Source organism: Neomonachus schauinslandi, chromosome 9, assembly GCF_002201575.2.
Source record: "Neomonachus schauinslandi chromosome 9, ASM220157v2, whole genome shotgun sequence".
NCBI lineage: Eukaryota > Metazoa > Chordata > Mammalia > Carnivora > Phocidae > Neomonachus > Neomonachus schauinslandi.
In genome coordinates, this window is record NC_058411.1 from 90,691,012 (window position 1) to 90,793,968 (window position 102,957).

General features: G+C 39.0%; 1 protein-coding gene and 2 pseudogenes across 1 annotated transcript; 2 read left to right on the forward strand and 1 right to left on the reverse strand.

The window, feature by feature from the left end:
- Nucleotides 1–14,951: 14,951 nt before the first annotated feature.
- On the reverse strand, nt 14,952–16,868 carry LOC110583773 (annotated as a pseudogene).
- A 9,030-nt stretch (nt 16,869–25,898) lies between these two features.
- Nucleotides 25,899–81,733, forward strand: AP4E1 (adaptor related protein complex 4 subunit epsilon 1). Its single transcript, XM_021693919.2, has 21 exons — nt 25,899–26,134; nt 28,021–28,092; nt 32,372–32,495; nt 35,892–35,965; nt 36,395–36,516; nt 39,658–39,817; nt 42,047–42,213; nt 45,395–45,468; nt 50,237–50,359; nt 50,670–50,779; nt 53,781–53,920; nt 54,855–54,967; nt 55,068–55,186; nt 59,568–59,870; nt 61,876–61,990; nt 65,399–65,522; nt 68,553–68,811; nt 72,124–72,684; nt 75,781–75,971; nt 77,502–77,659; nt 78,688–81,733. The coding sequence occupies exons 1-21, from the start codon at nt 25,985–25,987 to the stop codon at nt 78,846–78,848; spliced, it is 3,420 nt and encodes a 1,139-aa protein (XP_021549594.1). The 5' UTR covers nt 25,899–25,984; the 3' UTR covers nt 78,849–81,733.
- LOC110583889 lies at nt 73,481–75,199 on the forward strand (annotated as a pseudogene).
- Nucleotides 81,734–102,957: the final 21,224 nt, after the last annotated feature.

Sequence of the window (102,957 nt, forward strand, 5' to 3'; positions counted from 1 at the left end):
TGAAAGAAATTAGGCTGGCAAAGTTCTCCCTAGGGGGGACCACCTTAACAACCCACTTTGCAAGTCTGTTTCCTTGTCCAGAATACTCTTTCACGGAGCCTTAAATTCTCACGCTACGTAACAGGATTACCAAGGGAATAAACCGAAATTACATAAACTAGAACATGTAAGTGTAGCTTTAAAAGTTACTGTTATTGTTTTTCTTAGCCAAACCCTTGGAATAGGTCACTGAAGAGTTTTGTTAAGTGTGAGTCTGTCATAAAATCAGAGATGTTAAAGTAGGCAAGACTTGTGAAATCCGTGGTTCAAACCCTTCATTTTAAGAATGAAGAAACAGGCTCAGAAAGGTAAAAAGGAGGGACTTCATGGGGCTGTTCTACTTCCATTCATTTGTTTATTAACAGATATTGTTCACTGTATTTCTACTCAGAGCTAGGTGCTGGGGAAGCAAAGATGGATACGGCACAGGGGCATTGTGTCCAGAGGAGAGCCAGAATTGGAAGCAAGAGAAAATGAATGTGGGAGTGAGGTGGTGGAGTTGTGGAAAGGACCTGCTCATGCTAGACCCACCAGAAACATTGGGTACGCTATAAGACAATGTGCTTTAAAAAGCACACAGAATGGGGGCTCATGATCTCAGGATCCTGAGGTCGAGCCCCCCCGTCAGTGCTCAGCGTGGAGTGTGCTTAAGACTTCCTCTCTCTCTCCCTCTGCCCCTCCCGCCCACACTGTGGGCTCTCTCTCTTTCAAATAAATAAACAAATCTTAAAAAGAAGCACACAGAATAAACAAAATGTGGCATATCCATACAAAGGAATATTTAGATTTAAAAGGGAAGGAAATTCTGACACTTGCTACAACATAGATAAAACTCAAGGACATGAAGCTAAGTGAAATAAGCCAGTCACAAAGGAACAAATAGTGTCTGATTCCACTTATATGAAGTATCTAGTCAGATTCACAGAGACAGAAAGTAGAAGGGTGGTTTCCAAGGGCTGAGGGAGGGGTAGATGGTGAGTTACTGTTTAACGGTAACTGGGTTTCAGTTTGGAAAGATGAAAAAGTTCTGGAGATAGATGGTGGTGATGGTTGCATAACACTGTGAATGTAGTTAATACCACTGGACTGTACACTTAAAACTGGCTAAGATAGTAAATTTTGTTATATATATTTTTTACCACATTAAAAAAATTACATAGAAAGCATCACCTCCCATAAATCAGAATGGCTACCATCAAAAAGACAAGAAAAAACAAGTGTTGGCAAGCTTGTAGAGAAAAGAGAACACTCATGCACTACTGGTGGGAATGTAAATTGGTGCAGCCACTATGGAAAACAGTGTGGAGTTCTTAAAAAAATTACAAGTAGAAATACCATATGAGTTGGTAATTCCACTGCTGAGTATTTACCCAAAGAAAATGAAAACACTAATTTGAAAAGATACATGCACTCCTATGTTTATTGCAGCATTATTTACAATAGCTAAGATATGGAAACAACCTAAGTGTCCATTGAGACATGAATGGATAAAGAAGATGTGGTATATATATACAATGGAATATCATGCAGCCATCAAAAAATGAAATCTTGTCATTTGCAACATGTAGATGGAACTAGAGGGTATTATGCTAAGCAAAATAAGTCAATCAGAGAAAGACAAGTATCATATGATCTCACTGATAGGAGGAATTTGAGAAACAAGACAGAGGATCATAGGGTTAGGGAGGGAAAAATGAAACAAGACGAAACTAGAGAGGGAGACAAAACATAAGAGACTCTTAATCTCAGGAAACAAACTGAGGGTTGCTGGAGTGGAGGGGGTTGGGAGGGATGGGGTGGCTGGGTGATGGACACTGGGGAGGGTATGTACTATGGTGAGCACTGTGAATTGTGTAAGACTGATGAATCACAGACCTGTACCCCTGAAACAAATAATACATATATATTAATAAAAAATTTAAAAAAAGATGTGGTATACATATACAATGAAATATTACTCAGCTATAAAAAAACAATGAAATCTTGCCATTTGCAACAACATGGATAGACCTAGAGGGTATAAAGCTAAATGAAATAAGTCAAACAGAGAAAGACAAATACCGTATAATTTCACTTATTTGTAGAATTGAAACAAGCAAACAAACAAACAATAGAAACAGACTCATAAATACAGAGACCAAACTGGTGGCTGCCACAGGTGGGTAGAGGGATGAACAAAATAGGTGAAGGAGATTAAGAGGTACAAACTTCCAGTTATAAAATAAATAAATCACTAGGATGAAAAGTACAGCATAGGGAATATAGTCAATAGTATTGTACTAACTTTGTATTGTGACAGATTGTAACTACACTTATCATGGTGAGCATTTGAGTAATGTATGGAATTGCTGAGTCACTATGTTGTACACCTGAAACTAATATAACATTGTATGCCAACTATAGTTTGATAAAAAAATAAAATAAAAAAAGTTGCATTTACTGCACACAAAAAAGAAAAGTACACAGAAAGCAATGATAACAAACTAACTACAGTTCCACACAATATGACATGGAACTCTCACAATGTTGAGCAAAGAAAGCCAGACACAAAAGGAGGCAGACTGTCTGCTTTCTATACAATGCATGTGTTAAAAGTCAGGGTCGTGGTCACCTCTGGGGGATGCAGAGACAGGACAGCATGGGCTTCTAGGGATCCGGTAATGCTTCTGTTTCTCAATCCAGGAAGGAACGCTTACTTTGTAAAAATTAATTGCACTGTATACTTATAATTTGTGCAGTTTTCTGTATGTATATTAAAACTCAACCTGTGGCTGTTGTTGGTTTATGGGACATAGACAAACTGAAGAGAAATTGGTAGGATAGTAAAGGGACTTCCTTCATAGGAGGAAAGGTTGAATATTTTCAGGATGGTTAGAGTAGTTTGGAGTCTTCAAATATCTGAAAAAGTGGCATGTGGAAGAAGAAGCCAATTTTGCTTGTTGTACCCAGAGGGGTAGAACTTGGAGGTGATGGGCGGGAGGTAGAGGAAGACAGAATTCAGGTCATTATAAAGGATGCTTCAATTGCAGAGTTAGAATGGGATCTCTCAGGAGATCACACAGTCAAGTGGAATGAGCACCGACTTCCGGGCCAACTGGAATTGGATACGAACCCTGGCTTTGCCACTTTCTCAGAACTACGTCTCTCTATCAAGTCTCAGTTCCACAACTGCAAACTGGGGTTAGTGCTAACTACTTTGATGGGTTACTTTCAGGATTAGTGATAATGTATACAACATGCCTAGAAGAGGCCTTGGCCCACAGGAGGTGCTCAATAAGTGGTAGAAATTATTTTCAGTAGAAAATTAAAGGGAAGGTAGATAATAGCTTGGTAGTGTTTTAGGATATGTATTCAGGTACCAGTCCCTTTCAACCCCAAGAATCTATGATTCTTTGTATCTTTCTTCGTAATATTCTCAAGATCATATAGCTCTTAGGCATCAAGGCTGGCTGTCCTGAGATGGGTCTACTCTTGTGGGCTGCCTTGGGCAGGAGGGTTACTAGCAGTAAGCCACTGTCCACCAGGGCTAATTAGATGATCACATCAGCATTAGGCCCTGAGGGATAGGACCCTGCTCCTCTTAATTCTGAGTGTGTTCTGGAAAAGCTCAAAGAGGAGAAAATCCGGGAAGGTTGTTCAAGTGGTAGGCTATAAACAGGACAGGTTATAGCTTGAGGATACCATGGACTTCGGGGGTGGAGGGTAGATAGAGAATTGTTTTTAAAAAGTGGATTAAAGAAAAAATGTGAAGACAAGCTTAGCCTGCCTCACCATTTTTCAGGGTCCAGTTCTTACTGGTGGTTAAATTAATAAATCATAATGCGTAAATAAGAGATGCCACTTTGAAAACCAGTCTCTTCAGTTGTAGGCAAAAGCAGTGTACATCTGCAAAGGCAAGAAAAACCCGGGTTAGTTAGCACTTTGGGCTGAGTTTTCCCAAAGCCTCTTTCTTACCCTGACTGCAGGCTTCTTCCTGAAGGAAATGACTTGTTGGAGTGGGATTTACTCGAAGCTCCCTGCTGACCTCTGTTGAATATTTCTGCCTCAGATTTACACCCTGGAAACAAGGAGAGTTCCTGTGACCAGAGACCTGCGGAAACAAACAACCTAGAAAAAGTCTCTCTTTGTCTTAGGCATTACACACTTTGGACAGACTGACCATTTGAACTTGTCTATTTTCCACAGCAGCTCAAATGGTATATCTTGGCCCAATCAACTTTCGTGTGAAATGAAAAATAAATAGTATGAATTTAGCTCACTAGAGCTTTGGCCTTAGCCAAATGAAAGAAATACCAGCAGCTTCCTTTTGCAAGTAGCAACTTATTTTAGCATTTTCCCTCTTCAGACTAAAGCCCTTGGTAGAAACCAACATTACAGCCCAAGCTCACACAAAACCCTCAGATTTTAGTCATATGTCTCACAAGGATGTTACATCATTTCTTAGTTTACCGAACGGAAACAATGGCATGCTCAAAATGACTAACTTGAAGAGAGGATAATGAAAGGACTATTTACAAAGGTAAACAGGGTTTGGGGGAAGCAACAAGGGATTGGACAGTATCCCAGGGTGAGTAGCTGCAAGCAAAGGAAAGGGAGTACAGCAGTTACTTACAGCAGTGGTTCTCAAATTTTGTGTGCATCAGAATCTTCTGGAGGGCTTGTTAAAACATAGATTGCTGGGCCTTACCCTGGAGCTTCTGCTTCAGTAGGTTTGGGGTAGGACTAGAGGAACTATTTTTCACACATTCTCTGGTGATGGCAATGCTCCTGGTCTGGGGGAAAACTGTGGAGAAGGCTTGAGCTGTGCCCTTCATAGAGAGGTGCAGCCAACCTGAAGAGACCCAGCAGGGAGAATACTGGGGAATCTGATCCAGGCAGCTGAACCACCCTCTCTCCAATCCCCTCTGTAGCTCCACTTCAATTAAACTCAACTGGCAGCCAACAGGCCAGGGAGCCCATTGATGTTCAGAAAGTTCAGCTTCCAGAACATGGATCAGATTGGAGAGTGGATCTGGAGGAGTAAATGGAAAATATCCAGCTCTTCTACCCCAAAATATCTTCAAATACCTTATCCTCACCATTTTTTCATGCGATCTTGTATTTCTATCGTACTTTCCAGTGTACATATAACATTCATATACATGATGTAATGATTCTCACAGTAATCCGCAGGGTAGGTGGGAATGCTATTTATGCTCATTTACAAATAAGGCAACCGAGGCTCAAAATTGGTGAAGGCTGAAGATCTGATAAGAGCTGGGATTTCAATACAAGTTTTCTAGGTCCTAATTCGGGGCTCTTGCTACCACTTCACACTTTAGACATGAGAGAATCTGGCAGTGATGCTGGTGTCCCCACTCCAGGCTCTTGGGAAGCTGTCCGTTCATCCCTCACTGCCCCATGTGCAAGCCCCTCAAGCTGCACTCTCTTCTGGGAGAGGTGGCCTCCCTTCCTGACTGAGGAGCTCACCCCTTGCTCAAGGGCATATGGTAAATTTAGTCTCCTGCTAGAGTCATTTCTTTGGGTTATTCACTGGTTTTCAAACTTTTCAGAGGCAGGGTTACTCAAAGTCTTGATTTGGAGGCTTTAAAGAAGACAATAAACTGCATCTCTTAACCCCTTTGTGTTCAGAAGCTTTTGAGAAACAGACACACGAATTAGACATACTGAGAGAAAAGTGTTACTTTTGGTGGGAGTGTGGCCAAAGTGGAGGAGCCACACGTCAGGGCTTGCAACCACACTTCCTATTACTCTACCCTAGACTTCTGTGTGTTTGGGACTCAGGGTGGGGATGCACTTGTCTGGTGGGCAGCCTGTTTCCAGGACAAGGCGCAGAAGTAGCTGAGCATGCTCAGTTCCTTCCCCAGTGCCACAGTCAGGTAAGTCAGTCCTTCCTTGGGGAGAACCTGGGGAGGATAAGCAGGAAGGCAAATACTCTTCATAATTTTGAAGAAGTGGAAGTTTCTATTTTATGGACCTGGGAGAGGGAGAAAATGGCTTCCCCCAGTAATGATGCCCTTTAAGAATCTTGCTCTTAGCACTATGTAAGAACAACTGATGTAATAAATTCTGTCATATAATCTAGGTACTGTATTTTTTAAAGACTTGACTCTCATTAGTACATTAGTATGGCCTCAGGCCTCAACATACTCTCACTTCTTTGGTATGCCACTTTTGTTTCCTTTAACTAGATTCATTTCTGATCCCTTGATCATTTTCTACAATGCTCTGGACCAGAGCCTGCTTGAATACTGAGAAAGTTCCCATGGTTTCCTTCTGAGAAGATCCCTGCTTTTCAAATCTAGAGCCTCTCTCTCTTTCTTGTCCAGGTAGGGTAGACTATTGGGAAAAGTTCTTACAGAGATTTCCTGGGAACTGGAGTTTTAAAACAAGTGCCTTTGGGAAAATATTCTTCAACTACCGAAGGAGCTCTGTTTTTGCCTCGACTTATTTCTTAAGTTCTTTGGGGAAAAGAAAGTATTACAGGTCAAATCTTTTTATAAGTAAGTGCCACTGGACTGTCCAAATGTGTGGTATGGATTAGAATTTTGTTTCATTGACTATGACCTGAATTAGGTGAGATCTAAGCTGGGCTGTGGAGGACTCTCTTAAATAGAGGTTTTCATTGCAAAGGTACTTGTAGAGGAATTTACCTGGTAAATACCAGATCTCTTCTAGCTAATGTTTTTACCAGACTGATCCTGCCTGGGGAGCAGGAGTGGGAAAACACTGTGGACACAGTCTGCTGGCTAGTGGTCAAGGCAGAGGAAAGAAAACACAGGGAAAGGTCTGTGTGAAATATGAATCTGAGTCACGGAGGGAGAGGAAGAAAATAGCATGTGTCATTCTGAAAAAGCTCCTCTTAGGGCAGTTTCTTTTGGCTGTAATCACTGCCTCTCCCCTGGAGAGAGGTCACAGGGCCTCTCTTGGCTCTTCCTGCCACATTTTCAGACTTAAAAGGAAGCCACCTTCAGGCAAATTCCCTCTCCCTCCCTCTTCGTAAGAAAATAAAAGAAAATTGAGAGTCCTGGTCTCTGAAGAACCTGGGTCAGGTTTTCAATGAACTCAGGAGAAGGCCCTGCCTTCAGGGGTTGGAAAGGTCTGCAGTCACACTGAGATTTGCTCCTCTGGTGCCCCCTTGAGTATGAGGGTGGAACTGTGTTCTTTAAAGTTGCCTAAATCCCCACCATTGCAGTCCCCAGAACTCTACCCAGTATGTCTCCTTTTCTAGGCCTTGCCTCTCAGCCTGGAGAGTTTCCTGAACAATTTCTGGTCATTCCCAAGCCTTCTCTCTTGAACTTTTTTTTTTGGTCACTCCCTATAGGCCCTCATTAAGGTATTAATTTTTTGAAACAGATGCGTTTCTCTTTCCATTTCTGCATGCATCTCTGGTCACTAAGTCCCAGAAAGATCCTGTAGCAAACTGTCCATCAGTAACGGACAAGCATTTCTGAAATTCATTTCACAATTTTACAGTTTTATTGAAATATAGTTTACATACCATACAATTCACCCATTGTAAGCATACAGCTGATGGTTTTTAGTAAACTTCTAGTGCTGTGCAACCAGTTACTATCTAGATTTAGACATGTCCAAAACCCCATAAGCTTCCTTAATAATATTTGCAGTCTATCCTCAGTTTCACCTCCAATTTCAGGCAACTATTGATCTGATTTCTGTCTCCAAAGATTTATCTTTCCTGGTCATATCATATATATGGAATCATACAATATGTCGTTTTTTTAAACTATCTTCTTTCACTTGGCACACTGTTTTCAAGGTTCATACATGTTGTAGTATGTATCAGTGCTTCATTCCTTTTTGTAGCTGAAAATAGTCCATTACATGGACATACGACTTTGTTTATCCACTCATCAGTTGATGGACATCTGGGTTGTTTCCAGCTTTTGGTTACTATGAATAACCAAATTGCTGTGAACATTTATGTACAGGTCTTTGTGTGAACATAAATTTTCATTTCTCTTGGGTAAATACCTAGTAGTAGAATTTCTAGGTCATATGGCAAATTTGTTTAGCTTTTTAAAAAACTACCAAGCTGTTTTACAATGTGGCTTTTCCACTTTACATTCCTACCAGCAATATATAAAGATTTCCCCACATGCTCTTCAACACTTGGTATTATTGTCTGTCCTTTTAATTATAGCCCTAGTGTGTGTGTAATGCTATCTTATTGTGGTTTTAATTTGAATTCCTCTAGTGACTAACAATGTTGACTATCTTTTCAAGTGCTTTTTTAGCCATTCATATATCCTCTTTGGTGAAATGTGCATTTCCTCATTTTTTAATTGGATTATTAGTCTTCTCAAACTAAGTTATAAGAGTTCTTTGTGTATTTTGGATGGAACTCCTTTACCAGATATATAATTTGTAAATATTTTTTTTAAGATTTTATTTATTTATTAGAGAGAGAGAGAGAATTAGAGAGAGAGAGAGCGCACATGAGAAGGGGGAGGGTCAGAAGGAGAAGTAGACTCCCTGCAGAGCAGGGAGCCCGATGCGGGACTTGATCCAGGGACTCCAGGATCATGACCTGAGCCGAAGGCAGTTGCTTAACCAACTGAGCCACCCAGGTGCCCTGTAAATATTTTCTTGTAGTCTATGTATTATCTTTTGAACTTATTAAGAGTTTCTTTTGAAGCCCAAAAGTTGTCACTTTGATGAAGTCCAATTTATCAATTTTGTTTTGTGGATTGCACGTCATATTCAAGAACTCTGCCTAGCCCAAGGTCATGAAGAATTTATCCTATGTTTTCTTCTATAACTTTTATAGTTTTACATTTACATTTAGATCTAAGATCCATTTTGAGTTAATTTTTGGGTATGCTGTGAGGTAAAGGTCTAATTAAATTTTTTTTTTGTATATGGAGATCAAATTGTCCCAGCATCATTTGTTGAAGACTGTCCTTTCTCCATTGAACTGTCTTGGCTACTTCATTGAAAATCAATTGGGCATAGGGGTGCTTGGGTGGCACAGTTGGTTAAGTGTCAGACTCTTGGTTTCGGCTCAGGTCATGATCTCAGGGTGGTGAGATCGACTCCCATGCCGGGCTATGAACTCAATGCGGAATCTGCTTAAGTTTTTCTCTCCCTCTGCCCTCCCCACCCATGCTCTCTCTCTTAAATAAATACATCTTTAAAAAAATCAATTGACCATAAATGTAAGAATTTATTTCTGACTCTCAATCCTGTTCCATTAATACATATGTTCCATAATATATATTGCCTGTTTTTACACCAATATCACACTGTCTTGATTACTGTAGGTTTATAGTAAGTTTTGAAATTGGCTATTGTAAGTCATCCAGCTTTGTTGTTCTTTTTTATTTTTTTTATTTTTATTTTTTAAGATTTTATTTATTTGACAGAGAGAGAGAGAGAGAGCAAGGGCAGGAACACAAGCAGGAGGAGTGGGAGAGGGAGAAGCAGGCTTCCCGATGAGCAGGGAGCCCGATGCGGGGCTCAATCCCAGGACTCCGGGATTATGACCTGAGCCGAAGGCAGACGCTTAACGACTGAGCCACCCAGGCGCCCCTTTGTTGTTCTTTTTTAAAAATTGTTTTGGATATTCTATATAAAATTTAAGACCAGCTTGCTGTTTGCACCAAAGGCTGTAGAAGTTTTGCATAGAATCTATATATCAGTTTAGGGAGAATTACAATTTTAACAATATTGATTCTTTCTAATCCATGAACATGGAATCCATTCACTTCGATCACAAAATTGAAGGGAGAAATACAGCGCCACAATAATAGTTGGAGACTTCAATATCCACTTTCCAAAATGGATAGAAATCAGAAAGAAGATGAATAATGAAATAGAGGTCTTGAACAACACTATACACCAATTAGAACTAACAGACATATACAGGACACTCTACCCAACAACAGCAGAATATACGTTCTTCTCAAATGCAGATGAAATAGTCTCTAGGACAGAGTATATATTAGGCCACAACACAAATCTTAATACATTTAAAAAGGTTGAAATTACACACACATGCAAAGTATCTTTTCTGATCACAATGGAATGAAACTAGGAATCAGTAACAGAAGGAAAACCAGAAATAGGTAGGAAATTAAACAACATACTCTTAAACAACCGATAGGTCACAGAAGAAGTCACAAAGGAGATTAAAAAATATCTCGAGATAAATAAAAATAAAAACACAACATATCAAAACTTCTCAGATGCAGCAAAATAGTTCTAAGAGGGAAATTTATAACTGTAAACACATACATTAAAGAAGAAAAAGGATTTCAAATCAATAATCTAACTGTAAATATTAAGGGCCTAGAAAAAGAAAACTAAACCCAAAGCTAACAGAAGAAAGGAAATAATAAAGATTTGAGCAGCGACAGATGCAATGAGGAATAGAAAAATAATAGAGGAAGAACACCTGGCTGGCTCAGTTGGTAGAGCATGCAACTCTTAATCTCAGGATTGTGAGTTTGAGCCCCATGTTGGGTGTAGGGATTACTTAAAAAAAAAAAATCTTAAAAAAAAAGAAAAAGAATAGAGATATCAACAAAACTAAAATTTATTCTTTAAAAAGATTAACAAACAAAATTGACAAATCTTTAACTGGATTAAGAAAAAAAGAGAGAAGACCTAAATGAAATCAGAAATGAAAAAAGGGACATTACAACTGATACCACAATTAAAAGGAATTATAGCAGCCCCCCCCCCCCCCGCCCCATCTGTGGTTTCCCTTCCTGCAGTTTCAGGTACCTGTGGTTAACTGTTATCCAGAAACAGATGATCCTTCTTCTGACATAGCATCAGAAAGTCAGTGGTAGCGTGATGCTACATCACAGTATCTACGTTATTCACCTCACTTCATCCCATCATATAGGCATTTTATCACCTCACATCATCACAAGATGAAGAAGGGTGAGTACAGACAATATTTTGAGAGACAGAGGGAGAGAGACCACATTCACAAAACTTTTATTACAGTATATTGTTTTAATTGTCCTATTTTATTATTAGTTATTGCAGTTAAATTCTTTTTATTTATTTATTTATTCTAAAGATTTTATTTATTCGAGACACAGAGATACAGAGAGAGAGAGAGCATGAGGAGGGGGAGAAGCAGAGGGAGAGGGAGAAGCAGGTTCCCTGCTGAGCCAGGAGCCCGATATGGGGCTCGATTCCAGGACCCTGGGATCATGACCTGAGCCAAAGGCGGGCGCTTAACCATCTGGGCCACCCAGCGCCCCTGCAGTTAATTTCTTAGTGTGCCCCCAATGCATAAATTCAGCTTGCCATAGATATGCATGTATAGGAAAAAACATATTATATATAGAGTTTGGTACCATCTGTGGTTTGAGGCATCCACTAGGGGTTTTGGAAAGTATCCCCCAGAGATAAGGAGGGGATTGCTGTGTAAAAGAATACTATGAACAACTGTATGCCAATGAATTGGGTACCCAGAAGAAATGGATATATTCCTAATAACACACAATCTACCAAAATTGAATCATGAAGAAATAGAAAATCTGAATAGATCCATAATTAGTAGGGAGACTGAATCAGTAATCCAAAACCTCCCAACAAAGAAAAGCCGAGGACCATATGGCTACACTGTGAATCTACCAAACATTTAAAGAAGAATGAACACCAATCCTCTTCAAACTCTTCCAAAAAACTGAAGAGGAGGGAACACATCTAAATTCTATGAAGCTAGCATTATCCTTATACTAAAGTCAGACAGATACTACAAGAAAACTGCAGACTAACATCCCTTATGAACACTGATGCAAAAATCTTCAACAAAATACTATCAAACAGAATAAAATAGCACATTAAAAGGATTATACACCATGACCAAGTGGGATTTATTTCTGGAATGTAAGGAAAATTCAACACACAAAACTCAATCAGTGCAATACATCACATTAACAAAATGAAGGAAATAGCTCATTCAGATTTATAATATAATTAAGAATATGTTGGATTCACATCTGGCATTTTGCTATTTGTTCTCTATATATCACATCTTTTTCTTTTTTGGTTCTTCTGTTCCTCTTTTATTGTCTTTTGTTATGTTTAATAAATATTTTTTATCTTATTTTAATTCCTATGTTAATTTTTTTTTTTTTTAAGATTTTATTTATTTATTTGAGAGAGAGAATGAGAGAGAGAGAGAGAGAGCATGAGAGGGAGGAGGGTCAGAGGGAGAAGCAGACTCCCTGCCGAGCAGGGAGCCCGATGCGGGACTCGATCCCGGGACTCCAGGATCATGACCTGAGCTGAAGGCAGTCGCTTAACCAACTGAGCCACCCAGGCGCCCCCTATGTTAATTTTTTACTATATTTTTTTGAATTATTTTCTAAGTGGTTCCTCTGGGAACTATAGTATGCATCTTAATGTATCACAATCTGCTTCAGATTAATAATAACTGGAATAATACTAATCCAGTAAAATATAGAAATTTTGCTCCAATGTAGTTCCACTTATTGCTCCTTCATGTTATTATTATCATACATACTACATCTGTACATGTTCTAAACCCATCAATACAGTGTTATGATTTACTTTATACAATCTTTTGTTTTTAAAGGAGTTCTTACCAAAAAAAGAGAGAAATAGTGTTTTATATTTACTCTTACAGTTACCATTTCTTGTGTTCTTCATTTCTTTGTATAGTTTGAGTTAATGTCTGGTGTCATCTCCTATTAGTTTGAAGAAATTTCTCCCCCCACCCTTTTTTTTAAATAAACTTTACACCCAGTGTGGGGCTTGAACTCACATCAAGATCAAGAGTCACATGCTCTACTAACTGAGCCAGCCAGGCACCCCTGAAGAAATTTCTTTAATATTTCTTAGAAGGCAAGTCTACTAACAACAAATTCTTTGATTATCTTGAAATGTCTTTATTTCACTTTCTTTTTTTTAAACAGTAAAAAGAATACAGATCTATTTAAGTTTTACATAACACAGGAGCCTTCATGAGGGAATGAAGACCTTCACTTTGATTTTTAAAGACCAGTTTTGCTAAATATATAATTCTTGATTTTTCAGTTCTGAAAATATTATACCACCATCTTCTGGCTGCCATTGTTTCTGATGAGAAGTCAGCTATTCATTGAATTGGTTTTCCCTTTTAAATGAGAATTGTTTTTCGTTTGTTGTTTCGAATATTTTTCTCTTTGTATTTTTTATCAAATGGGAGAAATCTTCAGCCATTATTTATTTAAGTATTCTAACTACCCTACCCCCTTTTCTCGCTCTTCTTCTGGGACTCCCATTACCTTTATGTTGATATACTTGATGGTATCCCACAGGTCGCTGAGGCTGTTTCTTTTTCTTTTTTTTTTTTTTAAAGATTTTATTTATTTTTGACAGAGAGAGAGAGAGCACAAGCAGGGGGAACAGCAGAGAGAGAGGGAGAAGCAGACTCCCCGCTGGAGCAGGGAGCCCAATGCGGGGCTCGATCACAGAACGCTGAGATCATGACCTGAGCCGAAGGCAGACGCTCAACCGTCTGAGCCACCCAGGCGCCCCTGTTTCTTTTTCTTCATTCTTTTTTCTCTCAATTTTAAAGATTGAATAATTTCTTTTTTTTAAAATTTATTTATTTGAGAGAGAGAATGAAATAGAGAGAGCATGAGAGGGGGGAGGGTCAGAGGGAGAAGCAGACTCCCTGTTGAGCAGGGAGCCTGATGCGGGACTCGATCCTGGGACTCCAGGATCATGACCTGAGCCGAAGACAGTCGCTTAACCAACTGAGCCACCCAGGCGCCCAAAGATTGAATAATTTCTTTTAATCTACCTTCAAGTTCATTGATTACTCTTCTGCCATCTCAAATTTGTTGTTGAACTCAAGTAAATTTTCAACTATTATACTTTTCAACTTCAGAATTTACATTTGGTTCTCTTTTTAAAAATAGATTACATTTCTTTATTATCTATTTGTTAAGTCATTGCTCTCATATATTCTTTTAATTATTTAAACATGATTTCCTTGAGTTCTTTGAATGTATTTATAATAACTGCTTTGAAATCTTTGTCTGCTAAATCCAACATGCGGGCCCACTCAGAGACAGTTTCTATCAACTGCTTTTTTCCCTGAGTATACATCATATTTTCCTGCTTCTCATAATTTTGTTGTTGAAAGCTGGACATTCTATTTTTTTATTATTTTTTTTAAAGTTTTTATTTAAATTCCAGTTAGTTAATATACAGTGCAGTATTAGTTTCAGGTATATAATTTACTGATTCACCACTTCCATACATCATCTGGTGCTCATCACAACAAGTGCACTCCTCAATTGCCATCACCTATGTCACCCATCCCCCCCCCCCACTCCCCTCTGGTAACCATCAGTTTCTTCTCTATAGTTTAGGGTCAGTTTCTTGGTTTGCCTCTCTCTCTCTCTCCCCCCCCGCCCGGTCATTTGTTTTGTTTCTTAAATTACCCATATGAGTGAAATCACATGTATTTGTCTTTTTCTGACTTATTTTGCTTAGCATTATACTCACTAGTTCCATCCATGTCACTGCAAATGGCAAGATTTCATTCTTTTTTATGGCTAAGTAATATCCCATTGTATGTAAATACCACATCTTCTTTATCAATTCATCAGTTGATGGACATTTAGCCTGTTTCCATATTTGGGCTATTGTGGTTGTGCTGCTATAAACACAGAGGTGCATGTATCCCTTCGTAGTAGTATTTTTGTTTTCTTTCGCTAAATACCTAATGGTGCAATTGCTGGGTCATAGGGTAGTTCTATTTTTAACTTTTTGAGGAAACTCCATACTGTTTTTCAGAAAGGCTGCACCAGTTTGCATTCCCACCAACAGTGCAGGAGAGTTCCCCTTTCTTCACATCCTCGCCAATACCTGTTGTTTCTTTTTCTTTTTTTCCATTTGAAAGTAGTTATTGATTAACTGAACAGAGTACAGAAATAATCATGGTAGATACCTGAGTTCATCCTTCTAATAAGCTTATTGATCTGGTCTTCCCTGTTGCCAGCATCTCCACCTTCTACAAAATGGGTGGTCTTTTTCTTCATTTCCCCTCATGGAGAAGATAATTTGAAGGGCCATAAAAAGTTGTTTGCTTCTTTGAAACATTTTCCAACAGAATAGATCTCATGAATCAGATCCTCCATGCAGATGATGCCATATTTACCAATCAATGTGTTATCTGTCAGGGCAATTCACTTCGTGTTGATTTTGCCATAACCACACTTGTAGATCAATTTATTCACTGACTTCAGGTTTGGGTACCCCCATGCTATATATGGTTCCACAATCCTTAGCATGTTAACTGAAGCCTTGTTGAGCTTAACAAAGGTGCCATTGAAGATCTGGCGAAGGTGAAGAAGCTGCAACATCTTTCAAACCTTTGGGCTCACACCACTGATATCTCTGATGCTGATGACAAATGCCAATTTGGTTTCTGCAGGTATGTAGAAGTTGCCAGCTTTTTTTTGCCATCCTCACCATTCAAATCTCAGTTCTGCACATCTACCTATATTCCTTGTGGTAATGGTTAGCTTTTTCATAGATAAGCTTCCTCCTTGCATTTCTTTTGGGCAAACTTCTTTCTTAAGGGTTTCTGGCACAGCAGGAACCTTCTTTTCCCTCTCTTCTCCACCCTCCCTGGTTCCAGCTGGAAAAGAGACCTGCTGTTTCTTGTGTTGTTGATTTTAGCCATTCTGACAGGTGTGAGGTGATATCTCATTGTAGTTTTGATTTGTATTTCCCTGATGCTTAGTGATGTTGAGCATCTTTTCATGTGTATGCTGGACATCTGTATGTCTTCTTTGTAAAAATGTCTATTCATGTCTTCAGGCCATTTTTTAATGGGATTATTCATTTTTTGGGTGTTGAGTTTTATAAGTTCTTTATATATTTTGGATATTAACCCTTTATCACATATGTCATTTACAAATATCTTCTCCTACTTAAAAGGTTGCCTTTTAGTTTTATTGATTATTTCCTTCGTTGTGCAGAAGTTTTTATTTTGATGAAGTCCTGATAGTTTATTTTTTGCTTTTGTTTCCCTTGCCTCAGGAGAGATATCTAGTAAGAAGTTGCTATGGCAGATATCAAAGAGATTACTGCCTGTGTTCTCTCTAGGATTTTAATGGTTTCATGTCTCACATTTAGGTCTTTAATCCATTTTGAATTTATTTTATTTTTTTTAAAGATTTTATTTATTTATTTATTTGACAGAGAGACACAGCGAGAGAGGGAACACAAGCACGGGGAGTGGGAGAGGGAGAAGCAGGCTTCCTGCTGAGCAGAGAGCCCAATGTGGGGCTTGATCCCAGGACCCATGACCTGAGCCAAAGGCAGACGCTTAACGACTGAGCCACTCAGGCGTCCCTTGAATTTATGTTTTGTGTAAGGTGTAAGAAAGTGGTCCAACTTCATTATTTTGCATGTTGCTGTCCAGTTTTCCCAACACCATTTGTTGAGGAGACTGTCTTTCTCCCCATTGCATATTCTTTCCTGTTTTGTTGAAATTAATTGACCATGTAGTTGTAGGTTCATTTCTAGGTTTTCTACTCTGTTCCATTGATCTATGTGCCTATTTTTGTGCTAGTACTGAACTGTTTTGATCATTACAGCTTTATAATATAACTTGAAGTCCAAAATTGTGATGCCTCCAGGAAAGCTGGACATTTTAGATAAAACTCTGTAGCAAATCTGGTTTCTGATTTCTAGCCCCAGTGATAGTTGTTGCTGTTTTTCCCTTTGCTTGTTTTTTTTTTAAACCTGCCTGGACTAAATCTGTGGCTGTCTCCCTCACATTGTGTGCTTACTGATGTCTCTGGCTTTTTAGGGGTCATCCTGTACCTGCATAGCTTAGTGGTTAGTCCAGGATTCATCAGAGGTTGTGCTCAAACACCCAGAGCCAGTAGGACTTCCATTCTCTGCTATTAGATATATGTGTGGTTTGGAGAGAACTTTCACATTTTAGGCAGTTTTCACATCTGCTTAACTTTTACTTTCCAGCAGGACCTGTTATGTTTCCTCTGTGTACATGCAGCCTCTGGTTGGCCAGTGATGGATGGAGAGCCACTATCTATGACTATCTATTTCCTGATCTCTTTTTTATATTACTGGCTAATCCTTGATCAATTGCTTACCCCAATAAGGACTGCAACCTCAGGCCAGGAGATGCCACTGGATTTTTCACATTTGTCTCCATATTAAAAGAGGTTTTCATGACTTGCTCCACCTTGATAGATTACATCACCAATCAAACTTATAGGGCAGTAGGGCATGGAGGAGTAGCCTCTGGGACAAACGACACAGACCATTTTTACCTGATGTGTAGAATTTTTAATAATTGACACTTCTCAATTTGTTGTGTGCATCTGATTGGTTTCTAGAGCACTGAAATGGATATTTTTGATAATTTTGCCTTATACTTGTTTTCCATAGAGAGGATTTGTTTATCTCCTTTCTTCATCAATGTGAGAAGTCTTGCCCTGAAATCCATTTTTATGTTAGATAAAACTGTGTTTATCAAGCAGGTATTTATGAGATACCAGCTTGTTGGTTGGTAAAAAATCTGTTTCATAGGTTGCAAATATTTGGGAAATGTTGAGTTAAACAAAATTAAATGGGGTTCTTTATTATAGGACTTCACAGAGTCATGAATATGCCAAGATACATTGCACATTTGTAAGAGCGGGGCTGTGAGTAGAAAAAAAGTATGCAGCATTTCCCACTTAATTTAGCCACAGAATACCTTTTACAATGAATTTCTTTTAACAAGTTAAGAAACACTGGTAAATGTTAGGACAAATGAACTGCTTAGACTTTAGGACAAATTTAGGGATTAGTTTTAGTGGAGATGGTCATCAATGGGTACTTTATATTCTCACAGATTATTGCCAGTAGTGGGGAACTAATAACCAGATGTTCTTCTAGTGTGTCTTTTTCCTCATAATTCTTTCTCTGATTCTGCTTTAATCCCTGACACTCTCAGCTCCCAAAAATCCCATTTCTGAGGCAAACGCATTTAATCTATCTTGACAGAGAAGGTAGAGTTGGGACCTGGATGGACCTCTGCGTTCCTAGTTCCTTGCTTCCTTCCTAAAAAGGTTTTAATTTTCCTTATGATTATAACAGTAATATATTATCATTTTAAAAAATTCAATAAATACCAAAAAGCATAAAGAAAAATATACAGAGTAATCATAATTCCACCATCCTAGGCAACTACCTTTAACATTTCGGTATTTATGTGTCCAAATATTTTTCTATGTACACCCTTTAAGAAATGTAAAATGAGTGCTTATTAAGTGTCAGGAATTGTGCCAGGTGCTAAGCAAATGGTGGTAAACACTTGATCCCTGCCTTCAAGTTGCATTTAGTCTAGTGGCGAGAAAGACATTAAATAAATCCAGCAAATAATTTTATACTTACAAATTGTGGTAAGTGTGAGATTGACATGTATTTTGTCAAAGACAGACTCAAACCATACATACATTTTTTTTTTTTAAGATTTTTATTTTTTTGACAGATAGAGACATAGAGAGAGAGGGAACACAAGCAGGGGGAGTGGGAGAGGGAGAAGCAGGCTTTCCGCTGAGCCAGGAGCCTGATGCGGGGCTCGATCCCAGGACCCTAGGATCATGACCTGAGCCAAAGGCAGATGCTTAACGACTGAGCCACCCAGGCGCAACACCCCCGCCCTTTTTTTTTATTTAAAGATTTTATTTATTTATTCATGAGAGACAGAGAGAGAGAAAGAGAGAGGCAGAGGGAGAAGCAGGCTCCCAAGAAGCAGGAAGCCCGATGCGGGACTCGATCCCAGGACCCTGAGATCATGACCTGAGCCAAAGGCAGACGCTTAACCATCTGAGCCACTCAGGTGCCCCCCCCCCTTTTTTAAGAGAGAAATCGGGGGAGGCACAGAGGGCGAGGGAGAGAGAGAATCCCAAGCAGGCTCCACACAGGGCTCAATCTCACGACTCTGAGATCATGACCTGAGCTGAAATCAAGAGTCAGACATTTAACCAACTGAGCTATCCAGCACCTCCATACATACATATGTTTTATAACCTGTTTTCTTCACTTACATCAACGTATCATGAATATTTTCCCATGACAATAAATATAGATTCTGCACTAGAATTGAGAATAAGAAAAACATGCTCCTATCCCTGAGGGTTTGGTTCTAACTGGGGAGAGAGACATATAAATAGATCATTTCAATTCAATTTTAGTAGGGGTTGTATAAGGTACAAACATGGGGCAGGGAAGGCTTCATAGGGGAAGTGACTGCCTGAGTTCTGTTTTAAAGGATAAATAGAAATTTTCTAGTTAAGAGTGGAAGAATATACCAGGCAGTCAGCATGTGCAAAAACATGAAAGTTAAAAGCGTGGCATAATTAGAGAACCGTTGGCAGCTTGATATTGCTAAAACAAAAAAATGCTAACCTAAGCTTAGTAGGATAGAATGCCAGAGAGGCAGGCAATGGGAAAGGTACCAAGGCCTATGTCCCCTGGTAAGGAGTTCGCATTTATCCACTTGACTATTTTGAACTGAGAATAACATGATCAGATTTCTGAGATAGAAAGCTCTCTCTGAAGGGTTGGCTGAAAAGAGAAGAAATTGGTGATAGTGGGTGATAATTAGATTTTCACAATAATCCAGGACAGAGACGGTGGCAAGGGAAACAGAGCAATTGGAGATGTATTAACCATGTTATTAGGGGTAAATGGAAGCAAATTAGCTGGAGTAGGAAATCAGAATTATTGGTGAGAGCTGACAAGAGCTTCACAGGTAAAACATGACCAAATGCTAAACTCAAGAGCAAAGGGATGAAGAAAGCTAACTGGAGTTTAGAAGTTGAGGGACTTAGGAATAGGAATAGCATAGACTAGACTCCCCTGGAGCCTAGGGGAGAGTCTGGCTGAGGACACAGGTGAGATCTGGAGCCATGGATATTTGTATGTCCTTGGAACTCCCCTTTCACATGGTTGCCAGACGCATTCCCTGGACAGCATGACAACCTTGCAGTAAGTGAGCATGAACAACTGTTGTTTGTCTTTAATAGTCCCATCAAGTGAAGGCACAAATTTTTTGGGAAAATGTTCTATGAAAGAATGATTCCCTAGAGATACATCTTGAGAAGAAGTGGGCTGAATTCTCTGTGGTCACGCGGTAGAATCTAAGACTTTTGGAGTGAAAGCTAACATGTATGTATGATATATTTCTGAAGAAATAAGATTGTAGCAGTTGTTTCTAGGGAAGGGAAGTGGGCAGCTGGGAGACAGGAAGAGAGGAAGATTTTTCTCAGTACCTTTTATACGTTTTGAGTTTTTTTTTTTTTTTTTTTTTTTAAAGATTTTATTTATTTATTTGACAGAGAGAGACACAGCGAGAGAGGGAACACAAGCAAGGGGAATGGGAGAGGGAGAAGCAGGCTTCCCGCGGAGCAGGGAGCCCGATGCGGGACTCGATCCCAGGACCCTGGGATCATGACCTGAGCCGAAGGCAGTCGCTTAACCAACTGAGCCACCCAGGCGCCCCGTTTTGAGTTTTGAATGAAGAGAATTTAACATCCATTCAAAATAAAAGTTTTTAAAAAGGAAGCTGAGGAAATGCAGAAGAAAAACATTACCTTTTCACAAATCTGTATATATTTCCAAGTGACACAGTCCTGCTTGGAAAGTGGTGGGGCTGCTGATATTCATGTGAGGAATAAATTAGTTTGACCCACTGCAGTCTTAGGACCACCGTACCTTCTTAAAATGTACTGAGACATTTCTCTGCCCTATTTTCACCTCAATGAGAGCCACCTTCCTCCCTGACTGGAAGAAGAGAGGAAATCCACTTCTAGAGGGTTTAATTTAATAGGTTCAATCCCGTCATTCTGAGTGAAATTACCTGGGATAAAGGTGGAGATGGGAAAAGGAGAACGAAGAGCCCATATTTAGAGAAAAAATAGACAGTCTAAAATTACAAGCTTCAAAGAGAACATCCATATCCCTTTCATTTCATGGCAGGACTTGGAGCCAGAGTCTACGAACAGGAAGCCACAGGCAACCTCTTCATTGTCAATCCATAAAAATAAGGGGAAAATGCTCCAAGCTCAAAGTCTAGATTTAGGACTGCAATTTCAGTTCTGCCCCTAAGGTTGTGTGACCTTGGTCAAGTGGTTTCCACAGCCTATTATATCAGTATCCTTTTCTGCAATATTAGGTGATTGGATACATGGATGACACCCAAATTTCTTCCAATTTCCACATCCTATAATTCTAAATCTTAGCAAGTCTTGTTATATAATTCTGTAGCTTTTCCTACCAGGCATTTCACTTCTGGCTTTTGACATTTGTTTCTTACCTCTATTATCAACTTCTAGCTTTGCAAGATGGAACCTAGAGGAGGAATGGTAGAAATTGGTGGGGCTTCAACAATCTTTGTGCCCAGATCACACACTGGGTAGAAAGCTCTGGAAGTTGTTCCAGCAACTTCTCCTTCATAATCAGGTCAGTTGGAGATAATTTTGTCTTTTTCCCAAATTTCTCTCTTTTCTAAGAACTCTTCTGTCTTCTTCTCTTGCAACCATTCATTTTACCCCTAAACTCCTTTTCTGTTCATTGGCCTGTATTCATGTATCAATGACATGACTGACTAATACATAAAATTACTTCAATAAATAATTGAGTACCTACCATGTACTAGATAGTTTTCAAACTTTTTGGTCTTAGGACCCCCTCTGCATGTTTGAAAGTTATCAGGGAACTCCAAAAGCTTTTGTTTATATGGGTTATATCTAAATATATTTACTAAATTAAAAAATAAAACAGAAAAGTTTGAACTATTAATTAATTTTAAAATAGCAAAAAATAGACCCATTATATATTAATAACATTAAAAAGACAAAAAACAGCTATATATTCAGAACAAAAAGAATTAGGGAGAGGAATGGCACTGTTTCACAATTTTGCAAATCTCTTTACTGTCAGGCTTAACATAAAACAGCTGGATTCTCATGCCTGGTTCTTTATTTAATCTGTTGCTTTGGGGTTTGTATTAGCTTCCTGGGGCTGCTGTAACAAATTACCACAAACTTGGCTGCTCAAAACAACAGAAATATGTTCTTTTGCAGTTCTGGGGCCAGAAGTCCTACATCAGTTTCACTGGGCCACAATCAAGGTGTGGCAGGGAAGTGCTCCCTCCAGAGGCTCCAGAGGGAACTTCTCTCCTTGCCCCTTCCAGAATCTGGTGGCTGCTCACGTTCATTTGGAAGGAATGAAGCCAGTCTCTTCCCCTATCTCTGCACCAACTGCTCTTTTGTATGCTGGCTAATCTCCTTATGCTTCTTTTTTATAAGGACATTTATGATGGCATGTAGGCTTCACTGGGATAATCCAGGATAATCTCTTTATCTCAAGATCCTTAACCCAGTCCCACCAGCACAAGTTTCACTATTCACCGGTTTCAAGGCTTAGGATGTGGACATACCCTTGGGAGCCATTACCAGCCGATTTGATGTTTATGAAGAAAATCTGGTCTCACACAGATACGGAGTTTGGGGAAAAAAGAGTATTTTTATAGCCTTTTCAAATAATTGTGGATATTCTTCTTTAGTACAACACCAAAATTCAACAAGAAATAGTCTCTTAAAGGTTTGTTGCAATGTGGAATTTGAAAACATATCAGTGAATTTTTCTCCTGGGTTACATTAAAATCACTGGGCTATAGGCACTTCAAATGGATCTTTCGTCCATTCATAATTTTATAACATCATGCACTGATCATTTGGAAGATACTGGTTCACTGAGTTATAAAGATCTTCCAAATGCGGACACATTTAATTATATATGATCAAAAAATAACATTCATTAATACCACCTCCAATCTTAACAAAACAGTTCTCACATATTGGGAAATTATAAAACTCCTGGTGGTAGAAACACATTCTTCAAAACTGTAATTTTCACATGAAAGCTTAAATTTTATCAGTGGCAACAAATTCAGTTATTTTCCTTGAAGTGACAGACTTGCTGTTCATTTTCAAGAAAGCTACTGTTTGTTAATAAATGAAGAAAAGTGGCTGGTTCAGCTTTCAAGTCAAACAAGTTCACAAGTGCTTTCCCCTGAGGAACCCTGGTTGTGCATCAGAACTGCTTGATGTGTACTTCCAGTTTTGTCACACACTGTATTTAAAAGGAATGTACTGGGGCACCTGGGTGGCTCAGTCGTTAAGCGTCTGCCTTTGGCTCAGGTCATGGTCCCAGGGTCCTGGGATCAAGCCCCCCCCCACCCCCCCGCATCTGGCTCCCTGCTGGGCGGGAAGCCTGCTTCTCCCTCTCCCACTCCCCCTGCCTGTGTTCCCTCTCTCGCTGTGTCTCTCTCAGTCAAATAAATAAATAAAATCTTTAAAAAAAAAATAAAAGGAATCTACTGAGAGGTCGAGATTTAACAAAATTAAGAATTCTTATTGCTTTATTAAAGATATTCTAAGGTAAACTGGCTTTCCCCCTCCCCCAATGGGAGTGTATGGTGGTGAAGAGTACAATTTGCAGCCTCTGCCTTGATTTGTGCCAAGATGCCAGCAGTTTTGCCCAATTTTGCTTTTATACCATTAGTGCAAATATTAGCACAGTTGTTCCAGGATAAACTTACTTTAAAAAAATTGGTCAGTGAAAAAAAAAAAAAAATTGGTCAGTGCTCTATTTCAGCACTACTTGTGTTTATTGCCAAGCATTTTATAAAAGATCTTCAAGTATTAGTGCTGACACTGGATAGATACATCTCATCTATGTTTACATAATTTTTCTTACATCTCATCTCATCTATGTTTATATAATTTTTTTGTTCATCTTCAAGGAAATATAATTTTGCAGATGAGATGTTATCACAGACTTTACATTTGCAACTAAATTTTTTTTTTTTTAAAGATTTTATTCATTTATTTGACAGCAAGAGAGGGAACACAAGCAGGGGGAGTGGGAGAGAGGAGAAGCAGGCTTCCCGCTGAGCAGGGAACCTGATGCGGGGCTCTATCCCAGGACCCTGAGATCATGACCTGAGCTGAAGGCAGACATTTAACCAACTGAGCCACCCAGGCGCCCCGCAACTAAATTTCTAATTTGTTGAGCTACTGCATCTATGGAAAGTAGCTTGGCCATGATTTCTTTGATGGATTTTTCATCCAGCAGGCATTTCCTGAGTAATGTACAGGCTTTATTAGTCTCTCAGTTATCATTTGCCCTTTTGCAGCCAGTGCAACACAATAATTTAACCTGTACGATGCTTCAGTGGGTTTTTCATTTCTAGTTTGAAAAGTAACAAAAACGCTCTGACTTTTAAAGAGCCTACTATGTTTAAAACATTCAATTCCCTTTCCTTTCTTACAGTTTTGCCCACATTCTTCCCTTTACCTGAGTCAGAGAATCCTCTGATATTGAGGTCAATGTCATATTTTTCAGCATCTTTAGATGTGGGAAGATTGAGAAAGCAAGTCTTCTAATCTCCCTTTTGTAAGCCAACGAAAGAACCTAAAGTTAAAAAGGGTAGAGACAAAATTTTATTTTGAATAAAATATTAAATTCTAAAAGAGTAACAGTTTTAAATAAAATTTAAACATCTAGAAACTTTTTCAATAAATTAAAAATGATTCTTGCAAAGCAAGTCAACAAAACGAACTTTTTTCTTGTGTTTCTTCATAGGTGCAAGGACAGTTTAGGGGTTTCAAAAAGCCATTTATTGGCGGGGGATGATTGATGGGGTTACAGAAATTAGGTATAAGGGAAGATAGCTTGTAAGAACATACTAGAAGTACTAAGGAAAAACAGTTAATCTCTGAAAGCGCACATGTTTATACCCTAAGCCTTAGAAGGTTCCAGAAAACAGAGGAGTACTCAAGCACACATTTCACCAGCCAACAAAGCTCTTAAGTCAACTATCCTCTTGAAAACTTCTCTGTATACTCCTTAAAGGATGAGAGCGAAAAGAGCAAACATTTAAGTAGTATTAGGCATGGAGCTTTGACTTCGTGGATCCCCTGGAAGGGTCTCAGAGACCCTCAGAGGTCACCAGACGGCATTTTGAGAACCACTGTACTAGATTCTGTTCTAGGTAGAAGCTGGGGTAACAGCAATTGATAAACTATCCCCTCCACAGGGAGATAAGGTATTTCTGTAGTGGCCACTGTGATCAGCTCTGAAATGAGAAAGGACGGAGCGCTGGGTGCGAGTAGGGCAGGAACACCTAGCCTCGTCTGCCGGGCAGTCGGCCGGGGGCGGGGTGGCCTCGCGCCCACTTCCTTCCCCTTCCCGACTGGTCCCCAAGTCCCCGGAGAAGAGGGGTGGTTAGGAAGCGGCAGTGACCGCGACACCCCGGCGTGAGGAAGCCGCAGGACAGCCGCGCAGTCATTCGACACCGCCAGTGTAACCAGCTCCCTCAGGGCCCGGGCCGCGCGTGGCGCTGGGCGCCCGGGCCGTCCCGCCCCTCGGGGTGCGGGTGGAGGGAGGTGGGGGCGGATTGCCCGCAGTCCCGCAGCCTGGGAGCGGAGGCCGAATGGGGGCCAGCAATGTGCGCCTCCCGATGCGGTCTCGCGCGGCGCGGAGGCGTCTAAACGGAAAGGGAGACCTTGGAGGGCGAAGCGTGAGAGGGACCGGCCCCAGCGGCTACCTTAAGAGGGACCGGGCGTGAGACGCCGGGGTTGCCGTCGAAACCGGACCGTGCGGTACTTCTATTCCTCCCCAGGAGGTCACCACCGCGCGCCGGCGGCCTAGCCGCCCTTCGCCGCGCGGACTCTCGCGCCCTCGGGCGGCCTCTCTCGAGAACGACACTGTCCTTGTCCACGCTGGACGCGAATAAAGATTTCTTCTTCAAACAAACAGGAAGTGTCTACGGAGGCCGGGCCGGCGGCTGGGCAGGGGCTGGGCATGAAGCCGGGCGGCGACCAGATCGCGGGCGGTGGCGGCGGCGGCGATGAGCGACATAGTGGAGAAGACGCTGACGGCGCTGCCGGGACTGTTTTTGCAGAACCAGTCGGTTGGCGGGCCCGCGGGCGTCAAGACGTCTTTCTCCTCGCGGCTGGGCGGCCTGGTCCGCGGCATCACCGCGCTAACCTCCAAGCACGTACGTGCTCGCCGGGCCGGGAGGTCGGGGGCGCGGGGCGGAGGCCCCCCGCGCTGGGAGGCCCGAGTCCGGCGGCGAGCCCCCGGGGCCGGCCCTCCGGCGGGGCTTACGGACTGCGTGTGTGTCAGTCGGTCCTTGCGTCTGTCTGGAAGCGTCACTTTCCTTCCCGGACTGACAGCTGGGAGGCCGAGTTTCCACAGTTGGCCGTGACACTGAGTCATTATTATCCGGGGCTGGTCTTTTTAATCTTTGAGTCTCCGTGTGTTTCCTGAACGTTGAAGTGGAAAAGTACCAATACGTATTCCATAGGTTGTTCGAGGATGAGATGAGCCATCAAGCGAGTGAAAATACCGAGAGCTGTGGGAGTGTCAGCATTGTTTACCTTCTACAAAGGTTCTTTCTCTCCAGTTCTTTCACACACCGGAACAGACCCTGCCCTCTGAACCTGTTGTTTCAGCGTCTTTGGGGAGCTTGAGGTTCTTAGGTTAGACCAACCGGGTGGGCAAAGAAAAAGCGTTAATTCTCCCAAAATGTAAAATTTGTTATCTCAGCCTCAGATGGGCTTTGAAAATGACTAGTTATATTAGAAAGTATTAAGTTTCCACAAACTTTGATAGTTGAACGGATTGTGTAAGATACTTTGTTATGTCGTAATTTGCTCAAAAGTTAATTTATGAAAGAGGTTATGTGTTAGACACTGACGAAAAAGAGTAAAATTTTCTTTTCCCTAAGGAATTGGTCCTTCATCTTGGGCTTAAGACGGGTATAAGCAATATACAATGACATATAAGTGCCCAGAGGGAAGGAATGACAGGAAGAAGGATTTTCTTCAAAGTGCCCTTGGGGTTTAAAACATTGTTTTTAAGCTGAAATAAGATGATGCTCTGCTGGATGCTGTATTTCTGCTTCACATTCAGAAAGCATTATTTATGGACATGATACTGTTTGTCTTAACATTTTGTCTTTTACTAATTTCTGTGAGATTCTGAGTGAAATTTTTTTTAAAAATTATTTTTGGTCTTAAATTGTATTTGAAACTGTACATAAGATATCTAAATGTGGCAGAACCTCATGAGTAGTTCTTGAGTAAGCTACCTAATGGACATCTGCTGATTCAATATGTAATTTAAAGATAGCATTATGTTAGCCAAAGATGGGGCCAGTATTCAAGTGTGCTAAGGAGATGAAATTCAATGCAGGCAGTAGAAGTAATCACATTGGTGTATTTGTTGTGTGTATGAGAGAGAGATGAGAAGTGAGGAAAAGGATATGAGGAATAAGGAGAAAAGAAGAGGGAAGAGTATAGCTTAAGGGGAAAAAACTGATTTCTATTTCTTCCTTCTTTCTCTATTTCTCTTTTCTATGAAGACTTTTTACTTTTATTTATTTATTAAGATCTTTTTATTTTTAAGTTACCTCTACACCCAATGTGGGGCTCAAGCTCAGAACCCCAAGATGAAGAGTTGCATGCTACACTGACTGAGCCAGCCAGGTGCCCCAGGACTTTTTACTCTTAAAGGCAAGGTGTGAGAACCTTATCCTGGACCAGTACATGAAAAATTTCTTCTTTCTCTCCACCTTTAATTCAAAACAAAGCAAAGCAAAACAAAACAAAACAAAATATTTTCTGCTAAACTGTCCTTGAGGGGACAGTAATTAAGTGAAGGAAAGAGGAATGGTGGATTATTCTTTCCAGGAATGACTGGGAGGGTTTGGAGCAATGCCTTTAGGCTAATCTTAAGCACGTAATTTTTAGAACTGTCTTTTAAAATAATGTTTTTTTTTTGTTGTTGAAAGTATTATGAATTATATTTTTCTTTTTAAGAAATACTGTTATAGTTTGAAAAGACCATTATTCGTGCATTTAAATACTTTCACTTTTTTAGGAGGAAGAGAAACTAATCCAGCAGGAACTGAGTAATCTGAAAGCAACTGTTTCTGCTCCTACAACAACACTGGTAAGTTTGCATAGTCAGTGCCAGTACATTTTATATTTGAAATCTGGTCCACTATGGAGTCTGTAGTGGCGTCTAATTGATCAGTTGCTAAAATCTAATTTATCATAGTCACAATCAGTTATGGATGGTAGCAAGTCAGACATCAGCTTAAGCTTTTTATTATTGACTGGCTGCACCAGAGCAAGATTTGCTTGAGTGATGTCAATTCAATGCCAACGTGATGATAATTACATAAATGTGGCAATTCTCATGGGACCCCAGTGCTGATCTTACTGTTTTAATTATTTATTATAGATCTCTCATTTTACTCTTCTACATCTTGGAATATAGGTGAACGAGGTAGAAGAATGGTTTTCTTGCTGTAAAACAGTGTATTGCACAACAGCTAAATCAAGTTCCAGTTATTTTAGAACTTGAGTTCCATATAACTTGATTTCTCAAACAGCATTCTTTTAGCAGCTATTTAGTGAGTAGCCACTATATGCAGGCCACTGTCCCTACATAGTTAGATTAAGATCTAAGTTTTTTCCTTTAAATTTTCATGTGGTTTCATATAATGAGATTTTGCCAAGCAACATTATTCAGCTAATATGTAGTGAGTGCCTTCTATGTGTAAGTCACGGTGGGAGTATTCTCCCTCTTCTAATAAAAATATAGGGCTGATCATTTTGCATGAACACAATAGTGTACATGAATAACATTTCTTCTTTGGGGGGTTATTTTTATTATTTTATTATTTTATTTTATTATGTTATGTTAGTCACCATATAATACAGCACCAGTTTTCGATGCAGTGATCCACGATTCATTGTTTTCGTACAACACCCAGTGCTCCATGCAGTACGTGCCCTCCTTGATACCCATCACTGGGCTAACCCATCCCCCTACCCCCCTCCCTTCTAAAACCCTCAGAGTCTTGTTTCTCTGAGAAACCCTTGTTTCTCAGAGTCCATAGTCTCTCATGGTTCATCTCTCCTTCCGATTTCCCCCCTTCATTTTTCCCTTCCTTCTCCTAATGTCCTCCATGCTATTCCTTATGTTCCACAAATAAGTGAAACCACATGATAATTGACTTTCTTTGCTTGACTTATTTCACTTAGCATAATTTCCAGTCCCATCCATGTTGATGCAAAAGTTGGGTATTCATTCTTTCTGATGGCTGAGTAATATTCCATTGTATATATGGACCACATCTTCTTTATCCATTCATCTTTTGAAGGGCATCTTGGCTCTTTCCACAGTTTGGCTATTGCGGACATTGCTGCTATGAACTTTGGGGTGCATATGGCTCTTCTTTTCACTACATCTGTGTCTTTGAGGTAAATACCCAGGAGTGCAATTGCTGGGTCATAGGGTAGCTCTATTTTTAAATTTTTGAGGCACCTCCACACTGTTTTCCAAAGTGGCTGTACCAACTTGCATTCCCACCAACAGTGTAAGAGGGTTCCCCTTTCTCCACAACCTCTCCAACATTTGTTGTTTCTTGTCTTGTCAATTTTTGCCATTCTAACTGGTATAAGGTGGTATCTCAGTGTGGTTTTGATTTGAATTTCCCTGATGGCTAATGATGATGAACATTTTTTCATGTGTCTGTTAGCCACTTGTACGTCTTCTTTGGAGAAGTGTCTGTTCATGTCTTTTGCCCATTTTTTGACTTGAACATTTTTAAAGTCTAAGAGAATGTATATATTTCCTTTTATGATCATAGAAATATTTGGACAAATGAAGCTCAAAGCATAATTAATCTGTTATATTTATGTGTATATATGTATATGTGTGTGTGTTTAGATATGTATATGTGTGTATATGTATGAAATCATTGTGGTATTTATTCATGATACTTGATAGAAATGTTAAGCAGAAATGGTATCTCTCCTTTTACTTTGTTTGATTTCCATTTTTTATAATTGACACATCTGGAGAAATAAGATAAATAGGTAGAAGTTAGGGAGCCAGAGTTTAGAAGGAAGATTTTGTAATAATAATGGACATGCAACTCTGGGCATGCTTTTTTTTTTTTTTTTAAGAGAGAGAGAGCAAGAGAGCATGATAGGGCAGGGGCAGAGAGAGAAGGAGAGAGAGAATCTCAAGCAGGCTCCACGCTCAGCATGGAATCCCATGCAGGGCTCCATTCCAAGACCCTGAGATCATGACCTGAGCCAAAATCAAGAGTCAGATCCTTAACCAACTGAGCCACCCAGGTGCCTCTCTGGGCATGCTTTATAGTCTGTTCCTGAGGTGGTTGGGTAGAGGTTGCATGACAGTTTGTTAGAGAAATTGTAAAAAAAATTTCTGCTTTGGGGAATGGACTTTCTTCTCTAAAACGAGGAGAATAATAATGTATGCAATATAATTTTAATTAAATAGATCTCATAATGACCTTTGAAAGACTCTGAGATAAAAAGTTACAAAACTGGGGTGCCTGGGTGGCTCGGTCGGTTAAACGGCTGCCTTCGGCTCAGGTCATGATCCCAGGGTCCTGGGATCAAGCCCCGCATCCGGCTCCCTGCTCAGTGGGGAGCCTGCTTCTCCCTCTCCTGCTCCCCCTGCTCACTCTCTCTCTCTCTGTCAAATAAATAAATAATAATAATAAAAAAATCTTTTTTAAAAAAAGTTATAAAACCAGGGATGATACTTAATGGATTAGATGAATATTTTCACTCCTTATTGATGTGGAGGCCTTTTTTTTTTTTTAAGATTTTATTTATTTATTTGAGAGAGAGGGAGAGCATGAGAGAGAGCATGAGTGGGGAGGCAGAGGGAGAGGCAGGAGCCGACTCCCCACTAAGCAGGGAGCCCAACGTGGGGCCCGATCCCAGGACCCTGGGATGTGACCTGAGCCCAAGGCAGATGCCCACCGACTGAGCCACCCAGGGTCCACAGATGTGGAAGCCTTTGAAGAAGAACTTCCAGTATCTTTTAAGCTTGTTTTTTTCAGTATTTAGTAGTCTTAACATACTAATGAATTAACTTTTATTACTTTAAACATAAGTGACCTGAATTTTATGTAATATACTAACCCTAGGTAATTTTTAGATATTAAAATAGGCTGTGGGCTTATTTTGAAACACATTTTATTTATATTTTTTATTTATGATTAAAATTTGCTATAAATATTATTGAGAATGCAAATATTATTATGCTAATAAAACAAATTGTAGAATCTCCTAAAACAACTTACTAGCTTGTGTTGTAAATATTGAAAGACCCAGTTAAAAAATTAAATATTGGAATAGTAATACTATTAATGATACCATGCCCTTCAGTTCCTGATAACTGAGAGTTATTTAAAAAGAATGCCTGTAAAACAAACTATTGCATATTATGTACAGCAAAATAAATCTGAAGAAAGTTTGGGTGCAATCTGGTTTTTATTTATTTATTTATTTATTTTTTAAAGATTTTATTTATTTATTTGAGAGAGAGAATGAGAGACAGCACAAGAGGGAAGAGGGTCAGAGGGAGAAACAGACCCCCCGCTGAGCAGGGAGCCCGATGCGGGACTCGATCCCGGGACTCCAGGATCATGACCTGAGCCGAAGGCAGTCGCTTAACCAACTGAGCCACCCAGGCGCCCGCAATTTGGTTTTTAAATGTAAAAATTATTTTCTTTACAAATGATTACCAACTTTTGGGAATTTTATGGATGTTTTCATTTGGCAAGGTATATTAAAATGATGTGCTCCAATCTAGAAGCCAAGTCATATTACTATGGGTGAAATTTTGTCTGAAGACCATGTGTCTCATATTATAACCAAATTTTACACAGGGACACCTAGATTTAGAAAGAGCTATAGTTGGGGCGCCTGGGTGGCTCAATCAGTTGAGTGTCCGACTCTTGATTTTGGTTCAGTCATGATCTTGGGGTCATGAGATCGAGCCTGGCATTGGGCTCCATGCTGAGCATGGAGCCTGCTTAAGAGTCTCTTGCTCCCTCTCCGTCTTTCCCTCACCCTGCTTGCGCACATGCACGCTCTCTCTCAAATAAATAAATAAATCTTAAAAAAAAAGAAATAGCTACAGTTGATTTATTTTATAATGTTGCCACTAACAAAATGTTAAAATAATTTTACTATAATCAGTACTGTTGGTAAGCTAAGTTTTAGAGCAACTTTTATTTATAAAATTTGACTTCAGGTTATGAATTTATAATATGTGTATGTTTTATTTCTTCAATGCCAGGATTAAGGGATTTCCCTCTGAAATGATTGCAACATAATTTTTAAAAAATCAAAGTATTCTATTTATTTATGCAGTTACTGGATATTTTGCTTTGCAGAAAATAATGAAGGAATGTATGGTGAGACTTATATATTGTGAAATGCTTGGATATGACGCTTCCTTTGGCTACATACATGCAATCAAGTTGGCACAACAAGGAAACCTTTTAGAAAAAAGAGTAGGTATGTATGTGTGTAAGATTTTTATACTTAATGTTGCCCTTAAAGTTCCAGCAGCTATGTAAAATCAGTGATGGTGGGTATATAGTGTGTTTTTAGAACACTGCCTTATAATTTCCAAAGCTTTAGAAGAGAACACTTCAAAAACTCAAACCTATAAGAGAAATCAGTCTTACTGATCCATAGCATTTTGGAAATTTGGAGAAGATTAAAAATTGCCTGTTTTTGTGATAGTTAGATGACTATATTTGTCAAAACTCATTAATCCATACACTTAAAAAATGAGTGAATTTTCTTGTGTGTAAATTATACCTCAATAAAGCTGATTTTAAATTCTGTCTGACCTCAGTTTAATGATCAAAAATGTTTCTTTATAGAATTAAAAACTGAAATTGACTTGAATAATTTTAAATATACTGTTTTTAGTTTCATAAATGTTAGCTGTGAAGATTAGAGGTATCTTTTAAAAAGTGTTTTGTCTCTTTAATCAACCTTTAGGGCTATTAGGAAATATCCTTTAAATTAAGGACTTAAATCTTTTACTCACGTAGGTTCAGCTGTGTATCAGAATTCAAGAAGGAAACACGTGAGAGTAATATAGGAATACAACATGTTCTTTATTCAGAGGAGTTGATAGTGTCATGTTTTCAAGGACCAGCATTCTTCACAAATTATATTCACCTCTGTCAGATGATGGGGTGGGGGAGGGAGATATTTTGGTAAAGATTCTGAGACTAGGTGCACCCAGTATTCTATTTATTGAAACTCACTCCACTCTTCTAGATTTGTTGTATTCTTCCCTCCAAGGGTAATGTCCTCTGGCATCCTGTCTGTCCCTCTTTGTATTCCAAATCAAGTTTTAACTCTTCTGTGATCACTTGGGTGGCTTTTACTATCTGTCATCTTATGGTGTTGCCTTTTCATGTATTAATGTTTTAGCTCTCGAACTAATTCTAAGATCCCTAAAGGCAGGGAAATTTTGAAAACAATGGTTGGTGCTCTCATTTTTTACAGCTGTTGCTATGCTGTGCTTCTTAGACTTTCATATAATTTTTTTCATTTTCTACTTAATTTAAAAAATATATAAAGTGTTATATTTTTCAAAAGTTAAGACCTTATAAAAAGGTTTAATCAAAGAAGTCTCACTTTTATCTCTAGCCGCTCTTACCAAGTTTGTTCCTTACTCCCATAGGTAACTATTTTCATTAGTTTCTGATTAATCTTGCCATTGTTTCTTTTTGTAAAACAAGCAAATGCACCTGTATATTCGAATGCTCTCTCTTATACTAAAGATAGCATGGCTATATAGATTATTCTACACCTTGTTTAGACATCTTCATACTTTTATACAGTTGCATCATTTTCATTGGATGGATGGATAAGCCATAGTTTTTACAGGTCTCTATTGGTGGACATATGGGTTATTTTTTATTTTTTGCTTTTGTAAATAATGTTGCAGTGAATAACCTTGTACATGTGTTATTCATAGTTATAGAAATTTTAACAGAGACCTCAGAATCATTTTTATTGAGGTTTATGATCGTAGGGAAATATTTTATTGCCATGTAGAGGGACATATATCTGTAGGTATTATGACATTTTTTATGTGTGCTAATGAATAGAAGTTGTTTTTTTTAAGATAATATTTAAACCTTCTGTATGTCTTCACTCTGGTGCTATTGCCTCTTCAGCTCTCCTGAAATTTCTAGGAATAGCTTTGGTGCTTTCTCTGATGGAGACGCCTTCTTATTTTTTATAGGAATATTGTTGAATAAAATACATTTCAGTACATTAGATCAGGTATTATGTTAGGTGCTTTATCTTGCGAGAGAGGAGAAGACTGAGGCTCAGAAAGGTTAAGTCACTTGTCCAAGGTCATACAGCTAATAAACGGTGGATCCTGAATGTAAACCCAAGTTTCTATAAGTCAAAGCTTGTGTTCTTATCCTATATGTCACTCTTTTATCTCAAACATATTCCATAATCATAGTCATTATTCTGTGTCTTCTGGAACCTTTTCATCTTTTGAGTCACCAAATATTCTCTCCCCTGTATCCTGAGTGTCAAAATAGTTAGGATATTTTTTATAACAGATAGAATTAAGGGTTTTTTTGAGATGGTCTTTGAATTTGTTTATCTTCTCATACCTTGATATTGGTGACTTGCGTGTGGGTGATACTATAGCTGATCACATGAGTGCTCAGCAATCTGATAAGACTTAATCTCTTTAAATGCTCCCTAGGGTTTTTCTCAATTCTTTCTTGCCCCTGGGTATATTCTTTTTTCTTTCTCATGCTGCTACTTCTTGGTTGTGAGAATAGGTAGTTTCTAACAGCTTTCCCATGATTCCCAGCAGACACACACACACACACACACACAGTGTGTGGATAATGATGGGGACAGTTGACATTAGAATTCCTAATGAGAGGACTGAAAGAATTGGGAAGAATGGAAAACAATGAGGGTGGAAGTCAGGGAATAAGACCTCAGTGTAGACTGTGTGGAGAGACAGGACAGCATAGGTATTAAAATATGAGCTAACTCCTACTGACTGGGTTTGAGTGTTGGCTCCACCATGTAATAGCCATAGACTTTGTGCAGTTACCCTTTTTGGGCCTCATGTTCTTTTGGGGGATAATAATACTTCATGGAGTTGTGAGGATTGGATGAGGTGAGGCTTGTAATGTACTGACCCATAGTAACTGTCTTACAAATGTTATCAGTATGAAAGGGTGACAAGAAAATGACTTGGAGTATCTAGAGTCCATGTACATGGCATCTGTCATAGTATTAATGTATTTCCTCAATCCTAAGATGTACTTTTTATGTTTTAATATTGAAATAAAAATGCTTACTTAAATCAGTGATTACATTTAATGTGGTAGACAGTGCTTCTTTCCTCAACAACTGTTATTCCTTCAATAGTGTATCTTCATATTGAGAAAATAGGGTATTGTTTATGGCTTAATATATGATTTACACCGTATAGGTTGGTATTAGGTGGCTCATTCAATACTAACAAATAGCCAGTAACTCCCTAGTAACTATAGTAGCTATTAGATTTTGAACAGTTGTATGTTTGGCTACAAGATAGAAAATATTTTGATTGCGTAGAGATACGCACAGAAGATAGAAGGCATATATTTCTTGGTACAGATAGCCTCTTTTCCATTTCAGGTATATCCTATGATATATAATTATGAAAGATTTTAGGATAAAGAACATCTGAAATCTTCCTGAAGTTTTTGAACCTCATATTTTGCAATCTGTCTTTATAGTTACCAGTAGCTGTTAACTTGGACATTTAAATTTTTGAATATATTATTGCTTTGTTTAATTTCTTGGGAGAAGTTCATTTTTGGCAGGTAATAATGAGACTTTTCCCCTCAAATTTTATAGGTTATTTGGCTGTTTCTTTATTTCTACATGAAAATCATGAACTGCTGCTTCTCCTTGTGAATACAGTTGTAAAGGTACTGTATTGTATGTTGGTAAATATGAAGTCTTAAATTATCCTTCCAGGCAGCTGACAATCATATTGAATTAGATATTTTTGGAAGAAGCCAGCCTTACAGAATGGGCTTAGAAAGATCTTTTGGATCAGTTTCTGAGTTTGTAAAATGAGGCTAATAATAGAACTTAATCCAGTTTTAAGGGTTAAATGAAACATGCACCTGCTGCTGTTATTATGGTTTCATTTGAAAGCAGATCTCTGAAGACTTTTAGTCAGATGCACTTTTCCAGCTGTTGTCTTTTTCTCCAGGATCCATACTGAATGTACAAATTAATTATAAAGTTAGTAGAAAACTGTTAAGTATGTAGGACCATTGCCATGTTGAACTCACTAACCCCAAGTTTCAAAATTTGCACTGAATGTTTTGTTTGCTTAATCATTACATCAGGATTTGCAGAGCACTAACCTGGTAGAAGTGTGTATGGCACTTACTATCGTCAGCCAGATTTTCCCTCGAGAAATGATTCCAGCTGTTCTTCCATTAATTGAAGATAAACTTCAACATTCTAAGTAAGTAAATTATTTTTGGATATGTGGCTATACTATATATTTCAAAACAAAAATTCAAACTAAAAAATTTATTATAACTTTAACTTAATGCTATTAGGGTGGAGGCTATTCTTTGAGTGCCAGATATAATGCAAAAAATCCCTGATAGCATCGTCCTTTATTTTATGTGGGTTTGAGAAAATGCCAGGCAGATTTCTTTTTTTTTTTTTTTAAAGATTTTTTATTTATTTGAGACAGAGAGAATGAGAGACAGAGAGCATGAGAGGGAGGAGGGTCAGAGGGAGAAGCAGACTCCCTGCCGAGCAGGGAGCCCGATGCGGGACTCGATCCCGGGACTCCAGGATCATGACCTGAGCCGAAGGCAGTCGCCCAACCAACTGAGCCACCCAGGCGCCCGCCAGGCAGATTTCTAAAGTTAAATTGAGAGGCAGTGAGGTTTAGTGTCAGGAATCCGTGGCTTTCCTCCCAGTTCTACCACTAACCAGCAGTGGTCCTGTTTTTCCTTTGGCTATATGGGGTTGGTTGAAGCATGTTAGTTTTCACAAAGTTGTTTTGAGGATAAAGTGAAATAATGGAAAAAATCCGGCAGTGGTTCAAGTACTATGAATGCAGAGCTTCAATGTATTGGGGTTGCTTTCATAGCAAAACTGCAGCGTTCAAATTCTGTTTTATAGCATTATATATCCAGATAAACCTTAACTTGTAGTATTTTGCTAATCTTATAAGATTAATTCTCTTTATCAGCTTGACTTACTTTTTCACCAATTAATTTTTTTAAAGATTTTATTTATTTATTTAAGAGAGAGAGAGTGAGAGCGAGAGTGAGAAAGCACAAGCAGGGTGAGGGGCAGAGGGAGAAGCAGGCTCTCCACTGAGCAGGGAACCCGATGCTGGGCTTGATCCCAGGACTCCCAGATACTGACCTGAGCCGAAGGCAGTCACTTAACTGACTGAGCCACCCAGGTGCCCCTGTTTTGTTTTATTTCATTTTTTTTCTGTTTTCAAGCAAGCTCTTAACTTCATAACCTTTAGGGCTAGGAAGAAGTTTGCAATCACTTTTTCCTTTTTTTTTTTTTTTGTGATTACAGTATTTTAGTTATATATACATTCTTAATAATTTTGTTATTCATGCAATATTTATTTTACATGTCTCTTTAAGCTAGTATTTTTAGTATTCTGAGATTATAAAATGTTGTCTTATGATTTGTATTCTTTCAGAAATTTTGGACCATGAATCTTCTGGCTAAAATGATAGCTTTTACTAAGAATTATAGAATAACTTCATAGGCTTTTCAGACTTGCTTTAGTGTTTTATTTATGTCAGATCTGTGTTCAGAACAAATGATGGCTATAGACAATTAATTACTGGAAAGAAAATACTATTTTTCTTAGATAATTACAGGTTGATCTGATCATAGCAGAGCATTATTTTTATGCAATTTTTCCATATCCCCACTCTTTTGTGGTAATCAAATACTGAGCGTTTGTATGAAATCCTTCTGAGAACTGAATTTTTTCCTTATTGCTTCCCATGTACTCTAATTTCAAAACCTGGCCTCTCCTGTCTTCCACCAGTTAGACTTTTTGAAACTCTGCTTCTGCTGTTATGGCCATACCTAACTCCATGCAGAAGAACATGGGTCAGAGCTATAGGTAGGCCAGTGGATGTGACAAAGAAGATGTGACTTGGACTTGACTTTCAGATTTCACTGTGCCAGCCTCTGTCCAGGTCTCCTGATGTCTTTTGTTAGGCCTGTGGATTCCTGAGCCTGTTGAGTGTTTGCCTTCTTTTATCTTACTTCATTTACCTACTCTCTCTCAGAACTGAAATTGGTTAACACTCAATAGCAATACACTGAGATGTAGTTTACAGCCACCATAGTATTAATAATATTAATGGCAAATCTTGTGTTAGTCTGCTTTTGCTCTCTCTGTAAAAATAATTTTCCATCATGGCATAGTTTGGCTAGGAAGATAGTGAGTTGCTTGTTAATGGAATTTAGAAGAAGCTAAGTTTGACATTTGTTAGGAATCTTATAAAAGGTATTCTTGACTGGAACACAGAGGATTGCATTGAATAATCTCAATTTTGAGATTCTGTGATTTAAGGTAACAGAAATACCTAAAAGCACATGTTTCACTTTTGTGACATTTGCTGCTGTTATGAGCACTGCCAGCATAGCCTGCAAATATGAAATATTTAGAAATAGGCATGAGTGAGAATAACAAGGAATATACCTCCTTGGAAATTACATTAGAATTTGGGTTGTTATTTTTGCTTCTTGTGTGCTAGACATTATCTGTTACAAATTAAGTGTAGGGTTAGTGTATACTTTCCTCTTCATTGTTTTTTTTTTTTTAAGTTTTTATTTATTTGAAAGAGAGAGCAAGCACAAGTGAGAGGGTGGCGGGGGGGGAGAGGCAGAGGGAGTAGCAGACTCCCCACTGAACAGGGAGCCTAATGCAGGGCTCGATCCCAGGACCCCAATAATCATGACCTGAGCTGACAGCAGATACTCAACCCAGTGAGACCCAGGTGCTCCTACTTTCTTCTTCACTGTAATGACATTTTTGAAACATGAGCTGGGCAAGGGGAAGAGTAACATCTTTTAATGTGAGTCTCCCTTTCTATTGCCCTGCCTCCCTAAAGTATTTGGAATATGCTTGCCCATGGTACAAAAAAAGAAATATTAAAAGGTAGAATGTTAATGAGATTTTCAATATTAATAAAAAGACTGTTTAATATTACTAGGCAGAATTACCTCTTATAGATTAGAACTGTTGATTCTTTTCCCAGTTTCTAGAGAGATGATTTTCAAAAGTGGAATTAGGGAATTAAGGAGTTTGTTTTTCTTCCTTGTTTGTTCTGGTTTCAAAAATAATAAATACGTGCTTGTTACCAAAAATTATGTAACTAAAGATTTTTATAACGTGGGCAATTAGTCTCTTGAGGTCTTACCTCCTGGAGATAACCACTTTTTATAGTTTGGTGGATTAGAATAAAGAAATAATAAATGTATAATTCTTTCTTTTTATATTAAGGTAATAGCTGATATTTTAAAATCATCTCATCTACAGTCTTTTCAAACTAAATGCATGACAAGTCAGATGGTTTGTTTAGATTTTATTTTTTATCTTTAGGGAGATTATACGAAGAAAAGCTGTTCTGGCGTTATATAAATTCCACCTCATTGCTCCTAATCAAGTACAGCATATTCACATTAAGTTTCGGAAAGCACTTTGTGACAGAGATGTTGGGGTCATGGCTGCTTCTTTGCACATATACTTTAGGATGATTAAGGTAAGTTGGAAATTTCAGGAGGTATTGAGTAGTTGCCATTAGAAAAATGTAATTATGGAATTAAAAGAAAACTCAGATTTTTCAGTACAGTGCTTAATTAACATTTCAAGTTTTTACTGTTGACTTTTTAATAGTAATTTTTGCAAGTTGTGCATGAGTTGTAGGCACATTACAGAATTAGTCTGTTTTTTTAAATGACTAGGTTTTTTTGAGTTAACTAAAGGTGTATGGAAAAATAGTAGCTATAGAAGAAGATTGAAATTTGCAGATTTGTGGTTTTTCAAGCAGTGACTTTCTTTTAAATTTAAAAAAAATAATATTTATTTATTTATTTTTAAAGATTTTATTTATTTATTTGACAGAGAGAGAGACACAGCGAGAGAGGGAACACAAGCAGGGGGAGTGGGAGAGGGAGAAGCAGGCTTCCCATGGAGCAAGGAGCCGATGCGGGGCTCAATCCCAGGACCTTGGGATCATGACCTGAGCCGAAGGCAGATGCTTAACGACTGAGCCACCCAGGTGCCCCAATAAAATATTTTTTTATGGGCTCAGGTCATGATCCCAGGGTCCTGGGATCGAGCCCCACATCGGGCTCCCTGATCTGCGGGAAGCCTGCTTCTCCCTCTCCCACTCCCCCTGCTTGTGTTCCCTCTCTCGCTGTGTCTCTCTCTCTGTCAAATAAATAAATAAAATCTTTAATAAAAAAAAAAAAGAAAAAATATTTTATTTATATATCAGAGAGAGAGAAAGAGAGAGAGCACGAGCAGGGGAGGGGCAGAAGGAGAAGGAGAAGCAGACTCCTTGCTGAGTGCGGAGCCCAACTCGGGGCCTGTTGTGGGGCCTGATCCTTGGACTCTCTGATCACTTAACCATCTGAGCCACCTAGGTGCCCGAAACAGTGACTTTCTTTTATACAACTTTATAGCTTATAGAAATGAGGAGAGCCAGTGGGGGTTGTGCAAGGTATATGGACTACAGTGTTGACTCCTTACATTATACTGTGTCAAATGTTAAATCTTATTTTTCCTCTAATGTTTACTAAACTTTGAAAGAGCTATTATTTCCCTTCTAAAAATGTGCCCTTGATAATGAAATAAAAATTATAGTGAAGAATCTGATGTTTACTTTGAAGAATGTATATGTTATTTCCCCAGTCCAAGAGATTAGTCAGATAGATAAGCAAAGCACACTCACTCAGAAACACAGGTATGTTTAAATACTATAGGATTAATTAATTTTTTTTTTTTTTTTTTAAATTTTTTTTTTTTTTTTTAAAGATTTTATTTATTTATTTGACAGAGAAAGACACAGTGAGAGAGGGAACACAAACGGGGAGTGGGAGAGGGAGAAGCAGACTCCCCGCCGAGCAGGGAGCCCGATGCGGGACTCGATCCCGGGACTCCAGGATCATGACCTGAGCCGAAGGCAGTCGCTCAACCAACTGAGCCACCCAGGCGCCCGGATTAATTAATTTTTAAAAGGCAGATGCACTGATTGGGGGAGGTTTGAATGGTTGAGTAGTCTTGACTGTGCCTTGTGCTCTTCCACCCAGAACACATTTAGATTGTTTACGTGAGAAGTCTTTTGCAAACAAATTTCGGAGATTGCAAACAGGCCTTGATTTTCATCAAAAGTAGAAATAACACTGCCCCTTTTCAGTATGCCAGTTCTTTTCCCTTTTTGATATAATTGCTGATATTGTCTAGTAAAAGTTCTATATAAGATGTAATCACAAGAATTTATGAAATGTGATTAAGACTGTGTGGGGACAGGTATTAGTGGAAGCTTTTTGGGGGATGATACAGCTTTGGATCAGGTAGCCAGAGTAGTTTCATCAAGGAAGAAATCAAACTAATTAGATTAGAGTACTGTTTCATTAAATGTGCACATGAAACTTCTAAGTGAACATATACTAAGTTAGATTCTGTATGGCATTTCAACCAGGTCTATTTTATATTTGATAAGACATTATTATTATTATTATTTTTTTTTAGATTTTATTTATTTATTTGAGAGAGAGACTGAGATAGAGAGAGCATGAGAGGGGGGAGGGTCAGAGGGAGAAGCAGACCCCCCACTGAGCAGGGAGCCCGATGCGGGACTTGATCCCGGGACTCCAGGATCATGACCTGAGCCGAAGGCAGTCGCTTAACCAACTGAGCCACCCAGGCGCCCAGATAAGACATTATTATTAACAGAACATTTTTTTGTTTTGTTTTTTGGATATAGGAAAATTCATCTGGATATAAGGACTTGACGGGGAGTTTTGTAACAATATTGAAGCAAGTAGTTGGAGGAAAGCTCCCAGTAGATTTCAATTACCACAGTGTGCCGGCACCATGGTTACAAATCCAGCTCTTGAGGATACTAGGACTTCTAGGAAAAGATGATCAAAGGTAAACTGTTCTAAGTAAACTTGATACCCTGATAGCCCGTCACCTAGAAGTTTCATAAGTCATATTCTCCCAATGTTTAATTGGCTTAATAATGATAAATAAACCACTGTAAGAAGTACGTAACAGGTTGCTAGGATAATCCTGGCTCTCTGCTTATCTAAGTCCTGCTCATAGGGACTTCTGAGGCTCCATATCTTTCACGAAGCCTTCTTAATCATTCTAGCGTAGGGATTGGGAAACATTCTGTAAAGGGCCAGACAATAAATATTTTAAGGTTTGTGGGCTGTATGTTGTCTGTTGCAACCATTCAAGCCTGCTGTTGTACACCTCAAAAGCAGCCATAGACATTACATAAATGAATGAACATTGTTGTATTCCAAAAAAAACTTTTTATGGACGTTAAACTTGAATTTCATATAATCTTCATGTGTTGTGAAATATTATTCTTTTGATTTTTTCCCCCCCAATAATTTAAAAATGTAAAAACCATTCTTATCCTGCAGCCATACAAAACAAACATTTAGCCAGCATAGGCCTGCAGACTATAGTTTGCTGACTTTTGCTCTGGTTGGATGTGAGTGCTTCGTCTTAATTCATTTGTCTGAGTTACCCTTTTAGCCAATACTTTCTATTAAACTTCTTACGGGTGTCTATTCAGTTATATATATCTTTTGTAACTTTTTATTTTGCCATAGTTTTTCAAACTTACAGAAAAGTTGCAAGAAAGTACAAGAAGCTTCCTTATACCCTTTACCTAGAGACATCAGTTATTTGCATTTGTGGTATTATTCTTTCTCACTCTCTATATATGTGCATGTGTGCACACATATTTTAAAAATTTTTTCCTGAACTGTTCAAGAGCAAGTCCAACTAGATTTTAGTTTCCTTGAGAGCAAGGACCATGGCTTGAGTCCTTGATGTGTTTCTGTCTTAAGAAAATATATGCTAAAAAAAAAATTTGCTAATCAGTGTTTTGACTTTATGAAAGATGGTTCTTCTCTCTGCAGTAGGGTACCTTCTAATTCTTTAGTGCTTTACAAAGGGATTGTCTTCTAGGCTCTTGCTCCTAGTAATGCCTTGTCAGTGTAATGTCAGTGTCCATGTGCCTGCGAGCTCCTAATGAGAGCTAATTGGACTGTATCACTTCTGGTACTGCTATGGTACTTTTTCCTGGGTTTCTGAATCTCAATTCCTGATGGAAACCTAAGTAAAAAAACTAGAGGTGATGGGAGTAGATATGCACATTACAAATGTTTGTCCTAATTTTATTTTATATAATCCAGCCTATCCTATTGTGTAGCTCTAGTTGGAGTTCACTGGAATTCTGTTTTGTTTTGTTTTTTTAAGATTTTATTTATTTATTTGACAGAGAGAGAGATAGCGAGAGCAGGAACATAAGCAGGGGGAGTGGGAGAGGGAGAAGCAGGCTTCCTGCCGAGCAGCGAGCCCGATGTGGGGCTTGATCCCAGGACCCTGGGATCATGACCTGAGCCGAAGGCAGACGCTTAACGACTGAGCCACCCAGGCGCCCTGGAATTCTGTTTTAAAATCATGAATTTCATAGTAATGCAACCAGACCTCACTGGTCTAAAAAGATCCAGTGACAGTATGTTGTTTACTAAATTCATTAACTCATTATTTTTCTTCTTTCCTTTATGGATGAATTTGGGGAATACGTACAAAGTTACAAAGAATATGTACAAAGAGAGAGCTTACCTCCAGAGAGCTCAGTTGAATAGAATTAGGCTCAATGAAATAAACAAAGAGTGGAACTCTTATGATGTTGTGGAACATTAGAATATTTTCTCCTTTGTCCCAACTCTGACATTTTATGTTAACACAAATCTTGTGTTTCTTAAGACATGCTAAGCTCAGTGTAGCAAAGTAAAAATGTTATTTTATAACAGATTCTAATGTATTTAATGAAAGAGCTAATTTAATGGAAAAGTCTTCTTATATTTATATTCTTTTATGTCTGTTGTTTGAATATTTTCTTGTGTTTTATAGCATTCTTAGATTTAGGTTATTAATGTTGCTTGATCATGTCTGCAGATGTTTCCACATTTTCATGTGGTTAATTATGACTCCTATGGCAAACATTGGCTTTTAAAATTGAGAAACTAGACTGTAATCTAGGTGTAGTATTACCAAATTTGGTGCGGGGGGAGGGTTGTAATGTCTGCTTTGTGGTTATTGTCTGGAGAAAGTGCTTATGCAATAAAATGAAGGATTTTAGAATATGGTTCTGGATTCTCACTGGATAGTTATACTTTAGTCAAGACAGAATAAAAGCACATGCACTTCAAATTAAATTTTATAGCTATATATTTGGAAAAAAGAAGTTTTCTGAAAAAGATGTAACATCATGTGTTATTTGTGTAGCCTCACATTATTTTGATCTCTTTGTTTTACAGTGTAGTTTCTCTGCAAGACTACTGCGTGTATTGTATGTTGATGGTAGTTCTTTTTTCTGTTCGTGCTTTTCGAATTTGTAAAACATAGACAGAAATGCCAGTTGAGAAGCCACAGTTTCACACTGACCTCTTGCAGAGGACTTTTCTAGGTTGGGAGGCAGAGTGCTCTACAAAGCACTGCATTTTCTTACGGTATCTACCTCAACCCAGCTACTGTAAATGTAATCAGTAACCATAAAGGCATAGGTATGATAGAAACCCATTTCACAAAATGTAATTTCTTTATATTTTACGTAAATGAAAGTTAAAATTTTTTTTCCAGAGAACCTGGTGCTGCTTAAAGAAAGACTAGTATTTGAATATTTTTTAAAAACTATGTGGTTACTCTCTGGAATAATCTGGATGTGTGAGATATTACTGTCGTAACTTGAAACAGGTAGCATATTTTATTATAAATAAAATTATAAAAGGTAGTATGTTCAACCAAACAAAAGCCTGATTCTTAGATTAGGTACAGGTAGAGGAAAGAGTTGATTGACTTAGGGATATCTCTCCATTGACTAGTCAGCTTTGATAAAGCAGGAAATTAAACTCAAGAAAAAGAACAATGGAATCTTGAAGAAGTGAAATTCCCATAATTTCATAAAATGAATTTCTTTCACTTCTTTTCTGTAGATCCTCAGTTTTAAAGAGAGAGAAGTTTGAAAAACTGTTTTATTGAGTTATAATACTATAATTCTACTGCAAATAAAATATCTTTTAAACAGGACAAGTGAATTAATGTATGATGTTCTTGATGAATCCTTAAGAAGAGCCGAGCTAAATCACAATGTCACATATGGTAGGTAACATATGTAAATGCTACTCTAACGATTAACAGTGTTTTTCAGGATTGTAACAAAATGTGTGTTAGAATACTATAAATTCCAAAAGAATTGTATATGTTAATTTTTAAGATGGTTCTTTGGGTTATTATTTTTCAGTGCAAGCATTAGATAACTAATAGAAATAATTTGAAATTATGGCATTGTTTTAAATGTTGACCTAAATTCATTATTAAAATTATCTCTCTCTTTTCTAAATATTTTAAAGAGAATTGTTTTTATATTGAAAGTATTCACTAAGCATCTAATTGACTGTGAAGGTTAACACAGTAGATCTGTTCCATACTTAGGAAGACAGTTCTTAAATAAATCAGTCAACTAGTCATCAAACATTTCTTAAATTTCCGTTTTTTGTCAGGTCCCTGTGCAAGGTGCTTGGAGTACAGTTGTGAATAAAACAGTATTCCCATTGATCTCACAGACTAGATGGAAAGGGTCAGGTGGTGTAAATGTTACAAAGGAGAATTATAGGGTGCTGTGGGAGAAAGAGCAGCTAGCCTTAAGTAAGAGAAAGAACACGGAAGGTTTTTCTGAAAAAGTGATATTTAAGAAGACAACTGAAGGAAGAGTAGACTACAGACAAAGATATATAGCATATATATGTATGGAATAATAAATATATAGGCAGTGGCTATATGTTGCATACAATTTTATAAAGTAATTTAGTGATATGAGATGAGTAATTTGGGGGTGGAGGACTTAGGAAAGTAACCCAAAAACTTCCAATCTTAATAGCCAGGGGGAGGAACTATTAGTTCTTTATTGATTAGTTTGAAAAAGCTCAGTAAAGAAATTGGGGTATTTGGAAATACTCAGAAGCAAAGTAAAACAGTTTGAATTTTGCATGTACTGGAGAAGAGCAGTAAGGAGATACTGAGAGGTTAACTCAAATGAGAAGTCATTTCTTAATCTAGTAAAATACTGTGAAGTAGGGGAGGAAGACCATTGTTCTTTTAGACAGTGGTAAACTGAATCTTTAAGGACATTGATTATAGAAACGTAGGGCGGACTAGAGGGCAGAAATTGCACTAGTTTACCTGTAAGAAAAATGCTTGACAAAGATGGAATAGGAATAAGGAGAAAGGATTGCATGTGTAAGACTAGTACGAGAATGATAATATATATGATAGTGAATTGAGATGGTAAATTTTGAAGGATAGATTTATGCTTTGCATGAATAAATGGTAATTAAGGCAATAAAAGTGGTTTATTCACTTGTTCAATCAGCATTTATTGAAGGCTTACAGAACAAAAACTTGTTTTGTAAACTAGGTACAGATTGAGGAAAGAGTTGATTGATTTATTTTTCCATGATGAGTCTGGGAGATTAAAGGAAAATGAGGTAGACACAGTCCCTGCCCTTATGAGTGTATAACATAATGATCAGTTGATATTATCTAGGATCCTACTGTCTAATGAGAAGAGTCAGGCCAGAGGTAAGGATGATCCTTACTGGCAAGGTGGTTTGGCTAGGAACTGTCAGAAGCTCCAAAGAAGTCTCAGAGTCTTTGTAGGCAGCCAAGTAAAAAGTTTTGTTTGAGATATAATGAGCATGTAGGATAAGAGTTTAAAAGGCTCTCAAGGAATTCTGTTTAGAATCAATTAAGGATTTGCTTTTCTTTTTCTTACAGAAAGTTTTTGTTTTTGTTTTTTTTTGGTAATTGACATTTCAGCTTTAATTTTATTTTTTTGAATAGGTAATATATGCACATGGTTCAAAATTCAAAAGGTACACAAAGGTATACAGTGAACAGTAAGTGTCCCTTTGACCCTTACCACCGACCACCCAATTCCCATTCTTGGAGATAGCCACTGTTACCCGTTCCTTTGATTTGGAGAATGCTGTATACCTGAGGAAATATTTTTTAATGTTCTCCACTAGGGTATCTCCACTAGAGTCCAGCGATACTCAGGGACCAACACCAACAGTTTGTTTCTTTGTAGGCTGTCAGTCCAGTGTTCACCTTGCCATGGAAACCTTATAGTTTCTTTTGTTTTATTTATTTCCTTTATTAAACTTTCCATTGTTAGGGTCCCCCCCCTTTTTGTATTGATATGGTTTATAACTTACAGTTATTATAGATAACTAGACTGTTATCTAGTAGTGCTAACATAAATATTTTTTTGCTTAAGAATGTGAATTTTAAATTATGAACTTCATAAGGGAAGAGACTGTGTCTATCCCAGTATCTGGCACTAGTTCAATCAATGAGTAATATGTTTTAATTGGATTAAAAGAAAAGAAGATTACTTTTATCAGTTGTCTGATTGAATTTTAGTCTTTATACCTTCTAAACCATATTTTTATGACAGCTCCATTATTACAACTTACCTTAAAGTTAAATCAAGACATAAATCACATCAAAGACATTTATTGACTACTGTTATGTACCAGGCATTGTACAAAGTGATATAGAGCATACGAAGAAGTGTAAAATACAATCTTTGTCTTCAAGGAATTTACAATATAATGGGAGAAATAGCTTATTTATGAAAGCATAATACCAGTATAAGGTAGAATGCTAAGGGGTGGTGCAGGGAATAAATATTACAGGAGTCCAGAGGTGGTAGAGATCACTGTGGGCCTGAGGACACACATAAGGATTTATTGATGTAATGAGGCCCTGAAAGGTAGGTAGGATTCAGATAGCCAGAAGGGAGGTCTAGGGGGTCTAGGCAGAGGGAACATGAGAGAAAGTGCAGAAGTGGGGATGTTTAAAACTGTTTCAGAGAATATTGACTTACCAGCAGCCTGCATGGACCATTCATAGTGGGAGCAGTGGAAAGGCCATATTGCAGAGGTCCTCTTGTGAGAGCCAAAAGAGTTTGGACTTGATACTGTATAAATCCAGAGGTATGAAAGTTTTTTAGGCAGGGTACTGATAAGATGAGAGTAACATTTTTAGTAAGCTATTCAATAAATTGGGAGAATTATATAAAATGGAGTACAAGGAACAGAACCATCAAAAGGAGAAGTGCATTTCCCTGTTTTTCCTACTTAGTGGATATTATATGTCAAATTAGCATATGACTCTGAAAGGTGGAGAAATGAAGGTAAACTGGTTAGGGACCTTGGGATGTAAGGAACACCACCATGGTGAGTACCCTGGGTTTTCTTTTTGCCTCATAGTTCCCAGACTGGGTACTGGAGAGCCAGCAACCTGGAAATGTTGACAGGCACAGACAAAAATGCCCCAAGAAAAAAGCCTGTTGTCCTAGCCAAAGGACTGACAAGAAAAGGGCAAAATAGCAAGATAGCAGTAGCTTCTCTATTCCAGCCAAGCATCACACACAGCAAATTATGTCATGGCAGAAAAGACTGAGTGGGAAGCCAAGAATTCCACGTCACGAGGTGTAACCAGCTTCTTAGCCCTCCACTGGACTTGTGGTGGAGAATCCCAAGAGGAGAGCCAGAATTTCACCCCTGCCAGGTGCACTGTCAGTGGAGATGATGTGGGAAGCCTGGATTTCACATATTAAGGGATAGGGGGTTAACGAAGTACCTCTCCCCTCTTTGCTGGGGTGGTGTTAGAGGAAGCTGGTGGAGAGTCGGAGCCTTCACCACTGGTCAGCGATACTCAGGCCACCTAGCAGTGTCAGTGGAGGCCATGTAGGGAGCACTAATGAAATGCCCCTTCCTTTCCCAGGAGGATAGTATCAGCGGATGTTCCCATCCCCTATCCAGAAGGAAACAAGGAGGCAGAGTGGAGAACCTGGGCTTCCACACCCACTGGGTGGTACCCACATCTCCCTGCCAGAGTGGGGTCAATAGAGACTTACTTCATATGAAAGTAAAGTCTAATCTGAAGGATACGGGATCAGTGGAACTTCAAATTTTGTGCATAACCCTATCCAAAATACATATGATAAAACCACAGTATCACAAATGGTAGAATGTTATTAATTTTTAATTTGGTCATTTTTACTTGATGATATTTTGGTTAGGACCTGGGTTGCTCTGGAAGAGAAAACAAAACTTCACATTGTGTTTTTATGTTTAGAAATCTTCAGAAGCACTTTTTTGAAACTATTGTAGAGGGGAGGCAGCAGGGAGGCTTCTATTTCATTTTGTAGACTTACTCTTAGATTTTTGTAGAGTTGAGGCATAAAGGGACTTAGCTCTGGTGGAAAAATAATTTTAAAAACCTGTTAAATTATTTTTCAGCTCATTTATGCCTAAGTTGACTAATAAATGCAATTTTTGAACTATTAATTTTACCTGTACTAGCTTTCCAGAAATCTTATAAGCATCTAAATAAGTTAAGATTTTAGATGAGTAATGAGAAGCTTTTGTACTAACACAATTTGATAGCAGGAAAGTTCTGAATGGAAGGAATCTGTAAAGGAAACCATGTCAGTTACAACAGAAAATGGAGCATCATTAAGGACAGGGGTTTTTTGTCTTTTTTTTTTTTTTTAACCACTGCTGTATCCATACTATTACAACAATAGGAGGTGTTCAGTAAATACTTGTTGCATGAATGAATTCATCATTTTTATCTATTTATATAAATAATTCTCTTTAGATTGTGCTGTGGTAACATAATCCTAATTACTGTTTAAGCCTGAAAACAACAAAGTTCCCAACTTTGAAAATTTTTCATAAATAAAATTTTTTACTAAAACTGACCTTTTAATTAGTTTGTTTTGTTGTGAGTTCTATACAGGTATGTTTTTTATTATGCCTAAACATGATCCCTGATATTTTGTATTTTCTTTCTCTAGCTATTCTGTTTGAATGTGTCCATACAGTTTATTCTATTTATCCTAAATCAGAATTACTTGAGAAGGCTGCCAAGTGCATTGGAAAATTTGTTCTGTCACCTAAAATAAATCTCAAGTATTTAGGTAAGATGATTAGATAATTTTTAAAAAAGATTTTATTTATTTATTTATTTGAGAGAGAGAGAGACGCTCGCATGCACCCATGAATGGGTGGGGCAGAGAAGAGAGGGAGAGGAAGAGAGAATCTCAAGCAGACTCCTTGCTGAGGGTGGAGCCCAACACAGGGCTCGATCTTATGACCCTGAGATCATGACTGAGCCACCCAGGTGCCCCAAAATGATTAGATAATTTTGACAGAAATTACAAAGAGAGCTCTTGAAATTTGCTGGGTATTTGTTTTCAGTCAACTGAATAATGTAATCTTTGTTTCTAGGACTGAAGGCTCTTACCTATGTTATACAACAGGATCCCACTCTGGCTCTTCAGCACCAGATGACAATAATTGAATGCTTAGACCATCCTGATCCCATTATTAAAAGAGAGGTAAACTAGTATTTTGAATAGTATATGCAAAGTGTTAGAACTTTTAAACTTTTTTTTGGTATTATGGAGAAAATCAAGTAGTGGGCGTGTTGTGTGTGTGTGTGTGTACACACAGTGTATTTTAACTTTTGAGTATATTTTATTCTTTCTAAAAAGTCCTTGTGTCAGTATCCTCACAAATGGATTTAAACTATGAGTTGGAGGAGTTAGGTTCAGTTACCTGTATGGACTCATTAATATCTTTTTGGTTCAAGAGGAAAACTGAATCCTATTTCCAGGTCTTTCTGTAATGCAACTTAAGGTGTAATTTATGACTATTAATATTTTTTCATATTCTCGTTAACATCTGTAAAGTGGGCTAATGTTTTCTCTATTAAATATGTAGGAATATTGAAAGAATTAATAAAGACATCCCCAAAATGATTTGAGCTGCTTGGAAGGAAAGGGGTATAATTTACTTAATTTTTTTTCAACTTTTTCCTTTTGTAAAATAGCTTCAGTGTCCACTTGAGTGTCTATATAAGTATTTATGTTAATTTTCATTAAAGAAATCATTCTGTGCCTTCATTTAAGATGGTATATGGGACCTAGTTGAGTAGATATTTTTATTTTTGATTTTAAAAATAGTAAAGATAATTTATTAAACATCTAAATTACTTAAAAGCAATGAGTTAAAAATATTTATTGAAAGAAAACTGTTTCATTAAGCAATTGTAATTTTATTTTATTTTTTTTTATTTATTTTTTTTTTTTAAAGATTTTATTTATTTATTTGAGACAGAGAATGAGAGAGAGAGAGAGCAGGAGAGAGGGGAGGGTCAGAGGGAGAAGCAGACTCCCTGCCGAGCAGGGAGCCCGATGCGGGACTCGATCCCGGGACTCCAGGATCATGACCTGAGCCGAAGGCAGTCGCTTAACCAACTGAGCCACCCAGGCGCCCAAGCAATTGTAATTTTAAAAGATAAGATTATACATTTTGAATTTTAGAAGGTGCTATTTATGAAATAAAAATATTTTTGAGAAATTGACATATATATATATATATACATATATATATATATATATATGGGTTTTTTTGTTTTTGTTTTTTGAGAGAGAGCAGAGAGTGAGGGGCAGAGGGAGGGGGAGGGAGAGAATCTTAAGCAGGTTCCACACTCAGCACAGAGCCTGAGGCAGGGCTTGATCTCATGACCCTGAGATCATGACCTGAGCCGAAATCCAGAGTTGGATGCTTAACTGAGCCACCCAGGTGCCCCATATTTTTTCTTCTTGCATTCATATTTTTAATCTTTTGAAAATTGTTACCTGCCTCAAATGAATCTGGGAAGTTTACAGATACACTAATTTCTATGTGTAGGCATCATAGAAAAATGGTACGGCACCAAAGGACAATAACTAATAACTGTATGGCTCTTCCACTTTGAACAGATAGAGAGCATGCATTTTCTTTGTGTGATTGGCTACTAAATTGAACAGAGTTGACTTAGGTACAGTTTTCTTATTGCTATATTTAATTTGGGGGCTCTCATTTAAAAATGAGGGTCAAAGGGAAAATAAAGTTATCATGTCTCATCTGTTTAAAATGATCAAGTCTGATCTGTTTGTCTATTACCTATAGTGAGAAAAGTAGTTCAAATTCTTTGGGGAAGATACTGAGTATCAGTGGTGCCCAAGAAGGCACTGTAGTACTGTGTCTTTGAATGCCACTGTCACATCTAACCTCTGTAAGTAGTTGCATACCAAGAACTTTGGTCCCTGGGTATGGAGTGACCTGTTGCTTCGGACTGGGATTCCCTTTTACCTGGTTTTATTACCTTTGTTTCTTACAGGGAGAAAGAAGACAAGAAGGAACTAGTATGAAAGACCTCTAGCCATGCAGTTCCTAATACCATATCCCATACAGTCCTGGAAATGCTAACTTATATGGTCTTAGAGTAGGAAATAAATTGGGTGTAAATTATCTAAAAATATATAATATATAGTTTAGAGTCTACAGGGAACATGTCTGAGACAGCTAGATAAATTGAAAACTATTGATAGGGCGACCTGTGTTTTTGTAGATTTTAAATGGAGTCAAAGATTAACTGAAACAGTTATCTTTTGTACTTGAAATCCTGGCTATAAGATTGCAAAATTATAAAGAGCCCTAAAGGTATTTTGGACAAGTTTGACAAGTAGGGTATGTTGACATTCTCTTGCAGCTAATGTTGTTGATCCTAAAATACCAGTAAATGATACCTTCTCAGTACTGCCCTTGGTCTCATATTGATTTCTGGGAGTTATAATATTTTTAGAACCTTAATGTAGGGCCTCAGAAAGCCCAGCCAAATGGGAGCTTACTGTGGTACTGGTCTTCCTTCATCTTACTTGAAGAAGCAAGAGGTATATTCCTGAGCACTGAGAAGGTGGCTATAACATGGTTTTTCCTTGCTGCCTGAGATTCTGAACATAGGCCTTGCTAAGGCTTTGAAGCACTTGAGCCACCAAACTTTGTCTGTCAGTTAGAGGCCATTTGCCCTCAGCTGACAAACCCACTCAAGGGCTGTTTTCTATTGTTTGGGTAGTGTGGAAAATATAGTTTGCAAGACTGAGTTTTTATGTGTGTATGTAATGTGTGTGTATATACGTGCACATACAGGCCTAAGTAATACAGGTTTAAGAAGCTGTTCTATTTTTTATAGGTTATATGCCTTTTAACTTTTTAGTCTTTACATGGCCTCTTATGTAGAAGTAGTCAGATTATACTTATTGAGATCAGTAGAAGGCTTTTAGACTTTGAAATTGATCATAATTAATTTTTTTGACACTAAGTTGGTTCTACCTTTCTTAAGTTCTGTTTCAGTTAAAATGTGCATTTCTTCAGCACCTGTGAACCGACTGCCCAGTTGATCTATGCAAAAGTGGGAGAATCAATTCTATTATAAACCTGTATATTGCTGAATTTATTGGAGTTATCATGCATAGTTTTATAATTCTGTTTTTATTTCTCTTTCTTAAATAGACTCTGGAGCTTCTTTACAGAATTACTAATGCACAGAATATAACAGTGATTGTCCAGAAAATGCTTGAATATTTACATCAGAGCAAAGAAGAATATATTATTGTCAATTTGGTTGGCAAAATAGCTGAGCTTGCTGAGAAATATCCTTTGTTTAGACCATGAGTCATGAATACCTTTAGAGAGGGAGAAGCAGACTCACTGCTGAGTAGGGAGCCTGATGTGGGGCTTGATCCCAGGACCCTGGGATCATGACTTGAGGCAAAGGCAGACGCTTAACTGACTGAGCCACTCAGGCGACCCAGTGCCACCTTATCTTTGACTTTACTTCATACTTAGTTTCTTTTCTGGTAAAAGTTCTTGTTTTGCAGGGGGACCTTGGGATTAGGGATCAGCATGCTAAAATTTATCCTCTGCACTGTTGTTTATACTGGAAATTGTCACAGTAAGGTAGTTGGGAACTCCATTCACATGTCACCTTTCTTCACATTTGCTTTTTAAAAGTCAGAGTAACTTTGAAGGTCACAAGGAGATTCCATTCTTTTTAAGATGTCTGTTATTTAAATCTAAGAAAGAGTAAATGCACAGTGTTAATCCACTTGTCTTGGAAATTGCCTAAGTATAGTTTTGTCTTAGCCAGTGCTGTAGCTCTAGCCAGCAGAATGATAGAATTTTAGACTGAAGCGGAACAGATTAGAAAGAGGTTAAACAGCTTGTTCAGGTAGACACACCACATTTAGCCTCTTTGAAGTGTAGATCATTTTCCATTATTTGTTAGTCAGCTGGAACATTTCTTTAAATTATTTCACACTTATTTATTGGATGCTTAGTTATATACAAAGAATAGTGCTAGATGAAGCAACATGAACTTAGTTTATTAAGTTTATTAAATAAGCTTTTATTGAGCACCTATTTTACATAAAACTGGCATATAGAACAATTTATTGGCAGAGGTTAAAAGCAAAAATGACAAAGTAGGATGGGTTGGGGGTTATTCTTTAATAAAAGGTTGATGCAGAAAAGATAATTTTAAGAAGTGGCATTTGGAAGTGTACTTGTTCTTAACACTGTGGACACATATGCCCCTGATAATGCATGGTTTATTCAGACAATGAATGCTGTGTTTTCAGTGGGAGGAGATGTCATGCATCCTGATATTCCCAATAACTTTATGAGACTGCTTGCGGAAGGTTAGTAAATTACTGCATTCTGTAAAATAGAGATCCAAAAATTAAATGTTTTCTTAGAGAATTTAGTGGAAGTTAAGATGATGTATCAATTTCTTTGTAGGTTTTGATGATGAAACAGAAGACCAGCAATTAAGGCTTTATGCAGTTCAGTCTTATCTCACTTTACTAGATGTGGAAAATGTGTTCTATCCACAGAAATTTCTTCAAGTTATGAGTTGGGTAAGCGAAGTACATTAGATCATAAGTATTTATAACATTTTTTATAAAACCAAATACTAACAATGTATTTCCTTCAGAAGTCATTCAGTTCTACTCAGCATGCTGACTCCAGCTGTCAATTTTCTTTCCCAGTGGCTAGTTTCTGTCACTTAACTATCCACTTGTCTGTTCATTCTCCCTGCCATCTCACTGATCTGGTCTTTTAAGTATTGATAGTTGGTTAGATATCTGTTTGTGTCTACAATACATTTGTTGTGTTTTCTGTGTGAATGTTAGAATATGTGAACACCATGCATCTGTGTTATATTAGTTTTCTGTTGCTGTATGTTACCACAAACTTAGTGCTTAAAACAACAGAAATTTATTGTCTCACAGTTTCTGTGGGTCAGAAGTCCAGACATGGCTTAGCTGGGTGCTCTGCTTAGGGACTCTCAGAGTTGCAGTCTGGGTGTTGGCTGGGGCTGCTGTCTCATCTGAATCTTGACTGGTGAAGGATCCACTTCCAAGCTCATGTGGTCGTTGGAAGAAATCAATTTCTTGCAGGTGTAGGACTGAGGGTTTGAGATCCAGACTGTTGACTGTAGGCTACTCTTAGCTCCTAGAGCTGCCTTCTGTTTCTTGCATGTGGGCCTCCCTACATGCCTCCTTGCTTCATCAAAGCCAGCAAAGGAGATCATCTCTTTGTAAGAAGAAGGTCACATTTTATGTAATATAATCATAGGTAATTGCACGCATACCATCACCTCTGTGTATTCTTTGGTGTGCATATGGGTGAGTTTCTTTAGGGGGAGACTTGGTGAAGTACAACTACTGGATCATAGGATATACATATTTTAATATTTTATACTTTGGCCAAATGTTAGCATGTTAACTTAAATTTTACCCAGACTTTTATTTATTTTTCTCAACTACAGGAAAGTTGAAAGACTAGTATAATAAATACCTCTATACTTTTCATCTGTATTCCCAGTTAATATTTTTAACCACCTTTGCTTTACTGTATCTGTATCTATATGTAGATCTACCTAAATACAGTTTGTTTTGCTGAGTCATTTACAATAGAGTTGCAGACATTATGACACTCCATAAAAAATTCAACATGAATCTTCTAAGAATGACATTGTCCTGTCATAGAACCATTATTGCATTGGTAATAAGAAATGTAACATTAATCCATTAATATCACTTACTATATAGTCCGTGTTCACATTTATCCATTTGTCAAAAAAAGGTCTCTTATGGTTTTTTTCTACTATTCCTAATCCTGGATCCAGTCAGGGTTCACAAACTGCATTTGGTTGTCTTTTTAGCCTCTTTTATTTTATACTGACCCTCAGTTTCTTTTTGTTTTCATGACTGATTTTTTTGGATGAATACTGTTGACTTACAGAATATCCAGCATTCTGAATTTGCCTCATTATTTCTGGTTTGGTTAAACATTTTTTTTTTTTTTAAAGATTTTATTTATTTATTTGACAGAGACACAGTGAGAGAGGGAACACAAGCAGGGGGAGTGGGAGAGGGAGAAGCAGGCTTCCCACCGATCAGGGAGCCCGATGTGGGGTTCGATCCCAGGACCCTGGGATCATGACCTGAGCCGAAGGCAGACGCTTAACAACTGAGCCACCCAGGTGCCCCTGGTTAAACATTTTTAGTAAGAATACTACATCAACAATATATACTTTCCACTGCGTCATCAGGACGCATATAGTATCAATTCCTATAGTCACTGGTGATTTTAAGTTTCATTGTTTGGTTAAGATGATGAATTTTTGATCGCTCCATTGTAAAGGTGCTCTTTCTCTTGGACATTTATAGCTAATCTGTAAGGTGATTCTATGTGGCTATGCATGAACATCTTTTCCTCAACTGCGTTTCACCAATGGTTTTAGTACTGGTAATCCTTGCCTAAATGGGTTATTGTATTGGCAGCCATTTCTTTTTTTTCTCCATGTCACTGTATATTTATAGTGCTTTTATTTCTTTCTATAACATACAGATTCTGTACAAGTTTTGTTAGATTTATGCTTAAGCATTTCATTTTATTTAGAGCAGTAGTAAATAAGTTGTATTTTTAACTTTGGTTCCCACATGTTTGTTGCTAGTTTATTCAAGTACAATAGATTTTTGGATTTTGATCTTGTCTTTGCAATCTTGCTTTGCAATCTTTGCAACCTTGCTGAACTCACTAATCTAGGATTTTTTTTTTTTTTTTGTAGATTTCTTGAGACCTTGTTAAGAATTTTTACATCTCTGTTCATGAGATTTTTTTTTCTACTCTCTTGGTTTGGTTTTGGTCTGAAGTCAGGAATGCTCTTTCCTCTTCCATGTTCTGGAAAAATGATATAGAAGAGTGTTGTTTAATTTTTAAGTGTTTGGAAAATTTCCTGTTACTGATTTCTAGTTTGATGCCATTGTTGTCAGAGAAAATACTCAATGAATTCAGTTCTGTTAAGTTTGTTGAGGTTTGTTTTATGGCCCAAGTTACATCTTACTGTATGTTCTGTGGGTGCTTGAAAAGAATGGGTATTCTGCTGTTGTTGGATGGTGTGTTCAATAAATGTTGATTAGATTCTCTCGGTGATGGTCTTGTGACACAGGTGTTGAGATCTCTAACTATGTGGCCTCCACTGACACTGTGAAGGGGTCATCTTGCTATGGCTGAGCAGTGGTGAAAGTCCTGACTCTCCACTAGGCTTCTGTTGACACCACCCTAGCGGAGGTGGGGAGGGGTCCCTCTTTGTACCTGGGTAGAGGTGAGGTGGCTTCATATGTAGTCTTCATGGACACTGTGGAGGAGTGGTCCTCTCTACAGCTTGGTGGGGATGAAAGTCTTGGCTCCCCGCCTGGTCTTCTCTGTCACCACCCTTGTGAGGGAAAGGGGGTGCCTCTTACAGCTTTGTAGGGGTGGAAGTCTTGGCTCTCTGCCTTTGCTGTGTGGGTGGGTCTATGGTTTTTTTCTGTGTAGTGCTTGACTGGAGTAGAAGGGTTATTGTCTGAAAGTTTTCTGGCCTCTTGGCTCTTTGGCTAGAGGGCAGGCTTTTCTTGAGGCCAGTTTGTCTGCGCCCATTGGTGTTTCCAGGTTGCTGGCCTACCAGAACCCAGTCTGGGGTTTATGAGGTAGCAGATAACCCACTGTACTATCCCAGCGTCCTTAGCAGTCAGCCTTCTTTTCTCCACGTATCGGTGTCTTTTTTTTTTTAGATTTTATTTATTTATTTTTTTGACAGAGAGAGACACAGTGAGAAAAGGAACACATGCAGGGGGAGTGGGAGAGGGAGAACAGGCTTCCCACGGAGCAGGGAGCCCGATGCGGGGCTGGATCCCAGGACCCTGGGACCATGACGTGAGCCGAAGGCAGATGCTTAATGACTGAGCCACCCATGCGCCCTGCTGGTGTCTTTTTATGTATGCTTTATATATAACATCAAGGGTTTTTAGGTGTACTTATTGGGAAGAATAGGGGAAAATGCATCTACTTCATCTTCCCATTAATTTTTGAACTGGGATTTAGATTACTGGCTTTTAGATTTAGATTACCACGCAAAAAATTATCTTGCTACTTTAAAGATTGAACTTATTTAGTTCTATTTATTTTTCCTCCTGTTCTTGTTACCAGCTATAAATTTTTCCTTCCCTGTCACCTCACCTGCCTGTTGTTTTTTTTTTTTCCTGCTGATGCCAATGTTACACCAAAGACATGAAAATACTCCATAAGTAGCACTTAGGAAAGATCTCACACTCTATGAATTATCAGTTTATGATTCTTAGGCCAGTAGGATTATTTATTTAGGTGATTATAAATAATCACCTAAATAAGTTAGATGTAAGAAAAAAGATATGTAACATAAATCAGTGTTCCTCAGAGTTTCTTCTGTGGATCATCTATATCAGAATCAGCTGATGCTGGTTCAAAATGTGTATTGTAGATCCCCACCACAGACATACTAACTCAGAATATCTGGGGGTAGAACCTAGAAATCTGTATTTTTATGAAATACCTCAGGTGACTCTCATGCATATTAGCATGTGAGGACCCCTGGTTTAAGTGCTTATTGCAAAATAAGTAACAGAATGTGGACATGCCTGTAAAAAGCAATAACCAAACCTGAAAATCAGAAGAAAGTGAACTTGTAAAGGTATACTGCTTTATATATTGTTAATGATAAAGATGTGGAAACCTTTTTGTATTGACTTCCAATTCTTATATAATTTTGAATCTAAAATGTGTAATTTTATCCTTATCTAATAATTCGCCACGAGAATATGTTTAATCTAGAGTAAATTGACTCCAGCAGTAGCTACTTTGTTTGGATCTCTGAGTACAATTTGCTCTGTAACTTTATATTTCTACATAAACATCTCTTTGTTTTACTCATAGGTGTTAGGGGAGTATTACTACCTCTTAGATAAGGACACACCAGAGGAAGTTCTAACCAAGCTCTACAAGTTACTTATGAATGCCTCGGTTTCTTCAGAAACAAAAGCCTGGTTAATCGCTGCTGTTACCAAGTTGACATCCCAAGCACACTCTTCTAACATAGTCGAGAGATTAATCCAGGAATTCACCATATCTTTGGATACTTGTATGAGACAGCATGCATTTGAATTAAAACACTTACGTGAGAATGTGGAACTTATGAAGAGCTTGCTTCCAGTTGATAAGAGCTGTGAAGACATGGTGGTAAGGCATCTGTATTTTAGCTTCGTAAAAATTGCATTGTCTGTAAACAGAATAATTCTTGCATGTGTGAGGTATCTGGAGTATATCAAAATACAATTTCCGTAACACTGAAAATGAAGGTTGGAGTTTTTCTCACATTAGTATGACAGAGAATTTGAGAGCTTCAGGTGAGTAGTGATCCTGAATAGTTGGGACTAGAGGAGTATATCTTCTGGAGAACTGCAATGAAGGCATTTATATCCAGTGACAATCGCTTTTAACATACGTTTTTAGTTTCCTTTGAATTTTTCTAATATGTTGTTTAATTATTACTGTGTTTTCTTTGAGAATGTAAAAAATAGTTCTCTGTTGCATTTTGTCCACCTAGTATCTTAAGTTCTTTCCCACTTTGGAACCTGATCACCCACCTTTCCTTCTCCCACCTCACTTTCAGCTGCCACCCTTTTTAACCTAATGGGCTCAGTTACTACTCACCCTCTGAGTGTATACTGGTCTCTCCCCTAGACTGGCATAAATTAGGAAGTTGCCAAAAGGAAGCCAGATTTGTACAAATTTTTATTTGTCAGGTGTCCTATAGTTGAGAAAGAGGAGAGGAGGGGTAGCATTCCCACTAATTTTGACTCAGATTTTCATGGCTTGTATTCATTTTGAACCTTTGTTCATTGGTTCTTTCAGATAGCTCCTCAAGGGCAGAGGCCTTTTTCATGTTTGGTAGGCATTCCAGAGCCATTCATTGAAATGGTGAATATATACGCTACACACAGTATTAAACTAGGAAGTAACCTGTTTCCTCTTTCCTCCAGTAGAAGATAGTGATGATGACATAGCTTCATTGTGTAAGAATCTTATTGAAACTAAACCTTTCCAGATTCAGAGTGTGACTTGCCGCTTAACTGTTAGAGATTCACCTGCCCTTCTAATTATCTGAGTTGTTACCGTACACTTGGCTAAAGCAGGAGAAGCAAACCTGTGGCTTCTGAAGCTACCGCTGCCATATCCTTTTGTATAGATCTCACTCTTTGCTCACTTTTTCTTTTCTCCTTTTCCCCTTACTCTTTCTTCATCTCATTTCTTTTCACTTAATCATTCTCTCGTACCTTTCTATTCCTGCTGAAATTAGGTAATTTTCCATAGATTTGTGAAAAAGCATTTTCAGGTAGAAGAGAACAGGATGGTTAAATCAAAGGCACTCTGGGAGTCGGAATAATGGCCTCCCCACGGTGTACACACCTTCATCCCTGGAACCTTAAATGGTAACAAGGACTTTGTAGATGTGATTAAGTTAAGGATTTTGTGATGAGATTATCTTGGATTGTCCAGAAAGCATGATCACAAGAGTTCTTATAAAAGTGAGGAAAGAGAGAGGAGAAAGCCAACTAACAATAGAAGCAGAGATTGGAATGATGTGGCCACAAGCCAAGGAATGGTGGCACCTTCAGAAACTGAAAGAGATAAGGAACTTACTCTCCCTTGGAGTCTCCAGAAGGAACTAGCCTTGCCAACACTTTATTGTTAGCCCCCAGCAGCAAACTAATGCACCTGTAGCTCCTGGTGTAGGTGTCTCTTCTCTAGTAAGTTACAATTCTCCCATCCAAGTACTAACCAGGCCCGACCCTGTTTAGCTTCCGAGATCAGATGAGATCGGGCATGTTCAGGGTGGTATGGCCGTAGACTAGGTTACAATTCTCATGAGGGTGGGAACTGTCTTTGTGTCAGTCATAGCACCTAACATATGATTCTCTAACATATTGGATGTTCAGTTTATTCTGCAGTGCAGTGAAATTGATCACAACTACAGATGACTTACTTTGTTACATTCTTAGCTAACTGTGAATATAGATATTTTAGAAAGGTAGAGAGTTTGGTAGCACTTGGTAGCACTTTTAGAATTTACCCTTAAAAATTATTTTTGGGACATATGGATTAAAATTAGTTATGTGAGTATACAGTTTACTGTTTAGGGTAAATTTTTTTAATTTCTAATTTTTGCTTCACTTTAATACAGGTAGATGCTTCTTTATCTTTTCTGGATGGTTTTGTGGCCGAAGAACTTAGTCAGGGGGCAGCACCTTACAAACCTCACCACCAACGGCAGGAGGAAAAGCTTTCTCAGGAAAAAGGTAATTTTTCATGGGTCTGTAACAAGCTAAATTGTAGGGACATCATTTTTTTAATGCAATTGACATTATAGTCATGTAATATAAATAACTGAGGATGTTTACTTTTATCATCTCTCTTTAAATCTGCTTGTGACTTGTTTACCCTGGTTAGGTCTTTGGATACCCAGAAAAAAGAAGTTAGCCCAGAGATATTTCCCAAAGTCATAGGCTCCATATACATAAGCGCCTAAGATAGCCATTCTGGAATTTTGAACGAACTCGAAGGTGGAATTATCATGTTGGGTCGCTGTGCTAGACAGAGGGCTGATAGTTATTCACATGAGCATATCTGTAGAAAAGTTTGAAAAAAATATCTGGTCACCATGGACTTGTGAGTTTCATTTTCATTCTGAGTAGTCTTATATAAACTGTTAGAATGCTTCCTCCAATAAAATATCTGATCAGTGAAGTTAGAAACAGCTAAGAAAAGAAAGAATAACTTTACATTTCAGAAGTGTAGCCTGTCAGGGAAAGATGCCTGTCATGATTTTGGTAAAGAGGCAATCACTGAGATGTTTGGATGATGGATGGGAAGTACGCATATGAATAAGGAGAGACCACTGCGTATTCCCTTTGTAGGAGTTCAGAATGGTAATACTGAGAAGTTCAATGCTGAAAGCTCTTTTTCTCCCCATTTATCATCTAATGATTTTGTTGAGTACTTTCCAGGCTCTGTGGTAAGCATATGAGTACAATTAACTGGTTGATCTTAAAATGACACCGAAAAAGTATAAGTTGCAGTTCAGCCATCTACTTCCTTCTCCTGACTCTTTCTGCATACTGTTATTTTCCTCCTGCTCCCTACACACACATGAACTCTTACATGTCTAGTTAACTTTTAAAAAAATCTTTGGCCCTTCCAGTCATTCACCTCTGTAAAGATCTTGGGAAATTTTCACTGAAGAATGAAAATAATGTGGTTTGAAGTTCATTCTCAGCCTCGAGCCTTTCCAGGCCTTCCTTAGATGACAGTGCTTAATTCTGTTGTCTCAGGTTTGGAATTGTATCTGTCTCCAGATGCTGTCCCCTTCTATGTCTAGTTTTTTTTTCTCTCCACTCTTAAACTCTGCCTTTGATTTTGCATTCTTTCTGCTCTTTGCTTAAACTCTATCTTTACTTGATCTTTGGCTTAAACTCTCTTTTTTTACTTGTGCATAGGAAACATTTCTTGAGCTCTTCACTGCTACTTCGTTAACACAGAGGCTTGATAACTGTCACAGATGCTATTAAAAAGAGGTCAAATGGGACAGAAAGTTAAACTACATGATTGAAAAGCTTAAAATGGGAGGATTTTCTAGTTGAAAAGGACCTTGGAAGGATTTAGAGAAGTGATTTCTTTTTTTTTTTTATTATGTTCAGTTAGCCAACATGTAGTACATCATCAGTATTTGATGTAGTGTTCAACGATTCATTAGTTGCATATAACACCCAGTGCTCATTACCACACGTGCCCTCCTTAATAACCACCACCCCACCCCCCTCCCTTCTATAACCCTCAGTTTGGTTCCTGGAGTCCACATCTCTCATGGTTTGTCTCCCTCTCTGATTTCCCATTCAGTTTTCCCTCCCTTCCCCTGTGGTCCTCTGCACTATTCCTTATGTTCCACATATGAGTGAAATCATATGATAATTGTCTTTAAAGAAGTGATTTCCAAACATGATTATGAATCAGAATCACAGAAGTTTTAAAAAATGATACAAATTTTTGAGCCCTACTCCTGTATCTTTTGTTTCTGAATCTCTGAAAGCTTGGCCGTATGTGGGAAATTCTACAAAGTCATCTTGATCCTGGTTATCAGATCAGCATTTGGAAACTGCTGATTTAGTCTGAACCCTTCACTTTATAGATAGAGAAGTTAAGGTCTAGTTCATGTACCCAGTTAATACCTGATGTATATCAAGAACTCAGTTCTCCTGGTTATTAATTAGCCTATTAGTTTTTTTTCTACTGCACATTGATTTCTCATCTATATCATTCTTTTAGATATAGAATTTATTTATTCTATCCTAAACTAATTTATTTAATTCTCTTTGGATTAGGTGCTGTTTCCTTTGGAGGAGACAGTATAATAGAATACTTGAGAGTGAAGCTCTAGAACCAGGGTATCTGCTTTCTTATCTGGCTCTATCATTTTTCCTATTTTTGTAATCTTTGGTAAGTTCATGGTAAACTGCCACAGTTTCTCTTTTGTAAAATGAAGATAATAATTAGAGAAGTTCACATTTATATTTTATAAGGCACTTTTTATGATTTAAGAAGGTCCTTTGTATTAAAATCCAGATAGTCCAAAAAGATAAAAATATGCCAGTTAGGATTAGGTATAGCTACATAGCATATTAGAAAACAAATAAATAAAATGTGTCCTTATACAAGGCAGAAAATTACTCCTCTTTCCCATTAAAGAAATTCCAGAAATAGGCAACCTAAGATTGATGATGGCTTCATGAATGTAAAGGAGGGAGGGAGAGAAGAAAGATGTTTTTTCTTCCAGGAAGATTCCTCCCAGAAGTTGTGCACAGAATGTGTACATAATTTCATTGGCCAGAACTCAAGCACATGGCAGAGGAGTCTGGAAATGTCATTTCTTTTCTGGGTGGCCATGTACCTAGCTAAGAAGCAAGAGTTCTATTACTTAAAAGAGGAGAATGGATATTGGCATCTGCTCTACCACAATAACAATATGAATTTTTATGGCTCTTGATTGAATTCATTTGGGTATACAGATTCAAAGGAATCTGAACCTGAGTAAACCTTATTCTTTGCAGTAAGGGAAATTTCACATTGAGGGCTCCATTAGTCCATTCAGTATAGGAATGTGCCTAAGAGCATTTTGTTAAGCAAAAACACGGTTGTCTCTTCATTCATAGCTCATTAAACATTTTTGTCTGGGAGCAGCAACTTTTCAGTGGCCTGGTTTATCAGTTATCTTTCCTAATTGGATGTTCCTTTAGTTTCTAAGGGAGGTGAAAAGATAAAAGTGAAGTATCATTTGTCTTTGATCAACTAATGGCATGTAGACGGTAGTCGACATTCAATAAATCATAGCTACTTTATTACTATTACTGTAATTATTTGATTAGATCATCTCCAGAGTCCCTTCCAGCTTAAAAATTGTCATTGGAGGGGTGTCTGGCCATCTCAGTTGGTGGAGCATGCGACTCTTCATCTCGAGGTTGTAGGTTTGAGCCCCATGTTGGGTGTAGAGATTACTTACAAAAATAAAATAAAAAATTAAAAATTGTCATTGGATTCTAACCTTTAGTTATTTTATATCAGTAGTGAATGGTACCTTTGATAATTCCTGCTTTTCCCTCCTAACTTTTGCTTTGTTTTAAATATGAACTTCTGTTATTGTTTTAAAATTCTAGTTCTCAATTTTGAACCATATGGACTCTCCTTTTCTTCATCTGGCTTCACTGGACGACAGTCTCCTGCTGGCATTTCTCTTGGTTCAGATATATCTGGGAATAGTGCAGAGACCGGGTTGAAAGAGTAAGTTCCTTTCTTATTAAAATCGAGAACATAGGAGTATTTAAATGTCTTTAAATGTAGTAGCATCCCTGAAAGCTGAATTCTGCATGGGCTGTTTATTGCTTTCAAGGTGTTGATGTTGTACAAGAGAACTTGTAAGAGAGCTTGCTTACTTCCAAGACAGCATAATGTATATAGACTTTACACATAATAATGATGTGTGTGTTATTACTGTGTATTGTGTGTATGTATGTGTATGTATGTATGTTTTATGTGTGTTATACACACATTTATACATACATTTTACATATATATACACACATATGTATACACATACATTTTTTAAAGAAGTATGTGAGAATTTTTATATACAGGTGAATATTCAGCATATCGTTCTACATTCCTCATAATCTTCTACAACCATTTCATTGGAAGATTGACAGTACAGAGATGAACATAAAATAAGATGACTGACTTCATTTAAGTAAGCTGTATACTTTGCTCAAAATGCTTCCAGAGGTTTTTTCTTGCCACCGTGAAAATTGATGATACATTTGTCTAAATGTCTTATATGGAGTGAAATCTTCAGTCTTTTTAGGTAGATTTTGACTTTGGAAATATAAGTTAATTTTAGAAACGTGATTAAGTTAAAAAGTGAGATAATATATATAAAGGGCCTCATAAAATCCAGTGCATAGTAAGTGATTGATACATGGTAGCTGCTACTATTAATACTAATTGTCATTGCCATTATTATTAATATCCAAAAGCTGAGTTAACCAAATGAAATTAGTGATCACTCTGGATAATTTTGGTTATTGATGTGATGTAAAGTAATGAAAATGGCTTCCTTGTTTGTGAAGGAGCTTCTAAAAGAGTTAAAAAAAACTTTAAAAAAATTTTTATTTTAATTCCAGTGTAGTTAACATGCAGTGTTACATTAGTTTTCGGTATACAATATAGTGATTCAACAGTTCCATATATTATTCAGTGCCTATTAAAAAATGTTTTGAGTAGTGGCAGCTTTGTTGGAATAAATGTAATAAAATCTCAAAGGTAGCAACTTTGAAAGATGACAGTTGAATTTTGAGTCCTCATATGTTCATTATAGAGTCAGTCACTTTATTTTATGTTGATCTTTGCATTTGTCAGTCTTCCAGCACGATGGTTGGAAGAAGTATTTACCAGAAGACTGACACATAGATTATAAGGAATATAGGATGATATACTGAATGAAATTCTCTTTCTTAGCCTTTTTTCCTGCTCTGTTGACACCCTTTTCTTTCCCAGACATTTAATTTTGGTATTCCAAGTATGGGGAACAGATATGATTTGTGAGCATTTGAATGTAGAGGTGATAGCAATTAAGTGCCCCAAACAGAACAGTGGGACAAGGGAAGGAGAGGACAGGAACCCTCTAAACCCAGGGAGGAAACTTAGTCTCTTTTACCTGCACAACAGGTGACAGCATCTCTTTGTTTAGTACTGAACTGAGATCTGGGGGACTTGACAATCCTTGTAAATCCTATACATACACATGTACTACTCTGAGAGAAATGACATTTGGCAGAGCTGCTAAGGAACAGTACATATGCTGTGTTACCATGAAATGCAACATGAGGGATGAATATAAAATTTCTTTCCAAAGAGGACCACAGCTTACACATGATTTCAGAATTGGGAACCTATGTGGTAATTGACAAGGCAAATCAGTTTTAGAGAGCAGACAGCCACTCTTCTGCAGTCTCTAGCAAGTTGAGAATAAAGTAGTAGCAAGCCCAATTTAGAATTTCTTACCTTAGGCCCTATTTGGGGGCTATCTCAAAAGGGAATTCCTAGAGCTGAATTAAAGTGAGTTACAGAATTTACATCTGTGTTTGAATGATCTGATTAAAAACAATACAGAGGTATGCCATGTAAAATCACGAATTATATTATTGTCAAAACCCAGGCAAAGATGATTCATGTTTAAAAAAATTCTTTTACAATACGTTTTATATCATAAAGAGGCATATTTTGTGTTCTTACTTTTCCTGCTTTTTTTTAAAAAATATTTTATTTATATATTTGACAGAGAGAGATGGCGAGAGCAGGAACACAAGCAGGGGGAGCGAGAGAGGGAGAAGCAGGCTTCCTGCCAAGCAGGGAGCCCAATGCGGGGCTCGATCCCAGGACCCTGGGATCATGACCTGAGCTGAAGGCAGATGCTTAACAACTGAGCCACCTAGGCGCCCCTATTTTTCCTGCTTTTTAGGCTGCTGATATGTAATCCATGACAGAGAGAATTTATGTTAATAGTAGGCATGTACGCAGATGAAATATGCCAGAAAAATCTTTAAAGTAGCTTGAAGCTCCTTTTAGGTGTATTTTTCCTCTCCTTTCCTATTTTGCCTGTTATTGTGGTTTGGATTCCCTGGGAAGTGCATTCCATGATGGATTTAGTATGCAGAATATAAAGGAGTGCCCTTGTGACTACCACCTGTGGAAGGAAGGAGAAAGAAACAGATTTGGGCAGAGAGAGAAGTTAAGATGCAATGCAGTCTAACAGCAGTCTCTGCTGACCCCATGGGGAGCTCGGAAGTTAGAGTGGCCCTTCAGAGTTGTCCTGAGTTGGGTCCACATGGGTGGCCAGGACTCTATACTTCTGTTCATCAGTCACTGGGTGTGGGCTGCCCAGGGAGGGGGCGATGTGTCCCTCTACAGCTGAGGCAATCCCAGGGAGGGCTTAATACGAAAACTGTATGTATGTATTTGAGAGAAAGAGGAGTGAGAGAGTGTGAGCAGGGGGTTGGGGGCAGAGGCAGAGGGAGAGAATCCCAAGCAGGCTCCATGCCCAGTGCAGAGCCTGATGCAGGGCTGGATCTCACAACCCTGAGACCATGACCTGAGCCGAAATCAAGACTTGGACGCCTAACCGACTGAGCCGCCCAGGCATCCCTGAAAGCTGTTTTTAAGAGGCCATGGCAATGATGTGTTTTTAAAAAATGCCTCAAGAAAGTAACTCTTCAGCAGTTATTTAAGTTGACTTGATTTCATTCTTAATCTCTTTAGGACAAATAGCTTGAAGCTGGAAGGTATAAAGAAACTGTGGGGGAAAGAGGGTTATCTTCCCAAGAAGGAAGGCAAAACTGGGGATGAAACTGAAGCTCCGCCCGTTCCTCAGGAGAGTATAATAATGGAGACTGTAGACCAAACTATAATAAAAAAAGACCAGTGTCAAGTCCTTATCCAGTCTAAAGAGGAGAAAGAAAAGCAGCTGCTGGCATCATCATTATTTGTTGGGCTAGGATCAGAAAGTACAATCAATTTGGTAAGTAGTCCATTATATTCCTCTGGGAATCTGTGTGCCTGTCTTGTACAAAAAAACTGGCTCTTTGAAGGTTCTTGGCTTCCATACACATGGTGGAAAATGGCTTCCCCATCTCCAGAGCCACCAATGACACACTTTTTATATTCCTGAAAGAGAAATTCTAATTGGCTTAGCTTGAGTCAGGTGTTTTTTTGTAGTCCAGTCAGCTGGGGCAAGGGTCAGGGTCCAAATAAAGTTACAAATATGACCACAGGTATTACTCCCATGGGTGGATAGGACAGTTCTCAGTGGGAAGGGGGCTTGATGGAAGTATTGGCGATAACAGTAGTTTAACAATATTGATATGTCTATGGAAAAAGTACTTCTCAAAATGGTATTTTAAATAGTAAAGAATAGGAATCAGTTTAGATGTCTAATAGTAGGAGAATAAATTCTATTAGCTCAGAATATTACTCAGCCATTAAAAATGATAAATACTGCATTGTAAAATAAAAAAAATACATGTGATATATTAAGCAAAAAGGCAGAATATAAAGTTTTATTTGTACTCTGTTTATAACTGTTAAGATAAAAGTGTATTGAGACTGAGAGGAATTACACAAAATGAAAATTACACTCAGGCATTATGATTATGATGATTTTCAAAACTTTTTATGTTGATATATTATTATCATAGTAAAAGAATGAAAAATTGGAGTGAAGGGCAGGTGCTATTTTGAGCATCTGAGAATTCCGTGTAATTTTCCATTTGGCGGACTGATGGACATTCCTGGTACAGACTGTGATTAGAGCTACATTTTTGTCAGTTTTACATCATTCCAGTTCTTTCTTCCTTCTCCTTTGGTGGGATTTTCCCTCCATCCCTATACTCTTTGCCTTTTTCTCTCTCTTTTCTAGACCCCATTTCTATCAGACTTGATATTCCCTCCTAAGGAAAAAAAATTTCAATCTAGATGTATTAATAAGTAATGTATCTTAATGCTGTTTCAGCATTTGCATTTCAGCAGCAAAGTGACTTATCTTGGGTCTTTAAGGTGTTCCAGCTGGCTGTGGTAAGGGTACCCATGAATGCCCTGACACCGTGGGGCAAGTTCTCAGTGGTCAGAGTGCACCCAGGCCTGTGGAGCCGTGATTTGTGAATCCCATGGCTGGTGTTGAAGGATTCCTGTCCTCTCAACAAAGTGCAAAGCTTGCAGTTAAACAGTCTTTCTCAAGAGAACATTCGGTGTGACAAATTATCAGGTGTTTTTTTTTGTTTTTGTTTTTGTTTTGTTTTTTCTTTTTTTTGTGGTGGGCTTGATATCAGAAGTGTAATTCCATTTAAGGTATACTAGATCCTTTTTGGGTTAATTTTTTTTAATGTAATTCACTGTAAGGATCAAGGCTTTTCCCCCCATCTTTGCCTTCTCCTTTATCTTCATTTTTATTTTTTTAAGTTTTTATTTAAATTCTAGTAAGTTAACCTACAGTGTGATATTAATACGTTTCAGGTGTAGAATTTAGTGATTTAATACTTAAACAACACCTGGTGCTCATCACTACAAGTGCCCTCCTTAATCCCCATCATCTATTTAACCCATCCCCTCATGCCCCTTCCCTCTGGTAACCCTCAGTTTGTTCCCTGTAGTTAAGAGTCTGTTTCTTGGTTTTCCTTTCTCTTTTACCTTCATTTTTAAAAGTTATTTTCTCTGAAGCCTAGGTTGACTGTTTCTTTTTTTTAAATATTTTAACAAAGATGTCACTCTAGTGTCTTATGGCTTGTGTAGCTTCTGATTAACAGGAGATTAGACAGTACAGAAGAAAAAAATTATTAAACTTGAAGACAAAGCATCAAAAGTACCCAAAATGAAACACAGAAAAGAGAAAACAAAAAACAAATGAAAACACTCAGAGCATCAGTAACCTGAGGAGCAATACTGAACAGTCTAATATATGCCTAATTCAAAGTCCCACAGCTACTTGAAAATGGAAGTCCTTCACCCACCCACTCGTTTTCATTTTTGTGTTAATAAAATTTTAGTTCTTTGATGACTTCTGAATCGAAAGATAGGAGACAAACTCATCGCCCAGAGTTGGAAGAGGTATTGGGACTTGAGGGTGCGAGAGGGTATGGAAGAGAAACTAGAATTTGGGTTAACTAGAATCCTGTGAATGGCAGCCACACCACCCCAAGGAGGATGGAGACGTGGATTTAGAGTAGTGCCAATCTGCACTGATTCTACATAGGACTTTGGAGGGCAAGGGGGAACTGTGAGCCATCACTGTATGCTTATGCAGATTTGCAGACCATTCCCCAGGAGTGTTGGTTCAAAGATGGCAAATTTGCCATTCCCGTTTCCTGAGTCTGTAGGAAACATAACTAGTCACTGATAGAGTTCTTGCCTGCTGTGTGTGTCAGCCACTGCCAGTTGGTTCTTGAAGTAAAATCAGTTTTTCTCATCTGTTTGACTTGTGGGCCATGAAATCATGGTTATTATAGACTACCAAACCAGAGTTTGAGCCATCCCTGTATTTGAAGGTATTTTCTCTTCTATAGGACAACTCTGGAAACTCAAAAAATGGCTAGGTTTCTCACTGTTTTTATCTTACTTTATTTTTTAAATTTTACTGCTTTTTATTATTTTTTTTAATTTTATTTATTTATTTGACAAAAAGAGAGAGAGTACAAGCAGGGGGAGTGGCAGGTAAGGGAGTGGGAGAAACAGGCTCCCCACTGAGCAGGGAGCCTGGTGTGGGGCTTGATCCCAGGAATCTGGGATCATGACCTGAGCTGAAGGATTAATCAACTGAGACACCCAAGCGCCCTATTTTTATTTTTTTAGAGAGAGTGCACGCAAGCAGTGGGGGAGGGATAGTGAGAGTGGGAGAGAGTCTCAAGCAGACTCTGAGCTCAGCACAGAGCCGATGCGGGGCTCAATTCTATGACCCCAAGATTATAACCCGAGCCAAAATCAAGATTCAGACGCCCAACCAACTGAGCCACCCAGGTGCCCATCACTGTTTTTAATTTGTTCAATTCTATACTCTAGCATTCTGAATTTGAACAAGTTTTTAGAATTGTTCACAAATGACTTTTTGACTTTCTTTTTTTTATTTTATGTGTTTTTAATGAGAAATAAGATTTAGCTAATAGTTCAAAATGAGGTAGCTGTCAGAATTTTAGGGCTTAACATTTTATTCATCTCTGATTCTTTTGTTAATCTATGCCTTATAGTTAGACTTTAACAAGTTAGTAAAATGCTCATTTGAAATTATAGAAAAAGGTTTAAAACTCATGACTGGTTGAATTATCATTATGTTTTATTTTTGCAGCTAGGAAAGGCAGATACCGTATCTCACAAATTCAGAAGGAAATCAAAAGTCAAGGAAACCAAAAGTGGAGAAACAACTGGTGCTCATAATATGACCTGTTCTTACTTTAGTTCTTCATCAAATGCAACTTATGAAGATGATTATTATTTGGATACTTTGCAGGATAGAGGGGACAAAGAATTAAATAAACTTTCTCTCAACTCTGAACTTTTGGATTCTGAGTCACTCACAGAGCTGCCCTCAGTTGAGAAACTCTCCAATTGCAAGCTGTCTTCATCACCTTCTTTGTTTACTGATAACAGCATGGAAGGTTTTCAGCCTTCTCAGTCCACTGCACCCTCAGTTGCTAATGAAACCTCTTTAGCTTCTTCTTTGCTGGAAGAAACTTCTGAACACATGCATTCAGATCTTGTGGAGGTCTGTCATAATGAAACCATATCATTGTCTTCTTACAAAATTTGGAAAGATGATTGTTTATTCATGGTCTGGTCAGTTTCTAGTAAGAGTGGTTTGGAATTGGAAAGTGCTGACTTAGAAATTGCTCCAGCAGAAAATTTCAAGGTAAGACAATGAATGGTTCCTTATTTCTGCCTTAAATAGACAGTGCTTACTTAGTGTTTCTGTTGTTCGATCTTCTGATGGTTTCTTCCACATCCTTTTCTCTTTAGTAAAAAAAACCCCAAAGGTGTGACAGTTTTTTTTTTTTAATTTTGAGAGGGATGAATTATTCAAAAGAGACAAGGAAACAAAGATTTTCCAACTGTATTGGGGAAGGCCATAAATATAAAGCAAGTATTGATAGAGCACAGTAGTTAAAAAGGTAGGCTCTTGACTCAGAATGCTTGGCTTTGCATCTTGCTTCTGCTACTTATTAGCTGTGTTACATGGTCAGGTTATATAACTTTGAGTTTCCTCACATTTAAAATGAAGATATTAATAGCATCTGCCTGTTACTGTGAGGAGAAAATGAGTTAATATCTGTAAAATGCTTACAGCAGTACCTGGCACATGGTAAGGTTATCGTGTTTTATTTTCAGTGTGTATTTTATGGTTTTTTGCCCTCTTTAAATGTCTTATTCATTCTTGTTATAAACACTGAGACCAAGTTCTCAGTTTAACAAAGCAGAACGTCAAGGAGTAAGAATATTGAAGGATAAATGTGTATACTGTCTGCTGCCTTTTTCTTTCATTGATTTATTATTCTATACGGAGTGCTTGGGCATCAATTTTATTTCTTCCCTAGCTCTAAGAGATTGCCATTGTGATTTCTGGAAATATGTTTAATTACATTCTTATATGGATGTCCTTGGTGGAGTTATAATGAGATTTGACCAGGAGATCAGTTATTCCACAAGACTGACCGAATTTCTTCTATGGGCGAAAATGTGTTGAATGGGATATTGCCAGAACCGCTGACCAGGGCAGAAGTTCCTGACTCTAGATGGGCGTTAAGATCACCAGTGAAACTTAAAAAAAAGTAAAATAGAGTCCGGTCTCAAAATGGAGGTAAAACCGCCGCCCCGTCACCCCCAGCCGGACTCCGGCCGTTGCTACTGGCGCCAGGAGGCGGGGGCCATGATGCAAAGGAACCAGAGTAGTTGAGAAAACCGTTCATTGGTGGTTTGAGCTTTGAAACTACAGATGACAGTTTAAGAGAACATTTTGAAAACTGGGGTACACTTACAGATTGTGTGGTGATGAGAGATCCCCAAAAAAACCTTCCAGGGGTTTTGGTTTTGTGCCTTACTCTTGTGTTGAAGAGGTGGATGCAGCAATGTGCGCCCGACCACACAAGGTTGATGGGCGTGTAGTGGAACCAAGGAGAGCTGTTTCTAGAGAGGATTCTGTAAAGCCTGGTGCGCATCTCACAGTGAAGAACATTTTTGTTGGTATTAAAGAAGATACAGAAGAATATAATTTGAGAGACTACTTTGCAAAGTATGGCAACACTGAAACCATAGAAGTTATGGAAGACAGGCAGAGTGGAAAAAAGAGAGGATTTGCTTTTGTAACTTGATGATCGCGATACAGTTGATAGAATTGTTCAGAAATACCACACTATTAATGGGCATAATTGTGAAGTGAAAAAGGCCTTCTCTAAACAAGAAGTGTAGTCGACTGGATCACAAAGAGGTCATGGAGGGTGGATCTGGCAACTTCATGGGTCGTGGAGGAAACTTTGCAAGTGGTGAAACTTTGGTGGAAGAGGCGGCTCTGGTGGTGGAGGTGGTGGCAGCAGAGGTAGTTGTAGAGGAGGTGAGGGTGGATATAAGGGATTTGGAGGTGATGGTGGCAACCATGGTGGTGGTGGTCCTGGTTATAGCAGTAGAGGAGGCAATGGTGATGGTGGACCAGGATATGGACACCAAGGAGGCGGGTATGGAGGTGGTGGTGCAGTATATGATGGTTACAATGAAGGAGGAAATTTTGGAGGTGGTAACTGGTGGTGGTGGGAACTATAATGATTTTGGATATTATAGTGAACAACAGCAATCAAATTATGGACCCACAAAGGGGGGCAGTTTTGGTGGAAGAAGCTCGGGCAGTCCCTATGGTGGTGGTTATGGATCTGGTGGTATAAGTGGTGGATATGGTAGCAGAAGGTTCTAAAAAAAATTCAGAAGAAAAGGGCTACAGTTCTTAGCAGGAGAGAGAGTGAGGAGTTGTCAGGAAAGCTGCAGGTTACTTTGAGACAGTTGTCCCAAATGCATTAGAGGAACTGTAAAAATCTGCCACAGAAGGAACGACGATCCATAGTCAGAAAAGTTACTGCAGCTTAAACAGGAAACCCTTCTTGTTCAGGACTGTCATAGCCATAGTTTGCAAAAAGTGCAGCTATTGATTAATGCAACGTAGTGTCAATTAGATGTACATTCCTGCGGTCTTTTATCTGTTGTAGCTTTGTCTTTTTCTTTTTCTTTTCATTACATCAGCTATATTGCCCTGTAAATTGTGGTAATGATACCAGGAATGAAAAATTAAGGAATTTTTAAAAACAAAACAAAATCCAGGTCCTATTGCTTGGGCTCTACCCCCATAGCTTGAGTAAGGGTGTAGATTGAAAAGGGAAGGCACATGTGTGTCTGTGTGTGTGTACTTTTTTTTTTTAACTCCCGTAGTATTTTTTTTAATAAATTAAATTTTTTAAGGTTTTATTTATTTATCTGAGAGAGAGGGAGAGAGCACAAGCAGGGGGAGGGGCAGAAGGAGAGAGAGAGAAGTAGACTCCCTGCTGAGCAGAGCAGGGAGCCCGACTCCAGGCTTGATCCCAGGACCCTGGGATCGTGACCTGAGCCGGAGGCAGACGCTTAACCAACTGAGCCACCGAGGCACCCCAGCTCTCCTAGCTTTAAACATCTGGTGCTAGCCAGGATTGAGAACCAAAAGATACAAGTTAAATAATTTTCATATTGTTGTTGCTAAATTTTACAGAGATTTTCACTGCAATTTGTTACATAACTTTTTCCTGTATACTATTTCTTCATTATCTGTGCTAGTGAATTTTTCTCAAGTGAAGTTGTCATTTTCATAATGTGGTTTGTTTTTAATATCTTATGATAGTGTGTTTTTGTACCACTTCAATAAAATAGAAAATTGGTATTCATATGATAGTCTGTATTGATCCTTCTTCAGTACTTTTATTACTTTTATTTACAGATCACTGAGCAACCTGGATGCTGCTTGCCTATAATAGAAGCAGAAAGCATCAAAACCTTTCAATATAGCGTGCAGATGGAGAAACCTTTTACAGAAGGGAATCTTTCTGGTTTTATAAATTATCAGATGATGGATACTCATTCTGTTCAGCTTGAATTTTCTGTAAACTTATCACTATTAGATTTCATTAGGTAAATGTTTTCTGGAAAGTTAATTCAAGTTATTCATTCATTCAGCAAATATTTATTAGGCCTTTTCTCTGGACAGAAACACTGTGTTAGGTGCTGGGGAGTATAATGATTCAAAACTAGATACAGTCCCTACCTTTAGGGAATGTTCAGTCTCGGTAAGAGACATTGAACAATCACATGAATTTATGTATAATTTCGAATTGTGCTGTGAAGAGAAAGCAAATGGTACAAAGCAATTACAATATGGGACCTGATTTAGGTTGGGGTTGATTAGTAATCTTGGAAAACCTCTGAGAGAAAGTAATATTAAAGTGTAATGTTTAAGCTGAAATAACTTCAGAGATTCTGCCTGGCTTTTTTTAAAAAAGCTTTTAAAGTTTCATTTATATTTCATTTATTTGATTAATTATTTCATAAAATCTGTTTATTAAGCTCTAGAGATCTGTAAGAAAATTACTCAAGGTTATTGAACTTTTATTAGAGTTATAGTCAGTATTTAGCATTATACTAGACACTGTGCAGTGTTACCAGAATAATTGAAGACAACGTCTTCACTCTTCTGCTCTCATTTAGTTTTATGGATATATTGTACTGTATTAAAACATTTTTTAAAATGAAGGCTGCCTGAACCAAGAATGCAGAATGCTAGTGAATATCTGTAAAATTTTTTTAACCTTCACACATTCATTTGCGTTACACTGCTGTAATTTTTGCTACTCTTTAAAATCTTTTAGTAAGAACGTGTCTCTCACTCTGTCAAAGAATATATTTCTGCCTGTGGTGCTGTTATAAGATAGAATCCAGCCTTCTAAAAACTTAGACTGTAAAGGTATATATCCCATAGTGAGCATTAGTGACCTGAAGAAGCGCAATATATGCAATAAACGGTTCTTCTGTGTGTATTAATAAAATCCTATGTATCTTTAAAAAATAATTTCCCTAATTATAAAGTAAGTGGATAATTATTATAAAAATTCAAATGCTATAGAAAATATAAGTAGAATATAAAAGTTCCTTATAATTCTACCCCCAGAGACCCAGTGTTCACTATTTGATCTTCAGTCTCATGAACCATTTTCAAAAATACATTTGTTAAAGTCCTTTCCTTGGTCTAATTTACATAAGGTGCTAGATCTTTGTATTCATACTCTTATACATGATGTTGATAGTGTCTTATTATCCCCAAATCCAAAGTAGACATGAAAGAAAGTTTTATATTTTGAATGATTCATGAAATTACTTGGTAAAATTTTACTAAATGACTAATACTTGGACAAAGAGAGAACTGAGTGATTTATTGAAAAGACATTTACACTTTAATAACATCTTTTTTGAGAAGTATTTTCATCAGTTTGGAGGATGATGGTAAGCATTCTAATCATAGTTAATTTAAAAACATGAATGTTGCGGGACCCAGATTTACAATGATTATGTTCTATTCCCATGAGTCATTTGAAATGTATTTGTTTGTTTGTTTAGAATTAATTTCATTCTTTTGGACATAAATCTAATTTTAAAAATTATTTTCAGACCATTAAAAATCTCAACTGAAAACTTTGGCAAACTCTGGTTATCCTTCGCAAATGATGTGAAGCAAAATGTAAAAGTGTCAGAATCTCAAGCTGCTCTGCCTTCTGCCCTAAAGACCCTGCAACAGAAACTAAGACTTCATATTGTTGAAATTATAGGTTCGTAGAGTTACGAAAAGGCAATCTTGTGTTTATAGGGGCTTGCTCACAGAACACAAATCAACTTTCATGAGTATCGGATTTCTTAGAGCTGTATTTCCTGTTATGAGTACCTTTCAAATGAGTGTGTTGTTCAGACATTGTTAAATAATTTTTTTGTATGGTAAAGTATACATAACAGAAGTTTCCATTTTAACCAATTTTAAGTGTACGGCTCATTGACATTAAGGACATCCTTAATTGTACAGCCATTGCCGCCACCACTTCGAGAACTTTTTTCTCCTCTTTAGCTAAAACTCTGTGCCCTTTAAACACTAACTTGTCATTCCCCTCCCTCTCTACCTCCTGGCGACCACCATTGTTATTTCTGTCTCTATGAATTCAACCACTTTAGGTGTCTTATATAAGCGGAATCATGCAATATTTGTCCTTTTGTGACTGGCTTATTTCACTTAGCCTAATGTCTTCAAGGTTCATTCATGTAGCATGTGTCAAAATTTCTTTTCTTTTTAAGCCTGAATACTATTCATTGTACGAATATACCACATTTTGTTTATCCATTCATCTGTTGATGGACACATGGGTTGCTTACCCCTTTTATCTATTAGGAATAATGCCGCTGTGAGTGTGAGTGTACAAATAATCTGTGTTCAAGTCCCTGCTTTCAGTTCTTTTGGTTATATAATTCTATATTTAATTTTTGAAGAAACTGCCATATAATTTTCCATAGCATCTGTACCATTTATATTCCCACCGGCAGTGCACAGAGGTTCCAATTTCTCCACATCCTCACCAACTGTTGTTATACATACACGTGAGTGTGTGTTTGTGTATGTGTGTGTATGACATATATGTATATCTTATATATATGAGTAGGAATTCATTGTGGATTTAACTTGCATTTCCTTACTGATCAGTGATGTTGAATATCTTTTCACGGGCCTGTTGGCCATTTGTATATTTTCTTTGGAGAAATGTCTATTTAAGTCCTTTTGTCTTAAAGATTTTTAATTTTTGCTTTGTTGTAGGCAATGAAGGGCTTTTGGCCTGTCAGCTACTGCCATCCATCCCCTGCTTGCTGCATTTTCGAGTTCATGGTGATGTATTAGCCCTGTGGTTCAGATCCTCCTGCTCTACTCTTCCTGACTGCTTACTGTATCAGTGTCAAAAGGTGATGGAGGAATCCTAGCAGAAGCTCTGCTTATATTTTACTCCATCAGAATAAATGGTTTACATAAACTTACTTACCAAAGTAAAAACTCTTGGTACTTCTAGTGAAAATGGGGATTATTATAAGCTGTGGTTCTATGTGTTTTCTTTATGAATCCTGATCAAGAAAGATCCCCAAGGAACTGTATCCTTAACCTTTTACTCAGGATTGTACAGTACATTTGGGTCCCCAAAAAAGTGACCTAAACTAATGTTATAAACTGCTAATGATTTATATGTCACTTAGTGTAGAGGGACTGAAAATATTTATTTTGTTATAAATAATTTTATAGCAAATTTACTCTAGTGCTAGCTGATTTGTAGTAAAGCGCAAGTCTCAGTTCTCTGCATTAATGGAGGGGAGACAGACATGGCATTGATAATCCCAAACCTAATTCATATTTGGCTTTGGAATGCAGTGTAAGCTTTTTGATAGGCAAGTCCTTACTTTCAAGTATGTTTTGCTTAGATCAGTATTGAACTAAGTTGGTACAGCACACACTAACAGTTCAGGAGATCCATGAGCATGCTGGATATTGGGGGGATTCAATCTGTGATAAAGTTTTTATTATAGATAACTGGTTACACATGCTTGTAGATAATTTGGCTACAAAATTTGTTTTCCCACTTGCATTTATTTTTAAAATTCAAAGTGAATCACTGTATTCTTATTTTAAAAACCCAGAGCCATTTACAAAATATTGTCATGTGGAAACACAACCTATAAGAGCACACAGATATAAAAGGACTTCTTAGTTATGGTGAATATCTTATTTGCCATTTAGGTCCATTTAGGTCCTTTTGACAAACCAAATTTTGTGAATATAAATGGCAAAGCCATCTTATCTTTCCTGGCTTTTGAATCCACTGGGACTCAGTGGATACAACCAAAGCAGTGACTGCTTAAGTATACCATACAGGTTCTTCAGCAAAATATCTCATTTTTATGTTGTAGTTTTGCTTTTATGGCCTCTGTCAGAACTCTTGTCAGTAAAAGAGGTTAAGCCTAATATGAATGATGGACCGTGATCTTGAGATTGTACATTAAAGTTAAAAACTGAAATAGTAAGTATTTTATAAAATCTTATGGTGCTGTGGAAAATATTCATTATTTCACTTTTTCTGACACTTCACCATGGAGACTGTTCTGGTAATATAGTTTTAAGTCATTGCAGTTAATTCTCTGGTTAATTGGTACTGTTTGTCACCCAGGTGTGGAATTCTGGTTTAAATTATCTCACTAATCATAGCTGATGAAGATTCTAAGGGGATTCCCCGGAGCTGAGATTTCATTAGTTTTTCATGTCTGGTGTTTTCCTCCCTAAAAACTAAAGCACTATTTTTAAAAAGTTAACACCTTGTTAATTTTATGCTTTTAAAAACATGCAGTAAAACCTTGCTACAAGAGCAATGGTAAGTGACTGGAATTTCCTGCCTAGGTTTCTCCTTTTGAGTAGAAGATCAGATTCATCTTCAGGTTCCCAGCAGTGTCATAGTGAAGGGAATGAGCTCTCTCTGGGGTGTGGCGGACACTGGTGGCTAGACTTATCAGCTTCTTTTTTATTTCTACCTCTGTCAGCAAAGCCCCCCTGATTCTGCTCTTACTCTGACAAAGAAATAGGACGTACCCTCTCACTTTGTAGAGGAATGCAGTGTATGGCAAAGGAGGTGCTCTCATTTTTTTCTGTCCTCCTGTGTGCTTACGTGATCACCAAGGCTGGGTTGAGCACAGAGCAGTGGGTGCAAGGTGCCCAGCAAGCAGACGGACAACCACCTGGGAGAGATTACAGTGAACTACGGTGCTGCTTGGCTGCAGGGCTGTTCATGAGTGCCAGCACCAGTTGTCGTGAAAGACGTGGCTTGGCCAACAGAGCTGTCTAAGGGTGGGACACGTGTAATGGTAGGTCGGGCAGGGGGCATCATTTTGGCCTGCCAAACGGAACTTAGTGCCACTTTTGTTCTTTCTGAACTCACTAAATGGAAAGTAGGGTGACAGAGGTTCCACAGAAATGATTAGTAGAATGTTTACAATGTTTATATTTTTATGGTTTTAAAAACAGTAGGAAAGAGTAAATAGTAAAGAACTTCAGAGCAGTATATATTCTGCCTAAATTAATTCAATGTTTTAAATTCTAAATCAGGCATCACCAACCTTTTTTGCATTGCTGGAGCTATGACTATAAAGTAGGGAGAATGATTTTTGTGGGTAGGTGATCACGTGAAGGGGCAGCATCTGGAGTAAGAGCTATGGTGGGGATGCTCAGCTGTGTGAGAATGCGGCAAGGGTGAATCGGGGTGGGGGGGGCGGCGGATACAGGGCAGACAGCAAAGCTTTAAGAGCAGGTGAATGAAGAAGGATCAGGCTCCCGCCAGAGTAGTCCCTGTGGAGGCGGGCAGATCAGGCTCAGGGGAAAGTGGGCCCCAACTAAGGGTCCTGAAAATGCTGCAGATGGAAGCTGAGCAGTTAACCAAGTGCCAGTGTGCCAAGCATGCCAAGCACAGCATGTTCTCTGCAGAGGGGCATTATTTTAAACAGTAACTTACTAGCCTCTACCAAAACAGTTGTGCTGAAAATGCAGTATTGCATTTTTTCCTTTTATTTCATGTCAGTAATATTATAAAATACTGAGCTCTTTGTCTTCTTTTTTATGGATAAATGTGGTCTTTGTCTCATGGTCGTGAGCCACTGAAAGTGCACTGAACCTATTCACATGTCTTTAAGGTGTTTTGCTTTGTTAAAATTCTAGGAGGGAAAAATGCAAGTGAGAATGACAGCCTAATAGGCATTAATTACCTTATTTTGGAGTTGAATTCTGTAATTGGAAAAAATTCAGTTAAACATGTAATAAATACAAAATAATCTATACTGTTCTTTGGTCTGTGTATTTTTTATTATCTAAATAGCTGAGTAATAAGTAAATCCTATTCAATAATTTGATAGGGTTAGTGAAAAAGAACAGAAGCAACTGGAATGGGATGAAAAGAGTAATTTACTCATTACAGTCCCAAAGAATGTGGTCTAATTGGTTAAAAGTAAAGATATTGCTGTTTCTCTGTGATGTTCAAAGAGAATTTTGTGGGCTTCAGACAGCTTAGAATGTGGATTGATCCTCAGGTGCGTGTCCATGTCGCTTGGATTCATTCTAGCCTGACCAGAGCATTCAAAGCAGTGTTGTGTTTCTATGATGCCCTCTGCTTACAGCCACCAGAAGATGCAAGAAACACAGTAAGTCAGATGGTGACTTAGTGATCAAAGACTCTGAGTCTTCTGGCCATCTCTGCATGTGTATCCTAAACACAAAGCTAGATCAAATGTGGCATTAAATCCCACCGATTTATGCCTACTATTGGCTATAATGTATAGCAGACAAATTCCGAGACTTGCAGCCCCATCTTTGGGGCATTGAAGGTAAAGGAGATTTAAATGCACCACACCCACTGCAGTAATTGAAAAGAAGGGGCTCTTGAAGGGAGGGGGTGGGTGTGCTGCTGCCAAATGGGCCAGGATTAATGACTGTATGAAAGTTACTTGTTTATATGTGTGCATAATGAGACTATGAACTTTATATGGTTAAGGACCATGTGTATAGTTTATGTTCCCTTTGTCTAATACATAATAGGCACTCAATAATAGGGGCTCAGCTTACTGAATGAATGACTAAAAATACTTGTCCCCTCAAAATAAGTAATCTGAGACCAGGTAATATCCAGGGATTGATTTTAGCAACCCCGTGGCTCTCCGAGAAGTAAAGAAAAGTGATCTGATGTACTTTACATATAGATACAAGTCAGCAGAAAGGGATTCTGGTGAAACCAGCTTGTGCCAATTTCTGCCTTGTGGGAGAGAGGAAGCATGAGTGCTTGATGGGACCTTTACCGGCCTGAAAGCTAAGTCCTATGAGAAGGCGCCATGCCATTTAAGAAATCTCTCTGCAAAAACAGTGTGATTACAGATATTATGACTTGGAGGAGGACTTTTCTGCATTATGGCAGATGTCCATGAAGTTGTATTGATATAAAAGAACTTGTTCTAGGACAGAAAACAGTGGACATTTGATCAGTGAAGCTAAAGATAGGTAGCTAATGAATATGATAAGGCAGATTTACCAGCTAAGTTAGCATTGCCTGTTTCTTTAGAAGGGTGAGCACTGTGATAATGGGAGGGACAACTATACATTAACAAGGCCGACAGCATCAGGAAAGTTGGGGAAGAACAGGTCTTCTGAATAAGCAGCAGGAAACAGAATTACTTAAAAGGAAATGTGTTTTCATATGCATCACCTGGGAAACTTCATGGTAGGTGCCTGGATCCAAGATAGGAAGGTACCCAAAAGATGGGTCCAGAGAACCCTGAGAACTTAAAGACTGTGGCCTAGATACAGGGAAGACGGACCTGGTCAGGGAGAAAAGATGGGTGATGTCAAACAGCATGAGTTTCCTGGAGCATCTGTAATGCTGAAAATATAGTGAGTTCTTTTAAGTGGTTGCAGTTAGATTGTGGGCTTCTTTCCAAGAAAGGAATCAATTTCTTTTAGTTATTTTAAACTATTTTCCTGAGTGGATGAGTACTTTTCATTCCCCAGAACATATTGTCAATGCCACTAAATAGCTGACCTTAGGAAGTTCTTCCCTGATGCGGTTTGGCAGGACATGTGCCAAGTGGGCAGAGACTAGACCCCAGAGATTTTTTGTATTTCAGTGAGGGAAAAGTACTTGGAAATCTGTTTGCACGTCTCCATCCCTTATATTGTGTGACAAGTAGAAAGTAACAGAGGCGAGGTATGATATATTCTGAGGGGAAGGGTTTGGTCTGAATTGCCACTATATAATTTAATGAAGTTAAGGGCAAAGCCAGTGAGTGGAACAAGCCGGTCCCCACTGATGATGAAGGTGTAAGACTTGATAGATCAAGGTTAAGAATTTATTTTTTCATCTTATTTGACTGATAAATAGTAGCTGGGGTTAAGTAGAGGAGTTATTGTGAGCTATGGGAAAAATAAAATGATTTGGACCCAAATATTGGACCAGTCTTTATCTAGAGAAGTGATAAGGGTCTTTTGTTATTCATAAGGAGCCGTTTTGAGCAGACCTGATTTTATGCTAATGAAGTGACTCAGAGTGGTGTGCCTACAGACCCTCAGGATGGGGTTGGTCACCAGAAAGACCCAAGTGATTAGAGGGATGGAACTTTCAGCCCTGCTCACCTACCTTTGGGAAGGGAAAAGGGAGGGGCAGGGTGGTTGGAGATTAAGCTCTCTATATAAAAACTCTGGAATAGGATTGATGAACTTCCCATGTTGGTGATGCACCCCAGTTCCATGGGGACAGAAGTTCCCATGCTTAGGACCCTTTCGGACCTTGCCCTGTATACCTCTTCATTTGGCAGTTCTTGAAAGGTGGCCAGTCAGAATTGAGATGTGTTTCAAGTATAAAGTAGAGATGTGTTTGAAGTATAAACATTGGATTTCAAAGACATAGTGCAAAGGTAAAATAATTTTTATATTAAGGATATTGAAATAGTATTTTAGGTATATTAGACTAAAAGTATATTATCAAAATTAATTTCACGTCTTTCTTTTTCTTTTTTAATGTGGCTACTAGGAAGCTTAAACTCCATATATGATTGCATTATATTTCTATTAGCGCTATCTTGGATCTAACTCAACCAAGATCTCTATAGCCCTATAAAGATCAAATCTAGAAAAAACAATCAGTGGTTATTCTATCCCTTCCTTGCTCTAATCCTGATATTAAATCCATTATTCTTAAACTTTAATGGCAATTCGGAGAGAATTGGAGTTTGTTCTGGTGCAGTTAACTCACTTGGAATCAGTTTGATCCTTTCAACACCTGCCTTTAAGTTTTCCTTTTTTTAAAGATTTTATTTATTTATTTGAGCCAGAGAGAATGAGAGAGAGAGAGCACATGAGAGGGGGGAGGGTCAGAGGGAGAAGCAGGCTCCCTGCCGAGCAGGGAGCCAGATGTAGGACTCCATCCAGGGACTCCAGGATCATGACCTGAGCTAAAGGCAGTTGCTTAACCAACTGAGCCACCCAGGTGCCCGCCTTTAAGTTTTCTTAGGCGGATTCCAGAGCAGTCTTTAGGGTTTGGCCATTAAGGCAACACCCTTCTGAAGATACTACCTCTATCTCATGAGGGCACTTTGGCTGGTGGAAACAAATGATTCCATCCCAAATTATAGCCATCCTGGCCTCCCTGATCTCTTCAGATTTTTCCTTCCCGATCCTGTGCCCTGGAACTTTCTTCCAGGCAGTCAGCTGTACCTACAATTAGGGGATGCAATTAGCATTGAAAGGAAGAGCCCCTTATTATGGCAGTTAAGCGCTGGTTAAGAAAGCACAATGGAGTAGAAGAGGACTTCTGGAATCTTCCCATCAGTGTGAAGCCTCTGAAGACTTGTGTGGACAGACAATGCCAGACAGGCCAGGAGGGCACAAGCCTTGGCCTCTGCCTGGAACAGCCCCAGGCTAAGAGCTCTGTGGTAGGCCAGCCTGAGCTGAACTCTCTCCAGCACTGGGAGTGGTATTTGGGAATGTTCTTTGTTGGAGAATACTGTGGACTTTGAACTGCTGATTTGTCTGTGCATAATAGTAGGGTTTTTTGGGGAGGGTGGGCAGGGGAAGAGGGTTGTTGTTTCTTAAATAAAATTTCCTTCTGTGGACATTGAACTTGTAAATGAAGATGTCAGCTCGTGGGCTCTCCAACAGAGTTGCCTCTCCCAACCTCTTCCTTTGATTTCAAGGGCCTAAGTCAATAAAGTGGGTATCTCTCAAGAGTTGTCACTGTAATGCCATGTATCTTCTCAGTACTGGCATTTTTTCTTTGTTAGATGTGTGTATGTGTGTGTGTATTTTTTTAATGAAGTGATTCTCAACTAAATTATTTCTTGGTTTAAGAAGTACTATTATTTGTCTGAGTTTCTATTGAAGTTCTATTGTACAAAGTCATTACAGGTGGGTCCTTTGTGCACAGAAGATCAGGAATGGCACCTGCCATCTCGTTTCTAAGATCCGGACAGAGCTGCCATCTATCACATCCCTCCTGCCTCTGGACTCAAGCCTCAGCTTCAGAATCCTTCCTACTGTAGCCCTTCAGGCATCCGTTTCTTCAATAGTAGGTAATCTGAGTTACCACTCAAAATGAAGCCTATTTGTCCTGTGTTAAGTAGAATGTAATTAGTTTATAACAACCTCCTTCTCATTAGGGGCTTCCCAACTTGTAGACTGCGAGGAGCTCTCCGCCTTACCTCTTCATCTGACTTATCTCCTGTCTACAGTGACTGTCTACCCCTAATTAAATCCAAAAGGCCTCCAAGGAAAAGTGATTTGCCATCACAACAAGGTGACATTTATTGAGTGCCACTGGGTCAGAAACTGTTCCAAACACTATTATGTGCTTAATCTCCCAAACGCCTGTGTTTTCTTATTTTATTGATGAATAAACTGAGGCTCAGGGAGCTGAAGTGACTTGCCTGAGGTCACACAGATACCTAGCAGTAGAGTTAGGACTTCAGGGATTTTATGTTCATCCTTGAATGTCCTCTGCCTATTTTCTTATTTCCTTTTTCCTTTTCTTCCCCACCTTGTGGCTTTGGTGAGGAGCAACTGGCCCTTTGGGAGTTCTGCCAGTTGGAGGGTACCATAACTTCTGTGAGCAGACTGACGGGGGATTTTCTTTTCTGACTGGAGAGAGACCTATTTTGTTTTTTCTTTTCTTGGTTACTTACAGATTTGAAGCCACTCTGAATGCTGAAAGTCCAGCTAGTCTAAAGAAAATTGAGAAATGACAGTAATTTGTTTTTATTTTAATTTGGCAGTTGGGTCAGGAAATTAAATAATGCTGTGATTATTGTATTTAATTGAAAACTATTTTCAACAAGTTAACATTGATGATTGATGATTCACCGTTTTTATTGTTTTGTATTGGAAAACAATCATCACCAAAAATGAGTGATAAGCAGATTAATCCAGCATGCATATACAGATACACAGACACGGAGGTACATACATAGTTATTTAATGAAATAAACATGTTTGACATTATTAACCATTTTATTTGTATATGTGAAAGATCTTTTTTAAATTAATTATTTCAGCCACATCAATTATTTTTTATTTCTTTTAGAGAGAATGTGCATGTGCACGCCAACAGTAGGGAGGCGTAGAGGGAGAGAGAGAAAATCGTAAGCAGGCTCCACGCAATGCGGAGCCCCACTTGGGGCTTGATCTCTTGACCCTGAGATCATGACTTGAGCCAAAATCAACAGTCGGACTGAACCACCCAGGTACCCCCCCCAGCACTTCAACTTTCAAGGAGGTACCTCTGGGTATATAGTTTCTCAGCCAGTCTTGCACAGTGTAGAATCATCAGCTCACCCGTTCCTGACTGGAGTGCTGGGGGCAAGCCCAGGCAGGGCTGTAGGGCCAGAGTTCAGGGGATGTGAGTATGGGGCCTGGGGATGGGCCAGCTGACTGAGGCCCAGTGTGAGGTGTTACTAACTGGTCCAGAAAAGTGTGGCTGCCAGTCGCAGAAGCCCAGAGAGGAGAGGGGGCAAGCCTGGTCCTCATGGCAGGCTTCCCCCAGTTCTCCCCAAACCCCATGCTAGAACACAGGGGGATAGGAGCCCTAGAGGATTGGGATACAGGAACAGAGCACAGAGTTGACAAAAGGTGATCATCTTTGCTCCTTCCCTTACTTCTTTTCTTTCATCATTTGAGCACCTTTTATAGGTCAGTCATGATGCTAGGTCCTGGGGAATGAGATTGGATCCTGGCCCTTGGGGAGTTCTTGATTTGGGGGCACTATCCGAATGGCAAAGTGCAGTGAGGGTGGGGACACAGATGTCTGCAGGAGCCCCACAAGCTGTTCGGAAGGGACCTTCTCCCCAGTAAGGGTGTGAAGTGTATTTCTTTCTAAGAAGGGTGACCATGTAATTTATCGTGGAAACTAAGATACTTTTGAAAGTTAATGAGTGCTTTATATATAATTTAAATTATGAAATTTTTGAAATACTCATTGGTCAACAAATTGGCTTATTATATTGGTGGATTAATAGATAATTAAAAAGCTGTTTCTAAAAAATTTTTGGAAAACATAACTATTTACATTAAAGCAAAAGTTAATGTCTTTATATTGATTATATGATCATTTTAAAAAATAACATAAGCAAAATTATTTTTCTTGTAATATATTCACATTTCTTTTTTTTTTTTTTTAAAGATTTATTTATTTATTTGAGAGAGTGAGAATGAGAGAGATAGAGAGTACATGAGAGGGGGGAGGGTTAGAGGGAGAAGCAGGCTCCTCGCTGAGCAGGGAGCCCGATGCGGGACTCGATCCCAGGACTCCAGGATCATGACCTGAGCCGAAGGCAGTCGCTTAACCAACTGAGCCACCCAGGCGCCCTATATTCACATTTCTTAGCGATTTCTTTTTTTTTTTAATTTCTTTTTTTATTCTTAGGTTAATCCCCATACATTACATCATTAGTTTTAGATGAAGTGTTCCATGATTCATTGTTTGTGCATAACACCCAGTGCTCCATGCAGAATGTGCCCTCCTCAATACCCACCACCAGGCTAACCCATCCTCCCACCTCCCTCCCCTCTAGAACCCTGTTTGTTTTTCAGAGTCCATCGTCTCTCATGGTTCGTCTACCCCTCCGATTTCCCCTGCTTCATTCTTCCCCTCCCGCTACCTTCTTCTTCTTCTTTTTTTTTTCTTAACATATATTGCATTATTTGTTTCAGAGGTACAGATCTGAGATTCAACAGCCTTGCACAATTCACAGCACTTACCAGAGCACATACCCTCCCCAGTGTCTATCACCCAGTCACCCCATCCCTCCCACCCCACCCCCCACTCCAGCAACCCTCAGTTTGTTTCCTGCAATTAAGAATTCCTCATATCAGTGAGATCATATGATACATGTCTTTCTCTGTTTGACTTATTTCACTCAACATAATACCCTCCAGTTCCATCCACGTCGTTGCAAATGGCAAGATCTCATTCCTTTTGATGGCTGCATAATATTCCATTGTATATATATACCACATCTTCTTTATCCATTCATCTGTCGATGGACATCTTGGCTCTTTCCACAGTTTGGCTATTGTGGACATTGCTGCTATAAACATCGGGGTGCACGTACCCCTTCGGATCCCTACTTTTGTATCTTTGGGGTAAATACCCAGTAGTGCAATTGCTGGATCATATGGTAGCTCTATTTTCAACTTTTTGAGGAACCTCCATACAGTTTTCCAGAGTGGCTGCACCAGCTTGCATTCCCACCAACAGTGCAGGAGGGTTCCCCTTTCTCCGCATCCCCACCAACATCTGTCGTTTCCTGACTTGTTAATTTTAGCCATTCTGACTGGTGTGAGGTGGTATCTCATTGAGGTTTTGATTTGGATTTCCCTGATGCCGAGCGATATTGAGCACTTTTTCATGTGTCTGTTGGCCATTTGGATGTCTTCTTTGGAAAAATGTCTGTTCATGTCTTCTGCCCATTTCTTGATTGGATTCTTTGTTCTTTGGGTGTTGAGTTTGATGAGTTCTTTATAGATTTTGGATACTAGCCCTTTATCTGATATGTCATTTGCCAATATCTTCTCCCATTCTGTCGGTTGTCTTTTGGTTTTGTTGACTGTTTCCTTTGCTTTGCAAAAGCTTTTTATCTTGATGAAGTCCCAATAGTTCATTTTTGCCCTTGCTTCCCTTGCCTTTGGCGATGTTTCTAGGAAGAAGTTGCTGTGGCTGAGGTCAAAGAGGTTGCTGCCTGTGTTCTCCTTTAGGATTTGGATGGACTCCTGTCTCACATTTAGGTCTTTCAACCATTTGGAGTCTATTTTTGTGTGTGGTGTAAGGAAATGGTCCAGTTTCATTCTTCTGCATGTGGCTATCCAATTTATCCAACACCATTTGTTGAAGAGACTGTCTTTGTTCCATTGGACATTCTTTCCTGCTTTGTCAAAGATGAGTTGACCACAGAGTTGAGGGTCCATTTCTGGGCTCTCTATTCTGTTCCATTGATCTATGTGTCTGTTTTTGTGCCAGTACCATGCTGTCTTGATGATGACAGCTTTGTAATAGAGCTGGAAGTCCGGAATTGTGATGCTGCCGTCTTTGCTTTTCTTTTTCAACATTCCTCTGGCTATGCGGGGTCTTTTCTGGTTCCATACACATTTTAGGATTATTTGTTCCATTTCTTTGAAAAAAGTGGATGGTATTTTGATGAGGATTGCATTGAATGTGTAGATTGCTCTAGGTAGCATTGACATCTTCACAATATTTGTTCTTCCAATCCATGAGCATGGAACGTTTTTCCATTTCTTTGTGTCTTCCTCCATTTCTTTCATGAGTATTTTATAGTTTTCTGAGTACAGATCCTTTGTCTCTTTGGTTAGATTTATTCCTAGGTATCTTATGGTTTTGGGTGCAATTGTAAATGGGATCGACTCCTTAATTTCTTTTTCTTCTGTCTTGTTGTTGGTGTATAGGAATGCCACTGACTTCTGTGCATTGATTTTATATCCTGCCACTTTACTGAATTCCTGTATGAGTTCTAGCAGTTTGGGGGTGGAGTCTTTTGGGTTTTCCACATAAAGTATCATATCATCTGCAAAGAGTGAGAGTTTGACTTCTTCTTTGCCAATTTGGATGCCTTTGATTTCTTTTTGTTGTCTGATTGCTGTGGCTAGGACTTCCAATACTATGTTGAATAGCAGTGGTGATAGTGGACATCCCTGCCGTGTTCCTGACCTTAGGGGGAAAGCTCTCAGTTTTTCCCCATTGAGAATGATATTCGCTGTAGGTTTTTCCTAGATGGCTTTTATGATATTGAGGTATGTACCCTCTATGCCTATACTCTGAAGAGTTTTGATCAAGAAAGGATGCTGTACTTTGTCAAAAGCTTTTTCTGCATCTATTGAGAGGATCATATGATTCTTGTTCTTTCTTTTGTTAATGTATTGTATCACATTGATTGATTTGCGGATATTGAACCAACCTTGCAGCCCAGGGATAAATCCCACTTGGTCATGGTGGATAATCCTTTTAATGTACTGTTGGATCCTATTGGCTAGTATTTTGGTGAGAATTTTTGCATCCATGTTCATCAGGGATATTGGTCTGTAATTCTCCTTTTTGAAGGGGTCTTTGTCTGGTTTTGGGATCAAGGTAATGCTGGCCTCATAAAATGAGTTTGGAAGTTTTCCTTCCATTTCTCTTTTTTGGAACAGTTTCAGAAGAATAGGTATTAATTCTTCTTGAAATGTTTGATAGAATTCCCCTGGGAAGCCATCTGGCCCTGGGCTTTTGTTTGTTGGGAAATTTTTGATGACTGCTTCAATTTCCTTAGTGGTTATAGGTCTGTTCAGGTTTTCTATTTCATCCTGGTTCAGTTTTGGTAGTTGATACATCTCTAGGAATGCATCCATTTCTTCCATGTTATCTAATTTGCTGGCATAGAGTTGCTCATAATATGTTCTTAGGATTGTTTGTATTTCTTTGGTGTTGGTTGTGATCTCTCCTCTTTCATTCATGATTTTGTTGATTTGGGTCATTTCTCTTCTCTTTTTGATAAGTCTGGCCAGGGGTTTATCAATCTTGTTAATTCTTTTTTTTTTTTTTTAAAGATTTTATTTATTTGAGTGAGAGAGAATGAGAGACAGAGAGCATGAGAGGGAAGAGGGTCAGAGGGAGAAGCAGACCCCTTGCTGAGCAGGGAGCCCGATGTGGGACTCGATCCCGGGACTCCAGGATCACGACCTGAGCCGAAGGCAGTCGCTTAACCAACTGAGCCACCCAGGCGCCCCCAATCTTGTTAATTCTTTCAAAAAACCAGCTCCTAGTTTCGTTGATCTGTTCTACTGTTCTTTTAGTTTCTATTTCATTGATTTCTGCTCTGATCTTTATTATTTATTATTTCTCTTCTCCTGCTGGGTTTAGGCTTTATTTGCTGTTCTTTCTCCAGCTCCTTTAGGTGTAGGGTTAGGTTGTATACTTGAGACCTTTCTTGTTTCTTGAGAAAGGCTTGTATTGCTATATACTTTCCTCTTAGGACTGCCTTTGCTGCATCCCAAAGATTTTGAATAGTTGTGTTTTCATTTTCATTGGTTTCCATGTATTTTTTTAATTCTTCTTTAATTTCCTGGTTGACCCATTCATTCTCAGTAGGATGCTCTTTAGCCTCCATGTATTTGAGTTCTTTCCGACTTTCCTCTTGTGATTGAGTTCTAGTTTCAAAGCATTGTGGTCTGAAAATAGGCAGGGAATGATCCCAATCTTTTGGTACCGGTTGAGACCTGATTTATGACCTAGGATGTGATCTATTCTGGAGAATGTTCCATGGGCACTAGAGAAGAATGTGTATTCCGTTGCTTTGGGGTGGAATGTTCTGAATAGGTCTGTGAAGTCCATTTGGTCCAGTGTGTCATTTAAAGTCTTTATTTCCTTGTTGATCTTTTGCTTAGACGATCTGTCCATTTCAGTGAGGGGGGTGTTAAAGTCCCCCACTATTATTGTATTGTTGTCGATGTGTTTCTTTGCTTTTGTTATTAATTGCCTTATATAATTGGCTGCTCCCATGTTAGGGGCATAGATATTTACAATTGTTAGATCTTCTTGTTGGATAGATCCTTTAAGTATGATATAGTGTCCTTCCTCATCTCTTATTACAGTCTTTGGTTTAAAATCGAATTTGTCTGATATAAGGATTGCCACCCCAGCTTTCTTTTGGTGTCCATTAGCATGGTAAATTGTTTTCCACCCCCTTACTTTCAATCTGGGGGTGTCTTTTGGTTCTAAAATGAGTCTCTTGCAGACAGCATATCGATGGGTCTTGTTTTTTAATCCAGTCTGATAGCCTGTGTCTTTTGATTGGGGCATTGAGCCCATTTACATTCAGGGTAACTATTGAAAGATAGGAATTTAGTGCCATTGTATTGCCTGTAAGGTGACTGTTACCGTATATTGTCTGTGTTCCTTTCTGGTCTAGGTTGCTTTTAGGCTCTCTCTTTGCTTAGAGGACCCCTTTCAAGATTTCCTGTAGGGCTGGTTTTGTGTTTGCAAATTCCTTTAGTTTTTGTTTGTCCTGGAAGCTTTTTATCTCTCCTTCTATTTTCAATGACAGCCTAGCTGGATAGAGTATTCTTGGCTGCATATTTTTCTCATTTAGTGCTCTTAATATATCCTGCCAGTCCTTTCTGGCCTGCCAGGTCTCTGTGGATATGTCTGTTGCCAATCTAATGTTTCTACCCTTGTAGGTTACATATCTCTTCTCCCGAGCTGCTTTCAGGATTTTCTCTTTGTCTATGAGACTCGTAAGTTTTACTATTAGATGTCGGGGTGTTGACCTATTTTTATTGATTTTGAGAGGGGTTCTCTGTGCTTCCTGGATTTTCATGCCTGTTTCCTTCCCCAAATTAGGGAAGTTCTCTGCTATAATTTGCTCCATTATACCTTCTGCCCCTCTCTCTCTTTCTTCTTCTTCTGGGATCCCAATTATTCTAATGTTGTTTCGTCTTATGGTATCGCTTATCTCTCGAATTCTGCCCTCGTGATCCAGTAGTTGTTTCTCTCTCTTTTTCTCAGCTTCTTTATTTTCCATCATTTCATCTTCTATATTACTGATTCTCTCTTCTGCCTCATTTATTCTAGCAGTTAGCGCCCCCATTTTTGATTGCACCCATTAATAGCCTTTTTGATTTCTACTTGGTTGGATTTTAGTTCTTTTACTTCTCCAGAAAGGGTTTCTCTAATAACTTCCATATTTTTTTCAAGCCCAGCTAGTATCTTTAAAGTGATGATTCTGAACTCTAGATCTGACATTGTACTAATGTCCGTATTGAGTAGGTCCCTAGCAGTCGGTACTACCTCTTGTTCTTTTGTTGAGGTGATTTTTTCCGTCTTGTCATTTTGTGCAGAGGAGAATAGATTAATGAGAGAACAAAATGCTAGCAGAGTAACAACGTCCCCAGAAAATATACTCTAAACAAATCAGAAAAGACCTGAAGCAGTGGGAAAAGAAAGGGAAAGAGAGAAAAAAAAAAAAAAAAAAGAAAAACAAAAACAAACAAAACAAAACAACAACAAAAAAAAACAGAATGTGATCAAATATGATCAGGCTGGTATATAGATCAGTGCCACACACTAGATTTGGGGTATATTTTGGTCTTTTAGAAGAAAGTGCCTCCCAAAATTTTAAAGAAAGAAATTTTAAAGAAAGAAAAACTTATATATGTACAAAAATAAGGGTTGATATGATGAAGGGATGGAATATGACTGTAAAGATGGAAATTATAAAAAATTTTATAAAAGGAATTGATAAGAAGTTGAAAAAAGAAGAGGATTTAAAAAAAGAAAAAAGAAAAAAAAAGGGAGAGGATGTGATCAGGCAGGGGAATAGAAAACACCATATACTAGAGATTTAGGGTATATTTTAATCTGTTAGAAGAAACTATCTCAAAATTTTAAAGAGAGAACAACTTATATATATAAGCCAAAAATACGGGTAACTACTATGAAGGGATAGAATATGACTCTAAAAATGAAAAATAAAAATTTTTTTTAAAAAAAGGGATTGATAAGATGTTGGTTGAAAAAGGGAAAAAGAAAAATTCAAAAAGAAAAAAAGACAGTTAAAAAAAAATTAACTTTGAAAGACTAAAGAATCATGGTAAAAAAGCCATGAATTCTATGTGCAGTATTCCCCTAGCGCTGGAGTTCTGCCGTTCTCATTGATCGGTAAACTTGGTCTTGGCTGGCTGTTCTCGCTGATCTTCTGGGGAGGGGCCTGTTGCCGTGGTTTCCAAATGTCTCTGCCGGAGGCAGAATTGCCCCGCCCTTGCCCCCTCCCGGCTAAGTAATCTGCTCGGATTTGCTCTCCGGGGCTTTTGTTCCCTGCGAGCTTTCCGTACAGCTTTGGAGGCGGAGAGTGAAAATGGCGGCCTCCCAATCTCCGCCCCGGAGGAGCCGAGAACTCGGGGCCCCGCTCCTCAGTGAGCCCCAAGAGAAAAGCCGTCAGTCACTCCCGGCTCCCCGGTCTCCGGCTGCACTCCGTGCTCACCCGGCCTGTGACCGCGCGCGTTTCTATCTCTGGCACCCGACCCCGGGTGGAGTCTCCAAACCCAGCAGATCCCTGCGGCGCACTCCCGTGCGGCTCCTCCTGGGAGAGGAAGGTGAGTCTCCCCGGATCTGCCGCTTGTTGGGTCCCTGCTGGAGGAGCAGTGGCCCGACTGTGCCGCGGATCACGGTTTATGGCAACCCCGAGCTGAGAGCCCGCGCCTGGGCTCCGCCTCTGCAGCCGGCTTCCCCGCTCTGATACCTGGGAGCTCTGCTGCACTCAGGCACCCCCGGTCTTTCTGTGACCCCGAGGGTCCTGAGACCACACTGTCCCGGAGGGTTCCACCCCCCGCTTAGCCACCAGAGTGACGTCCCTCGGCGGAGCAGACTTCTAAATGTTCCGATTTTGTGCTCCATGTTTCTATCACTTGCCAGAAGCGGCTGAAGGAGGCCCCCTCCCCCGCCGTCTATCCTCCCAAATATCGCCTCGGATTCACTTCTCCGCACGTCCTACCTTCCAGAAAGTGGTCGCTTTTCTGTTCAGAGAGTTGTTGCCACCCAGAAATTCCCCAGAGGAAAAAATAATGTCAAAGTGACTACAGTGAAGGACTCTTCCAAAGCTCTAAAAGCTGCCATTACCCAAAACAGGCATCCAACACATTCATTTATGACTTGCCATAAATACTAGCACCAGTAATATTATTTTCATATGAGGGGTTGACTTCACAGCACTTTAGAAAGTTACAACATCATAAATAATCTATGAATATGTTATTTCATCTGCTCTCATAATTTGTCTGCTCCATCAGAGTTCTGGCCAATTTTAGAAGTTTCCATGTAAATATATAAATATAATGGCAAGAAAAACATGAAAATTGAACAAAATGAGGTCAAGTATCACATTTAATCCACAAACATTATGATAGAATATGAAATTGTTTTATGGGTGGCTAAAGTAAATCTGTTCGGTGGGGGAGGAGATGATGTGTGTTGCCACCAGTCCAAAAAGAAAGGATGCCTAACAGGGAAGCAAGCAGCAGGCCTCTTTAGAATCTCTTTTTTTCTAGTTAGTGATGTACCTCATTAAATGATTTGGTGCTGCCCTAAAATACTAGACCCAGTACATTTAACTACATATAAATTTATACTGACACTCTAAGAGTAGCAGAAAATACTATTTTATAACACCTAATGCCCTATGACACATCTGGAAATGTGCCATAAAAGAAAACTAATTCCGAAATGGAGTTGGTTCCCATCGATTGTCACTAAAAGTCATTCAGGTGAAAATGAACAGTTTGGGCCTGACTCTATGAAGGTGTTAATTAAGGGCACAGTTACGGAAATGGGTTAACAATTATTGCTAACCCTCCAGCATTCTTAAAAAATATGCCTAGGGTACGATCTGTGATTCTTCTTTCCTTGAGTCTGGAATCCTCTCCTGCTCTCCTTTTCCAGCTACTTGGGATTCTCTGGGGAACTTTCTTGATGCCTTTGATTCCCAGATGTGCTATGGGTTTGGCGCAGACAGATTCAGGTTGAGGAGGTTCAAGCGCAGTACTCCGGGCACACACTGGGGGGGGGGTTCGGCTGCTGTTTGAGTGTCCATGTTGTGCAGGCAAATCGGTGCTAGAGTAAAGAAATCACTGCTTAGTGGTTTGCAGGCAGCTCACTTCCTCCAGACTTCCTCTCTAAGGCTCCAAGTGGACTCAGTATCATTTCCAAGAAGGTATGGAAGTGGCGGCAGTAAGGGTATTGATTTGGAGGATGCATGGGACTAAGAGGAATGCCTAGATCTGGAAAACTTGGTTCTCCCTCCTCCTGAGACTTCTGTTTATAAGGGCAGGAGATTTGGCTTTGGAGGGCAGGTACCTGCTGTGCAAGTAAGCAGCAACAAAGGGGGAAGGGGAAAAAAACCCCAAAAACCTGATGTGCAATTTAGCATAAAAGAAACCCGTGACATCTTATATTTCACCCATTCTTTAAATTTATTTATTTTTTGTAATAATGAAAGTTCCAGGACCACTTTGGATAGTGAATACCAGTGACCAAAGCTTTTATTTATTTTTTAAAGATTTATTTATTTATTTCAGAGAGAGAGCATGCACACATGAGTGGGGGGAGGGGCTGAGGGAGAGGGAGAATCTCTCTCTTTTTAAGATTTTATTTATTTATTTGTCAGAGAGAGAGAGAGGCAGGCAGAGGGAGATACAGGCTCCCTGACGAGCAAGGAGCCCGATGTGGGACTCAATCCCAGGACCCTGGGATCAAGACCTGAGCCGAAGGCAGAAGATGCTTAACTGACTCAGCCACCGAGGCGCCCCAACCAATACCTTTTAAACACCTCCTGCTGCAGGGCGCCTGGGTGGCTCAGTTGGTTAAGCGACTGCCTTCGGCTCAGGTCATGATCCTGGAGTCCCTGGATCGAGTCCCGCATCGGGCTCCCTGCTCGGCAGGGAGTCTGCTTCTCCCTCTGACCCTCCTCCCTCTCATGCTCTCTGTATCTCATTCTCTCTGTCTCAAATAAATAAATAAAATCTTTAAAAAAAAAAAAAAAAAAAAATAAACACCTCCTGCTGGAGAGTTTTTCTCTCGTCCTGGTTTCAGTGAAAATTCAGCAACCTCTGGGCCCTTTTATAAAGCACAACAGGGGGCTTACAAGAAAGAGGATAGAGTTAGGAACAGTCACAAGTAGATACATCCGACAGGTAAGGGGTGAAGGGAAACACACCAAATATTCAGGAAGGTTTGAACACTGAAAGTGAGGCACAGTGAGCTTTTTATAGAACCTGGTGGAACTCAAGGAACCATCTCCGAGATAAACACCCTTATTCAAATGCCACAGACACACTGTTTCCCTAAACACAGAGACTTGAGGCCTAGCGGTTTTTATGCTGCAGCAAAAGATTTGGGTCAGAACCAAAGTTTTAAAGACTTTTTATTGAAGAAGTTCAAAGATTCATTGGCAAGCAGCCAAGTGTGGTCTGATTTGTTTGCATTTCCTCTGGGAACTCTCAGGCAAGTGAGGAATTGGCCAGCCACGATTGTGAGGGTCACCCACTCCCCTGTGGGTCCTTTCTTCTTGGCATTTACAATGTAGGGGAGGAGAGTCAGGAGGAACCCATTTCCTACAAAGGCCTGGTTTCAGCAGCCCAGTCAAGCTGCAGTTCTGTCCTGGGTGAAGGGGTTACAGTCTTCCCTCACATCCACCTGGCATGAATTAGTCCACAAATGAGATCAGTATCGCTCAGGGTGAGAGGCAGCGAGAGGAGAGGTGGGAAGTGAAATGTCACCACTTCTTCCTTCCACTAGTGGTGGTCGGAGGACCTGCTCCAGGTTTGCAGGCACCACACATGCGTGCTCATGTGCTGGTTTTTCTTGTTCACATTCTTGGAAAGCTTAACGTCTACCAAGAATCTTTCAAGCATTCCTCTTGTTTGTAGTTAACTTAAGAGGGTTTTGGGAAATTTGTCAACTGGATTTGACTTTAAAAAATGAAAAAAAATTTTTTTTCTGTGGTTTTGGGAATTTGAAAAGCAGGTGCTTGTGTCCCACACATGGGTATACATATACATACAGCATGAAGACCCCTCTCCTTTTCTTGGGATTTTGATCACATTGGTAGGGAATTGGGCAAAAATGTAAAAAAGATACCTGATTGCAAAAAGGTGAGGATGGTTAAGCATCTGCCTTTGGCTCAGGTCATGATCCCAGGTCCTGGGATCGAGTTCCGCATCGGGCTCCCTGCTCCTTGGGAGCCTGCTTCTCCCTCTGCTTCTCTCTGTCTCTCATGAATAAATAAATAAAATCTTAAAAAAAAAAAAAGGTGAGGAGGAGGATTTAAAGAGGTGGGTCTTTGGTTCTCTTAGACTGATGAATCCGAGATTCACTGCTGAGCAGAACTCACAACCTCATCAGTGGTTTTAACATCCATGCAGGTGGCGAAGCCTGGAATCTGGAGATCATACATATAAAGCATGATAGGGCATTGGGTGAGAGGGCAGGAGACCCAAGAGTGAATGTACCATTGAGGATTCTGAGAAGATTGTGGAGCAGGAAGCACCAGGAATCTGTCTCCCCAGCTAGACAACACTTGCACTGGAAGAATCTGTCTGATCTCACTATTTTAGAACCCTGGAGTCTATTGAATAAGACAGTCTTGCAACTTCCAGAGGAAGGCTTGGATGGTTAATTTTGGTCAATTTCAGCTCTTAGTACGGTAGCAGCTATCCTAAAGATTCCACACACAAACAAAACAAAACAAAAAAACCCAAACCTGTTAGAACTTATATGTGAATTCAGCAAAGTAGCAGGATACAAAGTCAACACACAAAAGTCAGTTGCATTTCTATATGCCAACAATAAATCTGAAAAGGAAATTATGGAAACAATTATGGAAACAATTTACAGTAGCATCAAAAATAAGAATTAACAAGGAGGTGAAAGCCTGTACAATGAAAACTACAAAGTGCTAATAAAAATTAACTTCGAATGGCTCAAAGACCTAAACACAAGGCCTAAAGCTATAAAATTCTTAGAAGAAACACAGGGCAAAAACTTCACGACATTGGATTTGGCAATGCATATGACACCAAAGGCACAGGCAGCAAAAGAAGAACTGGATTTCATGAAAATTACAAAAAAAAAAAAAAATTTGTGCAAAAAATTTTTTGTACAAAAAAACCCCCCACTATCAGCAGGGTAAAAAGGCAACCCACAGAACAGGAGAAAATATTTGCAAATCATATGTCTGGTAAGAGATTAATATCCAGAATATATAGAGAATTCCTGAAACTCAACATCAATAACATCAACCTAATTCAAAAATGGGCAAGGGACTTGAATAGACATTTCTTCAAAGATATACAAATGGCCAATAAGCACATGAAAGATGCTCAACGTCATTAATCACTAAGGAAATGCAAGTCAAAACCACTGTGAGATACCATCTCACAACCCATTCAAATGGCTAGTATCAAAAAACCCTCAGAAAATAACAATGTTGGTGAGGATGTGGAGAAATTGGAACCCTTGTGCGCTGTCGGTGGGAATGTAAAATGGGACAGCTGCTGTGGAAACAGAAGAGTGGCTCCTCAAAACATTAAAAACAGAATTACCATATGATCCAACAATTCCACTTTGGGGTGGAATAATTGAAAACAGGTCTCAAAGAAGCATTTGTACACCCATGTTCAAGCAGCAGCATTCACAATAGCTGACATGTGGAAGCCACCCAAGTGCACATGGGTGGATGAACAGATAAGCATGATGTGGTACAAACATAATGGAATCTTCTTCAAGCCTTAAAGGGGAAGAACATTCTAATACATGCTACGACAGGGGTGAATCTTGAGGGCACTATGCTAAGTGAAAGAAGCCACAAGTCGACAAATACTGTATGATTCCACTTATAGGAGGTACTCAGAGTAGTCAACATCATAGAGACAGAAAGAATGGTGGTTTGCAAGGGCCAGGGAGAGGGGGAATGGGGAACTATTGTTTAATGGGTACAGAGTTTCAGTTTTACAAGATGAAAAGGGTTCTGGAGAGGGATGGTGGTGATGGTTGTACAAAAATGTGAATGGACTGAATACCACTGAGGTGTGCACTCAAAAATAGTAAAGATGGTAAATTTTATGTTCTGTGTATTTTACTACAGTAAAAAAATTGGGGGAACGAAATGAATATGGCTGCCATGGTGTGGAGAAGCAAGACGGAAACACTCGAAATTCCCTGCCCCTGACAAATAAATGATGAGCGAAGGGGCCTCCATCTACGTAGAATGGAGGGAAGCAGCCTGTTGATTTCAGTGAAATCAATTTCATTGATTGAATTTGGGGAATCATCAGAGTATGGCTTCATAATCAGCCATCACTTGGTTGGTCTCTCCAGAAATGAGTTGCCATTGTCCGATCAGAGGCAAGAGGTCTGGGGTAAGCCCTCACTTTTTTTTTTTTTTAAGAGTTTATTTTATTTATTTGACAGAGAGAGACAGCCAGAGAGGGAACACAAGAAGGGGAAGTGGGAGAGGGAGAAGCAGGCTTCCCGCTGAGCAGGGAGCCCGATGTGGGACTCGATTCCAGGACCCTGGGACCATGACCTGAGCCGAAGGCAGACACTTAACCGACTGAGCCACCCAGGCGCCCCAGGCCTTCGCTTTTGTAGGGCCTTACTCAACCCTGGCCAGGAGGGGCCTGGTACACCAGCACCTTAGTCCTGTCCTTTGCTAGTGGACCCAGAGTGAGGGGTACTTGGCTCTTTGGGGAGGCCTGTGAGCACTCACCCCTGCAACATGGCTGGAGCTCCCTCATTCCTTTTTTGCTTCATTGGCTACAAGATCCCTCTCTGAAAGGCAGCCTCCAGCTTTCTTCCTCTGGCAGAAAGCCAGCTCCCCTTTGCTGCAAGAGAGCTTGGATAGGGACCACCGAAGGGGTTGGGTAGCCCTGATCAACTTGCAACCATGTGGGACCAGATGTCGATGTGCCGGGGAGCCTCTCCCTGTGTCTCTGTGTGCCCTGGCTCCCTTCTTCCTTCCAGTCTGGGAGTCCTGTGGATGGCTGGTCTGAGCCCACACTGCACTTTAAGGTCACTTCTCCATGAGCTGGAAGAAAGGCAGGTCTTTCTGCTCCCTTTACCTCCAACTTCCAGAAGAACCCTGCCCCTCACCAGCATTTCCAGAGGGGGCCTTGGAAAAAGGGCCCGAGAGGGGCCTAGCAGAGGATGCCATCTTTAACGTGCCTTCTTCTTGGAACAACTGGACCAAATATAATTCTGGAAGTTACATTTCCAGATCAGCATCCCAGGTCATTTTCCTTAGACAAAAATTTTCAGAGAGCCACCTTAGAAGGTAACTCATTAATTGAGAGATGAGATAGAAAAAAAACATGGCAAATGCAAAACTCACAGCGTGGCCAGGACAGCATGGGTCGCCTCCTGCCACCTCCCCCACAGTTCCCGTGGCTCTCGGCATTGGAGCGAACGGATGATGTCCACTGCAGTGAAGACAGTGGTCCTTCTGGCCCTTGCAGCCAGTGAGGACAGGGCTTGTGATAGCCCCAGGTGATGGCGTACAAGAGAACAGCGAGTGTCCTGGGGGGGCCGTGTGGACACAAAGGGAGAATGTGAGGGACTCAGTCTCAAAGCTGCAAGAGGTAGGAGGGAAAAACACATCCTCTGAGAAGCAGAGATGCAAAGGATGGCAAGTCGAGCCCTCTATACTGGGGTCAGCGAACTACGTGTCTAAAAACCACCAGGGAGTTTGCTCCCTGCAAACTCTCCCTCTCCCTCTCCCACTCCCCCTGCTTGTGTTCAGGTAGTTTTGGGGGGGTGGACTGTGCATTTTTAAAGGAACCATTCCCTGACCCCGGGAATTCTGATGCAGGTGGTTCAGGGTCCATGTTGAGGCCCTCTGCCCCACATGATACCCGAGCTCCTTCTGTGGCACCCCCAGCACATGGCCATCGACTCGGCGTCCAGTGCTGGGGCAGCGAGAGGACGAGGGAGCTGCCAACTGCAGGCGTCTTGACAGCCTGACATCCTCATGCTTAACCGGATCCAGCTCCCCACAGAGGCCACCCGTCAGGAGGCTGCCGAGGCTTGTTCTCACGGGAACAGCACAGATGACGCTTGAGGCTCAACCTGGTTCTGCGCAACGAGTTTCAGTCACGCAGGCTACTAGGATGTGCTTGCTCCAAATCTCTGACCATCGTGCACTTTCGATATTGAGAAACTATTATTGTGATATTGGGCAGGGGAAGAGCAACTTCTTTATTGCTCGCGAGGCCCGAGTGGGGGAGGGAGGTGATAGCTAGAGGACCAGGTTTCCTTCTGTGGGGGTGAAAATATTCTAAAATTGTGCACTTCTGGTTGCACACATCTGTGGATATACCCCAGTCCACTGAATTGTGCACTTTAAATGGGTGAATAATATGTTTTATGAATTATATCTTAATAAAGCTGTTTAAAGAAAAAGTTCATTACACCAGGGGGCATAAAATACACTCTCT

Excerpts from the sequence above, each read along its gene's own strand:
- AP4E1 (XM_021693919.2), top strand. The coding sequence starts at position 25,985 with ATGAGCGACATAGTGGAGAAGACGCTGACGGCGCTGCCGGGACTGTTT. Across the intron at positions 36,517-39,657 it reads GATAAACTTCAACATTCTAA|GGAGATTATACGAAGAAAAG; the intron begins GTAAGTAAATTA and ends TTTTATCTTTAG. Across the intron at positions 45,469-50,236 it reads AAATCACAATGTCACATATG|CTATTCTGTTTGAATGTGTC; the intron begins GTAGGTAACATA and ends TTCTTTCTCTAG.